This window comes from Zalophus californianus, chromosome 5 (assembly GCF_009762305.2).
Source record: "Zalophus californianus isolate mZalCal1 chromosome 5, mZalCal1.pri.v2, whole genome shotgun sequence".
Taxonomy (NCBI): domain Eukaryota; kingdom Metazoa; phylum Chordata; class Mammalia; order Carnivora; family Otariidae; genus Zalophus; species Zalophus californianus.
Window position 1 is genome coordinate 17,092,415 of NC_045599.1, and position 134,932 is coordinate 17,227,346.

At 41.3% G+C, this 134,932-nt stretch overlaps 1 protein-coding gene across 3 annotated transcripts; it reads left to right on the plus strand.

Annotated features, from left to right (window-relative positions):
• The first annotated feature begins 38,890 nt into the window (after positions 1 to 38,890).
• LOC113929628 (zinc finger protein 474-like) lies at positions 38,891 to 97,934 on the plus strand. 3 transcript variants are annotated; one of them, XM_027606659.2, is made up of 5 exons: positions 38,891 to 39,022; positions 63,696 to 64,942; positions 89,993 to 90,173; positions 93,090 to 95,685; positions 97,084 to 97,934. In XM_027606659.2, exons 2-4 carry the CDS (start codon positions 63,908 to 63,910, stop codon positions 93,233 to 93,235), a joined length of 1,362 nt encoding a protein of 453 aa, XP_027462460.1. In that variant the 5' UTR covers positions 38,891 to 39,022; positions 63,696 to 63,907; the 3' UTR covers positions 93,236 to 95,685; positions 97,084 to 97,934. The 3 variants fall into 3 exon arrangements, with proteins under 3 accessions (XP_027462460.1, XP_027462461.1, XP_027462462.1); XM_027606660.1 differs by having other exon boundaries at positions 93,090 to 93,420; XM_027606661.1 differs by having other exon boundaries at positions 93,090 to 93,316.
• Positions 97,935 to 134,932: the final 36,998 nt, after the last annotated feature.

The following is a 134,932-nucleotide window of genomic DNA, read 5'->3' on the forward strand; positions in this document are numbered from 1 at the left end:
TCTTGGCGGAGGTGAATGGGAAATCTTGCCCAATACTTGACCACACCAAACTGGATTTAGTCAGGCTCTCACACTGACATCTACCAGTATCTACATGTTTCTTAATTTAAAAAGGGTAAGGGTAACTTAATTGTAAACAAAGCAGTTTGCTGATAGACTAAAGAATTTCAGTGTTATCCTGTGGAAATTTTCATTTATAAAATGAGTAATTCGTTCAACTGAGCTGTTACTCACATCTTCTTAGAACTCTGGATATTTTATGCACTGCCCTTTGTTGAGAACGGTGTTTGGGCAGCTCAACAATAATTGTGTGGTGGATTGTGAATGAGACGAGGAGAAGGAATTTTACAATGATCTAACATTAAGTTGCAAAGTTTATGTGGCAAAATGCATGCATGAGCACTGAGATTGGGTTCCTAAAAATACTATGACTTGTCCTAGGAAATAACAGAGCCCTGCTAAGAGCAACTCCAGCTGCATTCCAAATGATGATATTTTCATATGTGAAGTGCTAAATGATCATTTAGCGATCTTTTAAACCGACCACAGAGGAAATCCACAAATTACTACAGCAGACTTTGTTTGTGTTGACACTTATGTACACAATCAAATAGGCTTTTCTCTAAGTGTCTCCATTAAAGACTTGCTTTCAAAAAAAGGAAAATATCCCCTACTAGTAGCTATAGGAACAAAGAATAAATGTAAACAGAAATTACTGTTTTCTTTATCAATACATTTTTACTATGTTATAACCTTGTACTAATAATCAGTTTCAAATAAGTGATTAGTGAGAACAAATTGACACATTTTACTTATTTCCTTATAAATAGGTGTTATCAAATTGATTATTTCTAGAAAGAAGCAATACACTTTCCTGATGATACTAAGGGACCACTAAATAAAATAAAATAAAATGTGCTGCATTGTTCTTAATCACCTTTAACAAAAAGACTTGTCTGCCATGATGGTACTCCAACTTAGTTTCTGAGAGCAGAGATCTGTCTTAAATATTCAATGTTTATTTCATATTGGCTAGAGATTGAGACTGTGGGATGTCTAAAGAGATTTTAAAAGAAAACTGTCTATGTCTTAAGTATGTACCCCCTATTTTGGCATTTTCCTTGGAGACTGACTAAAGTTTCTAATTGCTTAATTGCTATTAGGATGGTTGACTATTGTTTATTGAATTGACATCCTGCTGAGTTGGTATGGAGCCCAAGTTCTATTTAAGTTACATGTTAAGGACTACTATTCAGAATTTTGAGGCTAGTATATAATAATTGTAAGAACTAAATACTTACTCCATGCCTGCCTCTGAACAGAATAGCTATAAACGAGAAAATGGTCCCAAAACAAATGCCAGTGAGTTTTAGAGTAATACTGAAAGCCAGTGAAATATTGTGGAAATGTACTGAAGCAAAATGTCAATTTGGCGGACAGAATGCTCTAATGTAGAAATTAGATTTTTGTAGCATTGTAGTGAGGGAATCTATGAGCTTGGTTTTTAATCCATTCTCAGTAGACTCTCAGTTGCTTGGAATTTTTCTTCCATTTCTTGTAACACTTCCTAAAAGAAGACAATAGTAGACCTGCTTTTATTATTTTAATGTCTCTACTCACCTTCCAAAAATGTCATGGCCTCAGAACATGGCTTCCACTGGGACACTTGAAGTCAAACAACTTCTGGATTTACCGATACAGGCTACTTACTACTAGGAATTTGAGAAATTCTTGGGAGATGTCTCACCAGGAACCCAAGAAATGGAATTTTAGGTGTGGTTAGCAAATGACTTGAAACTGCTTTAGGAGACCTCCTTGGAGACAGAAAAATGTTTTCTATAGGTCTAGTGGGCTCCAAGCCACACGGTACTTTTCTTTCCATAGCGGACTTCCTCGCTGCTCAAGAATGAGTGTATGGCAGGATGGAGAGTGGCTGGAGGTCATATGTCAAGTTCCTAACTGTGAGTGGGTAGAAACTACTCTTGCATTCTTACAGAAAACCATTGAAATGAGTCCTCCTCTAGGGGGCAATAGAGTCTGTTATAGGCTCAAAATTGCCTGGCTCAAGTTCCTGAGGGAAGGATTGATGAGGAAGAATTAGTAAACCGTCTTAGACTTCAGAATACATTAAGCAGACTTCAACTTTACAATAGTTGCTCAGAATCTCCCTGAATTTTTGTGGTTAGTGAAGTTAGCTGGGGCTGATGTGGGCCAAGAGCTTCCCTGCAGGAGCATTACAGATGAATGAGCCTAAACTCCAGATCTAGGGAGGACTTGAAGAAGAAGCGATGAGGCAAGGCTGACTCAGCCTCTCTAAGTGGGTTGCTTTATTTAAAGTGAGGTTTCTGACCCTGAGGCACCCCTGTCTTACCAGGGGAGTGCCAGGTTGGGAAGGGTCCTCCTCGTTTAACAGCAATATAATTTTTCAGCCACCCAATTCCCTATATTTTATAGTACCTAGAATAAGAGAAAAAATTTTCTGGACCATTTCTGATTCCCCAAAACTTTGGTGGGTCGGCTTGGTCCCATATTGCTTCAGTTGTGTTGGTGTAGGTCATCTAGGGGTCAAGTACCCATGTAATAGAAACAATTCTCGGTGCACCTGGGTGGCTCAGTTGGTTAAGCATCTGACTTTTGATTTCGGCTCAGGTCATGATCTCAGGGTTGTGAGATCAAGCCCTGCGTCAGGCTCTGTGCTGGGCATGGAGCCTGCTTAAGATTCTCCCTCCCCCTTTCCCTCTGCCCCTTCCCCATTCCCGCTCATGCGTGTGTGCATGCACTCTCTTTCAAAAAAGAAGAAGAAGAAAAAGAAGAAGAAGAAAAGAAGAAGAAGAAGAAGAAGAAGAAGAATTATTATTATTCTGTAAAATCACCTCATCCTGATGTTACTGAAAATGAGTACCCTGGGGGGGCATTAAAATCCTACTGCTGATACATTTCCTTTCCAGGTTTATAGGAGAAACTTAGATGGACGTGGGCATAGTATGCTTTCCACTGTACATGGTGGGAGCCTGTGTGACCCAAGCGAAGAAGATAAGCATGTCGGAGTGTGATGCGTGGCGGTGGTGAGTTGTACAAACACATATGGTATTCTCCTCGTGGTAGCGTGAATAAAGATCTAATGGGGCCAAAGGTAACAGAGAAAATAGAAAATTACTTTGCAAATATCCATAGCCTCCCTCAACCCTTTGTTTTCTTCCAAGCAGAAAAAAGTCTTTCTGGTTGGATCTCATTTTCTTTTTTTTTTTTTTAAAGATTTTATTTATTTATTTGAGAGAGAATATGAGATAGAGAGCACGAGAGGGAAGAGGGTCCGAGGGAGAAGCAGACTCCCCGCTGAGCGGGGAGCCCGATGTGGGACTCGATCCCGGGACTCCAGGATCATGACCTGAGCCGAAGGCAGTCGCTTAACCAACTGAGCCACCCAGGCGCCCTGGATCTCATTTTCTAAGCAGAGTTTGAGTGATGGGATGATGAGTCTTATGAGAAAAGCAGTCAAAGCCCAGGGCAAGAGTAAACTTAGGGGGAAAGTCATGCAGCAGGGAGAGTGTCTGTAGGCAGCCCTAGCTGTTGGGGAGAGACTGGTGGGAGGACCCCTCCTCTATAAGGAGGCAGATGAGAGACAGGGTGGCAGAGGGAAGATCACGTTGAGGGGCCGAGTTAAGATTATAAAGAGTTGAGAAGTAAGAAAACGATCCATTAAAAAGAAAGTTAAATCATGTGGCTTGTATTAACAACACACGATCCGTTTGTAGGCATTTTATCCCACCAAGAGATTTAGTAAAGATTCCAACTGCTTTTATTTACTGTTTGAAAATAGGCCATTTGGGGACAGGGACTCAATTTTATTTAGATTCTAATTAAATAGCCTATCAATTTGGAATACCATTATCTACTTATTAGCCTTATTACTTCTTCTAGTTCATTCTTCACTTTATATTTTGATAATACACTTTCCTAAGTAGCAATAAATCTGAGAAATATTTTAGAAATGTATTTTTAAATCAATAAAAAAATAAAGTCCTAGCCGGGTATTACCAGGCCTCCTGCCAAGTACAGTAATTGTTACTTGTGGAATTTTCTTAGAATGGCCAAGGCATTTGACTCAATAAGTATAACTCTGGAACGAGTAGCTGGGTGGAGACATTCGTCTGTTGGAAAGTTGGTGGGTAGGTCAAGCCCATATGCTGGAAGAAGAGATTTATGGATGGATTCACTCAGCACGTCCAAGAAACGGGGTATATGTTTTCTTCAAATTGAATATTGAATTTCGCTTGCCTGTGCTCTTGGGTCTCCCTTTCTCTTAACCATTTCTTTGCCTTTTTTCCTCTACTCTTTTTGTTGTTGTTGTTGTTGTTTATACTGTAGCAGTATAGTATATATTAAATTATACTCTTTTGGATATTTGGATATGTAAGTACAAAGGCCATCCTTAGGTCATGTTAAGAAAGGGCAGTTAGTTATTTAAGAACACGCATGCACTGGAAAGAAGCCCAATGCTGTGAGGAACTGAGGCAGGGACAGGCACCCTGGGGCCACAGCATCACTGCTCAACCAAGCACCACCGAATACATGGTTCTCAGCCCCAGGGTCCAGATCCAGGCTTTGACACTTTTCTCTCTGAATTTCCTTGCTGTTCTTTCCAGTTTGGCCGTGTGTGGAACAAACCTGAAGAAATGCAGAATACAGATGTAAGCAACTAAATTGCAAATGGTATACCCTGAGTGCCAAATGTAACTTAAAAAAAAAAAATTCCTTTGCGAATGGGCTGGTTTATCTCTGAAGTATTAGTTAGGATGTGCCCAAATGTAGAGAACAATTAAAGAATAATTTTAAATTTTAAAGAGTTCTTCACGGTTGCACCTTTGTGAGGTTCTGAACATGATTACAATACCTTTTGTTTCCTCCCCCCGTTTATTTCAATCCATTGAACATATCTGTCAACAATTCACTGTTGCTTTTAAAAGTCAAACCATTAACCTAAACAATGAAAAAGTATAAAGTTTTTCTCTTGTTTGATTAGTCCATACCTTAAAAATCCTAAACCATGAGATGTGGTTGTGCACATCTCATAGGAGACTGCCAGTGTGTGGCTCCATGTGCAAGGGGGCTGTTTAGGGACTTCAGCAGGCTTCATCCATTCTATTTTTCCCTTGCATGTAAGTTACCTTAATATCCATTATTTTGGAAAATTACTATACTATTATTTGGCTTCTTTGTCCATTAATGTAAATACAAAGATCCCACATTTTCTAAGAAACAGGTAAACCAACCAAACAAGAAGTGCTCAAGGAGATAATAGTCCTCCCTTCCATCTGTAGTATCTGAAATATTTCCGTTCCTCTTCTCCTAAGACATGAAGCCTAACCTTCAAAACTACTTTAAATAAATTTAAACATGATTTAAAAGGATATTTGGAGAATTTTTCAGTCCACGAATCCCTCGAAGTTGACTCTTTGCTTAGAATTCAGCCCTTGACCACATCGAGGAGGAAGCGTAAGAAGTAGAAGAGGCCCAACCGAATGGCAGCTAGCTGGGAAAAACATGGTGCTTCGGCTGACGCTAGACTCAGAACGGAGCTTATTAACATTGTGTAACTGTGAAGCATCCAAGAACTACATTTATTACGAATCCAAGAATAAATGAGGTCATTTGTTTCAGGCTCATTAGAATTTTGCTTTGGGATTTTATGGGGGATGTCGTTCCCCCTGGCGAGGCTTCCTGAACTGCGAAGGTAGGAAAGCTCACATCTGCACCTCTCAGAGCCCCCCGAAGCTAGGGTTCAAGCATTAGTCTCTACCATCAGTTGGGAGGTACAAAACCTGAAACGGAGGCAAGGCAGAGTTTCTCTTCCGTTTCTGTTGATTTCGCTGGCAAGCGTGATTATGTGCGAATTGGGGTTGCCTGCTGCGGAGTTCACAGGGTCGATTCTGTGGCTTTGCGGGGCTACAGCGAAAGTACAGAGTCCAGGAGGGGCAAGATGGCTCTGGAGCTAACGTCTGTACCTTCCAGATCCCTGGACTGCAGCTAAGGTAAGTGTTCCCAGAGCAATCGTTCCAGGGAGAGCTTCCAGCTTCCCAGCTTTCCTAAATGTGGTCTAGGTAACGGCTCCTTTGGCGAGCCAGTGTTACAGACTCATTCTGCAATCATTGCTGGAGGCCGGGCTTGCATCCAATTCTCCATCTCTTTCAAGGATTTTATGAAGACCTAATTCCCTGATTTAAGTTATTTCCTGCTTAAAATAGAGCGTTTTCTGTTATCTCTGACTGCAACTTGATTGATAACACCATGTGAGACAGTAGGCTAGATATTCAGCCTACTTGGGTTTGAAGGAAATGAGGATTGACTGACCATGAAATGATGGAATAATAGTAATCCACGGCACCTGGAATAAAGTGCCTATAGAAAACATAGCTTTGAGGGGCACCTGGGTGGCTCAGTCCTTTAAGCGTCCGACTCTTGATTTTGGCTCGGGTCATGACCTTGGGGTCGTGGGAGCCCCGCTTCAGGCCCCACACTCAGCAGAGAGTCTGCTTAAGAGTCTCTCTCCCTCCCCCTCTGCCCTTCCCCTCCCTTGAGTGCTCTTTCTCTCTCAAATAAATGAATAAATAAAATCTTTCCATGAAAACCACATAGCTTTGATAACTGAGTGATAAGGGCCATGGCACACGGTAAGATGACAAATAGGGGAAAACTGGCTACTGAAAACTGCACTGGAGAGATTAAAAAAAGAAATGAGAGGGAAAAAAAAAGAAATGAGAAATTGAGGGCTTTAAATTTTCCACTCACGACGACGAGGGAACCAGGGAATTTTTAGCCTGAAAAGAATTTTCTCTTTTGTGGGTTGTTGGTAGCCAGAAATCAATCACAGAGTCTGACCCTATGGCCTCTCAAATTACAGCATAGGTTGAATTCCCAGACTTGCCAGATTTCTTACACGAAACTGCATTGCTTGGGAAAGAGGAAGGCTCTGAGAATTGGAGAGGTGAGCCTTGAGAAGATTTGGAAAATACTGCTTATCCAAAACTAAAGCCACCGACCATCCCGTGACAGCAAATGTAGCCCCTTCTACCTCAGGTACTAGTCTTTCCCTGCTTTAAAAACCAGAAGTGACCTTTGCCGATGTAGTCACTTTGCCTGGGGATGCTAATTTGCCTCATGTCCCATCCTACCTCCACCATTTCCTCCAGACCCAGAAGTAGAATCTGATCTCAGAGACCACAGGGTCCCAGTGACAAAGCCACACCTCAAAGAAAAGTGCTTTACACTTCAAAGCACTGCAAGTTTACTAAAGAAGAAATGTGCTGATGCTCACAAGATTTGGAGATCTCACCAGGTACCCCACTGCACAGAAGGAGTTGGCCTCATAGAAGAATGAAATGGCTTCTTGAAAACGGTGCTTGTGGGGCTAGCCAGAGCTCCACATCATGTCAGTTGGGGTCTACATAGAAGAGGAAATGTCTTCCCAGCCAGTGACCAATGTATGTGTGGTCTGGGCAGGAAGGAGCGCAATCCCGAGTAGAACCGATCATGGTATGTTGAAGACAGTCTTGCTAATTGTTGCTTTCTACCTCACTATGACCAGGGCATGCAGCTCTGGTTGGTCACCTCTCAGTTCCATGCCAACCCCCAGTACCAAGCATCAAGTCCACTCAAAACAGATCGATTGAGAATTGGGAAGAAGGTAGTTCTCCAAAGGAATGTGTGGATGTGATTGCCGGAAAGAAAGGAAAGGAATGAGTAGTAGAAACAACTGTTGTGTCATCCGGGAACCCCCACTGCCCCCTGTGTCCCGTATGTTGTCAGAATGCCTGAAAATCTACCACAAGCAACTCATTACTGCTATTTCAGATTGGCCCTTTTTAAAAATGGCAAACACTTTCTGCTTAGGGTCTTATCGCCATTGTACAGAGGAGGGGTTAAGTAATCTGTCTAGACTGGTAGAAATGAGACTTGATCTAGAGCCGTTTGACCGAAAAGCCCCTACTCTTTAAAGGAAAAGACAAACCTAAATAGTGCACATGCCATGAAATTCAAAAGGCACAGTTAAAGGATATGTAGAGAAAAATAATTATCCCTTACACTCCTACCTCTCAGATACCAGTGTATCTGCCACTCGGGTGACCTGGAGCCTGGGCTGGGTCCTCCTAGGGTGCATGTCCCCCCAGCCTGCTGTCTCTCTTGTTAACACCCCAGGGGCACCCCCAAGGTAGAGGACAGAGCTGGGGTGAATACAGCAGAACAGAATGTGGTGAATTCCCTTTCTCACGGCATTGGAGTATCACGTTTTGAAGAGAACAGGTGGTTGGGCTTGTGAGAGGGAATGCCACATCCCATCCGGCCTGACAGCTAAGCTGCCCTCAGGCCAGTCCTGGCTGGGAGGCCAGGACTTCATCCTTGTCCACAAAGAGCTCGGGAGACACACAGGAAAAGCCTGTCTCCTGCATCTGCTTCAACAGCCTGGCTCTCTGACCCTTGAGCAGCCACTTACACGGACTCCTCCAGACACCTGGATTAGGCTGGGGTCGGATTGCTACAACCCCGGGGGAGAGGGCAGGAGCCGAGTGGGGGAGCTTGCAGCCCCAGAATTCTATCTTTTGTCTTTTCATCTTCTGGGTATTTTCCCCAAGGCTTCTGCCAAGGAATGGCCGGGGCAGCCAGGAACCACATGAAAAACCTTGCTTGTTGTTTTGACACTGGTAACTCTCAGGAAGATGGAAAACTGTTCGAAAGGATTGTATGCACTTCTGGAGATGTTATGTACCTCATCTTTGAAAAATAGGCCCTGGGTTTGCTAAAGCACATAACGTCACCTAGTTTGAACTTGATAAAGTGTATAAAAGCCATTTAAAAATTTGTGTGGTCCTCCAAGCATAAGCATGTGGACAGATTTTGAAGAGAATCTACTTCAACCTCCTGAAATTCGTATTTCATCACAGAGGAGCGTATATTGTTGTTTCAAGAACTTGATTATTAGATCATTAAAGGCTGTATGTAACAACGAGATTTTTACCTGTGCTTGAAAATTAAATAAAGAGAAAAAAATGCCTTAATATTTATTAATGACAAGGTGTCTCAGAAAAATGTATGTAGTATTGTGTACTCAACCTAGTAATTCAAGTGTACTTTTTATCATAAGAATTCATCGTACTTGGGGCACCTGAGTGGATCAGTCGTTAAGCGTCTGCCTTCGGCTCGGGTCATGGTCCCAGGGTCCCAGGATCAAGCCCTGCATCAGGCTCCCTGCTCCTTTTGGAAGCCTGCTTCTCCCTCTCCCACTCCCCCTGCTTGTGTTCCCTCTCTCGCTGTGTCTCTCTCTGTCAAATAAATAAATTTAAAAAAAAATTTTTTAAAAAGAATTCATCGTACTTTCTGGATTTTTAGTAGGTGAATGCACAATTTGTTTTGCAATCCCTTTCTGCCCTCAATTGAAAAATAGAGATTTAGGGGGCGCCTGGCTCAGTTGGTTGGGCGACTGCCTTCGGCTCGGGTCATGATCCTGGAGTCCCGGGATCGAGTCCCGCATCGGGCTCCCTGCTCAGCGGGGAGTTTGCTTCTCCCTCTAACCCTCCCGCCTCTTGTGTACTCTCTCTCTCTCTCTCTCTCTCTCTCATTCTCGCTGTCTCAAATAAATAAATAAATCTTAAAAAAAAAAAAGAAAAATAGAGATTTAGGAAAGTAGTTACTATTGCTATGAATAGAAAATGGCATCTATGTTTCAATTTTGAAAAATAATATATGCAGTTAAGGAGAAGTGAGGGGTGGTGGCGATAGCAAGGTTGGGGAGTCTGACCGACTGATGCCCTCTTTGCTTCTGCACTAATTGCTCGATACTTTGGGATAATTACTTGACCTCTCTGAGCCCTTCAGTCTTTTCTTCTGTAAAATGGGGGCAATTAAAAGCTATCAGATGATTGAGAGGATAATGGCACATAGCAGCCACTCAATAAGGGCTTTGTTTATCATTACTAATATCATGGACAAAAATTGTCAGCCAAGAGCAAAATGTACTTCCTCTGAATGGTAAATAATTAGGTTCCTGAACTAAAGTTGGTTACAGTGGCTATTATGTAAATTAAGCCATTATCACTTTGGATTATGGAGATTTCTTTATACCCAGTAGGACAAAAACAGTATGGAATCTGTAGATGATTTTATAGTGTGAAATCAGTGTCTCATGGGCGGGAATATAACCCTCAAAGTTGGACACATTGTGTGTCCCTGAGCGAGTCCCTCAGCCACACTCTGCAACAGTGTTATTATTTCTCAAATACTGGAGATGGGGAGCAACTTGCAGGCTAAAATTAAAAGACATAATGGTTTTGTTTTGGAAAAACCGATTCATCGATATGTTTTTTTTTTCCATGGCTATAAAAAGTATTTGAAAATGTAGCAAAATAAAGTAGTAAAAAATCTCGGTATGTATTTTTTCCTTGAGTAATGAGGTGCTCATTCAAGTCCTCTTGGAAAAGATTATTTTGTGCTCTGGTCAAGGTGGCCTACTTTCTTTTTCTGTTGAAGGGCTTTGCAATTAGAACTTATTTGTATTTTCCTAGGGAGTGTCCACTTTGGGAAGAAAGAAAATTATATGCCTGAAGAATATGGTTGGCCAATTTATTGTTGTTTATGTCTGTGCGAGATCTAAAAGAAAATACATAGAATTCAAGTTTCTTTGGGTTTTTTTGGCGGGGCAGGTGGTTGGGGGCAGATATTGAGTCCCATTTTGTTTTATGATAGAATAATATTATTTCCCCTGTTTTCGTGTGTTCAGAGGTGAATTCTTCGAGCTCAGTCTGAACCCAGCCACATACGTGTGTAAGAAATGGGAGGGAGAATGAATCAGAAGTCCTTCCAATACAGGAAGGTTTCAATAAGTATGTTTTCCTTCTTCTGAAAGATTCCTTAAACACATTTCAATTCTTCTGAAGTGTTCATTTTGGGAAACTGTCTCCAAAAATAAATTCTTGCCTCTGAAATTATTTTTTACTCATATGGACTTGTTTCTGTGTCCTGTATGTGTCTCAGCCACCTGGTACATTATAGAGAACCGAACTGTCACCAAGAAGAATGTGTAACCACAGTTATCCTTAGATCAAAAGGCGTTTGCCGTGGGCATGTGAAATAAATTGATTCGTAAAGTGCAGGTAGTAGAGTCCAAGAGGAATCAGCTGCTGGCAGGATTTTTTCATTCATTTGTGCTAAGTGCCCTCTCCTGGTCACTGAGAGTAACGTTCAGGAGCTTATTCTTTCTAGATTCTGCTTTGCTCTGAAACCTGACAGGTCCAACTGCTTAGGTCCTCTGTGCCTGGCTTCCCATAGGAGAAAAGAAACCTGAAAACGAGTGACTTAATTCCACAAGAGTTGGGGTCTTATCTCCATCCCTCACCCCAGCACTTTTGATCACTGAGCAATGTTTGGCTAGCTTTGTGTGGTGGGGTCATACTTTTGTTACCTGCTGTGCCCTTCTCTTTTTCTCAGGACTTCACCGTCCATCCAAGGGGATCCTGCACATGGCCCACTTGTACACGACAAATGTGGAACAGGCAGCCAGCCTCGCCCCTAAGCAGATCAGGAAGTGAACATCTTCCTATCCCCATGCTCACTCATGCCACCACATTTGGGCCAGCCACAAGAGCTTTAAACCCCAGGGAAGGGGGGGGGGGGAACCCATCTGATTGTGTGTTAAACTTGAATATCTGTGAAATCACTGCATTTTACTTATTTTGCCTTAAGTTGTTGGCATCAGGCAGAGGGAGGTTCTCAGAACCAGAAATCACATGAAATTTATTACTGAAAAAGTCTATCTTCATAAGCCTGTTTAAAAACTGTGATTGAATTAGAAACTCTTCTAACTCAACAGGAAAACACAATTTTTCATCAGAGACCTTAGCATACCAGCATTGGGAGCGAGTACAAATGTCCTGTAGTCCAGTTTTTCTTTCTTTCTTTCTTTCTTTCTTTCTTTCTTTCTTTCTTTCTTTCTTTCTTTCTTTCTTTCTTTCTTTCTTTCTCTTTCTTTCTTTCTTTCTTTCTTTATGTTTCTTGTTTCTTTCTTTCTTGCTTTATTTTTTCTTTCTTTTCTTTCTTTCTTTCTTCTTTCTTTCTTTTTTCTTTCTTTCTTCCTTTCTTTCTTCTTTCTTTCTTTTTTTTCTGCCATCCAGTTTCTAGTTGAGGACAGGATTGGACTTCCAATCTCTTCTGATAGAATGAGTTAAGCGTATTCCCCCAGACAAAGAATAGGCTTGCTTACTATTTGTTTAAAAAGTAGTGGCTCAGTCAGTTAAGCTCACAACTCTTGATTTTGGCTCAGGTCGTGATCTCAGGGTCATGAGATTGAACCCTGCATCAGGCTCCATGCTCAGCGCAGAGCCTGCTCATCCCTGCAGTATCTCTTTCTCTCAAATAAATAAAGAAATAAATTTTTTTAAAAAAGTAGTGGATTCTCCGGGCGCCTGGGTGGCTCAGATGGTAAAGCATCTGCCTTCAGCTCAGGTCATGATCCCAGGGTCCTGGGATCGAGTCCCGCATTGGGCTCCCTGCTCCTTGGGAGCCTGCCTCTCTCTCTCTCTCTCTCTCTCTCTCTGTCTGTCTCTCATGAATAAATAAATACAATCTTTAAAAAAAAAAGGTAGTGGATTCTCCAAGTTCACTGTTCTTTAGCTGTGATGCAAACCTCCTGTATGTATTGAGCCCAATGAGCATATTGGGTCATGCTGGGGGACTTGGGCCAGGGGAGCCAATATAAATATGCTGATGCTCACACTGCTTTCTGTGCCATGAGTCAAAGAGTCCTGTGGTTCTGATTCAGGATCTCAAGTCTTCAGCCAGCACTCATGAAATGAAACAGCAACAGGCTCATGTATTAGTTGGTAAGTGGGGTAAAATCAAATCCCAGATCTGACAATAGCTGCCTCACCAAGTTGTAAATATTTTTGTACAGTACCATTCTGCAATTAATATTTTCACCTTCTTTATGTTAGATAACAGGCCAATGCCAAAAAGCTAATTAATTTACCTTATCAATTTATCCCACTTTGATGAGAAGCTATATATGGAAATTAATTTAGAAGTAATGTGAAAATATGTTAATCCTATAAACAGTGTATTTCCTGTTAGAAAGCAAAATGTTGGGTAAATTTTAATAAGGCATTCTGTACCCCTTGTTCTTCCAAATAGGAAAAGAGATAAAAGGTAGCACAGATTTGATAAATATCTGTTTCTGACACTAAGATTTTGAACATGTTATCTATTCATTTACCACAGATAACCCTAGTGCCCACCACACTGTTACTGGTACACAGGAGGTGCTCCATTAATATTTGTTAAATGAATCTATGAACAGAAATACTCCAAATTTTGTTAACTCTAAGATAATTTTTCCAATTACCATAAAAATGAATACCATGAGTCAATTACAACTAATGATGGGTATGGTTATGGGAAAGGGCTCATTATTTTAAGATTGGTTTCATTGTAACTGGATACATACTGTTCCAATGATCTTTTCTTTTCCATTTTAAGAAAATAAATTAGGAGCGTAAGTATGATTAAGCCTAAAGTAAAAACCAAAAAATGGAAGAGAAAAATATTTCTATTATGGAAAGTTTTAAACACCAGTGAAAGTAGAGAGAATAATAGGATGAGCTCCCAGGTACCTACCATCGGCGTCTTAAGAAACATGGTCAAACTCACTTATCTATAGCCCCCACTCCTCTACTGGATTATTTTGAAACCAACTCCTAAGGGCATATCTATGTATCTTACAAATACTTGAGTACAAATGTCATTTTTAATGAAAAACATAAAATTTGCCAGAAAGGATAGATGGTTGTAATGAACTTAATATTTCTAGTCAAAGTGAAGCATGAGCAGAAGTGGTATTTCACTCTTAAAAGTACTATTACATCTTTGGTATGATAGCTCTAACTTTTACTCAAGCAGAGAGAATTTCCAAAGCTCTCCTTGCTTTGTTTTTTGTTTGTTTGTTTCTTTCTTTCTTTTAATTTGTATCACTGAATTTAGAATATACTGATGATTTCACTAGATCCAGGCTGTTAATGAAACCCAAATAAAACTATTTCAATTTTAAACAAAGTTCTCCATCAGAAGTAAGAATATGTCCTAACGACCACCACTTTCAGAGTAGAATTGTTAATGTTGGACCTCCATGATGGGAAATCTAAAAATAATTATTTTTGTCTACTAAAATAGTCATATTGACTTTTTTTAAACAATGTTAAAAATGATGTTATCATTTGTCAACAGAAACAATTTTGGGGAGTGATGTTAGTGCGTGTATGCATTTGCATGTTTCTGTATACACACAATCAAAGTGCTTTAGAACTATAAGAAAATTCTGTAGTCTGTTAGCTTATATTCAGTCAGCACATATAAATTTGGGCTGTACTTGATAAGATACTAAGATACTTGTGGGTACATAACTATTGTTCTAAGCCTCCTGACGGTGTTCCTACCGTAGCCGGGTCTTCGATGTCCCAGTGATCCAGTAACTAATAGGTGGAAGTGTAGCTCAGCTGAGAGCCTGTATGACCCTGTTCTAGCATCAGGCAGTGCCCTGATCTGATAGCTGGGTGCCCCTGCCTGACTGACTAAAAACATTTTGAAAAACTGCTCAAGCTTAGAAGATGGTGTAGAGCTGATCCAGGGAGTACATAAAAATGTGGGACAAACTGTGGCAGGAAAATAAGGAAAGTCCCAGAAAAGCAGGATGGAGATAACTAGAAAGCCTGGCTAGGGCTCCCTACGTGCATTAAAAAAAACAAACAAACAGAACTGGGGCGCCTGGGTGGCTCAGTTGGTTGAACGTCTGCCAGGGTCCTGGGATTGAGTCCTGCGTCGGGCTCCTTGCTCAGCGGGGAGCCTGCTTCTCCCTCTGCCGCTCCCCCTGCTTGTGCTCTTTCTCTCTCTCACAAGTAAATAAATAAAATCTTTAAAAAAGCAGAACTTACTCATTATTTCAAAGTGAGAAGACCAGGTGGGAAATAGATTATAGAGACGATAATAAAGTCATAGTAGGACTGTAGAAAGAGTACCTGTTCTGAACAGTACAAAGCAAGCAAAAAAAAAAAAAACCCAGTTGACATTAAAGATAGCAAACGATAAAGATTGCTGCTGACAGGTTGAGCACCGTAATATATATACATATATTTTGCTTACGTGATGCAATATAAATTTGCCAGGAATGGTTTTGTAAGAAAGCTTATCAGCTTATGACTACTTCATAACCAGCCTTCCTAACCAGTGTTTTACCTTCCTCTGTGTAAAGCACACTCATTAGTGCCCACCACTTACTGAATGTTCACAGACATCAGGCTTTTCTCCAGTCCACCAACCTCCTACTAGCCAAGGTAAACTTTTACCCATATACGATAGTTGTATTCGTTCTCCAGTCTGTTTACATCAACCGTGCTTACAGCTTTAACTTATAATTTATTACATAAATTAATAAGAGTGAAAAAAGGGAAATCATTGTTCTTATGAAAAGTTGAAAGCTTTTAAAACACTTGATAGAGATGAGTCACTAAAATTAGCTGTTGAATTACATGTGGACAATTAGTGTAAAAATGGGGAGAGGGAAGAATCATTTGACTCTAGAAGGATTTTACACTTAGATTGCTTTACAAGCATCTTCAAAATCTCAATCAACCTTAAAGAAATAAAAATTAGAAAGTATAGGTAATGCATGATGAAGTGGTTTATTTAAAAAAAAAAGCAGCATGTATTCTATCATTTGACCTATTGGCATCGAAAGATTGTGAATAAATGTGCATGCATTTTCTTTTTTTTAAGATTTTTATTTATTTATTGAGAGAGAGAGAGAGAATGGTAGAGAGAGAGCATGAGAGGGAAGAAGGTCAGAGGGAGAAGCAGACTCCCTGCTCAGCAGGGAGCCCAATGCGGGACTCGATCCTGGGACTCCAGGATCGTTACCCGAGCCAAAGGCAGTGAGCCACCCAGGCGCCCTGTGCATGCATTTTCATAAACAATGAATAAATGTCTATTTTTAATTTGAAATAGAAAGTTAGAGGTAAGTATAATTTTTTTATGAATAAGTGCTTGAGGTGAACTTTTAAATGAAAAACCAACTATTGATCCAGATTGCATCAGGATTTCTACTGTAAATGACTGAGCCAACTAGAAGACAGAAGTTAAGTATGCATTTTGTTATTTTCATAAATATCCTACATAGAACTATTTATAAGACTAACAGAAGGGACTAGAGACTCGTATAAACTTTCCTTGTGTCTCTCATGTACGTTATTCATGTTTGAAGAGGAAACAGAGCAAGAGTATGGTTCTTTTGTCCTCTGCTATGTGGGAGAAAGTACAAGAAGAAGGTGAACTGATCCAACAAAACACTGTGATCTGTGTTTACTTGTGCACAAGGCAGCAACATCCGTGGCTCAGACAGTCGAGGAGCCGTGGGCTCCAGGCTCTGGCTCTAGGCTCTGACTTCAGGAGATTGGAGGAACGTGCGCCACCTGAGAATACCAGGCTTTCTCCAGAGAATCTGCCCCAGCCATTGATCGCTACACTAGGAACCTATAATACAGTGAGGGGCGGGGCTGAAAAGTACTCACCAAGATTCAAATCCACCCCAGATGTGCTTTCGTTGTTCTTTAAAATTCTCATCTTGCCTGGACAACCCCATTCCTGCTGATGCAGAAAAATAATTGCACTTGCCAATTCGAGGCACGTTATTCTCTTAAAATTCAAAAATGTTTATCAGGGTTCATGTTCACTGTCAAGATTTTTGCTCCCTTTCTTTCTGCCCACACTGACGTCTGGATACAAGGGGAAGCTGATGCAGCCTTTGAACGTGGGGGAGGGCAGTCTTTCTCACCAGCATTTGCTCAGATACCCTCATCTTGCCTTGTTCCTGGGAGAGGGGTGTGGTGTCCGCTGAGTTGTAGCTGGTCTTTTATGGACTTTGCTGGCGTGCACAGGTCAGTGATCATGGCTATAGCCATGGTCTCTATTACGATGACCCTTGTGCCGCCAGAGTCCTCCAGGGTCTGCGAGTCCCATACATGAGTGCCCCGCTGGGAAGCTCCAGAACGTTTGCCTGCCTTCTGCACCCCTCACAGCAGGGTGCAGGATTCTGTGAGTTTGCCAAAGGGCCCTCCCTCAGTTATTGCTGTTCTGCTCCTGTGAGCCATGTTGCTCTCAAAACAAACTGGATGTTGGGCTTTGCTCAGGAACATAGTCTTCCTGACTCGTTCTGTGGACAGGGACTTCCAGCTCCAGTGCTCTTGAATCATCCCTCGACCGGTTTGATACCGCTCCGCTTTACCTCGGGGATGTTGACGGTAAGAGGTGAGCTGGAATACTTGGCCATGATCCCCCTACCCAACTCTTACCCTTCTTGGCTCTGCCACACAGCACCTGGACAAATCTCCCCCTATTTCTGTTGGATCAAGGCTCTCCTTAACACCATTCTTCATTCTATTTTTGATTATGGTTTACAATACATGTGCTCAGACCCTCACATTTTGTTTTTGATCTATAAAGGGAAGTTTAGGGTTTATTTTTTAAAAACTTTCTATTTCAACAAGGGCTGGATTTCGATGCTATTATTTCACAAAGGACTCGAAAGAATTTATTTTTAGATTCAAATCTGAGTAATGGCATTTTTGATCTGGGGAATATCTATCTATTACTCCTTCTCTGGGACAATAAAACTTTGGGTCTAGCCTGAATTGCTGAAGGGCAATAGTGAAGAGGGTGGGGGGGACTGGATTACTGTGAGTAGGTATATTCTTCCCAGGTAAAATATGACCCCAGGACTTCTTCAAGCCCGCGTTGTTTATATGTGGATACACACCTGCTCAAAGTCATTTCTTGTTCTGACCCAAGGAGTAGCAATAAAAGATCCCTAAGAAGCTGAGTTCCTGGGTGAACTAACTGGACACTGAAGAAGTGAGTAATAAAAACACCAAAAGGTAGGAAGTGTCCAGTATCTGATACAGCTAGGGGATTCAGATGGAGATACCATCTGCATAAGTCCTCATCCCTAACCCTGAGAAAACAAGGGAGCATAGCTCTTGATTCTTAACATGCCTCCCCCAGCCCCTGCTGACCCCATGCATCTCTATCAAGTGTCAATCACAAAGTAGCTTTAAGAATGTCTTCTTGGCCTTGTTTGCCCATTAAAGTATAGACATACAGAAAACAGTTCCACAGATGGGTGTTTCCTCTTATGAGAGCCATTTCCTTGGGTCTTTTCCAAAGAGAAATTGACAGAAGCACTGGCAAGCCAGTACTGGCAGATTTTTTTTTTCCTTTCCAGAACCTCCCAGATGCTCCACTGTTTTCTCACTTGCATTGTTTCATTAAGAAGTTTGGTACAATTCTGGTCTTTGTTCCTAGGTAGGTAAAGTTTCTTTTCTTTGTCTGGCTCTCAAAAAAATGTTTTATCACAGATTTTGTGCAGTTTGGCTATGATTATGATTATGTGGTTTTCATCATGTTTTTTGTGGTGTGGTTTATTGAGTTTCTTGCAGCTGCCAGTTGTAATTCTCACCAAATTTGGAATTTTTCAGGCATTATTTCTTCAAATATTCTTTTGGTCTTCCCTCCTTTAGGGACTCCAGTTATGTGTATATTAGGCTGCTAGATGTTTTCTCGCAGCTATCTTATGCTCACAATATATATTTTTAAAATTATTTTTCCCCTGTGTGTTTTATTTTGGATTATTTCTATTGTTATGTCTTCAAGTTCATTAATGTTTTCTTCTGCAACATCTCATATGTACAACTTCTGGCTCTCTTAGAAGAAATGCAGAGTCTGCTTGAGAGTCTCTCTCCCTCTCCCTCTGCCCCTTCCCCATCTTGCTTGTGATTTCTCTCTCAAATAATTAAATCTTTAAAAAAAAATTATCATTTCCAACATCCTTAGATAATATGAAATACTTGGGGATACATTTAACAACAGATACTCAAGTCCCGAAAACTCTAAAACAGTGTTGAGAGAAATTAAAGAAGACTGAAATTAATGGAGAGTTATTGCCTGTTCACAGGTTAGAAGATGTTAAGATACTGCAAAGAGGTTAATTCTCCCCAACTGATGTATGGGTTCCGCTCAAACAAAAAAGGAAAAAGAAAAATCCCAGCAGGCAGTTTTGTAGAAAGAAACGAAGAAGCTAATTCTAGAATTCACATGGAATGAAAAAGACTTAAACAGACACAAACGATTTTGAAAAAGAGGAACAAAAACAGGAGACTGACACTACCCAATTTGAAGATTTATAAAGCTGCAGATAACAGGCAATACGGTATTGGTTTAAATACAGACAAATGATCAGTGAAACAGAGTAGAGGGTCCAGAAACAAACCCACACATTTATGGTCAACTAGTTTTCAAAACAATACAAACGCAATTCAAATTATCTTCTCAACAGATGGTGCTGGAACAAATGACTATCCATATGCAAACAAATTTCAATGTATATCTCATACCACATACAAAAATGAACTCAAATGTATGCTCTAGAACTACAAAGTTTTCATAAAACAACACTGGAGAAAAATTTTTTGACCTTGGTTTAGGCAAAGATATCTTAGATACAACACCAAAAGCAGGACCCACACACACAAAAAAATCAGTAAATTGGACTCTATCAAAGTTAAAAACCTTTATCTACCGTAGCCAAATTATGGAACTAGCCCAAATGTCCATCAGCTGATGAATGGATAAAGATATGGTGTCTGTATACAATGGAATATTACTCAGCTATAAAATAGAATGAAATCTTGCCATTTGCAAGGACATGGATGGAGCTAGAAAGTATTATGTTAAACAAAATAAGTCAGAGAAAGACAAATACCATAGGATTTCACTCATTTGTGGAGTTTAAGAAACAAAACAAATGATCATGGGGTGGGGAGAAGAGAGGATATCCAAGAAACAGTCTTAACTCTGTAGAACACACTGATGGTCACCAGAGGGGACGTCGGGGGGGGTGGAGGAAGTAGATGATGGGGATTAAGGGAGGGCCCTTGCTGTGATGAACTCAGGGTGATGTATGGAAGTGTTTGAGTCACTAAATTCTACACCTGAAACTAATATTACCCTGTGTGTTAACCAACTGGAATTTAAATAAAAGTTTAAAAAAATTAAAAACTTCTTCAAAAGGTCACTTTTAAGAGAATTAAGACAAGTCAGAGACTGGGGGAAATATATCTGATTGGTAATGCGCTTGTATCCAAATTTCATAAGGAAACACTCAAAATTTAATAATGGATTAAACAACAAAAATTTTTAAATGGGAAAAATATTTTTAACAGACAATTATGAAATAATCAGCGTTCCAAACAGTGGATATTAGAAGGCAGAGAAGAGGGCCTGATTTTTAGCCTGGTGATTGGTGATAAAGCGAGGTAGTATGCCTTCAAGTACTTGCAGAATTCCGTACGCTTCCTCCAGCTAGCACGAGGTAATTGCTCTGAAACTTCTCATACATGCATTATTTGTTCTGTCTTCCTTTACATACCCACCAACTCCTCGATTTTAATAAAAATTAAAGTAATTTCTTTTCCTCTCATACTACCAGAGTGCTAGACAAATGTCATCTTGTACCAAAACAATTTTATGAGGAGTCAGGAGTTTATGCTGTTTTTCTAAATTGCCAATCAACAAAAAATATATTAAGGGCCTATCAGGTATAATCTCTCACACTAAGTATCGTTAAGCAGACAAGTATAAAAAACAACCTTTATCATCAAAGAGTATGAGATGTAGCTAGAGCTAAGGAGCACAAGTTTTAAAGGAGAGAAATTTGAATAGACACAAATTGAAAATAACTGTTCATTACACACGGAAGAGGGACTTCTCATAACGCAGTGCATGGTTAAGTGTCCAGTGAACATTCCAGACAATGGTTGCCATAAGAAATTTGAGGTTCATAATCCCGGCTAGTTGGGGAAGATTTTCTTAAAAGAAGTAGGACTGAAGTTGGGTCTTGGAGGGTTTTATAACATGCACCAAATGTTTGGCTAGACCGAGGAAACACACAATTGCTTTTAATAAATTGTTGGGCTGATGTTCTGTGTTCAGAGAGTCAATATGTTCAGGGAATGCACGCTGCCAGTAAAAAGTCAGGCCCTTTCGAGGCTGCTGACAGCCCTGCCAACGGATTGCCCTTCTCCCAGGCCAAACACACCATGGGACTGAAGTCTTGAAGGGCTGGGTCAGAAATAGCCCACTTGACAAAACCGGGATGTGTTTGTGGAAGTACATGCTGAAGCACCTGTGCCCACCAGTGTCTGACGTGGTTATTAGTCCTTCGCTTTGTCCAATGGGAAACTTGTTCACAGATGTTACTGGGGGGAAAGAAAATGCTCAGTGTTTACAGGGCAAACCTGCTCTGAGGAAACCATTATGTTCAACTGAGGAAATGCCATAGTTATTTCGGTATTCCTTTAATTTTGGAAGCCTGTATGATTTGCAGGGCTGACCAAAAGGCTTTTTTAAAAATCCACAAATAAACATGAAATTCCTGTTTAATATGGTGGATGTTATTGGTTTTTGAAAAACAAAAGAACAGTCACTCTTGAGCCCAACCGAAAAGCTCAAGGCCTTTCTGGTATGGACAACCCAGAAATCTTACGACATAAGCCTTATTTCCGAGTTAGAACACCTACCTCAAAAAGTAGGCTCTGCAGGAAGGCCCTTTCTATCTGAACATTCTGAAACTGGTAGCAAAGAGCAGACAGATAAAATAAAGCTAAGAGGAAGTTTCCGTAAATCAATCTCTCATCGGCAGTCAAGGGATTTTCTCCCCCTTGAAACAATACTCTCTAGCTCTTTTTAACTTAAGCCTTTTCTGAGCTGGATAAATGGAGGAGAATGCATTTGGGTTCTTTATCCATCTTAATGCCTAATAAAGTGTTTATTGTCTCTCAGAAAATAGAGTAATTTATAATTTTTTTCATAGATATGTAACCTCTGTCTTGATGAATCAAAATAATTCTGGAATCAGTTGAGGTCACCTGTGATAGTTGATGTAAACCCCCTTTCTGGACATTCTTACTTGGGGCAGGCTGGAGATTACCAGGGGATGATCACTGATCTTATCTCTGTCTCTGATGAGAGATCTGATTACCTCTGGTCTTAAAATTCCTACTTCTATTGAATTTTTAATCTCCTCTCATCACACGTGTGGTGTATGACCACTGACTTTTGCAACTGACCCAAGGCTGTGTGTGGAGGAGAATTTCCCAAAGATTTGGAACACGCGTAAGGGTGGAATGGGGTAGATGGTAGATATCTTGTGTTTATAAAAATACTCTAGACGTTTCTATAACCAACAGGCCCTCTTTTTCTAAAGTAAGGACCTAACCTCCCCCTCCACAGTATAGCTTTCACTTTTACTCTTCAGATCTCATTACTCATTCTTTAAAGTTTTACTGGCCCCCAATCCAAGATTCCTGTAAAGTAGTTCCTCTCTCAAACTGGCCCCAGACCAGTGCTATCCAACAGAACTTTCTGTGATAGAAAATTTCATTTATTTAATGCCGTTCGTTGTCCAAATATAAATGAGCAAATCATGATTCTCTGTGGAAGTGCTTGATAAATAATTTCTTAGAGCAACCAAACAATTTAATATATCTAAGCCATGGTTTTAAAATATATGATTTGTGTTTTTCATTTTTTAGGATATACTCCATTTATATATACATATTTTTTTTTCTTTTGTCAATTGTCTCTAAGGAAGTTTGGCATACCCTACAATGGGAGCATGTGCTTGATTTTTGCCTTAATATACTTCCCTCTCAGAAATTAAATATGCCTCTGCTAATGTGCTGTCCTGCATCTAATTGTTATTTCTTTCAGTATAAGGAATGAGTTTTGGGGCCCCTGCAATTCTTTTAAAGGAAGTATTACTTCTCCCAGGAGTATAGATTTTGTTTCACAATATATATTTGCCTTCCACATTCCTTCCTTTAAAATGTTTATTACAAATGTTAATCTCAGACAGATGGGTTTTGTTTTTGTGATTGACCCTGTGTTTAATAGATGCTGTGAACGCTTCACAGAAAGACTTTTGCTTCTGAGCCAAGGCCTGGCATGGTAATTCCTTTCTGAAACACTGCCTTGTTTAGTTATTTGCTTCTCCTACCTTTACATCTCTTCTGCTTTCTTGGAGGCCTAATCATTCAGGTATTACGTGAAAATTTAGCATTTCTGTTTAGGAAGATCAGAGAAGACTGATGCATGCCCAAGCATTTCCTCTTGTGACTTGAATTCCACCTTCCAGGTGTTTTCATCTTCGCTTGGGAAGTAATGCAATTGTCTTCATTCTGTTGGGTGAAATGAGTCCTGCAAAAGGAACCTTTGTTATTGGGCTAGTAATTTATTTTCTATTTGTTTATCACATTAAGTAAAATATCTACTTTTATCCAGTCAATTGTTTGCTGGATGCTAGGTTTCCAGTCTTAGCATCTTAAGTTTTAAACTTTCAATTATAAGAGTTACTCTTATTTTGTCACCCATAATACATAATAATTGACATTTAAAGTCGCAAGTATCTTTATTACATACCTTATTTGTGAAAGTAACATAAGCATGTGAATTTAAAATGTGGGCTCAGGAAGAAAATAACCCACAGTCAACCACTCTAATGCAATGATTCTTTTATTTCTTTTCACACACATGTTTTCACTTAGTTAAAATAATGACGTTTGTACAGTTTAGTGTCTTACTTTGTAATTAGTTAACATTTTATTGTATGGTTTTTCTATGTTGTGACGGTCTCCTCAGACCTCTTTTTTTATAACCATCATTTCAGTTGGCTACATATTATTCTATTCAGGTGCCACACTATAATTTACTTAAATAATCCCCTAATGGTGAGCATTTGGAATACATCTGATATTTAAGCCTGATAAACAAGACTCCTAGGAGCATCTTTGTATTTATAGCGTTTTACATATTTTGTTTAACCTAATAGTGGAATTATTTATCTATTTATAGGAAATGTATCATTTTGCCCAGACCCATGTCTAATAGATTAATCTATCCATATCTATTATTGCTTTACTGAGATAGCTAAATTTTGAAACCCTAACATCAGGCAAGGGTACAGCCAGTTAGTGTATTGGGAACAGACAATTTTCTACAATGTTAAATATAGTAACAAATTTACTCAAAGTCTCCTTTTGAGCACTATGTCAAGTACTATTCCTGACCTACTAAGAAGACAGCAATGACCAAGTGAGCCACCATTCCTGTCTTGATGGAGCTTTCTTTAGTAGAGGTGCTATGGACCAGTCTATAGAGTGCCCAGTACTTTGGAGGGGGAAAGAGATGTCCTATGGAAATACATAGATAGAGCTCCGCCCCTACTCCCAGAGTCTTATAGAGCTTCCTAGAAGACATAGCATTTAAGTAAGTCCTAAAGAATAAGGAAATAGCAAAAAAAAGGGGGAGGTATAGGAAAAGAAGGTAAGTATACTTCAAGCAGAGCTAATGGCACTTTGAAAGACCACTAAGCAAGGGAGCTCATGTGCATAAAAAATGGAAAGAAAACTGTGCCTGGTGAGAGGATTGTGTGTAGGAATAGTTGAACATTTCTTTTGCCTTTTGCTTAACATTCATCAACAATAGGATTTAATCCTTGATTTACCTACTGAGTTGATAATCCAAACTTTCTTTCCCACAAAAGTATTCCTGTCCTAATACAATTCATTGAATTAAAGGTCAGTTAAACTGCACCCTTGCCAGCATCAGATGGTATCAGTTAGGTTATTGTAACAGCAGAAGAATTAAAAAAGATATTATTTATGTTTATAATGATCATTTCAAGATCTATGGAGCGATTTGAGGGAAACCCCCAAGGGAATTTCTGTTCAAAGAGATCTCCCATAAGTATTTCCCTGAGAACTGAAATTCCTATTGTTTCTTTCCCCTTTGGCTTAAAAATATTGAAAGCTCTTATTAATTTGTAAATTTATTAGTGGAAAGGATTACACATTCTATTCCTTTCAGCTGTGAACACTTTGTAATAAGTTACTTTTTCAAAGAGTTTTGTCCTTAAAGAATGGATCACAGTAGAGTTAAATTCTGATTGTGAATTTTGAGACTGAAACAGTCCCTAAAAATTGTTTCTTTTTGGAATGTGAAAACCCAGGTGTGGGTATTAGACTTCTGGAAGCCTTGGGAAATAGGGCTGGAGAGTGGAAAGAAAATATTAGCCCTGGGGTGCCAGGGTGGCTCAGTCGGTTAAGTGCCTGGCTCTTAATCTCAGCTCAGGTCTTGATCTCACGGTCATGAGTTCAAGCCCCAGGCTGGGCTCCACGCTGGGTGTGGAGCCTACTTAAAAAAAAAAAAAAAAAAGAAAAAGAAGAAGAGGAAGATATTAGCCCCAAAAGATGATGAAATAGTTCCAAATCATACTCTCTGCGCAAATTTTCCTAATCCCAGCCTTGCGCACCGTAGCCATTCTAGAGGAAAGTAGAAAATACCTTTGCAATAGAACTTCTTTTAAACATAAATGTGAGACTTTTTTGCTGCATGGCCCATTACTCAATATCATGCAGACCAACAGAATCATGTTTTCCTTTATACTCTTTGGCGACTAGGCTCTGTATCAGGAGGCACACCCTGTGTCTTAGAGAGTCACAAAGAGTTGCACCAGGTGGCAAGAGTAGTGATTAATACATTTGCTGGCACCAAAATTAGGTGGAGCAATTTAGTTTCAGTTTGGTGATAGGATTCATCATAGCTAATATTTCCTATCTTATGACATTTTCAGTATACTATTCAAGGACTGTGGCCATCATTTGACTGTTTATGAATATTCTGATTCTCCTCTTTCAGGGTATGTTGTAGTGATTTCACTCCTTGCTTCTTTAAGATAATGACTTACTTTGGCCAGTGACATAAGAATGGAAGTGATGTCTGTCTCTTTCAGATGGAAGCCTTAACCAGTGGAAGAGGGGATCAAATGGGCTTGAATCACACAGATTTAGCGGCCATTGGGAAAAGTGAGATTGTGGGGACTACTGAATGAAGAATAAATTCCCGTAGTAGCCAAAGCAATGAAAAGGGACAGTTAACACAACGGGATTTTTTCTGGCCACACTGCACTTGTTCTGTGGAAAAGCTAGCATCCATCAAATTCTTCCAAAGTCATCCCGCAAGTTCTCAGGAAACTCTTGCTGTGTGTTGCCGCCAAATCTTTTGAGTTCAGTGTGCCATCTGTGATCTTCTCTTTGGCTCCAAATCACTATGGCAGTGACAATGAACAAAGAAGCAGCTCTTTCAGCAGTGCACGTTAGAAGCATTCTTGCCACTGTACTGCGATTGCTGAGCCAAATTGCAATGCCATCTGCTCAGGGCAGTGGCACCTAAACCAAATTTTGACTGTTGCAGTTAATACAAATGCCCCCTCTCGTTGTTATGGAAGCTTTTAGCATCGATATAGACATGCATTGGACTCCCAGAAATCTCAACTATGTTAGTTTTTATTCATTTTTTAATTCTAGTCCTGTCTCAGTATAAATATGAGGTCCTGGTAGCTCGACCAGAGTGACAGACAGAAAGGGGGCTGTGCTGTGAATCATCCTTACCTCTGTCCTGGCACTGAGTACTCCAAATAAACCAGTGCATCTAAAAGGACAATAGCTGGGGCTATTTTTTTTTTAATCGCTGTTGCGTAAGGACAGCCACAAACCCTCTGACCAGTTGACCAATTTGTGTGGTACAGACTGTGTGTCTCCAAAATGCAGTCTTCACTTCTCTATTTAGTAGCAAAATTTGAGTTTTACCTGGCACACGGACCTTAAAGTCCTACATGGCTTTTAACGGGAGGGAAATCTCTTCCATTTCTTCTTTTCCCATCACATCTGGTTGGATTGGAGATGTAGTGCTGAGACCTTGAGCAGCCACCTCAGAGACTACGAAGCAGAGAAGCCCCACATTGATGGAGCAAGAAGCTACAAGAAGCATGAGTCCCTGACACTGTGAAACCGCCTCTCTGTCTTGAATTGTTTTCACTCAGACTGTTAAATGAGACATACGTACATTTCTACGTAAGTGAACCTATTGTTCTTTTCTTTTTTTTTTTTTTATAACAGATACGTCTGTAGCCTAACTACTAGAATAAGAAAATGGAGACAATAAAAAGAAAGCTACCGAAGATTTGGGGGAGAACTGGCAAGATCAGAGTTCTTTTGGGGTAAGAGATACTTAAGGTAAAGCAAGAAATTAAAAATGCGTTGTTGACAAAGTTATACCACCCTGTGTTTATTCAGTAATGGGAGAAGCAAGTGTGTGGTTTCCCCAAAAGAATACACATTAGTTAACTTACTATAATTCTGCAACCCTTATCCTCAGTATGGAACATCAAAAGATGCTTTTCAATAGCTGATGAATTTCAATAGCTAACTTCACGTTCTGAGCCCAGCCGTGGGAAATAACTGATCCTCTGTTTCCTCAGAATTGTTTCATTGGAAGAATAAGACAGTAGAAGAAACACTTCAGCATCTTTTGTATCTCTACATTCCCCTATTGCCTACTTCTGTGCCAGGGGCTAAAAACCAACTTGCTACAGTCTTCAGAGTCAGTTTCCTTTCTGCCAGCACATGAGTCAATGTTCTCTACTCCCAGAAGACTTGCAGCCATCGAATTCCCATACCCCAGGTCCAGTGGCTCTCCACAGGCCACGGGCTATAAAAGATGGGATCTGCCTCTGGGCTGACTGATTTAAGCCCGGTCCTGAATGGATCACCTTAGTTCATATAATAAATAAGAACTGTTTGGTTACAGTTCCCAAAAAACTTGACCAACGGTGGCTTAAGCCATCGTGATGTTTATTATCCCAGTAAAATAAGAAGTCTAGAGGTAGGAGGTTCTAAAATTACTGAACTTCACTGGCATTATGACATCATCAAATACGTAGGTGCTCTCCACTCTTCTCCTTTGCTCTTCAAAGCATTGGTTTTCATTCCTCTTCAGTAGAAGATGGCAGATGCAGCCCCATACTCACATCCCTCTTCAATCCCATTCAAAAGCAGGAAGCTGCAGAAAGTACAGGAAGCAGCTTTCTTTTTGCACCCTTCTGGCCAAATCAAGGAAGAAAATCCTTGCTAACTCAAATTGTGGTCCTCAGGTCACAGCATCATGCCTCACCTGGGAACTAATTAAAATGCAACATCCCTAGCCCCATCCTGATTACCGATTCAGATTCTGTATATTAACAAGATCCTCAGGTGATTCGTACATACAGTAAAATTTGAGACATGCTGCTCTAATGAACTTGTTCTTATGTCTTTTTAGCCAGAGCTTAATGACATGGCTGTCCCCAGGTGGAAAGGAGGAAGGGAAAGTAATCTCCTTCCTTCCTTCCTTCCTTCCTTCCTTCCTTTCTTTTTCTTTCTTTCTTTCTTTCTTTGTTTCTTTGTTTCTTTCTTTTTCTTTCTTTCTCTTTCTTTCTTTCTTTCTTTCTTTGTTTCTTTCTTTCTTTTTTCTCTTTTAAGAAACAGGAAACAGCAAACGAAGTAGGGAAAGTCTGTTGATGGGACAATTCCCAGGATCTGCCATGGTACTTCTCCAGGGGACAGGGTGGTGTGGAACGCCATGCTCCCTGTAGTTCATTACTACTCATTGTGGCTCTCTACGTCCATGTAGCCTCTGACACCTGCCCACAGAATGAAGGCCTGGCCCATCCGCCGTATTTTTAACAGCAGATTGAGACTTTACCCATGTGATTTGGGAAAGGTTTCTCGTTTTTACGATCTTGAGGTTTAAGAGTGCTGTATGACCCAGGAGAATTCAAAGGAAAACATTAAAGCCAGTATAATTGGAGGGAAGGTGAAAATTGTAAAAGAGCAGATTTTTTTTCAGTTGGTTTAAAATATGTTTTCACTAGAGCCGCTAACAAAATCTATTTTCACGTATATCTTTTTCTCTGCTTTGCATTGGTTTTCTGGTCTTACCGAAAATTTAATGAGCAGGGTATTTGTAAACAGGAAGGAATTGGCTTTGAGGATTTTGGTCTAATTTTAAAGATGAAAATTGGGCAGTGGAAGGGTTGAGCCATTAATAAGCTAAGACTTCTTAAGCGTTTCATAAAGTAAAATTCTAAAAAGTTTTTCAATGATACAAAGTAATATGACAAGGATAAAATGGAATATAGAAAAAAATCAGAAAGTAAAGGAATGATGTCAGGAGACTTCTCAATCTTGGAGCAAGGACCTTGTAAATGTCGATTTAAGCCAATTACGGTTTGACTTCCTGGTGATTATGTGATGATTTACAATAGTAGCATAAAAATAACAGATGTCTTTTTTGGTCTCCACATACCTCTGTACATTTATTTGAAGCCTCCTAAATCAGTGCTCTTTCCCAGTGGTGACTTAAAGGGCATTTTGGGAATGGGTTTGGGCAAACTTTCCAACAAAATCTTTACTTGTTTAATTCAATGGAAGAGGTATGCTCCCAATAAACTTATTTTTCTGTTGCTTACCTTTTTGATATGATAGAGAACATTGAGTATAACTCCAGAGATAAAGAAATCTTCGTAGGGAAAAACCAGAATAAACTTCAATATAGACATAGCTGTTTGACTTAAGAAATGCTGCAGACACGCTTAATAGTGTGTCCTTAAAACAAAAGTGCAAATGAATCAGTGGTCGTATGCAGGCAAGCAGAATTGGAGGACGTGTCACTTCTTACAACATTTGGCATGTTTTAAGTGCACATAGTTCTCATCGAATTGGCTGGGAGGCCCCTACAGAGATCTGTTGGCAGACTGTGGTGCCCACTAAAACAACTGAGACTTTCAATAAAAATTCATGCCATAGGTGCCAAAGCAAACTTGTGAAAATTGTCCACTTTCAGGCAACCCGTACAAAAACCTTAGGAGGGCTGAAGTCACTATTTAAAAGGGTCTCCGTAAGAGCCAAGAGAAATGTATCCCTGATTTATGTGAATACAGATTCTTGTAAATGGTAAAGCCGCAGCGAGCCAAATTTGATTTCGTACCTGGAACCTGGATTTGGCTCCACCTGACCTGGCTAGTGAAAACAGTGGGGCTCCTTGGTCCTCGTTCTCGGAGATGCTAAATGGAGATGTCAAGAAGATGGTGAAACTGGATTTTAAATTTAGCAATTTGGTGATGAATTGGGGATTTGGGGGAGTCCTGTTTTTATTCTTTCAGATTGACTGTGGTCATTGAACTGAAAGGAAAATAATATTTTCAACAAAGCAAGAAAGCAAGTTCAATTACGAAACTGGAAGCCTTAAGAAAATATTGGTTTTTTTTTTTTCTTTTTCTGGTATTTGAGTTCCAGATTCTCGTCAAATGGGACTTGTGTCCAGTCTGCTCCGTGGTAAATCAGAATGTCACCACTTGACCTTGGCAAAGTTCCCTGGTAATGAGGATGAAAGGTGTATGGAACAATTTGTGTCTATCTGAGTCACTGAGTTTTCCTTCAACAGCACAAATGTGTCATCTGTTTTGTCGTGGCTCCTCTTGAGCAATAGAAGCTGCAGTGGCCATCAAGAGGAATGGGAAGGGCACCCGCCTGCGGGTCGTAAGGCAGGATTCCCACATAGCTATGTGACTGTCAACGCATAGGCTTTCTGGAAGGATGCAAAAGAAACTGGTAACACAGGTTGCTGCTGGAGTAGGTCCTGGAGTGGGAACCTGGTGAGTCAGAGGTGGGAAAAGAATTTACTTTTTCATGTATATGTATATATCCCATTCAAGAAAGCATATGCATATGCATATGCAATACACACACATATATGTGGATTGCTCATTGAAAAAAAAATCAATGTAGTATCAAAAGACAGAGTGAGCAAACAAAGGCCATATCCTTCTTGGCTCTCCATTGCACTGGATGGATAATTTTCTCCCTCTGAACCTTAAATGACTCTTCTAAAATGAAGTGGGATAAATTTAGACTACAGAAAATACTAATGTTTCTTAAAGCAGGGACTCCCCAACCATAGAAAATAAACATACTCATTTTGAGTCTGATACTGGAGAGATCATGTCTTGTTAACAACATGAACCCCAAGCAGTATCTTACTAGCTGAAAAGTTCAAAATTCAGTGGTTGTGTTAGAGCAGCTGCTCTGAGAAGGAGCGTTCAGGAAGAGGGGGAGAAGTTGCTAGGAGCGGAAGCTGGGTTGGGGGGGCAGGAGAGCAGTGTGGCTAAAAGCTCATGGGGGATAACAGACAACTTGGTCACGACCAGGTTCACCTGACAGGGATCATCACCTCTCAAGAGCCTCTGCCTGTCTGTGCTTTATCTAGGAGTGAATTTCAGTACGGCTGCCCTTGACTAGCCCAGCTGAACTTGTCTTAATATCTTCCTGTAACTGGGCTCTGGCCTTGTTCCTCAGCGTATGCACTTGCCCACACTTCACGGCTCCTAGCTGTATTCCTGCCCACTCTAATTTCATTACAACTTGCATGGGAGAAGACTCATCTCCCTCCTCTGTCCCTGAACTCTTTCTAACTGGCTTTGACATTGAAAAGGTGATTTTACACTTAGTCACATACGACTGAATGTCTGCCGCCTCGCTGCTTGGAGTAGGTGATGTGGGAAAGAGTATAGGCTTTGAAGTCAGGCAGGCAGGGCCTGTGTTCACATTTCCAAGGTGTCCTCGCTTGTTGGCTGCAGAAATATGACTAAGCTACTTAGGCTTTCTGTACCTGCTGCTTCATTTGTAATGTAATCCCTTAGTTATGCACCATGAGCCTGAAAAGAGCCTATTGATCCTGCCTGTTCTGGAAAGAAAACATTCTCCTTTGAACACCCAGAGAGTTAGAGCTGACCCTGCCTATTCTGGAAAGAAAGCATTCTCCTTTGAACTCCCAGAAAGTCTAGAGCACAAGGCTCAACCTTGGCACTACTGACATTTCGAACCAGGTAATTCCTTGCTGTTGAGGGCTGTGTTGTACACTGTATAATGTTTAATTGCATCCCTGATCTCTACCCATAGATGCTGGTGGCACTCCAGCCAACCCCAGATGTGATCACGCAGAATAACTCTAGACATTGCCAAATGTCCCTGGGGTGGAGGGAGGGATCATCACCAGTTCAGAAGTAATGATTCAAGGGCGCCTGGGTGACTCAGTCGTTAAGCATCTGCCTTCGGCTCAGGTCATGATCCCAGGGTCCTGGGATCGAGCCCCGCATCGGGTTCCCTGCTCGGCGGGAAGCCTGCTTCTCCCTCTCCCACTCCCCCTGCTTGTGTTCCCTCTCTCGCTATGTCTCTGTCAAATAAATAAATAAAATCTTGAAAAAAAAAAGAAGCAATGATTCAGAGGATGATTTTCCCATCAACTTTTATTTTCGTTCATATAATCAGGCTAGGATTGGTATCTGGACCAAGCCGAGTTGTCTTTTCCTGGTTTCCCTTACCACATACCCTCAATCTATCTTCATTAGGTACCTTGCGAGGGCAATGGGGACGTGGTCAGCTATACTCTGAAAGCTAACGGCTTCATCTTAAGGCATGGTCTGCCTCTACCATGAGCTCTACAAGGCAAACAAACTTGGTCTTGCCGATACGGGTTTATTCTTTGGTAAAGCTTTCATGAGTTAGCACTCTAACCAAGTTTCTGTCTTAGCAAAGATCTGTGGTTAATCAGGGAGTGAAGACAGACAGAAAACTCCAACCTATCATAGCAGTGGGACAACTCAACAGCCTATTGCCTGGCATAAGACGTGGTGCACAACAAGAGTGACCTCTCTTCTTTCTTTCTAGGTCTCAGAATACAGCATTCCTTACTGCCATCTGATCAGCTCCCATGTCTCTCCTGACTCATCCAGGAACTGTGGGCCGTGACTTAGGCTTTGCACTCTTCACTCCTTGACTGGATCGTATTTATATTCATCAAGTCTTAAAGTTAGCCTGAGAAATGTGTATTTTTTGTTTAATCAATGGGGTGGTTAAGAGGAGAAAATTTCTAATAGGTTGGAGGGTGACCATGTTAAAAAGATCAAAGTCGCCGAAGGTGATGGAGAGTGGAAAGACTCTTACGTGAGTTGATTGGGACGCCACTGTTGAAATTCTAAGAAGATGCTTCAGGGAAAAAGGGGATAGAAACCAGATGATAGGCCAAGATGGGGTAAAAACTGAAGGAAATCATGAGAAGAGAGGCAGTGACTTTGACCACTCTTTATCAGGAAGAGGGTGAGTGCGCAGATTCCTGTCTCTTAAGACAGAGGACACCTGAGCCTGCATGTAGTCAGAGGGGAAGAAGCTGGTAGAATAGAAGAAATTAAAGGTGCCAGAGAGAAGGGACTAACGAGGGAAGCCCACTACTGGAGAAGAAATGCCCCTCCCTCTGACACCTACAGAGGGAATGAGAATAAGAGGGCACCTGGGTGGCTCAGTCAGTTAAGCGTCTGCCATCGGCTCAGGTCATGATCCCAGGGTCCTAGGATCAAGTCCCACAGCGGGCTCCCTGCTCAGCGGGGGGCCTGCTTCTCCCTCTCCCTCTGCTGTTGCCCCTGCCTGTGCTCTCTCTCTCTCTCTGTGTCAAATAAATAAATAATTTTTTTTAAAAAGAATGAGAATAAGAGGGAATCCCCTTACAACTTACGGTTTTCAATTTAGAGTTTGAAATGCCCTTCATAAAATGCACATGGAAAGGTAAAATATGAGACTGTTATCAGCCATGAACACTCTAATGTAAACCAGCTTTGAAAATCTGTGGGCAATAAACTGGTGATTAAGTATTCATTAAATATTTATTGTTCACATGCCATAAGGCATTGGACTTCTGCCAGTTCTCTGAAAAGAGAAGCAAAATTATTTCAAAATGTTTATATTACATTAAGTAGAAAATTTTAAGGATTAATCTGGTCTTAACATCTTGTAACTTTTAATTACCTTCAACCAAGCTAGTCACATCATCCTTTTTAACAAAGAAAGGTGTGTGCCCAGCTTGGTGGGTAGATATTTGTGGGTACCTAGTATGTACAAGTTCTGTGTTTGGCTGGGTGTGGTGGGTATTGAAAAAGAGAATGAGAAGCAAGATGGAGGGGTGTGTCAGGACATTCTGGAGAGAGCCAGAACTTGTGAAGGGTTGTCCAGATTCACAGCAGATATTTAAAACCGAGAATCGCAGGCCTTCGAAAGAGGAGGATTTCCAACACAGTGTATTACAAAATGTCTTATAATCACTGGAGCGCCTAGATATAATACTGAAAAAGCATCCCCCATCCATAGGAAGGGAGATCAAACGAAAGAAATCCTTCTCTCTGCCCTGGCAATGTTTTTCATTATGCCAAGGATAAAGCAAGAGAGTCCTTTGACAATTTTTTTTTCCATTGGCGTCTGAGTTTGAAATCTGTGGCACATAAACAATAATTTAATGTCCTCTGCCTCATCAATTTAAAAAAGTCAGGCCAGTTATGTACTTCTGCCTGAAGACAGTTGGCTGGACTAGAGGCTATTCTAAAGCCCACTTCAGCTCCAAGAGTTCTGGTTCTATGGTAAACCACTCAAGTGCATAGAAAATATCATACCCTTATTGGCCTGTGCAAACAAATCCATTTTTCTCTTGCACACAGTTTAAGGGCAATTTACTCTGCTTTTTGTTTTGGCAATTTAGGAAGGTTTCCATGGTTTCTATGTCCTCTTGGTCACTTTTTCTGTGTATCAGCTTAACCATAGATTATCAGAGGCCAACCTTGTCAGCTCTTTGGATGTATGTCCCTCAGGCATGCATTCCATGGAGGCAGTATAAACTGGCTTCGGGGGTGACATAATTTTAGACAACATTGGTTTATGGCCCACCATGAGGTCATAATGCATAAACAGATACCAAGTTTATCTGTGGTATTAAAATTTCCTGGTTGGGGGTGATATGAAAAAATATATATATAAAATGATTTGGAGAGAGAGCAATAATGAAAAAAAAAAAAGGTTGAGGAGCACTGTCCTGGGGCAAGGAGTCCTTGAGGCTTTAAGATGTGTTGGGCAAAAACTGTGGAAAGAGCCAAGATGTCCATCGACAGATGAATGGATAAAGAAGATGTGGTATATATACACAATGGAATATTATGCAGCCATCAAAAGGAATGAGATCTTACCATTTGCAACGACGTGGATGGAACTGGAGGGTGTTATGCTGAGCGAAATAAGTCAATCAGAGAAAGACATGTATCATATGACCTCACTGATATGAGGAATTCTTAATCTCAGGAAACAAACGGAGGGTTGCTGGAGTGGTGGGGGGTGGGAGGGATGGGGTGGCTGGGTGATAGACATTGGGGAGGGTATGTGCTACGGTGAGCGCTGTGCATTGTGCAAGACTGTTGAATCACAGATCTGTACCTCTGAAACAAATAATGCAATATATGTTAAGAAAAATAAAAGAAGAAGATAGCAGGAGGGGAAGAATGAAGGGGAGTAAGTCGGAGGGGGAGACGAACCATTAGAGACGATGGACTCTGAAAAACAAACTGAGGGTTCTGGAGGGGAGGGGGGTGGGGGGATGGGTTAGCCTGGTGATGGGTATTAAAGAGGGCACGTTCTGCGTGGAGCACTGGGTGTTATGCACAAACAATGAATCATGGAACACCACATCCAAAACTAATGATGTAATGTATGGTCATTAACATAACAATAAAAAATTTAAAAAAAAAGAAGACTGTGTCTTGTAATAAAAAAAGATGTGTTGGGCAAGGCTCTGGTGCATCAAATATCCTTTATTTTTTAAGTTTAAAAAGTCTTTATTTAACGCATTTCCTGTGCCCTTTCTAATCTATCACAGGACAATTTCTGCAAATGTTTTAATTTAGACATCTTCAAATTCGATGCAGCGTATAAAACCCTTTCCTTGTGGCAAAAGTTATAGCTTGGAAAACAACTCTCTTGAGATCAGAGTGTTCTGTGTGGCAATCTGACAGTGACGCCTTGCAGGAGGCCGTGAAAGGGGAATCCTCAGGTATCAGCAAGACACACATTTCAGTCCCAGACTTGCTTTGGGGTTAGCCTTACAACTAGGGGCGGTCGTTTAAAGCCTCTAAACCCGTTTCCTCATCTGTAGAACAAGGATACTCATGCTTCACCTGATAGGGTTGTGAAAGGGTTTGAGCTAATGGACATTTGCTGTTTTGAGTCAGGCAGAAAGGCCAAGTAAACCATAACTGGGTAGAAGAGAACAGGAAGCCCAGTGGACCTATTTTGCCAAACTTCACAAACATCCTGTTTGAGTTCCTGCTGCTACCATTAAAAAAAAAAAAAAAAAAAAAAATCTTGCACGCAGAATGTAGCCCCTGTCCAGTATAAAGAATGAAGTATACAAAAGTATTATAAGTCACTTTCAGAGGGGGACTTGGATTTTGCATCAATGAAGGGACATCAGGACCTTCGGAGAAACAGGCAAGGAGCCGTATTTCTCCTGCTCCATAAAAATCACCATGATTTATTCCTTTAATGAAAAAGTCAGGGGCTTGTGCAAGCACAACAGCTGTGATTTTATGAAGGGAACATAAGCCAGATTCCTTGCGGTGGGGCTGTTGCCACAAGGGGTCAGATCTCGATTATTGGTGGAGCCTGGCATCACCCCACAGGGACACAAACATGAATGGACAGCCAAGGGCTTGAAATAACTCTCAATTGTTGTAGGTGAGAAAAGCTCGTGCAACCCCAAACCAGACTAAGTCTGTTGAAGGAAGGGCTGTCTTTGATCTGAGGTTGGGCTGGCGAGGGAAAAGAAAATGGACCACAGTTCCCTTGCATCTTAAACTGGTTGCCGGTTGTCCACTCAGCACGTGTGAGCACTTTCCCTGTTGCCGGGAATCAAGGGCTTTGCTCCTCAATGTTAAATATAGGGATGGGTAAATATCTCAGATTCATCAGCCTTCAAGTATTTTTCAGATGTTTTAGGTTCAAGCAAACAGAATACATCCTGCTGAGCACATTCTCCCTCGATTTTTTTTTTAAGGACTGTGTGTGCTTTATGGGAAATGGAATCCATATGTTTCTGCTTCGTTTACACTTAAGTCATCAAAAGGTTGTGTTGTAAGAGCTATTTGATGTCCAAGATGCCTTTTGAGCTTGATCTTTCTGTCCTTTAAATATAAGCGGCTCAAAAGCATTGGTCCCTTTAAAAGGCTGAGAAAGAGAGAGACCGAGAGAGACAGAGAGACCTAGGAAGGCCTTGTTGGGCCAAGATGAAATAGATCTGAACACCCGGAAGTTCACTTTAAGCTGAAACTACAACCCCATGAATTTCACATGGGTCCCGAATTTGCAAGAAAACAAAGGCTCCTCAGCAGCCAGTTTCAGAAGCGCTCTGATAAATGCAGAAAAGCTGCTGGTAAGTCAGCAACCCCACCAGAGAGGAGAGGGCTCTGAATGCGGCGCTCTGAGCTGCCCAGCAGATGCATATGCCCGCTCCTGGAGGACCTGTTGTTTTCAGGCTTCCCCGGAGCAGTCTCTCCAGCCCAGATAAAGAACCCTTTACGCTCCGCTATTTAAGCGCGGCGGTATCTGCTGTCCGTGTTTTCCTAGGCCAGAGTTTCCTATTAGTTCTTCTGCCATCTGGCCCAAGTGGCTGGCCACTGAACGGAATACTGTGGGTGCACGTGGGATGGTGTTTATTTACTGGGCAATGAGTTTAGAGAAATATCTCACTGAGCTCACAGTAGGGCCGAGAAAACATGGAGTTTGGGTCAAGTACAAAATAGGTTAACTAGGGACCCACAGATTAGGAAACAGCCTGCTGTAAAACGAAGTTTTCTCACTCCCACGCTTAGTCACTTAAGGCATGCTCTATCATTTATCTGTGGCATTTTAGGAAAAATTTCAGGAGAACAACATCCAAATTGGAACTACCTTAGGTGATAGTATAATTGAAACATCATTAAATCTCTCTATATAAATAGTCATCGTTGGAGCATTGCAGAATGTTAGGATGTGGAGCTTCATGGTCCAGCAGGCTCTTTAGACATGAATTCAATAGAATTCACAGTCCTATGAATCACCTGTATTTCCCAAATCGGTTATCTGGGGGCAAGAAACAGGGTTGTAGAATCTTAGAGGTCAGGGCGTATTTTTTCCCCCAACTCCGCATCTTAAGGAGCATTTAGTAGGATCTTTTCAACATTATCCAGCAACTACTGCTATAAACATCTCGGTGTACGTTCTCTGAGTTTGATTACACACGAGCACACACGCAGAGTTTGATGAGATCGGAGCATTTATTCTGTTTCGAAGCTTCTCTTCCCACAAATAGACTGTGTACTTTCCCCACGTTTGTAAACTGTTTTACCTCAGGAGCTTCAGTGCATGCAGAGTATTTCATCACAAGAACGTACCACAAGTAGCTTAATCTCTCAGTATTTTTAAATATGGGCCTTAGAAAAATCATTCTTTCAGATACATTTTAAAATGTTGACCTGAGTTCTTAAAGTTGTTTGCTGTAACCTGGGACACATTAGCAAATAAACTCCCCATAATGTCCACATCTTCATGGAGAACCTCCATCTGTTTCCCTAGGAGGCCAAGCTTCCTCACCTACTGTAGATGATGCTTTCTAAAGACCTTAGACAAGATCAGCAAGACAGTCAGTAAATTGTTTCTTTTTCTTCCTTAGAAAAAGAAAAAGTCAGTTCTACTCCATTTCCTCCCTGAGAAGAGCCCTGTGACTTAAATTCGTGCCCCTCTCCTCCTTTGCAGCTCAATCCGTTGGAGTCAACTTCCAAGAAAGCTGAGATCCATACCTGTGGTACTGCTGGTTTCAGAGTACACCCTCCACCCCTTGTTTTGGATTTTTCCAAGCCGTTACCAGACAGCTCAGTCTTGTCCCTTTTGTTGACAGGTTGCCAGGATACCTCCAGGCTTCAAAGGCTGGGGTTCCTCTTCCGGGCAGCCCAGCGGCACATACTCTAAGAACTCCTGCGGGAGGGCATGTGAATCGTGGAGCTCCCAGCTCTTCTGCTCCTGTTTCCACCAGCTCCCTCCCTGAGGGGCTCAGCAGGCCATGATACAAGCTGAAGCAGAAGGGTGACAACAAATATAACGAGGTGAGGCTTTCTCGGAAGGCGTGCTTTTCCTCTGTTATCTAACTAATCAGTCAGTCTCCAACCTTACCTTTCCACTAATAATAGCCTCTTCTGTTAGGTCATCCTGATCTCCTCCACTGCCGTCTCACTAGTATGTCATAAATACTTTCTCACTATAGAAAAGGAACCCCAAATAAAAATAATGAATCATGAAGTAAAAACCCTCGAGTACTGCTAAAACAAAGTAACAAGTATCAGTTTACTTCATTGGATGGTGCTGGCAGTAATGTGAATCATGGAGTCAATGTTTTAGGGGCTGAAAGAGAACCAAAACCAAATTCCATTTGAAAGGATAATATTATTTAAAGATTTTATTTATTTCTTTTTATTTGAGAGAGAGAGAGAGAGAGAGAGAGTGGGGGGGGAGGTGAGGGGCAGAGGGAGAGGGAGAGAATCTCAAGCAGGCTCTGCACTGAGCACAGAGCCAATGCAGGGCTCCATCTCATGACCCTGAGATCATGACCTGAGCCAAAACCAAGAGCCAGACGTGCAACTGGCTGAGTCACCCAGGTGCCCCAGGAATAATGTTATTTAAATGTATAATTATTTAAAAATAATTGTCTTAAAAGAAAGGCGAATAAAATGTTTTTACATTAATCCAGGATTATATGTTTATTAACCAAATTATCCTTGAAAGAAAAAGGGGTGAGAAAGGCTATAGTTACTCAGTTGGGTTGGTGGATTTTTTTATTAATTGAGCTAAAATGTACGTGGGGAAATGTAACTGATCTCAAGTTCTTAAATTCAAGTGCTTAAAATCAGTGAGTTTGACAAATACATATAACCATGTAAACTATCACCTTCCCCAAGACACAGGACATTTCTATCATCCAGAAAGCTTCCTCATATCCTTTCCAGTCCTTTGTCTCTCTATGAGCAATGAGTGTTCTGATTTCTATCACTAGAGAATAATTTGGCTGTCTGTGAACTTCATAGGAATAGACTCACACGGTATATATTCTTGTATCTGGCTTCTTTGGCTCAACAGAATGTTTTTGAGATTATTACATGTTACTGTGTATGTTACTAGTTCAATTCTTTTTATAGGCGAGTATTATTGCATTATGGGATTATTCCACATTTGTTTATCTCTTCTCCTATTCATTGGTATTTGGCTTGTTTCCATTTTGAGGGTCCTATAACTAAAGCTGCTGGAACCAGTCTTGTACAAGTTTCTCGGTAAACATATGGTTTCATGTATCTTAGATTCAGACCTAGCATTGAAACTGATGGTAGATGTATGCTTAACTTTGTAATGGGTATGAAATGATATGGCACTGTGATTATAATTTGCATTTCCCTGACTAACGAAGTTGAGCATTTTTACATAAGCTTGCTGGAGATCGCTAGCTCACTTTTATTAACTATCTGGCTAACATTTCGTGTTCATTTTAGATGCTTCTTTTCTTGTTTATATCATCTTCACTGATCTATAATTTGCATCCAGTAAAATGCACACATTTTAAGTACACAGTTTGATGAGTTTTGACAAATGATTACATCCATCTACCCACCAATGTTACCAACATAAAACATGCCAATTCGCCTTTATAGTGCATTCTCCTCCCATCCAGCCACCCACAAGCAATCACCGATATACTTTCTGTCCCTTGAAGATTAGCTTTGCCTGTTCACAGATGGAATAATTCAGCATACTTTTTGTTTATTCAACAAAACATTTTTGAGTGGGATCTATATCACTGTATCAGAAGTTTGTTCATTTTTATTGTGGGGTAATATTCTATTCCATGAATGTGCCATAATTTGCTTACTCATTTACTTGTTGTCGTACACTTGTGTTGTTTCTTAAATTTTTCACTATTAAGCATAAAAGCTGCTGTAAACATTTGTATACGTCTTTTGTGGACATATGTTTTCACTTCTCTTGGGTGATTTTTTTTTAAGATTCTATTTGTTTAAGAGAGAGAGAGAGAAAGCAAGAGAGAGTGTGAGTGGAGGGGAGGGGCAGAGGCGGAGGGAGAAGCAGGCTCCCGGCCGAGCGGGGAGCCCGACATGGGGTTCAATCCCAGGACCCCGGGATCATGACCCAAGACAAAGGCAGTCGCTTAACCGACTGAATCACCCAGGTGCCCCTTGATGGTGGTTTTTAAAGAACATGAGTTTCTAATTTATATGAAGGAAAAATTTTAAATTCTTTTTCTTTTAGGTTTAGTGATTTTTGTGTTTTGTCTGAGAAGTCTTTGTATCTCCTGAAGTCCTAAAGACATTCTCCTTTGCTTCCTTCCTGAAGCTTTATAGTTTTTATACTTGTACATTTTATATATTAAAGTTTTTAAATTTAGTTCTATGACCCACTTTGAACTAAGTTTCATGTGTGGTGAAAGAAGAGAGTTGGTATTAACTTTTTCCCTACATGTATCCAGTTGTTCTACCATCATTTGTTTAACAGATTTTCTTCCTTCCATTGAATTGTCTCAGCGTCTTGGTCAAAAATGAATTGACTGCATATGTGAACCAGCCATATATTTCTGGACACTTTTCTGTTACATAAACCTATTTTTCTATCTTTACAGGCATTGTTAATTTTTAATAAAGCAGCTCATCTTGGCTTATAAGTAGTGCAGCAAGTATTAAAAACAAATATACAAGTGGAGCCCTTCCATGACTTCTTGCCAGTGGAACTATGCACAAGAGTTTGAATTAGGTTGGGCATTTTTCCTTGCATGTTGTCCAGTTTTTTCCCTAGGCAATAATCTGATCTTAAGTGATTCTATAACAAACAAAGCCCAAAAATATACAGTCAGAAATGTATTCAAGAATGATAATCCCAGCAAAAGAGATGCATTTTTCAAATGTATTTGTACAGAATGATACGTGAATTTAATTTCCATTCGTTCATTCAGTAATTTATTGAGTGTCTACTATATTCCAGGCACGATTTTGGACAAAGAAAGAGGGGAGGAGATTATTTCTTGGTTCAAATTTTTGTAAGGAAACATTATTCATAATCTCTATTGCCTATTTAACAATGTATTCCTCACAATTATAGAGTCATAATCTCTATTGCCTATTTAACAATGTATTCCTCACAATTATAGAGAAAAAAAACCTGTATCTGGTAAAGTAAACATCAGATTGAATGTCTTCATACATTCCTGTGAATTGACAGAAAATTCTCAACTCTCAAGTGTTTACTAAGGAACATTTCCTCAGGCTTCCCAAGTTTGCTATCGCTGTTGAAAGATACCCATTCCTTCTGAGCCTCAGAATGTAAACTATCATTTCTTCCAGTTGCATTTTTCAGCTTATTTTAGAATTTAAATTTCATGTATTTTTTCTAAGGAAATTTCTTCGCAAACTTGGACCTTAACATGGCTGTTTCTTCTCTGTGTCTAAATAATTTAAATGAATATGCAATATCATCTTAAATAATTTTCCCAACTTCTGTGGTGAATGAAACATTTTCAAATATACACGCAATTCTAAAAAAAAAAAAGAACAACAGCAAAAACAAAAAACCCATAAGTGACGAAGACTGTGAACTATTGCAGAACACCCTTCCTGAGGAAGCAGGTGGTGATTCCTGTGGAGTCTTAACAGCATTTTCTGAATATCACAGCACACAAGTATGGTACTAGGCATAGTGTATACCATGCTGGGGCCGCAGAGAGGGAGAATGTATGGGAGGCAAGCTGCTGAGAGCCTCAAAGTGGTGACAAGCTGCAAACAGAATGTCCAGAGTGTAATGCAGCAAGAGTATTTTGTTACTGTGTTGTTGTTGTTTTGAGAGAAAATTCTACGAGGAGCCTGACAGAGTCCTGTGCAAGCAAAATTTGGTAGAATTCTGGTTGCATTGAGTGCTACTTTGTAAATTCACGTTGATTCCTAATTGGATGTTTCACTGTTAAGATAAAATGGGGTCTCATCTGTAGGCTCTCATTCAGGAGTCATCAAAGTTATCCTGTTAAATGCCCAGACAGTAAATAATTTAGGCCTTGTAGGCCATATGCTCTGCAGTTGTGGGGCAAAAGCAGCCAAAGCTAAACACAGAAATGAATAAGCGTGACTTGGTCCAGCAAACCCTTATTTACAGAAAGAAGCAGACAGCTGGCCAGATTTGGCTAGTGAGCCATAATTTGCTGACACTTGTCTGATCTTCAGTTCTGATGAAATACCTTCCCATCTCATACATTGACATTCAAAGGCCTGTGGCTCTGAAACTCTTCTTCCTTTGTGCACCCAGTCCTTTGGGGTTCCCTTCAAAAGAGATATGACTTCCAAAGAGAACTAAACTTTGAAAACCATGTGCACTCAGAATGCAGGTGACCAAGAGAGACAAGGCACGAATAAGTTCAGCTCAGGAAAGCCAACTTCTCGGATCCTTCTTCAGCTCTCTGCCTAGTCACACAGCTAGTCCTGATGTAGCTAATGCTATGATCTAGCTAGTCCCTGTCGGTGATCCCCATTCTTGGGGGAAGCTCCAGGCCATCGAGGCTTGTTGCTCATGACTTGATAAACTATCTTTGCCATGAGGGCTTGGTCCGGTACGCAGTCCTTGGCTGCATTCTCATTTCTCTGGGATTTGGTAGAGTTACACTTCTAAAGCTAGAATACTAATTCCTAATTTCCTGAGGAATACAAGGGACAAGAGTTAGATGCTCAGGGATCCCCAAGACTTGAGAAGATACTACAAAGCTAGCTGCTAACCCTTCCTTTCCAAAAGGCCTGTTGTGTTTTCACTGCTCCATTTTAATAGAAGGGTTGATTTCTGTTTAAAATTTTATTTTTTTATTTTTTTTAAAGATTTATTTATTTGAGAGAGCGAGAATGAGAGAGAGAGAGTACATGAGAGTGGGGAGGGTCAGAGGGAGAAGCAGGCTCCTCGCTGAGCAGGGATCCTGATGTGGGACTCGATCCCGGGACTCCGGGATCATGACCTGAGCCGAAGGCAGTCGCTTAACCAACTGAGCCACCCAGGCGCCCTCTGTTTAAAATTTTAATATAAAATCAAGCTAAACTCAGCCAGTTCATTCAGCATTCAGTTTATCTTGTTGGCACCTACTACGTGCCCAGCACTAGGGATATAGCTATGTGGAGAGAAAACAAGTCCCTAATGTCTTGGAGTTTGTGTCCAAGTGGAGGAGACAAATACTATACATACAACAAATAAACAAGACAAAAATACAGTCAGTGCTGTGAAGAAAAGAAAAAGCAGTGTCACTATGCTGGTGACTGTGTCGATGGTGGTGGCATTGGTCACGTGTGCATGCGTGTGTGTGTGCATGTTGTCTGCGTGTGCATGTGCATTTCTGTGTGCATGTATATGCATGTGTCTGCACATGTGTATCTCTGCACGTAGGTGTGCATGTGCATATGTGTGTCAGTATGTGTGTTTGAGAGAGAAAGTACTGGAAGAAGCATAGTCAGGACGGTTCTCTTTGAGTTTGATAATATTTAAGTAGAGAACATAGGAGAAAGCTTGGCAAAGACCTGGGGGGAAGATTCGAGGCAATGGCAAGAGCCTGTGAAAAGCCCCTTTCCAGTCCCTCCCCTCACCTACCCTGGAGTGAGAAGGACTTTGTGTTCTTTGAGGACCTGAAACGTGAGCATGAATAAAGCTCAGTGCTGGCAGGGGAGAGTAAAGAGGGACCAAGGCAGAGACTTAAAGAAGAACCAGGTTACAGAGGACCATTGTGGCGAAGAGTTAGGATTTTATTTGAGAGTGGTAGGACAACCATGGAACATTTAATCCAGGGAGGTGTAGGACCTGTTTCGTGATTTAAGGAGTTGAATGTGACTGCTCTGAAAAAGATGGGCACGCAGGAGGGGTTATGCACCTGCTACCGTTGAAGCAGCCCGTGGCTGGCGAGGAGCGCCCATTCACATGCCTGGCAGCAAACTTAGGAGGACAGTCCAAACATCCAAAAGGAATAACTGGCCACATCAACGATAGATGTGGGAATGTTTCTATGCGAATTAATGTAATATCACAGGGTTACCCAGTATCAAAGGGATAGAACTGAGACAGGCATGAAAGAACATAGGAAAGAAGATGCATGAAGATGCAAAAAGCAGAGACAACGGAAGATGAGAAGGTGAGCAGAAAAAAGGGAGAAGATGAGCGGAGTGGGATATGATGTTTACTTCTCTGCCAGATCATTAACAGGCAATCATACAAAGAATGAAGAGATGCTAAATGTTCTAGTGTCTACGAAGTAGTGCCGCTTACCTTTCCTCTTACTCTCTTCTCCCTGACCCCTCATCTCCCATGCAAGCCCACGCTAAGATCAAGAGCCTCGTTGGAAAGCTGGGGCAAAGGAAAACACCCTCATGATCATTTCAGCCTGAACTCACCACCGCTGTGACTTCTTCTCAGTCCAGAGATATGGTGGTGAAGGGTTATTTTAGTAAAATTACTGTGAAATGAACGAAGAGCAAAATGAGAAGTAATGAGGATGGGAGAAGAAATAAACCATTGCAGATAGAGTCAGAATTCAATCTTCAGCCAATAATTGTCCTTATTAGTATCATCTGACCTGATTACAATCCAGCATATTGTTACCAAATAAGTGTTAGATGGATCCTGGCATCAGTTCATTGCTAAGTGATGATTATGACAATGATTCTCAATATATTCTCTGACCTAGAAGGAATATGTGTAGAGATGTGTGTGTGTCTGTGTGTGTGTGTGTGTGTGTGTCTGTGTGTTCTTGTGTGTGAGAATTTGGAAGCAGAGTGCCCAGTGATGTGATAATAAATATAGCTAATAAAATTCCAGTCTCTTGCTAAGAAACTATATATATATATATTCATTGGAAGGATGGAAATACATATATTTAATTTGTGAAAAACTATTTACATTATGCATCATTTTAAAGTCATAAATGTGTAAAAAGAAATTAGGATTTACATTATTTGAATCAGTTCATGGCATTTCACCTCAAAAATACCAAATGATTGTGCAACATAAGAATAAGATAAATCTTGGATTACTCTATTTAGTTCCAAGTGAACCATCTTATATATGAAACACATGACATTTTGATCAACAAAAATTAAAACCACATTTTCCACTTCAGTTAGCCTATTTCCTATGTCAAATACTAGGTCAAGTGGAGTTTAATTACTTTAGCTATTAGCATATTTATGGGTGATAAGATACTTGTAAATAAATTTTCAACAGAGACTCCCAGGACAAGCTTATTGATAAGCAGCACTGGAATACTGTTGTAGCTAAAATTACTTAATTGGACACTATCCATTGGTTTCCTAAATATAATAGGTTCTGAGTGCTTCACCAATAATTTAATTATCTTTAATGTGACGGCATCTCTTCCAATGTTAATTTTGTAGCTGGAATTTTACCATTAACCAAAAAGGACTGATTCCTAAAATTGTCATTTCTCCACACAATATTTGCAGGATAGATTCTAAATCTATGCATCTTCAAATATTGATTCCATAGCATCTTGAGATATGCCAGCCTGTTCTATATGTATATTTTTTAGATATAAACATGGTATATAAGATCTTGGTGTTTGAAAACCAGGAACATGATGGTATGAACAAATAAGTGAGACCCGGCCTAAAAACATTTAAATGAAGCTTCTGGGAGGAAAGAACAGTGTGTGTGTGGGTGGCGGGGGGGAGGGGGTGGATAAAACACTGAGAAATTGCCAAAGCTCACTGAAAGCAAACGGGGATTTCACTAAAGGCATCTCAGCTGTAGTTGCCCACCTTGGGATTCAGGGTAACAAAATAGTTCTCAAGACAGTGAAGAAGGGAAAACCTGTTTAGGCAGCTTAGGGGGCACATGAGAAATTCGTTATATTTGTCCTTCAGTAGAATAGCCTTTTGTAGATCTGACTTCTGGGCATGAAAACTCAGGAAAGGGAAAGGAGGAGAGAGGAAGTAAGAAGATGTTTGTGATGCCTAGTGTTGGTGTCCCATGGACATAGGCTGATGGAATTCTCCGAAATGTTTACCTGGGAGCTGGGTCGACCACAAACCGTCGCAGAAAACCCATACAGGAGAAGAGCTCAACTAGACCCTAGGACTGGGGACCCTAGGATTGGCCTATCCATTCTGGAGGAAGACAAGAAAATGACCTGACTTAAATAATACTGTAGTACTAGGGCATTCGTGACATCCATGAGGGAAAAGCCAAGATCTTCACTGAAGCACCGGGTTTGCTGAGGCTCTCACTGTTGAGACCTCTTACTTGGATAGAAAGATAGGCCTCTATTTCGTGAAGTGACTGGGGTAGGATTTTCTTTATTTGTAGTGACACAAAATCTTAACAATACATAGTCGAAGTAGCCATGTTGTAAAAATGAGCCTGTTAACTCCATGGTTGGAGGGGTTGGGCTCTTTGGAACTATCTCTAACGAATAATGTGTTGATGGTGGTGGTGGTGGTGGTGGGAACTCGAAAATTATGTCACAAAATATCTGTTCTGAACTCTACTGCCAGAGGCAGCATTCTGGGCTGAATGAATTATTAAATTAATCCAGGCAGGCCCTCTTACCAGATTCAAGGACCTCAGACAGTGGGGCATTTATTAGAAAGATACACGCACATGGAAATACAGGCTTCCGGACACACAAGACCTACCTGTTCCAGGGGACTTCTGAGCCAGAGGGTTGAGTGGACTCTGTTCTCTGGCCCAGACACCAAAATAATTGGTAGGTAATTTTTCATACAGTTTCAGAATTCGAGAGGAAAATCAAAGGAACTTCTCAACCAGGCTCTTTCTATTTCTGCCGAGTAGAGCATTAATAACCGGATATTACCCCCATTGATTTTCAGACCTATGTTCATCAGGTCTCTTTCTTGAATTGTTGAAAAAATCTGAGGAGAACTAGAGACCACAGCCTGCTTCCCTTTTGAAGAGAGGTGGAGAAGGAGGCCTGTCCACAGTCAAGGTCCACAAACCTGATGTGGTCACTGCTTTTCCATCTGAGGTGACTGCTTCCTCTTTTCACACCTGACATGATTGATGGTGATAACATCTGAATCTAGTTTTCATTTGGGACATGGTGACAAAAGCTTCTTCTCATATCTGGCAGGAATATCATGATGTTCCAGGAGCACAGATATTCTCTACACTCAGAGTAAGATGTAGAGACTGAAGAACATCACGTGTCTTCTGTCCCCAAGTAACAAGGGCAGCTCCAGATATCCTGTCATCAGCCTGGCCCATCAGCTCTACTCTGTCTCACCCACAGCCACTCCCATTCCCTCTGTTCGGCCTTCCTCCAACGCATCGCTTATTTGCTGGGATGTGGCATCTCTCTGTCTTCTCGGCCTGAGTGACCATTACTATTCTTTTCCCCAAGACAGGAACGTGATTGGACCAGTTCTTTTCATGTCAGGCCACGGATTGCCAGCATTTTGTCTAGCACCCAGTTCTGTTCCAATCTGCCCAGACTGGGAAGGGGGAGTTGAGTGACACACTTCATACTGATTGGATTTGATAACGTTAAAAAACTTTTTTTTACTTTTTTACCTCCTGACTTTTCAGTATTTCTTTCCTTTTTGGGACTACAGGTTGGAATGTCTTTTTTTGAAGATTTTATTTATTCATTTATTTGAGAGAGAGAGAGCATGAGCAAGGGGGAGAGGCAGAGGGACAAGCAGACTCCCTGCCGAGCATGGAGCCTGAGTGGGACTCAATCTGAAAACCCTGAGATCACCACCTGAGCCGAAGGCAGATGCCTAACGGACTGAACCACCCAGGTGCCCTGGAATGTCTTTTAATAAAATGTGATTTGGGGCACCTGGGTGGCTCGGTAAGTTAAGTGTCTGACTCTGGATTTTGGCTCAGGTCATGATCTCAGGGTCGTGAGATTGAGCCCCACATCAGGCTCTCCCAATCTCTCTCTCTCAAATAAATAAATAAATAAATAAATAAATAAATAAATAAATAAAATCTTTAAAATAAAGTATGGGTATTAAGGAGGGCACATACTGCATGGAGCACTGGGTGTTCTACGAAAACAATGAATCATGGATCACTGCATCAAAAACTAATGATGTATTTTATGGTGACTAACATAACATAATAAAATTAAATTAAATTAAAAAAATAATAAAGTAAAATATGATTTGAATTAGCTAACTCAACTTTGGAATTCCTCATAATATTTTAGGAAAAGGAGAATAATTTCATAAATCTTTAGTTAGTCTCCTAATTACATTTTCCCACCTGCTGAGTTTATGAAAATATGGAGAAGACAGACATTAAAGCCATATGGTGACAATGCTGATAACATACTTACCACCTACCACACAGCGTGCTAAGCATTTTGTCTTACTTTTAAGCCTCACAATAACTGTGCAAGCTATTATTATCCCACTAAACCTAAGATGAAACTGAGACACCCAGAAGTTACATATCCCCAGATTCCACAACTGATAAGCATTTTGGAGCTAGCACTTCAGGAATGTCTGAATTTATAGAAGGCGTATGCAAAAAGTACTTTGGAGTGGAGACTAACAAGAGTATTACTTGAGTCTTTGCTATAAGCTACTTTCTCTACTTTTACTTGGCAAATTAGACCTTACCAGGGGATTTTATGGTTGGCTTGAACTTGGACTTTTTTCCCAGATGTGATAGTATCAAACTTAAGATCTTGAGTGACCTGATCCCAGGCCACACAGAAAGGGGAATGGGAATTGGTTTAGCATCCAAAGGGAAAATGCTTTTTTTTTTAAATAAATTCTTTCATTTTTTAAAGTTCTGTCTAAATGCAGCAAAATTCTACAGCAGAAGTTTGCTTTCTGGTCCAGAAGTATTTGTCAGGATTTTTAACAAAAATATTTAGACATGTGTCAGCTACTAGTAACTTAAGATGGGACGTGGAGGCGACTGTTTGAAACAACGTTAAACAGTGTTTGAGAACTGGAAGAAACATATACATCTGGCTTTGTGTAGTACACATAGTCTCAAGAAGTTAGGTACAAAATATATTTTGTAGGTCAGGGTAATCTATTTTCCTACTAAATGTTTGTTTTTTGAGAGAATTCTGCAATGGATCCTTTTAGGAAACTAAAGAGCTTCCTTTGTGTCGTCCTTAGATGTGAAATGTTGATATTCTCCAGATTTTATTACTCAAGACCTTTTTTCAATCATATGTTGCATGTGTTATAAGAAAATCTATAAAGGGTCCTCATTTCCTGTAAGGCAATCAGATTTCTGGAAATAGTTATAGTGCTTTTCATAATTTGTTTTCAAATTACCTTCCTTATTACTTATATCTGTTTTTCTTCATTCTTTTCCCTCTGCCATTTCACCCACGTCTTACTACCCGTCTACACACACACACACACACACACACACACACACGCATACACAACCACTTACATCCATTTACCAACTCATATATACCCAGCCATTTACACACCCACAACCATCCACACACATCCCAGTCACTCTCAACACACATTTACTCATATTCATACATATACCACACTTAATAATTCATATCCAATCACACACTCACATCCCTCTCTCCACTTGCATCACCCCGTCCATTCCTTTATCCGTTCACACACATCCATTCACTTATACTCATGTACAACCCACATTCATTCCCTCATACCCATCTACACACTCATATACATACACTCACTCTCAATTATATATACTCATAGACTCATACACATTTCCACCCGTCATATAGGCCCACCCATCAACTCACACCTGTCCTTACACACCCACCAACTACTCTCCATCTACACACTTACACTCATGTACACACTCACCATACACACACTCATCCACTTACATCCGTCTACTCACATCTGATTACATACCCATCTGCTTAGGAACATACACACACTCAGACCTCTCCTCCACAAATTTTCACATACACCATACACCTGTTCTTCCTGCCGCAAACCAGAGCCCCACAATTTTTTTCAAGCACATCATGCTCTTTAGGTTCCCACACTTTTGCGTATGGTGCTGTCTGTGTCAGCTGGAAATGTCTTTCTCCCTATGTAACTCCTACTCTTGTTTCACAAACCAGCCCAAATGACATTGTTATTTTACACACAACTGTTCACAGTAACTTTCTGTGTAATAGCCAGACTGTACTCAGCCTGAATGTTCTTGAACAGGTAAAACAAATTATGGCACATGCCTACCATACAATAGTACTCAACCATTAAAAGCAGCCAATTATTGAAACATACAACTTAGATATATCAGCAGGGAATTATGCTGAGAAAAAAAGCCAATCCCAAAAGGTTGCATACTGCATGGTCCCATTTATAGAACATTTTATAAATGAAAAAAATTATGGAAATGGAGGACAGATTAATGATGTCTGGGAGTAAGAGACGGGGACTTGAAGAGGGCAGTGGGAAGGAGAGGTGGGTATAAACTGGTAACATGAGACATCATATGGTGTTGGAACTGTTCAGTATCTTGACTATAGTGGTTCTTATGTTTTTAGGTGGTAAAATTGTATAGAGCTTAATACACACACACATGAATATAGATAAAAGTGGATTGTATCAATATCAATATTCTGGTTGAAAGATTATACTATAATTTTACACAGTGTTACCATTGGGAGAAACCAGACAAGGGCATAAGGAATCTCTATATTTTTTCTTAGAAATGCATGTGAATCTACAATTATCTTAATAAAAATTGCAATTAAGAATATTATCATCATGTCATCTTCAGACCTAAGACATTAACATTAATTCTCAATATTTAGATAACAAGATACATTTTAAAGGATCACAATGTGATAAAACTAAATGGGATGAAATGCACCTAGGAAAACGTCAACCTCTGTAATTAGATCCAAATGGTCGATCACATCAGTGCAGACTGAGGAAGACCTAGCTCAGCAGCGGATCACATGGCCGCAACTAGGGCTGGGGACACAATGATAAAGCAGACCAACCATTCACCACAGCTTTAAGCAACACACTCTGAAGTCGAATTACCGAGTAGGTCTTCTTTGTGAGGAGCACACAGACGGCAAACATGCCATATTTTGGGTAGCTACATCATGAATGCAGTGACTTATCTGGTGTGACCCTCTTCTCCCTATGGAGAAGTTCCAAATATGACTCAGCTGTTGACCAAATAGTCTCGCCTCTGTATTAAAAACAAACCTACCACTTTTTTTCTGAGCACTACAGGCAATGTCTCCAATGTTGCTGTGCTCTTTGTACAGTATATTCCAAATTTCGTTTTTGCTTTTACCATGTTTATGCACGTATACATGGGTATGAAATGGCTGAACTGTAATGACCATGAACTATTGATGCCATCTAATGGAGTTACACAGAAAGTGTCACTGGTGCAGCATGTTGGGGGATCCTTTTTATGATAGGGTTCTGCAGGGAAGGAAAGTTTCTATACCTTTTTTGGTGCAGTGGCTGAGCCTGCAGAATATGCTAACAAAAGACAGATTAACAAGAGAAAAATGGAGTGTGTCAACATGTGCCTCACACATACACACAGGAGGACTCAGTGATGAGAAACTCTTGGGGTGCTCAGAATTTGAGGTTTATATCACTTCTTAACAAAGAACAATAAATTTGTGGAGAAGTGACAAGGCAAAGGGATTTAGGCTTTTAGGGGTGGCAAAGTATAGGAAGTAAATATATGGGGGAAACTAATAGAAGATACGGGCTATTTAGAGATGTTGTTTTTAGCTTCCTCTTGGTGCTTGGCTCTGACCGGACCAGAGTCTAGAGTTGTCTTTGAGTTTCCCTTCCTGATTTGGGAGAGACATCTTTACAAATTTATGTCTTGCATTTAGGCAAATAGATTGAGAGCAGAGAGCTTTCCTGGTATCTTCTTCCCAATTGCCTTCAGCTCAAAATAATCCTTATGCCAAAGTGGCATAATCTGATACCCTACAATTCCAAATAGGAAATCACTCTACAAAACAGAAATGGCTTTTCAGCTCAAAATCAAAACTGATACTGACCTTTCCACCTAAGAAGGGTTTAGACATCCATCTCCATCATCTGAGAAAGCTGCTTGTGGTCTCACAACATGGCTGAAAAGAGAGAAGGGGACCCTTGTCAGGTACACCGCACAGCCCTTAACAAGAAGTGGAGTCAGTTAGCCATGAGCATTTTCTAAAGAAAACAGTCAATAAAGACTTTACCTTATGTAAACATGTAGATGCCAAGACAGAGAATACAATCAAAGAGGAAAGGGGAATACAAGCTAGACATGTAGACAAGAAAGCTGTACAGACCACACTGAGGAGCATGCCAAATCTTAAAGAATTTATTTCCTGAGTTACACTGGTTGAGGGTCCTCACTAGAGCTAGGAAGAGATAATGGACTCTGCTGTATAATATTATGTGATCATTTATGCCTTTGTTACTATAGGGTGAATTGTATTATAATTCTTATTCTAGAGGGCCACCTGGGGCATCTTATCATGGCCCTGGGATGGAGTCCCCCCAAGTGGTGTTTCCAGTGGGGACTAGAGCTGGGTGACTGTGCACTATTAAAATTCTGGGGTGTAGTGTGGCCAAAACTAGCCGAGTAACATTTTTGCAGAAGTCTGCAGTCACAGTGCTGGTCTCTTTCTTTTGGGGGTGTTTCAGTTTGTTATTACTGCTACAGCAAAATATAATAACATTAGCAGTTTAAAACAACCCAAATTCATTATCTCATAGTTCTTGGTGTCATAAGTCCAACATGGGTCTCTTGAGGCTAAAATCAGTGTCAGCCAAGCTGTGTTCATTTTAGGAGCCCCTTTTGGAGGCCCCATGTCTCCTTGGTCTTCCCAGCTTCTTGACACTGTACATATTCCTTAGCACATAGCTCCTTTCCTCCATCTTCAAGTCGGCCATGGGTGGTTGGGTCTCTTTCTTCTTCGGTTTTCCCACCTCTTTCAGGGAAAGGCTGTCCACTTTTGAGGACTTGTGTGATTGTATTGGGCTTATCATTTCTAATCCTTCTTCCTCCAGAAAATTATAATAGAGTTAAAATATAAACCACACTTTTCTAGTGTGAGCTGCTCAGCATTTCCTTGTAGCCCCAGAGCAAACTAGCAGTGGGGTCAACCATGGGGTGCCCTTCCTAATGGCACCTTCTCCGTATTGTGTTGGGTTGTCCTTCCAGACCCAAAGTGGAGACAGACAGACAAGTGGAAACAATGAAAGAAAATGCAAGAGAGAGCACAGAAGGTGGGAAAAGAGCCTGTTGAAACCACAAGAAAGGGGAAAAATCATCATCCACACAGTTCATTTTAAATTGTGTGCTTCTAATCAAATATCCTGATCTTTCTGATCCAAGGTATGACTTAAAATACACACAGATCTTCTTTGTGTTTACCAAAGGAAAATAGAACAAAGCAATTTGACACTCTGACTTCCTTGCTATCTGATAGTTAGCAGGCGTGGGGTGGAAGGAAGTGTTCAGTAAATTTTAAACTACCAAAAAAATTAAACTACAAGCTAAGAAGGTTTGCAAATAAAGAGCTGTCACCACGTTTCATGTTTGGCTTGGGCTCTGGGGACAGAGAGGTTGGACAAGTCCCTCCTAGATACCAGAAGACACCTTCTAGTGGTTTTCTTCAGCAGGGGATAGCCCAAGTAAGATTCCTGAGCAATGAAAGGATGTACGGAGGATTCTGAACCATCAGGGATCTCAGACCATCTGGCCTGTGAAAGAATGCCTTGTTCATGAGAGTCAGAGGTGTCCAATGGAATGACAATAGCTTTTTGATGACTTATTTACATAGGAGGACCAGAGATGTGGGGAGAAGAGCAACAAAGAGCCCACATTCAGAAACAGCCTTCAGCCTGTGGCTGTACATACGCTCCCAGGTCTCCAGAGCCACCACCAGGGAAGTCATGCCGAGCAGACCAGAAAATAGAGGCGCATTCATTACACACACAGCAGAAGCCCAGCCTCACGGGCTCGGCCCTATTTTTGACTTTCTTCCCAGGGACTTTCCTGAGAAACAGCTTTGGGTGGAGAGAGCATTAACAAAAGGTGTTGATGTCTGCAATGAATGGTAATGACGATCAATTTAAGTGTCAGCCAGGCTCTGGGGGACACCGACCTCCTGGAGATGGGTAAGACTAAGGCACGATTTTGAGGCTGTTGTCTGGTAAGTGGGTGATGTGGCTAAGAAGAGGTTCCTCCGGGATACAGAGAGGCCCATCTCTCATTGGCCAGTCTCTCCTGGCCAGGCAGCTCCCTCCAGAGGCAGCTGTATTCTTCTTTGTGCTTGTTTCCACCTGGACACACGAATCCAGTGACTACCCTTCTGATACTACCACCCTGTGGTTTGCAAGTCTGTGCCAAAGATATCCCACTGAGGTAGGGACTGAGACAACAAATCATGAGCACAAAGACAGTGGGAACTCTGTGCAGATATCTCACATGATGGGGGCTAGGAAAGACAAGCATCTATTTACAGTTTTTAAATTCTAAAATGGTATATATCCTTTCCCCCACTCTGTTTTATCATAATACATCAACTTTAGACACTTGATGGATATCTGATACCTCATTCTAGGTTGAGAAGGAATTACTATGCTGTTCTTATACATTTTCAATTCAAACTAATTTATAGCTGGTACTTGACAAAATGGCCAGTTTGTCGGAAAGAAAAAGTGCATCAGATTCTGTAATCCATACAAGGAAGTGTAATTCTCTTAGGAAGTATTTCCAGCCCAAATCTTGGAAATCTAGCAATATATTGTTAATGGTTTGTTGATGTTCTTTTGACTGATTCTTTCTTTAGATTAATAACTTAAGCGATCCATCGTTCTTCATGTGAGGGATCATTTAATGGTAAATCAAGAACCGTTGGCCGAAGCAGAAGAGTAGCTCTCGTTGTATCAGTAGTAACTCAATAATTATGGGAATGCCTCCAAAACGTTCAGATGGTCTCCAAACACATTTCTTTTTGGGTTTTTCTTTTTTTCTTTTTTCTTTTTTTTGGTTCTATCATCTCTCTTGTGGCTGATCTAAACACTGGCTACTTGAATTTTTTTCTCTCTGAAATTAGATGCATCATTTCCTGTGACCTTCCATTAATGTATGAAAATTCCTCCTCAGGTCCCTGGTTCTTTCTTTTCCCTTTGGATATTTCCTTCCCTCCTAGAAATAAGTCTTTCAGCCTCACTCTGCTGTCATTACGAAACTTTGTTTCCGAATTTTTACCAATAAATCTGTCATGCTTTTAGTAAATATTTCCCATAGAAAATCCTTCAGCTGGGTTCCCAGTTGACTGAGGGTGAGTGCTCCTTGAAGTGATATTCAAATATTTAATTGAAGAGAAAAATGGGGGAAAGAGACACTTTAAAGTGAGGATCACAGATGGTCAGGAACTCACATGCCTTTGAGAATCAAGAATGAATTACAAGTAAATAAAGCAAAGGACTGATGAGAAACTTTGGAAGAGTGAAGACTGGCAGTCTGACCCACAGTTACAGCCTTCATTCAGCACCAGTTTATAGGGGTTGTTGCCACATTGGAATGTGGGCTCCATATGGCCCGCTCTCCCACCTTCTCAAAAGGAACCAAAATCCTGATTTTGTGTGACATCTCCCAACTTTAAAATAATGGCACCAAAGTCAGACTTTTCTTAAAAAAAGGTATATTTATTTATTTTAGAGAGACAGAGAGAGAGTGAGTGTGGGGAAGGGCAGAGGGGGAGAATCTTTAAGCAGACTCCCTGCTGAGCACGGAGCCCGATGCAGGGCTTGATCCCACAACCCGTGAGATCATGACCTGAGCGGAAACCAAAAGTTGGATGCTTAATAGATTGAGCCACCCAGGCACCCCTAAACTTTTTTTTTAAATAGGTTCCATGTCCAGCATGGAGCCCAATGGGAAGCCCAACGTGGGGCCGGAACTCACAACCCTGAGATCAAGATCAGAGCTGAGATCAAGGATCAGAGGCCCAACCAACTGAAACACCCAGGCACCCCAAAACATTTTTAACTCTAGGGAAGTCAAAAAGAACTTATTGATGGGCCAGCTTTGATGTATCAACCACTGCTTTAAAGTCTTGAGAAAGAGCTATTTGGAATAGAGCTATTTTATTGGAATAGTAGTATGCCGCATGTCAGAAAAGGTGCTTTGTAAGCTTGTTTATGATTCAACAGCCTGACTCCCCCACTTTTTTTTTGTCTACCCTTTGAATTTCTACACATGATAGGAGTCTAATGTGATTATACTGATGGTTTCCATAACCAGTTCTCCACCACTCCAAATGTCAATGTTACAATTACACGGTCATACCTGTGTGGCGTTCGTGACTCTCGAGGACTCTGTGATTTGGAAGCTCAATATAGAGTGAAAATTACAGACTCAATCTAACAATAGCCTTTATAGGGTGATATTCTGAGCTTTAGCAACATAAAATGTCCTTACCGAAAGCTCTACTTAGAAGTGTAAAGAGTACACTTCTGCCATTTTCTGTGTGCATGGCCCTCCTAACACCATAGACTATTATGTCTACACCTGGGAATTAGACTGAATGAAGGTGAAGAAGCTGACTTCTGGTTTAAAATTCTTCACAGTGAAGGAGACAAGGAGGGGTAAATTTTCATTAGCTATTCAGAATCAGCCTGGAAATGCCAACAGGGACAGCCAGATTCCCTTGAAGCCATACGTCTCAGGCTCGGTGGTTTTTCTGAATATGTGTTTTTATTTGTTTACCTTTCAGATGCTGCTCATGTCCTTCCCAAACCAAACCACCTCCAGTTCCTAGTTGCTCTCACCTGGCCTTTTGTCACTCCCATTAGAATTGTTGAGGACCACAAGTGCTACTGGCCCAGGGGCTGGGCCCAGGGAAGTGCAGAGAATCAGCCAGAGTGCGCTGGACCATTCCCCCTCACCCTACCTGGTCATCCTTGATCTAGGAATTTAATTTGACTCCCTTATGACAGTGGCTGGGCAGTCAGCTGCAGAAGAGAATCATATAAAATGAAGGAAAATATGAATATGCCTAAAACGACAGATTTTTTTCTTTTGGTTTAATTCAGTTGGTCACAAAAGGCAAAGCAACATTTTCTAGTTCTGGAAGCATGACGATGGTGTAAAATTTAAAAATATGTTTTCAGTGGTCTGAATGAGTTGAGGATTGAATGTTAATATAAGCAGCATATTATTTTCTAAGATGCTATGAAAGAAGTTTATATTTATTGCATTTGAGTTTATATTTATTGCAAAACTGAGGTAATGTGCAGCTTGAATATCACAGATTTTTATTACTTATTTTCTGAGCGTGGTTGTATCAGTCAGGAGACAGGAACTACACCAATTATTTATTTAATTACAGTTTCATATAAAGAGCTGTTAACCAGGAAGGAAGTTGTTGGTAACTAGCAGGATAAAAAGAGAACACAACTCTATGAAGGAGGCGGCAGATACCACTCCTAGGGCTGAAGTATCAAAGGGAAGAGATTAAGATTAATCCTATCTATTATGGAGCATGTGGAGTCCCAGAGCGAGCACAGTGAAGCTAAATACAGGAAAGAGTGTTTGGAATACACGATGTTATTAATTGTCACAGCAGATGCCTTCTAGCTCCTTCCAAAGCTTGTGGAAAAAATAAGTTTCATTTTCCCAAAGCAAAATAAGTCATTCAAATTTGTTCCCCCCAAAAAATAATTCTAGGACAGGAAGATCATGAATGAATTTCTTAAGGACCATTGGTTCATATTTATAGTTTCAATTTTTTTATTTCCGATTTTCAGGAAAAAGTAGATGTTTAGTAAGTCAGTTTTGCCCCCAAGGTGTACTCTCTCTCTCTCTCAAAAAAAAAAAAAAAATTCACTTATTAAAAACAAGACCCTGCAGTTTGAAATATTGCTGTTAGAATTCATTTTGTGCTAAGCCAAAGACAGCTATTAAAATACAACTCTATCTCCTTAGAATTAGGTTCTAGTTATAGGTTTTATGCTAGGAAAAGACTCTTTAAAAGTGGCTAAAATACAATTAGATATTTATTTCTCTTATGTAAATTAAGGCTAAGGTGACACCTGAGAGCTTGTATGGTGACTCCACCATTATTAGGGACTCAAGTCCATCCAAGGGTCTGCTCCGTCATGTCAGGGGTCACATAAATATAGTCTGGTCCACGATGGCTGCTGGAGCTCCAGCCATCACATCCATGATTTAAGCATCAGAATGAAGGAAAGAGGAGCAGGTTGTGGACATGTCTTACACAATTCTGCAAAGGAGCCTGCAGACTTGTAGCTGAGAAATCATGTGCCCAGATAAAAAATTGGGGCTCTCTTAATTTGAGGAAGTTGGGCAAAATAATGACTGGTGGGAAACCAGGTGTCTCTGCCAGACTGTGGGAGGGATATTACCTCATCAGTCATAAGCCTTGGTGTGAATAAGTCTATCAGCTCCTTTTTGAAAGTGGGGTTTCAAAAGTAAGGAAGACTGGCGAGCATATGAGGACACCAGGCAGGGGAGAATGGAGCCTGCTGAATGTGGTGGATGGAGGATATTAAAGACAAACCTCCTCTATTTTATAATTTTGCTCAGAGCTAGCACCAGCTCAACTCCATCTTTCTTATTTATTCATTTGCCCATTTAAAGAATTTGGATTCTATACTAACAGGGAAGGGGTCGTGCATCATTTACATTTATTTTGTTTCAAAAGACTAAATTTGTTGTTGTTTTTTTTTTAAAGATTTTATTCATCCGACAGAGAGAAAGAGACACAGCAAGAGAGGGAACACAAGCAGGGGGAGTGCGAGAGGGAGAAGCAGGCTTCCCGCTGAGCGGGGAGCCCGATGTGGGGCTCGATCCCAGGACCCTGGGATCATGACCTGAGCCGAAGGCAGACGCTTAACGACTGAGCCACCCAGGCGCCCCAAGACTAAATTTGTTTTTAAAAGATTTAATCCTTTGGTTGTGCTCTTCCCCACCCCCACTCTTTTTTGATAGGGAAACACCTCCTAATGCCAAGATGGGTTTGGATTTCCGTGGTTATTATATTCGTCTTTGTGAGTGTCTCTCCCTTCTCGTGAAGCCCAAAGGGCATGGAAAAATGGCATCATATTGATAAAATGTGATGCCTTCCAAGACATTCTTTAAATATCCTGTGTGCAAATATGGTCAAAATGAAGAATTCAGACCAACTGGAGCGAACCTTTCTCCACGGTTGCTTGGGGTAGAGCTGGCTGGCTTTGCAAAGTAGTTCTCTTTATGAACTCACAACATTGCTTTATGATGTGTTTGCATGGCAAGCCAATTTCTTAAGTGATTTAACTACACGTATTTAGTATTTTCCAGTACTTGTGCTTATAGAACTAACATATGGGGAGAGCCTCTGACCGGGCTAGGCCTTGCCAGAATCGCGGGTGGAAAGAAACATCGCAAGGTTCTCCATTCAAAACTGCGGTTGCCCAAAATTTCACTTCTTCCGACTACCTCATCTTTTATATTTTGATAACTTTAAGCACAGTAAGGCAGCGAGTTCAGAAGGACATTGAAGGAGGAAAGAGATGGTGGAAAAAACGATGAAGATACAATTAGGAGTCTGATGATGCTCTCATGTTTGCTGCAGAGAAAATATCAATAGCAGAAAAATGCTTATGTGCATGAAGATCCATCCCTAATCAGACGGGGGAAGGGGCTGCAAAGGGAGCAGCCATCTGGCCTCTTGGGGCAGCCTTCGCTTTCACCCTGCGCTCGTTATACCACCCCAGGGCCCCCCGGCCCGTCCCCACGCCTAGAGATGTTGGTGCGATCAGGAAAAGGATCCGTGTTGCACATGCTGCAGAGGCACAAGGTCCTCGAGAAAACCACTTCCGGCAAAATAAAAAATGAGCCCTGTTGCTTCGGGGAAAAAAATGCTGCCTCCCGTATCCCCAGTCTCTCTCTGTCCTGCTTTTTCTATCTCAGAGGCTTGTCTCCACCTGCGCCCTGTTCTCCTCCCTTTCACCTCTTCCTCCTCCTCAAGGGCCACACAAAGGCCAGAGGGATCTTGGTTACCTTCCCGTGAGACCTATGAATCGTACATTAAAACCGGGATAAAAACTAAAGGGAAGAAGCTCTGTTGGTGGAATTTGCGGCAGAATGAATCATGGAAAGAGCTGACTCCTGGAGCCAAAGAGAGCTGGGATTTGGTCCCCAGTTCTGCCATTTAAAAACGGACAGTCTTGATGGACTCTGAAAAACAAACAGGGTTCTAGAGGGGAGGGAGGGGGATGGGTTAGCCTGGTGATGGGTATTAAGGAGGGCACGGTCTGCGTGGAGCACTGGGTGTTATACGCAAACAATGAATCATGGAACACTGCATCCAAAACTAAGGATGTAATGTATGGTGATTAACATAACAATAAAAAATTTAAAAAAAACGGACCGTCTTCTGACTCATAGTGTCTTCACTTACAAAACAGAAACAATCATACCTGCCTTCATTTGAGAATTAATTGAAACTGTGTATATAACAAATCAGTACCATATCTGACGCATAGTTGTTCAGTAACTATTAGTCTTCTTACCTGATCCTAAGGGAGATAGGAGTTGCTGGGGCAGGTTATGGGGCCTCCCCAGTATTCTGATCAGCTGGGAGCAGTGTGTGTGTGTGTGTGTGTGTGTGTGTGTGTGTGTGTGTGTGTGTGTGTGTGTGTGTTTATGAGAGAGAGAGAGAGAGAGAGAAACTGTGAGCAAGTTTAGGGGAAGTAAGGTTATTTAATTGCATTGATTTTTCCTGTCTTCTTAAGGCCTTTCGTTTTCTGCAGCTTCCGGGTATGAAGGAAAATGGGAAAGGAAAATAAGGATCCTTGGTAAACAAGATGCCAGAACAAAAGAAGCAGAGTGGTTTGGGGGTTATTTCCCCCATGTGCTGATAAAAACCTAATGAAATCATTTTCCTAGATTCCTTGTGTTTTTTAGATCCACTTTCTCTTTCAGATGGTGCCAGTCAGGTGACACACTTTGTTTCTGTGAGCTTCATTTTCTGTGCTGGCTATCCTGGGGCCAATGCATTCTTTTGTCACATGTGTTAATATCACTGTCTTAGGATCTGTCAAAATGAAGAATCGCTTGCTTTTCTGTGCCAGAGCTGACCCCATAGTCTCATTTGCAAAGATTCAGACCTTCCTTGGCACCAAAATACGGGAACGAGGCATAAGTCTTACAGCTCTTTTGGTCTTTGTGATATTACCAGCAGGCAGTCCCTGTGCCGCCTGAACTCAGGGGTCTGCTGTGGTCCGCAGGGTCCAGCCTCAGGTCAGGCGCTGCTCCCTTTGTGATGGGGGGCCGGTGATACAGAGCCTTGCATCCAGACGGAATCCCCCTTCAGGAAATGAAGGAGGCCCTAAGACGTCTGACAGTAATCTCTCGTGGGCCTTAGATAATAATCTTTACCCTGGGTGAAATCGACTTATGCCTCGCCCCATGGTAAAAACTCCTTAGCCTCCTGCCCAGGATGAGATTTTACCAACCCGCCCTTCTGGCTTGTCTGAGAAAATCATGAGCCATGTTTTTACAAAAATTATTTTGAAGATAGATAATATCTATCATAACATCTAGTATAAAATATAATTATATATGATTAAATATATTAATAACCTATTGATAATTAAAATAACTTAAATTTAAAATAATTTAAAATAATAGATTATAAATATAATATAATACAATAATACAACAATATATAATATATAAATATAAAGTATATTTATAGATAACAGATGTTATCTATATTATCTATCTTCCATATTATAGTTACTTCATATATATATTATATATAATAATATGTAATATGTAACTATAATATATAAATAGATAATACTTATCTAATTGTATATTATCTATCTTATCTAATATTTAACTAGTATCTATACTGATAAGGAATTAAGCACAATAGCCATATAAAGAACATCAAGCAAAATCTGAGCATCTTCATCCCCGGGAAGATCTACAGATAATTTACCAAGAAGGATATAGGCCAGGGTTGCATTCTTGGCTTGACATCCATGGCCCCAATTTATTCACACTCCATTCCCATAGTAAAGAAAAGTGGATACATGGTAGGTTATAAGAAGTTTACCCCCTCTGCGGGTTTTCCTGATAATACTCGTAATATTCACTATTGAATTCCTTCTGCAGGGGTTCTTAACCTTAGGCTAATGGGCATTCATTAAGTGTGGCCTATTACTATATCTCGAATAAAATATATATCAGGACCAAAGATATTCGATCAACTGTTTCAATAAAATTAGCTTCACTTTTGCCTTTAAAACCATAGGCTTCAGAGAAACTGTCAAAAGGATCCATGGCACTAAAAAGCTAAGAATCCCTAAGGGAGTGGAAAAGGTCTTTGTCTATTATCTGCAGTTTCATTAATTTAATTGTCACAGGTCTTAGTTCTGTCTTCCGTGGTCTCACCACCATGCCTCTGCTGGTTTGTGCTGTGCGTGTCTCTAATATACTGTAATTGCTGATCTTTCTTTGCTCAGAACACTCTTTTCAATACAGTAATAGTGCAATTCGTAGCGGAAATTTTCTTCAAATTTATTTCAACATTTACTGGACAAATCTTATGTGCTAGTTACTATCTAGCCAAAGAGGATACTAGGTAAAAAAAAAAAAAATTACTGCTCTTTATCAACTTACAATCTAAGAGGGGTGTGTGTGTGTGTGTGTGTGTGTGTGTGTGTAATGAGTTCTTGATTTATGTTTCCCCCACAGATCTTGGAGGCATCTGAGGTTTAATGAGGACTTTCCAGCATTCCAGACCGCTGCCCTGCAATGAAGCTCTGAGTCACGGTCCTTGAGTCTAAGGAGTTGGCAACAGTGTGGAACCCCAGGACAGCCAACCTGACAAACCTTCACTCCGAGCAGAATCCCAAAATGATTCTGGCCTGAAATCAGAGCAAGCCTACAGAAAAACTTGCTCCTTAATGGAAACAGGAAAGGAGAGAAGGGTTTGCAACAAATTGCAACAGAGTTTCCACCATTCCAAAGAGCCCACCTTCCTTATCAAACAGGCCATTCTACGTGATGACTCCCGTTCTAGCCTTTTGCCGGACACAGAGCATGTTAGTCTTGCTAGAAAAATAAGGATAGGACCTCAGAAAACGAGACCCGGAACGGTGATGCTCTCAAAACAGTCCAGTAGGAGAATTATGTCAGGAAGTCAGCCCAGCCCCCCCGTGATCCCCTCCCGCAGGCCTGGATTCCGGGTGTGCTATATCTGTGGCCGAGAATTTGGGTCCCAGTCAATTGCCATTCATGAACCCCAGTGCTTGGAGAAGTGGCGGGTTGAAAACAGCAAGTTGCCCAAGCGCCTGAGGAGGCCAGAACCCTCCAAGCCACAGCCTCTCGGGGGCAGTGGGTCCTCCAATCTGCAGGCAGTGAACGAGGCAGCGCTCCAGAGTTCCCGGTCTCAGCTGCTGCCCTGCGATGCCTGTGGCCGCACGTTCTTACCAGATCGGCTACCTGTTCACCAGAGAAGCTGCAAGCCCAAGGGCGAAGGGCCCAGAGCACCAACCCCCAACAGTTCTGACGGTTGTACTGGTCCCAGGAAGGCTGCTGGGGGCATCCCAGCCCGACCAAAGACTCTCATCTGCTACATTTGTGGTAGGGAGTTTGGCACTCTGTCCCTTCCCATTCATGAGCCCAAATGCCTGGAAAAGTGGAAAATAGAAAATGACCGGCTCCCCAGGGAGCTCCGCCGACCACTCCCACAGAGGCCTCAGCCACTTCCCACTGGACAGTCCAACCAAGAGGGGCCAAGTCAACCTCAGCAGGAGCCCTGTCCAAACTGCGGCCGGACCTTTGCCCCAGACCGCCTTCTGGTACACCAGAGAAGCTGTAAAGCTCAACCTCGTGGGCCAAAAATTCAGAATTTGACCTTAGGGAGTAAAGGTGACCTAAAAGAGTCCACTAATTCCAAGCAGCAAAGGAACATGGCAGCACCCATGGTGACTGATAAGGTAATTCATGCCACGTGAGATGCATTGTGTCGACCCATGGGTACTTTCCAACCCCCCCCCACCTTCCCAGGGGGAATGAGAGAAAACTATCCCCAGAATCAGCTGCCTCAACCCCTAGGTTGGTTTCTTTCAATGCCTTATGTCTGCCTCAGTGCATCCTGCCCAAGCTGACCGCTGTTGGACCCTGTATCTCGGTCGGCCAAGTCGATATAAGAACATCCCTGCCTGGTGGGTCTATAGTCCTTTTACACTCTGCCGCCTAAAAGACAGAGAGATGGACGTCCTTCCCTGATTCCTCATCCCAGGAATCCTTGGGAGAGACTGTTCTTTGGAAAATGAGTCATTAATGCTGTGTCTACATTGCAGAGATATAATTCCCATTCCAACAGCCAATATTTATTACCGGTTTATTTTAGTCATCTACCTTAGGAATTCATTTTTGGCAACACCGGGTTATGCTGAGTTTATCTTACTAAAATAGAATCTGTGTCAAAAACCCCAAATGACTTTAGCAACAATTAGGCGCTGAAGCACTCACAGAAATAGACGCACTCCTCAAAGACAGCATGTTTTCTTTTAACACTTCTGTGATTCTGATACGTGGGCGATTAACCCCAGGGCGCACTCCCAAAGCGACGGGGTGTGGGTCCGTGGTTCCGGGAAGTGCTCAGTTCCCACTGTTGCTCAGTGGCCTGTGTTTGGGCTGGACAGCAGGCTCTGCTCCCCGCTTGGGCACTTGGGAATAAGCATGACGCCGTGGGTCTCCGACCTGTATGGTGAAGTATCGTTTACCTGAAGGTTCACCATCAGCCACAACTGGGGAAGAACGCTTATCGAGGGTGGCTCCCCACAAGACGTGGTCCGTGTGCTTTGTCCTGCCATTAAGCCCGGGTTAATCTTTTCTCTATGGTTTGCTACCCAAAGCCCACCACCTGTAGGGAATAGTTCTTTTTTTTTTTTTTTTTTTTAAATAGGCTCCACACGCAATGTGGGGCTCCAACTCACGAGCCCAAGATCAAGAGTCACATTCTTTACTGACTGAGACAGCCAGGCACCCCTGTCTTCTAATGGACTGCTTGGGGGAAACTGAGGTTACCCAAGCTATTCTAAAAGATTAAACCAGAAGGACTGGGGGTTGGGGGGGTGGGAAGCAGCCTTTATTTTTACTGCAACTTTTCTTCCTTACTTTTTTATTGCATTACATTGGCAACCTTCTAGTACTTTTTCCTCACTTTCATGTTTAAAATGAAATGATTAGAAACTTACTGGTTTAGTAGATTCCAAGACCATGATCATAAAGCCCAAGAGTCAGACTAAGAGAGGCTGGGCAAGTTTTCCGATGAACATTGAAGAAAGAATGGCTAGTTTCTGTGCCGAAATCAAAACCCACACTCTTAAGTGTGGCATGAGCGAAAGGCTGGTCTCCTACACATGATCTGTTTTTCCCATCTCCTGCCTGTTGCTTTTCTTCCAAAATGTGTGGGGTCTGGATTCAGAGATCACAAGAATCCGTGTCTCGGGGTCACAAATCAGCGAGTCCGTTAGCTCTCTGACTCGCAGCCCTGTTTTCCTGAGTGTATGCATTTGCTTCACATGTTCTCAGTACAGATCTCGAGACAGGGAAGAGTGTGGTCAGGGTTCCTGTGCTTGTTGTTGTAACACATACTTTGTGCCAACAGGCTGAGCACAGCGTGTTCTTACTCAGTCACGACTGCTCAGAGGCTGGCCTGGGCCCACGGCTTCATAGGAAGACACCTCCTGACTCAGCCAGTCGTCTGGAGGGGAGATGTCAGAAGAAGAGGTCACAGCAATGGCCCTCGGTGACTGGGGAGTTTAGATCAAAGTGGGGGCTCTCCGTCAGAACAAGGGCATCTAGAGGACGTGGCTCTGTAACAGCGCCACCAACCCTGCTCCCGGACCCAAGGAGGCGCGTGTCCGCGGGTAGTCGGCGCTCACAGCTGTTAGACGTGTGCTGGCCCGGTTTGGGGACCACACAGGCTTTCGTGAAGGTCATAGGAAGGTCATCCAACATAGGGTCCCTTTCGCTGCCAGACTTAAAGCAAGCTTGCATGACTTAAAATGGAGAAAACTGGTAGACTTCAGGGAGACAGAGGTTCTCTTGAAGCAATGGACTTGACTTCCCTAGAGGAGACATTTGCCATTCCACGGTGCCTTTCAGCCGGCAATGTCTCCCGGGCGGTGTGGTTTTCTCTGTCAGTTACAATTTGATCCATTGCTGTTTTTCTTTCTTTGTGTCAATTGAAATTTAGATAGCACCATTTCTTTGTATCGTTCAAAATTGAGATATTATGGGAAACCATCCATTTCCCATGAAAATCACTGCTTTGTGCACGATTAGACTTCAATATTTATCTGCCAGTGACAGCCGACTTTTGGTTATGACACACACGCGTTCTTGTCACACTTCAGATGTGCGCTGCTTCTCTTGTCAGTCAGAATCTAGAATCCTGGGTCTGACTTCAGATCAGCATCAGAGCTCGCCTGATGCTCTCGGAGGGCTCAATCTTGTAGCGAATTCAGGTGAGGAAGAATATTTTCGGCACCGTGATCATGGTGCTTGGAAAACAATTCGCTCTAGTTGGGCAACAATGACTGTTTCGCTGGCAGAGGGAAATACGCCTCTGCTCAGAATGTTCCTCCAACATAGACTGGCTCAGTTCTCTTATGACACAGGGGTGCTGTTACCCTTCAATCAAATCTAAACACAAATAAATACCGCCTGAGATGAGTTCTTCTCCAAGACTTCCGCGGGCATTTTGCTTTAGCTCTTGCTTGGCCCACTGACCACCATATGCGCTTGAATTGTGCCGTTGCTTCTCTTCCAGAATACAGGGCTGAATTTACCCTTTCTGATCTCACAGGCAAGCTCTGAAGGATGCTAAGCAGTATGGAGCAGAGGAATAAAACCCTGAGTGAGGATCCTTATTTCAAAGGTGTGACGGCCCTGGGGCCGCCGCATCTGCATTAGATGGTTTTGTGAGCTGAGTCACACTTTGTCTCTTTCCTCCAAAAAAAAAATGGAAAGCCTGCATAAACAATCTCCACCGTAGCAAGATTTTAAAAGTGGTGATAAGCCCAGATGAAATGTTGATGCATAGTACGGAAACCCATCGATTATCCCTTTAAATGTTAATATTGCATTTATTTAATCTATTACATTTTAGTCTATTTAGTAAGCCTACTGTCTATTTTACTAAGCAATTTCCTAAGTGATGCTGAGGGGTACAGTAATAGAGGTCATTATTGTTCCTTATTTTAATACGAGTGGATAAATTTTAGTGCTTGCATCTTAATTTGGGAAAAAATGTTGCCCTTTTCTAGAACCCGATCATCTTTCATTCTTTGATTTCAGGCCCTTTCGGGCTAATTGGAACACAGATCAGCAGTTAATGAAATGTAACTACAAACCAAAATGAAACCTTGGTCTCATTATCTTTTATTGGTTAGATAATGCTTGGGGTTATTTTCTTAGAATTTTGCTTGTAACACGTGAAACATTGTTCCTAAAAATCCCCTACTATATTACAAAATAGGTGTTCTTTAGGGAAATCATCTTTTTTCTGTAAATGATTCTCTCTGAATTGAGTTTTAAGCTACCTTTGGCATCCTAGATGTTTAGGTTTGAACTAAAATCCCATCGGACACATCGTTAGCATCTGGTGCTGCCATCTGGCGTTTTCTTTTAAAGTCAGGTCTCTATGCTGTCAAAAATACTGTTCTTCTTGTGTTACCTCCAAATATATTTGAGAAGGTGCCCTTATAATACAGACTGCCGTTATTTAGAGATTCAGTTTTATACTTGGTTTAGCATTGTGAATGCTGTTCCATGGCTAAGTATTCTCATTCTCTAAAGGCAAAACTCTCAGTGGGCATGTCACAATCAGAAAGACTCAGAAGGGGCAGGATGCATGTTGTCACCTTGTCAAATGTGTGTGCACGTTTGCATCTACTGGGTTAGAAGCATTTGGAATTTATATGAAAGCATGGAAGAAAGAAAACTGACTTTTTATTAAGTACCTTTATGATCAGCCCTATATATGCATGATCTCCTTTGAGTATTACCATAACACAGATATGATTTTCCCATTTTCCATCTGGGGAGACTGAGGTGAAGCATCCTGCCCAAAGTCACACAGTGGGTTTGGTAGTGGGTGTCAGAGCCAGATCTGATTCCAAAGACCTTATCTTTTCAAATCTAAGAGACATGGCATGCGTGTGATACAAAAAGGGTGGAAGTGTTAAGTACGACAGAGGACAGAAGTGTGTTTATTCAGCAAATATTTATTGTTGGGCAGTGGACTGAGTCCTAAATATAGAGTCATAAAAAAGGCACAGTTCTTGATCTCATGGAGTTTTTATTCTTATGGAGGAAATAAATACAGAATTCCAAATTGTGGCCTGCCAGACTTGAATACTACTGCCTCAGATGTCAATTATTTAAATGCTATGAACGAAATCTATTCGTCTTTTTTACAATTTTCTAATAAATGCAGGACTAAATAAAAAAAAAAAGGATTCCAAATTGTGATATGACAGTGTCTAATGATGGGAGGTTGACATTCCAATAATCTTGGTTAGAGAAGTCCTCTGGGAGGAAGTGATATTTCAGCTGCTACATGACAAGTAAGAAAGAATTAGCCAAGAGTAAAGATGTGGGAGGGAAGGGAATAGTAAGAGGAAGAGACATTCTGGCCAAAGGTCAAGTGGCCAGAGCCTGATGAAGGACGTGACAGGCACAGAAGATGAGGCTGTAGAAACAGTATGGTCCCCGAAGCTGCCCAGTGAACATAGGTCATCAGCTGCGTGGCTCTTGCAGGGATCCAGCTGAGAGCAGATGAAAGCTTGGCCAAGGTCATTGATAACGAAGATGGAGATAAGGTATAATAGACAGAATCCGGTGGCAGTTGGGATGTTGGAGGTGTTGAGAAAGGGCCGAGCATGGCTCCCAGACTTCTGGCTTGAGTAAGTGCTCTGGTGCCATTTTCTAAGATGAGAAGACTGGAGCCCCGGGGAGGACCTTGGAGGTTAAGACCAATAGTTCCTTTCTGGACACAGCAAATTCAACGTGCTTGTGAGAAATCTAAGTGGGTAAGTCAGGCTGAATATAGAAGTCTGGATCTCCAAAGAGATGATTGGACTGGGACATATATTTGTGCATTATTAATATATATTTCAAGTCACCGGAATGAGTAGTGGGTTGGAAAAGGCGATGCCAGGCTGAGCCCTGAGGCATTAAGTGATTTAGCGGTTAGAGGAGAAGGAGCTAGAGAATGACAGCCTGGAGACACTGCAGAAAATGTCACGAACAAGGGTGTGGAAAGCAGTGAGGGATGCCGAGAGGTGGAGTCAGAGGAGGGCCAAAAGAACACCTCTTGGATTTGGCAGTGTGGATTGAGTCTCATAACCTTGGAAAGGACGCATTCCCTGTAGTGATGGGGGTTCCAGAGTGTGTGAATGATGAAGATTGTGTCCTTGGGGTATTTTTGCTGTGAGCATCTTTGCCACAGACACCTTTGCCCCAAGCATTTCGCTGCAAACATTTTCACCACGTAACTAATTGGCTGTAGGGCAATTTGGCTGTAAAAGACAAAATAACCGGTTGACAGTTTTGTTTTATTTCTTTATTGACAAATTCCAATTTTTACATTATATAAAATCTTACCTAGCCCTAATAAAGCTCTGTGCAGTGACGAACAGACATGGTGATCTTAATGTTAGTGAATAACAACACCATATGTAGACTTGATAGAAAATAGTGATAAAACTTACTTGAAGTGTGAAAAAAAGAGAGTGTGAAGCCAGATTGCATACTATCCTCTACCATACTAAAAAATGATAATGCATCAGTGACAGTGGTGCATTACAACATTAGCATTTCTTCCACATTTCCCGTAGAACTTTGGAACGTCTATCGACAGACATGTGCCAATATGCCAAGAACAAACAGCGTAGAAGGCTTTCACAATGCAATGCAAAGCTCAGTTTCAAATATGCACCCTCAGATTTGGAAAACTGATACCTCTCTTAATGAAGGAAGAAATTATTAATTTTATTACTTTTTAGGTTTCATTACGTCTTTTTCCTGTCCCTCTTTTTTCATCATTTTATCCTTTACGGCAAAATTGCCCTACCGCCCATTAGGTACGCAGCAAGAATGCTTGCAGAAGATGCTTATGGTGAAACTGCCTAGAACCAATAACAGTGGGATGTGTTTTGAAATGTTTGGCTTTGAAGACCAGGACAGAAATAATGGGTGGGCTAGAAATAGAGATGGCGGGGTAAGAGAGGTTTCTATAGGAGATGGGAACCTCTAGACCATATGAGAATGTTTAGGATCATGATTCAGTGGAGAGAGGGGGTTGAAGATGCAGGGGAGGTCGTAGGGACAAGTGTGAAAGCTGGGGGAGAAACACACAGCAGCGGGTGGAATCCTAGCACACTGGGAGGGCGGGTTTGACAGGAGGTGGTACTTGCTCATGTCCAAAGGAGGTTGAATACAGAGAAGGCCAGTTTGTAGGCTGCTGGAGGGAAGATGAGGTAACTTGGATGTGTTCACCTATATCTCATGTTTTCTCAATTAAATACCGGTCGAGCTTATCAAGCCTATCAGATGAGAAAGAAAGGCGGAGGGAGTAAAAGGTTGATTTATAAGAGTCTACTTAGTCATCTGTCTCTTCATGCCTTCGGTTAGACTGAGTTCCTGAAATCAAGAGTAAGGCTAGGTTCCCGGAACCATTTGCCTCTACGATTCCCAAACACAAGAATGGCTTGGAAGTCTTTGGAGATGGTGGATGAAACATTCAGTGGGATCCTTCTGGGAGTTCTTAGCCTTACAGTGGCCCTAATTCACCTCCTCAGCTGTGTTGATGTCATGAAAACCAGCATCGACCTCACAAACTGCCCCCTGATGATGCTGACAGCTGGACCACTAATGTCCAACTCCATGTGCCATTTCTTCATCTTTCCTTGGTGCCAACCATGCCTCCATATCAGGGAAGCATTCTTGGATCCCATGACTCTCAGGTGTACCAAGCACAACTGTAAAGGTAACCAGACCAGTTCTTTTCCGCACTCTTGATTCTAGAAGCCAGCCCAAAGGAATCTGTGCATGTATATCGTGTGTGAGCTCTGTGTGCAGTGAGGGTAGGGGGGAGTTACAAATTTTAGAACAACAGCATCATCAGTGAAATTGATGTATCATTTCCTAATATGAAAATGTGAAGAGTAATGCTCATCTGTACAAATGACAGTCTAACATAATTTTTTTTAAAAAAATCAGTATCAAATTACAATTGTATATATGGGAGGAGAGACCATAACAGAGTTACCTCTTCCAGAGCCCAAAGACCAAAGCAATATTAGATATTTGTTACATTAGTGTTCCAATATGTACAAATATACTGTCACCTCTGTGAGAGGAGAGTGTCATATATAATAAATTCTAATATTATTCAGGCCTAAAATGAACAAACTACAACATGCTACAGTCTCAAACAATTAGTCCAGCTTAAGTAATTTCGTATGTCTTTATGTGCTTGCTGCTCCCTGTCACTTCCTTCTCCCTACTTCCAGCCCAAGCAGACGTCCATATTTTCTGGTTGTGAATCCTCAGTAAATCATTGCATAATGACTGAATGGATATACATAGTTCTTAGAAATCCAAATTCCAGGGTCAACAACTAAGATCTCTCCCAAGATTCTTAGAACTTCACCAAAGGCAATGCAAGCTTGAAGAAGTTCTTACTGAAACAGAGGTGATTCTCCTGTGAACAGAATCTCACTGCTAAACGTCAGACAGAAGTTCAGCCTCTGAATAGGTGGAGCTTCAAGAGGGTCTGACTTAGGACTCTGTGTCTCACTTTCCCTTTATATTACATAATTCACCTCCTTCTTACATCTACTTCCCTTTCAAGTTTTTACCTCTGTGAAGTTGTCTTACACATGAAGAAATGTCCTAGAGATTGAACGAGGGCCTAATATGCCCAGGAACTCAAGAAGTTTCCAATATTTCAATATATAAATATTCTAATATTCTTCTTTGACCTTCCCTCTGAGCTGGGGGGCCCGTTAGCATATAAGTTGGAGACAAATCAAGCATTGGAAATAACCCAGCTTTCAAGTTCCAGGTTGGATAGTATCTACGCTTTGCTTTTTTTCTCTCTAACTATAAAAGCTGGAAAAACTGAGTGGTTTTCTCAGTTTTTGAGTCTTTCCTCTCTTACCCGCACTGCTCCCTTGATTGTTCATTTTACCTGTGACCTGAAAGTCATTTCAGAGCCACAAGTTCAGGCCTTATGCCAAACAGAGGAGCACCAGAACCAAACACAAGGGACGTCCTCCAGCCATTTTCTTCAAGGAAAGTCAGTCTTGATAATAATTTGGCAAGAGACTTAATTGATCATACACCTCACCTTCCAACCAATATCTTTACAAAACATCAGGGACAAGAGCAGTTTTATCTCAAATGTGAGAGAAGAAGAAGAAGAAGAAGAAGAAGAAGAAGAAGAAGAAGAAGAAGAAGAAGAAGAAGAAGAAGAAGAAGAAGAAGAAGAAGAAGAAGAAGAAGAAGAAGAAGAAGAAGAAGAAGAAGAAGGAGAAGAAGAAGAAGGAGAAGAAGAAGGAGAAGAAGAAGGAGAAGAAGGAGAAGAAGAAGAAGAAGAAGAAGAAGAAGTAGAAGAAGAAGAAGAAGAAGAAGAAGAAGAAGAAGAAGAAGAAGAAGAAGAAGAAGAAAGACAAACAAAACAAAACAAAACAAAACAACAAACTTCAGCCAAGAAACTGTATTCCTTTCAGAAGCAGAGACCAATTTGGCACTTGTTCTTTGACTTACATTATTCAGCCTTGTATCTCAGGATGAGCAATTCTAAAATGCCAAGCATATATTCCAAATACTCGTAGCTCATTTTAAAAAATCAGGTATGTGCAGATACTTGAATATTAACAGCCTTTCCAAATGACTGGCGAAGTCTTCCTTATCGTTCAAAGGAGCAAAACAAAACCCCACAACATAAGTAACAGACTCTAATAGTTGGCCAATACACAGGCTGGGTCGGAAAATTCCTTAACGTGGCAACCAGTGATTTCCAAAAACAATTCAATTTCAAACAACGATCCTTCCAGATGTGACATTTGGGTAGAATTGTTTGAAAACACCAGAAGGAAATGTGAAATACCAGTGGTTTCTAGACAATCAAACTACAATTGTTGAGGTTTGAGATGGAGCTCTGCTGTTACTCCTATATATTAAAATGTTATTTATATTTTGCATGGTATGGCGTGCCTGAGGGGATGGAAACTTAATTATACACATTCAGTCTCAGTCAGGTTTGTTGAAATTATGCTTTAAATGGCCACAGGCAAAATTATGACTTGGGAAATGAGTTTCTGGTGACCCGGTCTCATATTCTGGTCTTGTTCTCCTTTTTAGCACCTTGTGTACCCTCCCTGTCCCTGCCCACCCCCATCTCTCGATATTGTTGGAAGGGGCTTGGGAGAATCCAGTAAAATCCTTCACAGGAAAATCTTCCGTAGGACTTTTTGCATTTTGAAAGAGGATCTGGAAAGAGGGCAGTGTTCAACCCAAAGGAATAAAAATTCGAGGTAGTCAAGAGAACAGACGTAGGAATTGTGCTGGTTTCTCTCAAATCTTACCCAGTGGCTGATGCTGCGGACAAGACTGAGTGTGACACTCTGCTAACCTTTGGTGACCTTACCTCCACCATGTTCCTAGAAGCAGCCGGCATCAGACAGACCTGGAATCTAAAAGTAGATGAACAATGAAGTCACAGATCTTTGAGCCAATTACTAAATTTCCCCAGCTTCTGTCCTCCCACTGTGAGAGGCTGAAATGAAAGATCTCCCACACAGAACCGGGGATGGTGTCTGACAAATCATCCCTCATCAGCTCCTTCCTGCTACTGTCTTGAGTGAAAACTTCACTACCTATTAACTACCCTGTGCCTCCGTTTCCTGATTTGTAAAATGGGGGCGCGGAGTCCTGCCCAGAAGAATATCATGAGAATTATTGTGATTAAAGCATGTTAAGCGCTTAGTACAAGGCCTGGCACTTAGAAGGTGCTGGGGAATTACTAGCTGCTACTTGGTCAGGTATTTTCAATACTGGAACATTCACAAGGATTTCTACAAGAGATTTTATTCTTTTCTCCACAAGTATGGAGGAGAAAAACTTTCCCTCTTGTTTCTCCATCCAAACTTTCTGCCTTCTCTGATATGCCTTGTGCACTTACCACAGACATTTCAATTATTTGGCCCTAATGGAAGGAGTCAGGAGTGTGGAAAATCTAAAATAGCAGTGAAGGCCCAAGTCCTCTATGTTTAATTTTGTCATGCAGAAAGGGAGCACCGTCAATGGCATGACACCCATCCAAAGAGCCGCGGAGACCCTCAGCCTCTGGCAGGATGGGCCCTGTTTCTGACAGCCAGCGATCAGGAGTGGGGGAAGCAAAACATCGTCCAGCAAGCCAACGACTTGTGGGTAATGCACAGTCACTGTGCGCACAGTTACAATGCGGTCTTGGAAACCATCCTCAGCCTTTAAAGTAAGAACTTCTTTAGACCTCAGGATGGGCGTCAAGACTCCTGTCGAGCTCTGTGGGAATTGCCTCGGTGCTAGATTCAAAGAAAGCAGGGAATTCTCATTGTAACCATCTGTTAATTTTCACTGTACACGCTCTCTCTCTCTCTCTCTTTTTTTTTTTTAACACCTTCCCTGCTACCTGGCGGCGAGTCTTGAATTCCAAAGTCTGAGATTCAGTCGTTTGACTTCCAGCTAAAACGCAAAGATTTCCTAGATGGATAACAAACCCTCTTTAGCTATTGGCACACGAATGCCAATTAACCACAAGTTCGGCTTATTTCTTAGACAGGAGCTAGAAGGCAAATACCTTTTATCGGGGAGAGGAGTGGGGAATTAGCTACTCAGGGCCCCCGGCTCAAGTGCTTTCAGGGTTTGGGCAGGCTGCCTGTAGGGCTAGAGGGAGAGGTAGAGGCTGTGGTATTTTGGAGAATAAGTCCTCCCTAAAGGTATCACATTTAAAACTTTTAAGAACATCGTGCTAGTCAAGTACAACATGCCTGTCTTTTGGCTGAAATGGTCGTTGGTCCATCGGGTTACCACCCGAGATCCAGAGTATGAAGCAGAGGGAGGGAGTTCTGGGCGGTAGCCTGGTGAGATGCTGCGAAGGGGACAGCCTGAGTCGTGAGGGACCTGTGAAGGGACGCACATAGTTGTGTGACAGTTGTGTGCAGGGAATGCTGGCCTGCACCCTCCATGCCTGAGCGTAGCATAACTCACCCCAGCTGCCAGCTGCCATTTGGATCACCTGTGAGAGTCCCCAGAACAAAGAGGCAGTTCTTGTGAGTCAAACATCCAGGAGACAAACCTTCTAAGAATTTTACAGGGCCACAAAAAGTACAGGATCCTAGAGAGATTCCATAATCTGGAGAGTACTTTTTAGAACTTAGAGTCTGAGTTTAAACATATTAGTGGGTGGAGAGGTGAAAAAATGCTTTCTCCCCTCAGTGGGCCCCTTGATCACCCAGACTCTGCTTCTTGACTAACTTCACATGGAGTGGGTTCTGGGCATGCCACAGAGGGATCTGTCCGCCTGACCTACTGTCCCAGAGAAAGGGCTTAGGGGAAAGTGAAAAAATATTTCCCAAGTAAAGTTAGGGAGTGAAGTACGGTTATCCCAATTGTTGGGACCAGTTCCTGGTTCTGTAGCTAGCATGGTGCCTGGCACATGGCCTGTAACCAGAAGATTCTTCCTGAGCAACGATATCTGGGCTGCACTGGATCACCTTCTGATAGACAGCCCATTCGTCCAGATGCATTTCCACTTAGGGTAGGTCTCAGCCTTCCAAAAGCCTGAGCTATGCTTTTAGTAGGTGTCCCTAGGTCCTTTCTGCTCACAGTGTACCTTCAGTATCAATATTTAGAACCTCATTGCTTTCCTGGCTTTTGTGAAGTTGAAAAAAGCTGATGGAACCCAGATATTTACAGACTGGCCATACTGGGCTTATCACCCGTCGCACTCCCAGAAACAAAGTACATGTCAACATATAGAAGAATGATCCGGGGCCAAGCCTTGAGACGGGAAGGATTGTCATGTGTATCCCTCCCATGGCCATCACTTTTTAATTTTGCATCTTGTGACTTCTACCATTACAGATTAATGATCACAACCAGATGGTTTGAAAGCGTGTTAAGGCGGGGTACCTTTCTCTAATGTACTCATCAATGTCATGGTTTAGAACAATGGAGATGGTTTCTTTTTCAGGATGTTCTCACCTCTGGGTGCCTTGACTCTCAGGTTAACGAATGTCCCCAAATGAACACAGGGCATATGGCTGTTTTGATGCAGGGATGTTATGATTCACCCTTTAAAAAAAGGACAATTAGGGGCGCCTGTGTGGCTCAGTCGGTTAAGTGTCTGCCTTCAGCTCAGGTCATGATCCCAGGGTCCTGGGATCGAGTCCCGCATCGGGCTCCTTGCTCAGCGGGGAGCCTGCTTCTCCTTCTCCCTCTCCCTGTGTACTCTTCCTCTCTGTCTCTCTCTCTAAAATAAACAAATAAAATCTTAAAAAAAAATAGAAATTAAAAAAAGGACAAGTAAACTTACTGCATTTTTTGTTTCATTTCCAAATAATGTGTGAAGCACATTTCCTTGGAGGAAAAAGCAGGCATTTTATTTACATACATATTTGGTAATAAAATGACATCTTTTACATTTTGATGTGTTTGCTTCAGCACAGCCCCGCTGAAATGACCTCCTCAAAATGAACAGGCCAACTGCTCCCATGACGACAAAGAAATCCAGCAAATGACTGTCTCCCAGTGGGTGAACGTGGGAGGCTTCCTCTGCGTTCCGGTGGCACATAGCTAATTGTACTTGGGACCTTCTAGAACCAAAGCTCTCAGCACTCTCTATCTCTTTCCTCTTGAGGGAAATGAGCTGAGAGATGGTAACTGTAGGCTGGAAGGAGGTCAAGGACAAAGCCGGGGAAAATGTAAAGGCATGGATAGTTTGAAGCAAAGGGCGCCTTTGGATATCCCTGACATCACCTGCGGAAAGTGACTGACCTGACCTGTGTCCTTTGTGCACAAGCTCACACACACACACACACACACACACACACACACACTCATGCACTAAAGGACTTTGTAGTTCCTTTTACAGGAAGATGAGAAACTGGTTTGAGTGATGTTTCCAACGGACCAGATGCCACGCATGTGGGCACGGAGGGATAGCCCTACTTTCAAACTATTCATCTCTGCCCTAGGGCGAGGGCCTGACAGTCTAGAATTGGACTTTTCTGAATGAATTTGTATGTGACTGGGGTTGCCACTCCCTGGGGCATTGTCTCTGGTAAAAATGTTGATGTCCCGGAAAAAAAAAAAACAAACAACTCAATAAAGCGTTTTCTAATTCTCGCTCTAGTTCTTTTTCTTTTTTCATTTTTCTTCTGTGGTATTTTTTTTTTCTTTTTTCAAGAATTTCTTGGGAGACAAATTAAAGGGTTGTGAATCTAGATGACTTAACAATTGTCTCTAATGCCCGGCAAATGTCGCTCTAAAATACATCATTTGTGGGGCGCCTGGGTGCCTCAGTCGTTAGGCGCCTGCCTTCGGCTCAGGTCACGATCCCAGCGTCCTGGGATCGAGCCCCGAGCCCCGCGTTGGGGCTCCCTGCTCCGCGGGAAGCCTGCTTCTCGCCCTCCCACTACCCCCGCTTGTGTTCCCTCTCTCACTGTGTCTCTCTCTGTCAAATAAATAAATAAAAAATCTTTTAAAAAAATAAGATACATCATTTGTGACGGGGTGTACTGCTGACTTGAAATTGACTGCAGTCCCTGATCACGGCAATGCAAGATACTCCCCTAAGTGAGGTCTGCGTGAGTGGTTTTTAACCAGTGTTATTGGGTAACGAAAACAAACAATAAACTGCATTCATTAAACTCGGGCAATTCAGTGAGTTTTGACAGTTTTATGTACCTGTTATATCACCACCATAACTAAGATACAGAACATTTTCATCACCCCGAAGATTCCTTATATACTTCATTCTTGATCCTACCTCCTGGCAACCCCTGATTTGATTTTTAAACACTACAGCTTAGTGTGGATTTTCTCTCCCTGGAATCAGGCAGCAATGGACTCTTCCGTGTCTGGCTGCTCTCAGCCTAAGGGCTCTGAGTGCTATCCACTTTGGTGCAAGCGGCGGTGGTACTTATTGCTAAGTAATGGTCCATGCCATGACAGTGTTATACTTTATCTATTCACAGGTTTTTCCAGTTGCCTTATTGTTTTTTTTTTATTTTTTTTATTATGTTCAGTTAGCCAGCATGTAGTACGTCATCAGTTTTTTGAGGCAGTGTTCAACAATTCATTGGTTGCATATGATACCCAGTGCTCATCACAACACGTGCCTTACTGTTTTTATTATCACTTAAGAGTGCTGTCTACTTCAGGGCAGGCAAAAACCCATCTGCATTTCCTCAACAAGAAAGAAATCAAGATTGTTTAATCTAGGAAAAGTATAAAGTGCCCCCATGTGATCCATGCCTTCATCTGATTCTGCCTCAAAGAGATGAGATCCTCAACCTTACACTCAGGTCTCAGTACGATCAAGAGCCTTTGCGTTACTTTTCTCATTGCCCTCTCTCTGCCTGATGCCCCAAACAGCACAGTGCCTTAGCAGTGGCTGATGCTGTTCTGTTGGCAGAGAAAGTGCTGGCTGCCAGTACCTTCTGTCAAATCACTCCCCAGCGTCTGAGGCATGGCTAGCTTCTTGTGGCAGGAAGGTGAAGTCTGGGGTCAGGACCCAAGCGGAAAGGTGGCAGGATGCTTTGAAGAGGTGCCAAACTTTGAGTGTGTTCTCAAGGACTGACCACCTATTTTGAATAGACTGATCCTTGCTCTCACACTCTCTCTAATCAGTTTTCATGACCGACTTGAATGTGCTCATGTTAACTGACTACAGTAATATTAAACAGTTGTTGAATAGGTCAAGTACGTTTCTACCACTTCAACAGCCCATTTTACTGGCTTCTGGTCAAAACCCTTCCTTCCTTCCTATTGGAGGCTCCTGTGGGGCCCCATCTATCACAGCACTTAACCAATTTTGCCTTCTAATTGAATGAGTAATTGATATGCTAGTCTCCATTACTAAGGAGAGTTAAGGTTTTTGGCATTCCCCATAACCTCCAGCACGGGGAAGATGCTATCCTCCATTTAAATAGTTATTGCTGGAAGGAGCAGATGAATAAAGTCATGAAGGTAGGAAAAGTTGAGGACTGTGGGCCTGGGGTCTGGGGCTGAGTTTGGTGTTGCTAGTAGACCTGTTTCACGGGGCTAAAGTTGGCATGAATGAAGTCAGCATGAAATGTTTGGCCTTTATTCTGTAGCCACGAAGAACCACAGAAATTCTGGATACCACATCAGACAGGCCAAGTCTGCACAAAACATAGTCAAGTGCAGAGAAGAGAGGGGGGCAGCTGGGAGGCTGAAAATTATATGTTGACTTGTCAGTCCAGCCACAGTTGGGCAACACAGGACCCAGGGGATGGTTCAATCCATCCATCCCCCCAAATTATCCTTTTGGCTGCCACTTTTCAGCATAAGATGGCTAATACCATACGGTTCCATTTAGTCATTTCTGAAATCATATTTTGGCTAATGTAACCAAGCCAGACAAATGAGCCTGAACAAAATGAAAATATCTGGAAGACCTGGATTTAGATTATCTTAGGTGGAAACAAACTCATGCTAAATTCTGTCTTCAGATTTTTTTTTCCCCAGGCCTTTTTATTGCTTTTTAAAGTAATGGAGTAGAATTCTAGGGCTTCAATTAAGTTGTATCATATAAACATGTGACTGATGTATGTTAACTATAAACAGTTGACAAAATAAAAAGGTACTATTGGACTAATGTAATTTAAGACACTGTAAATATTTTCATTTTGCATTACAGTTTTATTTTATGCTATGCAAAACTATTCATTTGTAATATTAATTCTAGGTCCAATTACTAATTGATGACAACACTAGATTGGCTTATATACACAAGCTTGATTACCATCTTTTATCAGTTATTTAAGGAATATTCGGAAAGTACTTTGGGCCCCACCTGATTTTTCCTGTTAGGACTGATTTGATTACCTAATCCCAACTTGAGTTTTGACCCTGGAGTTGATATTCTTTTTATCATTTTATTATTCTTATAAAAATGACACAAGTTTATTATAAAAAATTCAAAAAAAAAGAATTAAAAAAAGTCTTATAAAAATGACACAAGTTTGTTATAAAAAATTCAAAAAAATTATAAAAAATTCAAGCCCCTAGTAAAGTACAAAGATTGGCATAAAAATTGCTGTGAGCTCCTTTTCATTTGGCCTAAGTGACTATTACTCCAGCCATCTCTCTCTGGGCACGAACATATATAAATAGGCAGGCATGCAGATGTTTTCATAGGACTAAGGTTGTCATGTGCAAGTTATTAATACAGATATTATAAAGGCAAAACCAGAGAATATTATAAAGGCAAAACCAGAGATACTATATTTAATTTTACTTGAATTTGACAAAAAGAAACCAAAGAGATGGTGATGGTATTGCTGAGCTTCAGAAAAATATTTCTTCCCTAAAGAATATTCTTTAAAGAATATTTTTAAAGGACCCACTACAGTTAAAAAACAAAGATAAGTTACCAGATTTGGAAAAAAAAATGTAACTCTGGGTTTTAATTTTATACTGTTTTAAGTGACTGTTTGTCGTGACAGTAAAGAATTTAGTATCATTAACATCTTAGCCCCTCTCCTTCCCTTCCCAAATTTTGATAAGTATTTTTGTATGTCAAGGTATGTTCTTTTTTTATTCTCTTCTCAAACCCCCAATTTCTAGGGTCGTCTTGCTTTAGTTCTAGGCTTAACTGGATCCATTGCCAGTCTTAGAGTCACGGCTTCAAGATTTCTGAGCTTGTCTGGTTGTTTCATTTCTTGATTGCTTCTATTTTATTAAATAATGTTTTCCAAAGGGGATCAGAAGTAGAGTGATTACATAATCTGTTAATCAAATGGGGACACCTCAGAGAATGCAAGAAGGAGCTATTAATACATGTCAAGACAACAGGCATCATAGGGACTGTTTTAGGCAAAGCAGAACTTAAGATCATCCTAAAGCCAGAGGTGGTGTATTTCATAAGTTCTCTTCAACTCAGCCCTTTTTTGAGTCATTTAAATGGTGCCAAATGGCTCCTTACACAAAGAAGCCTCTATTTGGGGGGAAAAAAAAGTTTGCTCTGACTAAAGTTTCAACAGCTGACTTCTTGGGGCTAATGGGTAGGCTTTACGGAGTCCACCAATTGTTCAAAATCATACCCATAATTCTGTATACGTGTGCATTATTCTGGAAAGATGACCATATAACTCATTAGATTTTCAAAGGGGACTATTGCAGCATAAATATTACTAATTTCTACTTCACCACAAATCTCCAAAAGGCTACCTTGCTGGATTATGTTCCCCTAATCTCCTAGAAATGATGTCACACAAATATAATTTCACATTATTATTACTTAGTTTTTGTTGTGGGATTAGTATAAGCAAGGGCCAAATGTAGAGTGTTTCTGATCTTTTGTAAAATTGCTAGTAAAGACTTTGATTTTACTTTTCAGTATCAATTTCGTTAGGATTCGTATGATAACACTTAATGCTTGGAGGATTTTTCCCCTTCAACCAGTTGTTATCCTTCCTTCTATAAGCTCTATTGGGATTGAGCTGTGCTGTTTGCTAGGGTTTCCTTTCAGCCTGAGCTCTCAGGGTGGTCACTGGGAGCTGTTTGAAGCTATTGAAATAGATATCCTAATCTAGGATTACTGGAATTATTTCCATTCTTCTTCTGTCAATACCTCGTTTAATACCAAAACACTCTCCTTTTTGGTCCTTTTTCTGTTTCCATTGCTTAGAGGGTGGTATTACACACCTATTTATTTTTTATTTTATTTTATTTTAATCTTACTTTTACATTAGTTTCAAGTGTACATTACAGTGATTCAACACTTCCATACATCACCTGGTGCTCATCATGACTAGTGCACTCCTTCATTCCCAACACCTATTTCCCCCATCCCCACCCCCTTCCCCTCTGGTGGCCATCAGTGTGTTCTCTAGGGTTAAGAGTCTGTTTCTTGGCTTCTCTCTCTCTCTTTTTTCCCTTGCTCTTTTGTTTTGTTTCTTAAATTCCACTGATGAGCGAAATCATAGGGTATTTGTCTTTCTCTGACTGACTTCACTGAGTATTATAATCTCTAGCTCCATCCATGTCATTGCAAACAGCAAGGTTTCATTCTTTTTGATGGCTGAATAATATTCCATTGTATATATATATACCACATCTTTATCCATTTATTTATTGATGGGCATCTGGGCTTCTTCCATAGTTTGGCTTTTGTAGATGATGCTGCTATAAACATCGGGGTGCATGTGTCCCATTGAATTAGTGTTTTTGTATCCATTGGGTAAATACCCAGTAGCGTGATTCCTGGGTCATAGACTAGTTCTACTTTTAACTTTTTTGAGGGACCTCCATACTGTTTTCCAGAGTGGCTGCACCAGCTTGCATTCCCACCAACAGTGTACGAGGGTTCCCCTTCCTCCGCATCTTCGCCAACGCTGGTTGTGACCGCTACTTTTTTTAAACTGTAATAGTGAGTAGGTAGATGGCCGGTCACCCACAGTGACCCGGAGAAAAGCTGTTAAATGTCCACTTTCCTTTGCCATGCACAATCCTGGCCCAAAAGATTAAACATGAAGCATTCCCAGCAGAGAAAAGACATTAGCATAAAGGAGGGGAAAAAATGCTGCGTGGAAAATAAAATGATAATGCCAAAGGTGGCCAGCAAAATGATTGGAAACATATGAAAGTTAGTGGATTCAAGTTAAAAGAAATACACACGTCTGAAAGCTTTCCCTGAAGGGCTCAACGCCCTCTGTCCATTTCCAGCCTCAGTAGACTTTCCCAGGAAATCAGGAAGCAAAAGCAAATTTGTGATGAGTCCTAAGAAACTTGCATGGGGGTGGGGCTTTAGCTGCTCCCCCCCACCCCCATAAAACAGTTCACACCTGAAAGAGCTCTTCTGTAGATTCAGGGATTAACTTCTTTTAAAAAATCTTTTATCTAGATGTTAAAAAATTAACGCCTCACCCCAAGAATATCTGAAATGTTGACAGGAAAACTGTTGATCTAACCGTTCGCTCTGTCGGAACTTTAGACTTATCGGCTTCCTCTTTGCCTTCCTTTGATTACGGTTTCCTGGAATCCGTGGCCCTGGCAAGGCCCCGGGTAGACAGTCCCCACGCCGCGCGGGGCAAAGCCTCAGTGCGCCTGCCTTGCTCGGCTGGGCTGTGCCCTTTCATAGCAGAGCCTCCTGCCCTTTTCTTTCCTGGGGTGCTGACCCCCTCTACCTCTGTTCCCTCTCCATCTTCCCCACAGCGCCCCCATCCTGCTCAAAACACCAGAGAAAGAGGCTGAAGAGCAAACCCACGGCAGGGACCAGGGGATGGAGATCGTTTAGTTCTCTTTGCAAGTTTCAGACTGACAATCGTGAAATGAATGAAAAATAAAAGAGGTTATCTTATCTCCATTCAGCCCCACAGGGGATGCATTTTTCTCTACAGCTGTGTTCTGGGTTGCTTGCACTTCCCTCGAGCAGGCTTAGGAGTGAAATGTTTAAAACCTAAGAATATGGAGTGTGTTGCAGGTTCAACTGCAGTTCAACCACAAATAGAGAGCATGGACCAAGCTTTGGAAAATATAATATAGAACATCTTAGCCTTTTTATGGTATTAATTTTCTCCCACATCCCCTTAAGTTATTTTGTGCATGTCTTCTGGCCTCTGGGTCTGCCTGTTTTCTTCTAATTTTTCCTTCCAAAGGAAACCTTCTGACAATGTGACATGAATGTCCCCATTAATGACCCGTGCCATTTATTTTGCTTATATGCTTGGTTAAATACTGGAATCGGCTCATGCTTTCCATATGGAATATTAATATTCATTATTCTCAAAGTAAAAAGACAAGCTTCTCATGTTAAACTAAAAAAGCCTGTATTTAATTAATCCTCAAGTAAATGAACATGTAAAAAATAGTAACTGTTGAGTATTTTGAAAATCACTGCTTCTGCTTTAGCCTTTCTCTTAGGTCTCGAATTCGCCAAATATTTTTAAAGTCACTTTTCAGGCATTAGATCCTCTTACATGGCTAATAAAAGAGAAGTCTAAAAACAATTTAGCCATTTTTTGAGAAATGTAGTTTATTGGCATGGTTCAGCATAGAATAATAGAAGAAAAATATTCTACTTCAAATAATGTGCTTTTAAAAAAAATGATTCTTTTGGGGCGCCTGGGTGGCTCAGTCAGTTAAGCATCCGACTCTTGGTTTTGTCTCAGGTTATGATCTCAGGGTCGTGGAATCGAGCCCCAGATCGGGCTCTGCACTGAGCTCAGAGTCCGCTTGAGATTCTCTCTGCCTCCGCCCCTCCCTCCACTCTCTTTCTCTCTAATTAATTAATTAATTAATTAATTAATTAAAATATTTTAAAAATTATTCTTTTTTTTAAATTATTGAAGTATAGTCAACATACAATATAATACAACGCTGTATTACTTTCAGGTGTACAGCATAGTGATCTGACAATTCTGTAAATTCCCAGTGCTTACCCCAGACAAGTGTCATTACCATCTGCTACAATACAACGTTACTACAATATTACTGACCATATTCCCTATCTGTACTTCTCATTTCTGTGACTTACTTATTTTATAACTGGAAGTTGGTACCTCCGAATCCCCTTTACCTTATCTCATCCGTCCCCCATCTACCTCCCCTCTAGCAAATAATGTGTATTTTTTAAAAAGTGGATCATCTCGGGAGTAACTCCATTTTCCACTTTGCTTGCTGTGTATTAGTGACTTCACTCATCTAGAATCTGTCGTTCCTGCTCGGGTATGCAGAAACCAGAAACGTGCTTCCTTCTTGTTTTGATTTTGCTCTCTCTTTGCACTGCAGGTGTAACCCCCATGAGCCTTAGTGAAAAGCTGGCTGACTCTCAAACCTGCACACATTTGACCGTGTCTTATATCCCCAAAGGAAACCACACCACCAACTTAATTTGTTTCTGCTTTCACGCCACCCAGTGCTACTTACAAACATTGGCAAAGGTCTTTTCATTCCACTAAGTTTCTTGCAGCTCATCCTCACTGGGTCTTCCCATTATCCGGTGAGTATTCTTCCCTAATTGAATGACTGTCAGATTCTCTGCGGTACCAAGAGAATCCCAGTTTGTTTTTGCAAACACCTCAGTAATTTTTGCTATTTTATTTCCCAGAATCCAAATCTCTTCATTCTCTGAAGATGGTTTGCCTCATAGTTAGAAGGCTGAATTCATCCTGTAGGAGCTCCTTCTTGTGCCTCACTTCCTGATGACCCATCCCTCTTTCGTCTTTTCTCCTTGTCCTCAGAGGCTAACATGTCTAATTACATCCGGGGATCTCATCTCCTCCTGCCTCCTCAGAGACCTTGCTCCCATACTTAGCCCTCTGCTCTCAGTGCTAACTGTCTCTTTCTGCCTAAGATTGTTCTACCCCTAAAACAACAACCAAACAGATCTCTTTATTTTTTTTAAGATTTATTTATTTATTTTGGAGAGAGAGAGAGAGTGGGGGGGTAGGGGAGAGGGGCAGGGAGAGAGAAAGAATCTCAAGCAGACCCTAGTTAAGTGCAGAGCCCAACGTGGGGCTCCATCTCATGACCCTAAGATCGGGGCCTGAGCAGAAACCAGGAGTCAGAGGCTTAACTGACTGCGCCATCCAGGCGCCCCCAAAACAGATCTTTCTTCAGCTCTACCTCTGTCTCAAATTTCCTTTCTGCGAACTTTTTGAAGTTGTATTTCTGTTTTCCTTGACTTAATCCTTAACTTTTAACAGTTAAGTTTTTACCCATATCCCTCTGTCAGAGCTCAACTCTCAAAAGTCACTGGTATATAATCTGTCAGCAACCAAATCTAGCGACTTTCCTCAACCCCCCATTATTCCCTGTGGCATTGGACAGAAGTGATGCCGCCTTTCTGGAAACCGGAAGTGTTTCCTGAATTCTGAACGGAGTCTTTTGTCTCCACGCCCTGTTTCTTTAATTGAGAACTTGAACCTTTGTCTTTTCAGGCTGTGATTTCCTTTGCCCAATCTCTTCACTGTAGATTTCCCTCAGGACTTTCCCTCCATACATACTCTATATTCTACTTTTCTGGAATTTTCATGGTTTTAAACATCATCTCTGTGTGCAAAGCTCTGAAACCCATTAATTCCAAAGGACAGGACTCTATTTGCTATTTTGGCTGGACTTACACTTGAATTCTACTAGGATATCAAACGCAACACGTCCAGAACAGAATCCACTTTTTTCTCCTTCCCTAACCTGCCTTTCCGGGTTTCCTCTTTTCCGCAAGTGACATCACCACTGATGTTCTCTTGGATCCATGATTTCCTTACCCCAGAGCCAGGGATGCTCAAGCTCTCATTGATGTGCTGCCAACACAGCCCTTGGAGATACATTATTGCCAGACTAATTTTCTATAAGTGCAATTATAGGTTATTCCCCTGCTTAATAGCTTCCTATCACTTACAAAACAAAATCCAGATCTTAACATGGCATTCATGGTTGTTCATAGCACGGCTGCAGCCAAACTATCTGATTATAGTTCTCAAGGCTACACTTATCACTGGGCAACTATTTGTTATTATTAATATAAATATTTTATATTAGTTGCTCTTCTCTCCACTCACTTTTAGGTTCCTGTCCCTGAGGCTTCGCTCATGCTGTTCCCCATCTCCAAAACCTTCTGTGATCCAAACTCTACCCATTCTTCAAATGCTACTTCCCTCAGGCTTCCCTGGTCTTCACAACTGGAAGAAACATTTCCAACCTTTGCATTTCATTTATGTGTTACCACTAATAGAGCCATACTCATTTTCTTTTGATTAGTGTTTACATGAAACTTCTTCCCCATCCTTCTGCTTGTAAACTGTTTGTGCCTTTATTCATAAAATGTGTTTCTTGTAACCAACATATAGTTGGGGTTTTTCATCTAGAGATTTTTTATTTTATCTAGTCTGTCAATCCAGACCTTTCAATTATGTTCTTTAGTCCATTTATATTTGCTGTAATTATTGATCTGTTTGAGTGTAAGTCTATCACCTTGGTGTTTTAATTCTATTCCTCTTGCCCTTTTTTGTTTGTTTGTTGTTTTGTTGGTTCCTTCTTTCCTATCTTTCTTCGGCAAGTGGTTAATTTACCTTTTTTTTTTTCATTCTACGTCCCATGTTGAATTTTTAGTTCTGCCTCTTTGCATGTGTTTGTGGTTTGTGATTACTGTAGACATTAAAATTTGCACCTTTAATATATCACATTCTCTGTTTAAAAAAATCAGTTTAAGAAAAATCTAAGAATTCTATGACAATCTATTTCCAATGTTTAGTCCTTGCTTTAGGTAAGTTTAGTCCTGGGGTTTAAACTCCCCAATGGTAAGCTACCCCTGCCTTGTACTTCATATAAAGCCTGGGAGCTACAAGGCTTTTCCCTGTTCTCCTGCCGCAGCCTTAGGCTGCTGTGGACCCTTCCGGCATGCAACACGGAGGGAGTCCCTCCTACTGTCCCCTCCCTCCTTAGTTCCTACCCCTCCATCAGCAGTCGATTGTTCTTATCTCGAACCCAGAGCAAGGCCTAGTTCTCCAGCCTCAGATTTAGGCAGGACCTGCATTCCTGAATTGGTGAGGGTTTCTCTCCGCATTGTTAGACTGCCCCACCCCTTACTGTTACTGGGTGTAAGACGGGGTGTGGGAGGGCTTATATAGATAGTTACTGCATGCATGCCTGCATTTCAGTAAGGTTCACACTCAGCTGTCCTGCCTTCTCTCTGTGGGAGACACCTGCTGTCTCATATTCACATAAGGTTGCAGCCTGGGAGATTCTCTTGGTTGTGCTGATCCACTCTCAAACTCAGGCGGTCCTTCTGGTTCATTAATTTACCTTGCAACTTTGATTCTCCAATAGACTAAAAACTTATGCTTCCGTAAGCTCTCTGATTTGTTCTTATTGCTTAGGTGGGAGCAAAGTTTCGTGTCACTTTCTATACCCTGGAGAGAAGCAAAAACTCCCTATTCCATTTTAACCTTCAGTCTTCCTTAGATTTAGTTCTCCCAGAAACAAGTGCTAAGAAAAGAATTTGAGTCCAAGTAGTTTATTGGGGTGGTGATCCCAGGACCCCCAGTAAAGTTGTGGGAGGAGCGACAGGGAAGAGAAGGAAGTCTATATAGTGTGTGAATGAGCAGCTGAGGTGAAATCCCACCGGGGGCTCTTGGAACACTGCATGGAAAAAGCCTTGGTGAAGTGGCCATTATCGACCAACTCCCACTTGTGGTTGATTAGCCGCCCTGCCTGTGGGTGGAGCCTGCTCCAGGTCAGAAAAGGCTTAGAATCACAGGAAGTTGTTAAGGTGAGGGAACGTGGGACGCTCGCTACACAATGTCCCTTCTAGACTCTCCAGTGACACTTAATGACTTGACTTCTCAGGAATATTGGCTTACTAGAGCCTGATGTTACTGAAAAGATGATTCATACCTGATTTATTTCCGTAGTCTCCCAGCGTGGAGAATGGCCGGAAGATAGGTAATCAAAAATCATTAAATGAGAAAACACATTTTATAAAGTACCAATTTGTAGAATTCTGGTCAGCTCTTCTTTATCTCCTATCGTCCTCCCAAACCCACACCTGCACCCCCACCCCAATCACTCAGATGACATGGTTTGTTCTCTTAGTTGTCAAAAAAATTTCCATTTACCTGACTGGCTGGAATTTTTAAAAAATGTGATTGTCCAGCTAATGTGAATGTATTATAATTTAAAGTGTAATTTCTACGCCTGCACTTTATCTAACAGATATTTTATATTACTTGTAGCCAACAATGATAAGGCGTCCACCAACAGTTATCTGCTACATTTGTGGTCGTGAATATGGAACAAAATCTATTGCCATCCATGAACCACAATGTCTGAAAAAGTGGCATAATGAAAACAACTTGTTACCTAAAGAGTTAAGGAGATCAGAACCTAAAAAACCAGAAGTCAGGACCATTACAGGTAAGTTCTGGGAAACAAAAACAAAAACAAAAAAACACTTGAGTCTGTAAAGGGAGACTTTTCTCTCTGAACTTATTAAGAGGAGAGGTATTCCTTCTTATTTATTCAAATAACTGCAATCAGCAACATTTACTGTCTTGACTATAACCAAATAGGAAAAACAGTTCTAGAAGGCCTGACCAAAGGGCCTCAGATGCTAAGACGTAAAGACACTATTGTCAAAACTGTGCAAGGAGAGCGACCCACTGGCATTCCCTGTATTTCCCAAAAGTTACTTTCGTATATTATCAAACTTATACTTAAAAAACATGAAGCTTAAAAAATCTTGGCGGGCACCTGGAGACATGTTTTCAAATATGAATGTTTCTTAGTGTTCACAGAGCAGGCTACCGGCCTCACAGTTTTCAGGGTCCACCAGCCAGGGTGCCAAACTGAATAAATTAGTCCACGTATGACAAAAGGGAGGGTGGGGGCCACGGGAGTGGGAGAATACCGACTCTTTCTAAAGGAGGCCACGGCTACCTGCTTCCTGCTGTTACCATTAAGAAATGTAGCCCAGTGTGGGCATGTTTTTCGAAAACACAGAAGAAACTGTAAATCCAGAAATCGATAGGCAATGCCCAGATCTTTCAAATTTTGCAATTAATGCTTTGTAAAGCACCGCACAAGCCAAATGAAACCCCATTGACTGCCGTGTGTGGCCTACTGACGGAGCGTTTGTTTGCCCATTTGGGGCGAGAACAAAGTAGTTCAGAGAATGTTTGCCAGGCCAACTCAGACTTGCGAATCTTATTTCTACCATCATCACTTTCTCAGTGGATCGCCTCAAAGGAAAATCATTCTTGGTTTTAAGAAAAGTATCATTCAATTCAGTAATCCTCCTTCTGTAACTGTAGATTTGCATAACTGGAGGGTACCTCCAAGTCATTTAGTATTGATCAGTCCAGAGCACTCTTGTCAGAAATGTGACCCGGGAGAGTTCTCTAACAACCCACAGAGTGGAATCTAGGTTGTCATGATGAAGTTCTAGAGGCTGCTAGAACCCAACTATTCACAGTCCTTGCCAAGAGTAGGAGGACTCATCGTTCAGGTGGGAAAAGGGCTCAAGATGAACACATGCATCCATTGAAATTAGAGCATTTGCCCACAAAGACCTTGTTTGCCTCACTGAAACTCTCTCCTAGCAATTCTCTGTGGTGTCAAAAATCTGTTTTCTTGGGTGCCTGGGTGGCTTAGATGGTTAAGCGTCTGCCTTCGGCTCAGGTCATGATCCCAGGGTCCTGGGATCGAGGTCCTTATCAGGCTCTCTGCTCAGCGGGGAGCCTGCTTCTCTCTCTGCCTCTCTCTCTCTCTCTCTCTCTGTCTCTTATGAATAATTAAATAAAATCTTAAAAAAAATCTGTTTTCTTCACTTCTGACTTTATCACCTTCTGTGCCTGAGCATAATGATCACAAGTCTCGAAGAGGAGAGAGAAATGACGGGCTTGAAGGCCCTGGGGGTGTTCATTAGTCTCTTACTGGCCACAGGTGGAAATGGTAGGCCCTATCACTGTACTTCCCTGCAGTTTTCCTCTGGGCGCCATGCTGTTTTTGTTTCTGAAGGCGTCATTCATCTCGAGGCAGAGAGAATTCCCATTCTGATTTCCACCCCCACGGACTTACTATGGTCATGGAATCCAAAGAACCCTTCCTCCAGATCCAAAGTCAATGTCCTGCTCAAAAACTTTTAGCGATGTGATGAATCATCCCCAGTGAGACTCAATGAATACTCTGGAATTTTTGAATACATATTACATTGTATGAGTGAGGAGAAAGTCCACGCCATTCCTTTTTCAATAGTTTTCAAAGCTTTCAAAGTATACATTCGTGTGGAAAGTGATACTGGTTTGTCCAAAGGAGAAAAATGAGGTTGTGCTGGGGTTCAATTTCCCGTGGAGTAAAATAAAGAACATGAGGAGTAGCAGGTTGGGAATCTAAAGTTTGCTATGCTTGTGTGAACCATTAGGAAGAAGTCACAGGAGATTTGCTTGGGCTTTAATGAAGAAATATTTGCTGTGAAAATGATAAAAAGAAAAGTATGCAATCTATGTTTGAGTGCCTGGCTACACTTAAGGGGACCTATTTGGGGTGATTCGAAGACACAGTCAATTTAATGTACTAAAGCCATTCTATTTAAATAAGGTTTATTAAAGCTAAATCCCACACTGTTTTTCTAAAATAAAGCCATATGCCTTTTTTCCTATGGTCTGCCAATGAAGATTATACATTTCTCAGATGTCTTGGTTGTTTTCTTAAGGACACTTCTTTTTGTCAGATTAACTATTCTGTTTGCATTCTTCGCTCTAATTATTTAAAGAATCTCCAAGTTTATGGCCTTGAAGAGATGATACATTTTTAGGATATCATTCATCCTAAATTCACCCTCAACTGTCAGTTTTGGCTTTTCAGAACATTCCACTGAAGGATTACAGAAGAGGAGAATACAAATGCATGTTCTTTTCCCTTTGTAAGTTTATATTTAGAGTCAATTGAAAGAAGGCCAAAAGTTGTATTTGCAAGATAATAATGTGTAAGCAAAGATGTTAATAATTAGTGAAGAATGCATATCATAACACATAAAACAATGTCTTCCCCTTTTTAAAATACAAGGAGCGAAAAGTCTCTGGTTCATAGCTAACTTTTTATTCAACCCTTGCAAGAGGGAGTGGCACTTTTTTTTTTTTTGGCAAAAGTAGTATGATTTGTTTAAAAGCCTCAGTCAACAGGTATTTCCTGAAAATATTTTCCATAAAAAGTAGAGTATGTTTCTCCAGAATAAAAACTGATCCATTTTACCATTTTTCTTTTTCTTTTCTTTCCTTTTTGTTCCTCTTTCTTTCTTTCTTTCTTTTTTTTTTTTTAACTTTTCTGCCAAAGGCTTCTATGATCTCGATGCCTTAAATGAAGCTGCTTGGACCAGCGCCCTGAGCCAGCTGGTTCCCTGTAATATTTGTGGGCGTACCTTCCTGCCAGACAGACTGATTGTTCACCAACGATCCTGTAAACCAAAAGCCGCCAAGTAAAGCCCTCTCCCAGCACAAGTGTCACAGGACTAAGATCCTTTTGAGAGAGATTGGGGTAATGGAGGGAAGGAGGAAGAGGCGGTAAGGAGAGGAAACAAGAAACCCTGGAAAGCGCTCAAGGTTGTCTAGCGCGGGAAGCCAGCTCAGGGGTCCGCTGGCACGAGCCTGGCCATGACCGTGACGTGGTAGGCCGACGCTCTGCCTACCCCCCCACCCCCCCCCCCGACCCCGAACAGCTGTGCGCATGTGCGCAGACACACGGGTAGGGGGCGGAGCGTCACACTCCGTCGGGCAGAATTACAAGTGGGTTGCACCTCCTCAGGGCTGGCATTTTTGTCTCCAGGAAATTTCAGAGCCAACAGTTGCTGTTTTTCTTCCTTTCTCTTTTCCTGAGCAAGATTTTTGGAATTTCACAATTAGGCCTATTATTATTATGGGAACAAGAGGGTTCAGGTGGCAATTTCAGGCAACTCCTTAGTCTCAAGAAAAACCGGATCCCTCCCCATCCCTGTGCTCTCTGAAATAACGTGCCACCCAGGGAAACGCTTTTGATTGAGCTATTGATTGGAAATCTTCTTTTCTCTACAAAATTATTGCACAGCAAAGACTTTCAAAAAAGAGATAAGGAGTTAAAGTGCTAGAACTGTGCCTAACTCCTACTCTCTTACCAGGAGTGGGAAATTCTACAGAGAAATTTCAGAACTGGTGCCAGCCTCATATGTCAGAAGAGTTCTACAGTGCGATTCATCACATGGGTGGAGGTTAGCTCTTTCCTTCTATAGGAGAAGTCCAGAGAGTTCTCCAGGGTCTCCAAGGGGCTGATAGGTGTTTTATTGTTGAGATCTAAAAGCCTGCCAGGAAGTCCTGTGCCTCCCCACCCATTGCCCAGGCAATGGCTTGTGAAACTGCCCTGTATTTTAGACCTTGAATGTGCATTCATAGAGGCGAGGCTCTCCTGGGAGGAGGCCAGGGTCAGGGAGGGGCTCTGCCCAGGAAATTCTGCTCCCCCGGACAGCGCTGCTTTGCCCAGACTCCCGGCAGTTTTGCTTGGGATCTTTGTTCATTTTATGGCTGAAGTTCAGAGCCATCCTGGATCCACTGGGTTGCTGCAGACCTTGAATTCATGACCTAACAGCACAGTCAGCTCCAAATTATACAAGCAGATGTATTGGACCTAATATTTTAGTCCCACATCACTGTATTATGAGAGGTTAGTTAAGATAGTTGCACTAATCATCGTTGTTGGTTTTTTTGTCTGTTCCAAAGGAAGAAGAGATTAACTTTAAAATAGTCTTTAGCTACCCTCAAAGAACATTATCCCCTTGAGAAAGGCATAACATCTCATACCGTTGATGGTTTAGTTTTTTCATTTTGCTAGCAAAGATGACAACATCTAATACTCAAGTTAGAGTAATGGGTCAGACTGTGCTTAGAGCTCTCTAGCCTGCCGTGTGTATAAATCTCCCATCAGCCTACAAGGAGAGGTTATCTTTATTTTACATCTGAAGAGACTGATATTTAAATAGGTAACAAGCTAACTCGAGGTCACACTGAGCTTGAGTCGAGGGACGGACTAGGGAAGCAAACTCGTGACTCGGAATCCCAAACCACCACTCGTACCCAGTGCTATCTGTATGCTACAAACAGATCTCATCTCATCATGAACTCAATGAACTATGCAAACAAAAGATCTGCCGAATGTGATTTTTTTTTTTTTTTTATCCAGTGTTTATAACTAAGGCAAATGGGAATCTCAGTATGCTTCTAGTTTGCCTGCCGGTCAGGGTTTCTCTTACACTGAGGAGGTGAAAACCCAAGTTTGAACGGCGCTGTCTTTCAAAAGCCACTCTGCCTTCTGCTGATACTCAGCAGTCCAGCGAGGAAACACAGCAAAAATGCCGGCCTCCACTTTGAAATGGGTTGCCACTTGGGGCCCTAACAAGACATTCTGATACCCGTTCCTTGCAAAGCATGACCAAAAAAATCCAAACCAACTACTCTGTAGACATTATTAGGTCTGTGAGTTCTGGAAGTGGGCAACGACTGGCTCTTGCAGGAATTGTCACTTCCACAGGGAGTCATGAGTCGCCTGGACATGCACCTGGACACAGGGGGAGACTCCCCCCGCCAACAGTTCCCCCTCAGCTGGCCTGCAAGTGTTCCGTGGAATTACACCCAGAGCAAGCTCAGGAGGAACGACCTCAGTCTAAGAGTTCCTGTCTCTTAGCAAAGGCAAGTCGTCAGAACCTCCACATGGACAGGAGGGAGCTCGACGGTTCTCTGCCAACGGCCCTCCTTCCAATTAACTCACTTCTGTGCCGGTATTTGTACCGCAAAAAGAAAATAATTTCTTGAACAGTAGTCGGAACCTCCGTGAGCTGTGAATTCGAACCTTGCTGTGGTCCCCGTAGATAATCTCCTGGATGATGAGGAGCAGACACTAGATGAAGGTACTCCTAGGTTTCCATTTCCACTCCCAGCTGGGCAGTTATTGGTCTGGGGTGCGTGATTTTTAGAGGCATGGGCAACGCCGCTCCGCCCTCACTGCTCTGTTAACTGGTGCTGCAAACTTCCATTAGATTCTCCTCTAGGAGAGGAGGGGGGTGGAGGGGTGGGGCAGTAAGGAGGGCACATGATGTGATAAGCACTGGGTGTTGGATGCAACTGATGAGTCACTAAACTCTACCTCTAAAATGAATAATACACTCTATGTTAATTAATGGAATTGAAAGAAAGAAAGAGAAGAAAGAAAGAAGAAAGAAAGAGAAAGAAAGAAAGAAAGAAAGAAAGAAAGAAAGAAAGAAAGAAAGAAAGAAAGAAAGAAAGAAAGAAAGAAAGAAAGAAAGAAAGAAAGAAAGAAAGAAAGAAAGAAAGAAAGAAAGAAAGAAAGAAAAATAAAAGTTTAGGAATTGCAAAAAAAAAAAAAAAATCCCCTCTAGTTAAGGCTACGGGAAAGGTTCCAGGATTTCTGGATGCTCATTTGCACATTCAATTCACATCACAGTTGCAGGGGATGTCCTATCAGCAGGGAACACGGGGGACCAAACAAGCATATCCTAGCAGGGGTGTGGAGGGGACGAATCTCCCGCTGTGAGTCCGCATGGAAATCCCGTTAAGAGCTCCATTACGGGGACTCTTCGGGCGGCCTCCTCTGAGTATTTTCTGACAGGCAAGTATTTCCAACTGGGGTCTCTGGGCTGGCTCCCAGATGACACTGCTTGGGCCTGAGGAATCCTGACCCGAGACTCTTCGTGGAAAAAGAAGCAAGCTGCTATGGCTAAGGGCAGGCGGACTCATTTGTGGAGCAGGGGAGAGAGAGAGAGAGAGCAGATATCCAGTGCCTTCTACCTACTGAAAACAGCCCTGGGTCTTTCTGTATTTGTCTCCTTCTGACATTAGTAGCATTTCTTCTTCACACTCCGGCCTGAACCAGCCTGTGTGGCTTTAATCCTGTATCAAGTCAGGGCTGGAAGTTCAGCGCCTTTCCTTCCCCCATCCTGAAGTGATGGTCCACCTTCCTTTATCATTTATTACTTTCCTGGTGACCCACCATCCAGCCCACATGAAATGGTGCTCCTGTCTGGCTCATGCTGCCCAATCTCTGTGAGCACTGTGATCAGAGATGAGACATGAGGTTTTCCTGCATTTGAAGGAAACAGACTCCTTGGGGAAGGAGTCAGGTTTCCAGTGGGGGCCAAACCGGGAGGTGTAGAGAGAATATATACCAGGAAAAACACTTATCGTAAGATGATACACCTTAGTTCTGCTTACGTTTTTTTTATAAAAATACTTAAATAAACACAACTCATAGAAAAAGTATAGTGAAGTCTCATGTTCTCTACACCCAGGTAAACTCTCTTCTTGACATCCCACTGGGGTCGAACTGGAATGGTTTAAATTTTAGCTCCTAATTTTTGGGGCAAAAGAGGAAGACGGAATGGCAGAGATTGCTGTTGAGAGCATAGGATTCCACGGTACGTCTGATAACGCCCTTCAGCTGTATTTATGGGAACATGAGATCAAGCCAGCAATGGATATCAGCTTCAACTTCAGATGTGATTAAAAAAAAAAAAAAAAGTGAAACCTGACCTAGGCATTATGGAGCCAGGTCCTATCACTGAAACACATTGATCACTTACAGGCCAAGGGTTTTAAGGTGACTCTTAGTTGAGAGTGTGCTAGGCAAAACAACAGCCCCCCAACATTGTGGATGCCCAGTCCCCAAACCTTCTGAAAATGTTACCTTACAGGGTACAAGAGACTTCGAAGATGGGATTAAGGTTGTAGACCTTGGGGGGGGGGAGATGATCTCACATTATCTGGGGGAGCCCCAATCTGAACTGCATGAGTCCTGAAAAGTGGAATAAGAAGGGAAAGGGGGGTAGTCAGAGAGACGGCAGCATAAGAAGGATCTATCACCCTGTTGCCAGCGGAGATGGAGGCAACTCTGTGTAAGGACCAGAGAGATGCCTGCAGGGGCTATGCGTGGCCCCAACTGACAGCCAGCAAGGAAACTGGAACTTCCGTCCTCTAACCACACGTGCCTGGACTTTGCCACTGACCTCAATGAGCAGGGAAACGGATTCTCCCCTGGAGCCTCCAGGAAGAAACGCCGCCCTGCCCACCATTCATTTTTATCTGGTGAATCCAGGGTTGAACTCCTGACCTACAGAGCTGTAAGAAAATAAATGTGCATTGCTCAAGCCAGTAAGTTTTCAGTGATTTATTTTGGCAGCCATAGACGACGAATAGAAGCATCTAGGTGGCGTAGGGTAGGACCAATGTAACTATGGACCAGAGCTACAGCAATCACATCCGTGAGGGAAGCCGGCCACCTCCACGGCCGGCCTCAAGGAAATGAGAACACAACCAAATTTGCTTGGGGCAGATTGCCCAAGGAAACAGGCTCCAGGATTTGCCACCCCTGAATACACAGCTATTTTGAAACATGTCACCTTCTGGATGCAAATTTTTAATGTTCTGTTTCATCACTGTTAATCTTAATGTCCTGTTAATATTTTTAACCACAAAACCGATTGTCATGTGCCCACAGTTGTTTTAAAAACTAACCGTACATGGACAGATGCTACTGAATTCTTTGGTCGTTGAGTTTGGTGCCGATAACCCCAAAGGCCTTGCCCCGCCCACCTGTCTGTCCTTTTCATGAGCCGCAGAGAGAAAAATAACTTCCCTCGTCTGAAATGGTAGCTATCAGTAGAGGAATCTCTAAGGAAGCTATTGAGTGAAAAATTAGTCAAATCATCCAAACCCTGAAAGGTTGCGTACGGTTACATTTGAACAAATCCCAAGGTTCACTGATGACTGTGCACAGGGTTCTCGGGAGGGGCCATGGGCTGGGCCATCGAAATCACTCACTTAAAACAGGGAAAGGCTGGCACCACCGATCTCAGGATCGGTATTCAGCCAAATTATCGAGCATGAGGTTTTCCTTCAACGCCTCCCTCTCCCTTCTTAGAACCTCTGGTTCTCTCTCAAGGTTTCTCCAGGATCTTATGGTCCCACATCCCACCCACTGCTGGCCCAGACTTCCGTGTCCATTAGGGGAACAAAAACTCAAGGGCTCCATGCGCCATGCTCCAGATACCCCTCTGGCTTTCCTTCACCCATCTGCCCTTTGACATTTCACGGCCTGTGTCCCTTCCGTGACTTTTCACTAGATGTTTCAGTAGAAAGAAATTTGAGAAGGTCATCTCTGCAAAGGGGTAATTAAAGGGAATGGTTTTATGTGCTATCTCTTTCAGGTGATGTAGTTTTTTTAATTTTAATTGCAGTAAGTTAACATCAGGTGATACAATTTTTTTTACAGAGAAGCTTCCTAAGAATATGCCTTCATCCAAAGTAATGAAATCTGTGTGGTGGGATTTCAGACAGAATGTTGGGATGGAAGTCACAAAGGCGTGGGGGGCAGGCCTCTCCTTGACCATAAGTGTCGCTCCCCATACCAGGCAGACCTCCGCTAACTCCACATTTCAGCAGGGGCATCTCTGATGTATCCATTTATAGCTTGTGTTAAGGGGAGGCTAACTGGGGTCCTAGACCCAAAACATGATGGCTGAAATAATGCCGAAGTTTATTTCTTGCTTTAAAAGGAACAATGGCCAAGTGTCTCACTGTGGCAGCAGGAAGAAGAGGTAGACAGACATTCAGAGGAGCAAGTCTCTACCATGCTGCTCTAACAGAAATCTATTTCTGGCTTCTTGTTAGGGACCACTTTCCCTTCGTGAAAAACTGACAACATTTTGGCCACAAACAGGAGCAAACAAGGCTTTGTTTTTTGCCATTGAGGCAGATAAATTTGGCAAATTAGGTTCAAAACAGGCAAAAGTTTAAAAAATTTCAGTCAGGGGTGCCTGGCTGGCTCAATCGGCTAGAGCACGTGACTCTTGATCTTGGGGTCGTGAGTTCAAGCCCCATGTTGGGCATGGAGCCTGCTTAATTTAAAAAATAAGTCAATTGGGGCAACTGGGTGGCTCAGTCGTTAAGCATCTGCCTTCGGCTCAGGTCACGATCCCGGGGTGGGGTCCTGGGATGGAGCCCCACATCGGGTTCCCTTCTCGGTGGGAAGCCTGCTTCTCCCTCTCCCACTCCCCCTGCTTGTTTGTGTTCCCTCTCTTGCTGTGTCTCTCTCTGTCAAATAAATAAATAAAATCTTTAAAAAAATAAAATAAAAATAAAAAAGAAGTCAATAAAAAATTTCAGTCATATGCACATATCAGGATACTAGCAGCATCATCTGATATTGGAAGGAAAGATTCTTTTTATTGTTCAAGGAAACTCTTTAAGGGGCATTTGTAATATACAAAGCTTAACCCTGGCTTTAGTCTTATATGGGTGGTTGCCACAAAGAAGAGAGAAACAATTTTGCAAAGGCATAGCAGACAGAGCTCCAACTTTGGGAATTACTATTATATTTCATCCTCTGGGGCTAGCGCTGGACAAAAATGAAATTGAAGTTTTGGACTCAGAACTGGATCCGGGGGACTCCCACTTATATGAGGAGGGACTGAAACCATAGCAACGTGTCCACAAGATAGACGGAGGTGAGAGACAACAGAGAGAGGACTCCGTACATTGGGAGAAGGCTGCTGGATGTGGGAGCAGTGATTCCTGTTACTAAGTTCTAAAGATTCCTTACATGCATTCCCATTCTTATTGTGCATCCTCAAGCCTTCATGCTGCCTTATTGTTCGCTGTGCTGGGGTGGGGGGTAGATATGTAAAAGAAGAGGGAAGCTGAGGTCTACACAGGGACAGAGCAAGGAAACACTTGAGCCTGCACGGAGCATGCCCAGTAGCAGTTAGGCGCATCAGCCGGGTCAGGTGCGTCTCTCCACTAATCCTCAGTTATCATCTACGGGGAGGATGGAGATTCCTGATGTCATCTAACGAGGACTCAGATCTGGGTAATTTTGGCCAGCAAAGGAGTATGCAGCCCTGAAAGGCCAGAGAACGTGGGTAGAGGATTAAACATGCTCCAAGGGAACGTCCGTGAATAACCCCAGACCAAGTGCCAAATGGTGGTGGGCAGGTTCTGAGTCCTGCGGCCAAAGCAGACAGGGAAGCTGATATGGTTAGGAAGACCATGAGGCAGAGGGAATTTGGAGCTGGCCCTGAGAGAATGAACAGGTAGAGGCAGCGGGGACACTGTAGGACACCCCAGGAAGGAAACCACAGGAACCAACCGTGGGCCGCTCTAAGAATTGTGGAGCTCGGTATGTTTTGTTTGCATTCAAATTGGCTTGTCTTTCCTTGTTACTCCTTGGGGTCTGTCCACAGGATTTCCTGATAACTTGATTAAGGCAAGCGACTTGGCCTTAGTCTGGGGCATTTTCTAGACCACAGCTTCCTAACCAGGGTGCCCATTACTGCTGTGCTAACACATTGTCCCCCCAGGCTGTCTGCCTGGTGGTGGTCGCCTCTGGCTGTGAGCAGCCTCGGTGGTTAACGCGAGTGTGCGGGACCCATATCAGCATCTCCTGGATGTGCTGGAAAGCGAAGCATGCTGGGGAGATCTGCAGCCTGTGTGTTGGTAAGTGATGTTGACCCTGATAAAGACGAGCACAGAGCCTTTAGACTGTGGGATCAACTATAAAAAGACATTATCAAAGTTCACATTTTAGTTACTTGCCCTGGCGAAAGTTGCTATTTCTCTTCTTTTTTTAAAACATGCTTCCTTCCCAGCTTCTATCGCCAATGTGGAATTTTCTAGAGAAAGAGGATCCCAGATTCAGCAGGTGGAGAAGCAATTCCATATACCTTTTAGCAATGAGGGGAAACCCCTGGTGCCATCGGGAAGGCTCCCCGGGGGTCCAAGAGCAGGTCAGCTGCATGTGGAGGTTCCGGGGACAGCGACACCCACAGCAAGTCAGAGCAACGGGTGAAGCAGGATAAAGGGTGCGTGCTGGATTCGTGTGCTAGAGAGGAGAGCGGCCCTGACAACGGTGCCTTCACTCTTCCAAGCCCTCAGCTTGCGGGAGGTGCTAAAGCAAGTCTGATGAGTTTTTAGACTTGCCTGGTTTTCTTCAGGTGGACTTTGGACAAGATCAAGGAGGAGACACGCGGACTCAGTGAACATCGAGGTTTGGGGGGCGGAGGCTGTAGATTTACCTTTCCCGTTTTGTTCCCAGATTTGTCTCATGGTGCTTGTCATGCCTGCAGAGTATCCCTGCCTCTGGTCCCATCTGTGTCCCCAAGCAGGCTCCTGTCGCCAGGATCTGCCAGTAAGCACTCTGGCCAGAAGAGGGCAGCATTTGGAAGCAATGATCGGAGAAATCCTGACCGTGCAGGACAGGCATGGCCAGGCCTGCAGGCCTCTCGGTTCTTGCTTACTGTAGCAACAAACCTATGAAAGGGACAGGAATTTACTGCCGAAGTCATATCGAGTGACTCCTTCATCTTGTCCCCTTGCCAACTTTTAAAAGAAATCGTAAATATTTACGGTATAAATATTGACTTGGCTTCGCAACAGGCCACGTCTTGGCCGGTTCTCTGACAAAACAGGCAGAATATAGAATGCAAATATCCAGATCTCGTGAGTGATTCCGGCAGTACGGGCGCTTTGCTGAAACCGTGCCTGCTCTTATGCAGTTGGCAAGTCTAATTTGTACTCTACCCAGTTTTTGGTTTTGTTGTTTTTTTTTTTTTTTTGGTTTTGTTTTCAAAATGATTGCACACATCGTGGATCAACTTTCTCAATACCTACTTTTTGGTCTTCTATTCGTTGTCCCCTGCTGGCTGGACAAGGGGGGGGGGTATGCGGATAAGCACAAGGAGAGATATGGGTGATATGGGTGGATGGCATGGGTTTGAAAGAAATGGGAGTTTTGAAAAAGGAAGAGAAAGTTCTATAAAGGGAGAGCAGGGGGAAATAAAGAGGATGCTCACCCCGTCCCCAGGCACCATAGTATGTAGGGTATGGGCATCTGGCAGTGTCCTCAGGGGCAGCTAATAATGAGTTAGAGTATGAAGAAGTCTTTTCAACATTTAGAAAAGAAATTGAGGGGACGCCTGGGTGGCTCGGGTGGTTAAGCGTCTGCCTTCGGCTCAGGTCATGATCCCAGGGTCCTGGGAGCAAGTCCCACATCGGGCTCCCTGCTGAGCGGGGAGTCTGCTTCTCCCTCTGCCTGCCCCCCACCCCCGCCTGTGTGCTCTCTCTGGCAAATAAATAAATAAAATCTTTAAAAAAAATAGAGAAGAAATTGAGATTACATTTTGCTGATAACAACTACAAGGCAATAAAGAAAGGGTTTGGGGATGAGAACACAGGCAGCCTCATGAGGGTATCATTCACATGGAAGGCACCCATGCTTGCCTTAATGTCTCACTGTTACCATCATAAAATTCATACTCACTTTTGGACAAGGGGCCCCACCTTTTCCTTTTGCACTAGGTTCTGCAAATTATGTATGGGAAGCATGGATATGTGCAAATTTGGGAAAAGTACGACTAGGGAATATCCAGATCTGTCCCTGAGTAAGAGTCTCCATGAGGCCCTGGAAAGCTTGAATTTCTGGATTAAGTGTATCAAGTAAATGGGTGTAATTCCCAACAAGATGAGTACTGCTGGTCTTTTAGGGAATGGCTGTTTCCACTTCCAATTAAGGAGGGATACATGAAGGGAGGCAGTGTTCAGGACCACTGACTGTTGTGTGGGTCTGACCCGGAGCGCGTGGAGCCTCCCTTAGGTTTAGGGGTACTTGGTGCTCAGTCCTTTCCTTTCTGCACTGTAGTGTGAAATGTGATGGGGGAGGTTAAAGGGAGCTTTGTGGGCCTCCCTTAAATCCCACAGTAGGCAATGCTGTACCTGGAAGAAAGGCATCTTATCAGGAAGCAGTTAAACATCTGAATGTGGTCAAGTATGTTAGACTTATGCTTTCTGAGTATGATGTCAAGCTTAAAAGCCCTCTTCACTCCCTCTGCCCCAAGACTACAGAGACTCTTAAATTTCTTTTTCTTCTTCTTTTTTTAAGTAGGCTCCATGCCCAACTCGGGGCTTGAGCTCCCCTGAGATCCAGAGTCACATGCTCTAGCGACTGAACCAGCCAGCTGCCCTGACTCTTCAATTTCTTCTAACAATATTTAGTTTTTTTATTTGGCCCTTAAATCACCTGCAATTTCATGATTCTATGGTATATAGTAGGGTTCTAACTCTTTTCTTCAATGAAGTGTTCCGGGATCATTTATTAATTGATCCCATCTATAAATGTGACCATTTTTGATGCACCATCCTGTTCTATCTCTGCAACATTATCACACTGATTACAGACTTTCTTTCCTGTATATTCTGATGTCGTCTGGCAAAGACCTCCTTCTTTTCCACAATTTTGCCAGGTCTTTTTACTGATTTCTCCTTCTTGATGAATTCTAGAATCAAGCAGGTCAAATCACATAAATAATTTTGCTAGGATATTACTTTGTATTGAATCAAATTGAAAACATTCCTTCAGGAAGAATCCCCATTTTTACAATAGGGACTCTTGCCCAGCAACACAGTATGCAATTTAAGTTTAAAATCACAAATCCTCAACCCTGAGTTCCGTTCACCCACCCATGCTAATTTGTTTGTTTTGCCAATAACAATCCTTCTGCACATTTTCTGCTTTCTGTGGAACCCTGACATCTTTTTTTCACAGCCATGTGTTTTCACATGAGGGGCAGAGAATACAAAACAAATGAAGAGTTTGAAGCCAATAAAAACTTCATACTTAGACATTTTCTAACTACTACAGGACTTTGTTCATTTCTTAAATTAAAAAAATTTAATTGTTAAATTAAATTGTTTATTCTCTTAAGTGCTGTGGAAAAGATTTGGAATGTTTTGCCTTAGAGCCTGAGGACGTCCGTATCAACAATCCCTTTTATAATCAGATAGTTAAAATATAAAGCCAGATGAAATTAAATGCCAAACATTGCAAATGAAAATACAGTTGGAAAAGCACTCACTCTACCGAGCTCTCTCTGTTTCTCAGAAAACCAAAACCTTCCGCAACACCCATCTTGTACAATGAGGATATTCAGAAAGAAGCGAATCCTTTTTATTCAGCTGGTTGCTTATCCCACTGTCCAAAGCTAATCAAGGCATGTGATTAATAATATTCCCTTAAAATGGCATCGTGGGAAGTGTTTTCACTTAGGTTTAATGAAAAACACTTGGAAGCAATTTGAGCGCTGTGGCGAAGTGGTTAGCGATTATCCTTGTTTATGAATTAGCATGACGCTGAAGGCTAAAGTTTTTATCTCTTTTTCATAACAGTGTTCCATCGAAACAGAAACAGAAAGACTGACAAATGTCAGAGGGCATCTAGCTTGTGAAAGGAGCCAAAAGCCGGAAATTCAGTGTCAGAAATGGAGGGCGGCATAGGCGGATGGAAACGTGGAGCCCAGCAGGGGGCAGTAAAGTCTCTTCTCTCCCCTCCATGGGCCGGCATTTCCCGTTAATTCAGCTTCTGAGCCCATCCTTAAAAGAAACCTAATTTCAATCATTTATGGTCTCCTCGTTGTCATGGAAAGGAAGATAGGCGGAGTCAGGATAGAACCAGAGGAATAAAGGTTTGTACATAAAATCTGAACGCTTGAGAAGGACTTTGCTTTTCCAAATCACGGGAGACTCCTATTCATAAAGAACATGTATGTTTCAATAGCCTCTGGACATGTTATTGTGAGGATTTTTTCTTTCTTTCTTTTTCAGTTGGGAAGGGACAATAAAACTTTAATCAGCAATAGTTTTCAGTTTAATAGCAAGGCTCTTGGCAGATTCGTATGGCTTACTCAAAGGGAGCTCGTTGAAATGTTTGAACTACTAATGAAGGTTAGAAAAAGCAAAAATTTTAAAATCCCAAGTGTTCTCATGCAGAGCCCCAAGGGAACTGCGATGTTACTCACAAGAAGGGTTAGAAAGAGGGAAACTTCTGAAGTAGGTTGGATAAGTATTTCCAAGGCATACCAAGAGTAAATGAGATTATTTTCTAGGGTATTTCTCAGAGATCTATCCTGAAAGGGGAAAGGCCTTTCTTTTACAGTCTTTATTGTATTCTCAAAGTATAGTTGGTGGAAACAACATAGACTTTGGAGCTTACAGAGTGAACTCGAAGCCCACCTGCTCCAATTACTACTACCTATGGGATTTTGGCTAAATTACTCCTCTCCGTGCCTCAGTTTTTTTAATCTGTAAAAGAGAATTAATATCAGTATTTACATCATAGGGTTGTGTGTGATCAGTGTGAAGCACTGTGATATTGTGATTTATAATAAAAAGTATAGATTTGGCCTTGGTCTCTGTTTCTGGTACAGAGGTCTTAAAGACCTTTGGAATTTCCCGAAGGGAAATAGGGCCATAGAGGTGTCTCTTTTTATGTTAATGAGGTGACTTTGGGAAGCACTTTAGTCGCCTGGAGAACCAACTAGGTGATTCGAGGGTTGGAACTATCAGTTCCACCCCGGGGCCTTCTGGGACAGAACGGGGCTGGAACTTGAGTTGGTGGCAAAAGGCCAATGATTTCATCGATTCTGTTTGTGTAACGAAGTTTCTGTGAAAACCCAAAAGGACTGGTTCTGAGAGCTCCTGGTTGGTGAACACAGGGCAGGTTGGGTGAACGCAGGCAGAGTGCTACACCTATCCAGGGCAAGGAAGCTCGGAGCCCCTTCCCCATACCTTGCCCTATGCATTTCTTCCATGTGGCTGTTGCTGAGTTCTACCCTTTTATTAACAACCAGTAATCTGGTAAGTGAAATATTTCTCTGAGTTCTGTGAGCTGCTCTAGCAAAGGTGTCTGACTCAAGGAGAGGTCTTTGGAACTTCCAGTGGAGAGCCAGTCATTCAGAAGCACAGGTGACCCTCTGGACTTGGCAAAGGGCATCTCAGTTAGTGGGGAGGGGGCGGTCTTTTAGGACAGGACCCTTTACCTGTGGGATCTGGATAGATAGTGTCAGAAATGACTGGAATTGTAGATCACCCAGCTGGTGTCTAACAATGGTTGTTGGTGTCGAAACCACCCCCTGGGGAATTGGGTGCAGAACATTTAAGCGCTTAGAACTGTATAGAAGTACTTAACAGACATTGACTACTGTGGCAGAGACAGTTAGTGCTCAATACCTATGTATTTGTTCCACTACGTTTCCCAGCCTCCTCTGCATTTATTTTAAGGCCATGGGCAGGACTGAGGCAGTTAAGAGCCAGTGTGCTTTCAAGGTCTCTTTCCTGAGGAAGAAAACGTGGAGGCTACATGTTCCCAATGGTATTGCTCCAAGATGGAGGCGAGCCACCCAACCCCCATCAGGGTATGATGAGGATGAGAATTGTTGTTATGTCCCTGAGATTTCAAGGTTAACTTACTGTCACAACATAAGGAAGACAGAAGATGTGACTATTAGAGTTCTTTATAATTACTGCACATTCTAGATAATGACTAATAAAATGTTGAGGTAGAAGAAGTAGCAGACTGATTTTCAGTTCCTAATAAACAGAATGTAATCTCCTTGAGAGTAAGGCCTTTTTATTAATTGCCATTGAAACCCCAGTACCTAGAATAGTGCTTGGCTAAATAAGTGCTATATATGTATTTTGTGTGTGTGTGAAGACACTGTGCATTTTCCACATGCACAGCACTCTTACTATGTTGTGTGATACATGAGAAATTAAAACCAGGTCTTTGCCCTCAAGGAATATGCAATCCAAATGGGGAGACAAATAACACTTTCTCTTCCCTTACTGTTCCCACCCCCAAGTGCACAAACCAATGACATTGCTGCTTCAAATGAGACACCATATTTAAATGCTAATTGATGCCACAGACTGAAGATAGGCAGATAACAGAGCACCCAGCCAGGGCAACAAAAAGCTGGGGCCTAGGTTAGAGAAACAGGTTAGTGCAATAGCTGGAGGCAAGACCCAGGATTCTGGACCGGAGACTACACCTGTTAATGCAGCAGGACCAGACGGGAAGAATAATACGTGTTGGAGAGGGGGGAGAAGGAAAATGGATGCCGGATGCCATGGCAGACCACCCAGACCCCTGCTTTAAGATGAAAGCAACCGTTCCCCAGCCACTTGGACTGTTGTCTGCTGAATCTCTCAGCTGAGACCTGTCCAGAAATTGCTTTCAGCTGAAGGGAGCCCTCTGGGCCAAGGTTTCAACTTTTCTCCGGGGACAGCCCATATCCAGTGACTGATGGAATTTAGGAGACAAGGACTGGGCCTCTTGCCTCCATGAAGAGGCCATTCTGCGGGGCCATTCCAGCTCCACGCATCCCATGGGATTGTCAGAGACCTCTGCTATGACCATATCATGGCCTGACATCTCTCGCTGCTTCCCTTGTCCGGCTTCCCACACTTACCTAAAGATAAGAATTCCCAAAGTAGGCCCAATGCTTCCTGCATGCAAATCTCCACCTCAAAATCTGTTCTGCAACAGATAGCAAGGGTGACACAAATGTACAGAGGGTCCCATAAGCCAGGAGGAGATTAAACTTGTTATAGGAGGAAAAGAGAGTCGCTGATGAACTCTGAGGAGGAGGAGGAGAGCCTAGGAAGGATGTGGCCTGGTAATGGAGGGTAGCTGGAGGTGAAGATCTTCTGTTTGGAGAGGCAAAAATCACTTTAAAGAATTCTGCTGAACCATCTGTGGAGCCCTTCAGTGGGCACTTCCACTGTCTGACCCCAGAGTACTGGCTGGAATGTGTCTAGTATTTCGAAGTCCACTTAGGACTCTGAGCTACAAGTCTAATGAAAACAAGGGAGTGAAATTCCTTCCTTGGCTCCATCTCCAACAGGATCATTTGACTGGAGAGGAGTTTGAGGAGTAACCAGAGTTAAATGAGAATTCTAGGTTTCTTGAAGAAAAAATCTCACCATTTTTTGACCTTTCACAATGTAGAGGTGGGATTCTGAGAAGGAGCCACTGAAAGCAAGACTACATCTTTATATGGAGAGCTGGCCAGAGCTGTCTCATTCCTTCCAGTTAGGTCTTAGTGTTCGGTGATGGCACTGGCCACAGAATTAAAAACCAGCTGATAATAGTAGTCTGTCAGGAGACACACACACACACACACACACACACACAGAACCAGGGCAGATAGCTAAGAGTAGCTAAGTAGACATAAGCTATGAAAAACATTTATTAATTAATATTGTTGATTGTTTGATGTGGTCGCATTTTCAGACACAACTTATATAACTTTTAGGAAATTGTCTCTACACAAATAAGACCTTTCCTCTCTTCTCAACTTTCTTCTTAATTCTTAGCTCTTGCTTTAAAGATGGTTGCAAGACACTGGGCCGTACCAGAACATCATGTCTTAAATCTGATCCCTCTGAGAGTGATGTTCATTTGACAGAAACCATATACAAATCTAATAAATGTTATCAGTGGGGTCTTAGAAAACGACTATTTTGACTAGAGCAGTTTCTAGGAGTGTTGATTAAATATTTAAATAAGAACTTTGGGAAAAAGCTTAGCCTTCTAAAGTGTTTTTATAATGGGGCCATTAGCTGAAGTGAGTTTGGCATGGTATACTGGGTGATCCCAGGCTGATGGAGCAGATGTTCTAAGGTGCAAATATGGGAATTTATATATTCGAAGGAAAGAACAAAGATGGGCCATCCTTAAGACAGGATGTGTGCCATGAATGGTTTTGACGCTAATGAGCCCAGTAGGGTGGGAATTGTCTGCTTTCTAAACTCATTCAGCAAAGATTTCTGGAGCCTCCACCCTGTGCCAAGCCCTGCATGGGAGGGTGTTCGGCAAATTTAGAAAGAATTAGAACTGATAAGGCTTTCTGAATTCAGAAAGATGAGGGCAAAAAGGCAAAAGAGATGAAGGGCTTGGGGAGAGGACTAAAACCTGTCACTGATGAATTAAGAGAGCTGAATATGGCCGGTGCGGCCCCCGTGAGGACAGGCTGCCCAGCGCAATTCCCTTGTATGTGCCAGGCGTGAGCAGCTGCATCAGCAATCCTGTGACTTCTGGGAGCAGGCGACTAGGTGGCCTCATGGAATTGGTAGAGGAGTCTACCCTGGAAGCAGGCTGCCAGAGTTTACATCACAGATGGATCACCACAACCCCAGGACTTTTGAAGTTTCCTCGATTCTCTGTCTCTTGGGTCCGCATTTGAACAATGGGGTCAATAGCAGTACCTGCTGCGATTGTTGCTAGAAAGTAATAAAATAATTCATGTAGATTGTTCCGCGCCATGGCTCACATTCCCACAAAATCCTTAAGTACAGGCGCGTGTGCTATGTACTGTGTACGGGGAGAGAGGTCCCTGGGGAAATGAAAGGGCACCTGTCCTTGAGATGCAGTCCTTCCAAAAGTCCTCCCTAAGTTCTCTAGGGAATGAGAATGGAGAAATCACCCAGCCCAGCAGCATAAGGAGCAAAGCTGGGAGGCATTCTCTTTGGACTCCCTCTCCCCACAGCCGTCCATATGGACATGGAATTTCTTTTCCCCATAAGTTTGTAGGCTTATATAGGACGTCTCAGCTTCTGATAGACTGCAGGTACCTTCTGGAGAGACTGAAGCAATTTTCCCAATTTTTGCTTAATAAGAATAATTCAGTCTAAGTGCCGAGTCTGCATAAATACTTTCTGACAGTTGAAACAGTTTATAAAATCCTCAGGAGCTTTTCACTGCGCTTGAGAAACCCTCCCCACTATCTGGGTGCCCTGAGAGCCTGTTGTATGGGAAGGCCTCACACTCTAAAGAACAAAGGCCAGGCCTTGTTGTTTTCTTTATTTAAACAACAACAACAACAAAGGTGTAATTGTCTTGCAGGCCTGAGGTTCCCTCTGACTCAAATTTCCCCAACTCTGTCCACTTGGAGCAGAAAGGCATTAGCAGGAGCAGGAGACCAGAGTCTCAGGATTTCCCTGTCAGCACTGCTGGGTTCTTGCTTGACAGGTGACAAATGACTTTTCTTCTTTTTTTCTTTCACCCTCGCAACCCCCGACACATCTGAACTCTTGCTCTTGTGCCTTCTCTGGCCTTTGAGGAGAACAAAGCAGCTGCGTGTTAGGCAGAGGTAAAGTAGCTTTTGAAAGGGTTATTCTGGCTTTCATAACCTCCAAATAAGAATAAAGAGAAGTGATTCAACTTGCGCCAAATGACAGTATATTCTGACAGGAGAGAAGAACAGGATATTTGGGGTTTTTCTCATCATTGTTTTTGGCATCGTTCTGTAACTCCCATCTGACACACCAAAGCCAGGGGAGAGAAGGAGTGTTCACCTCCTGCCCTTTCTTTGGAGCTGGACATTTGGCTTTCTAACTCTTCACTCATCTTATTCAATCCTCCTGACGTTAGCATGTGTGTGTTATAGACAATACTTGGAGATATGTTTGTGTATTTCTTTGTACATATTTTTGTGTATCATTTACATGAATAAAGTCCCTAGGGAAAAAACCTTCCAGAGATAGAGCATTGGGAGACAATTCTCCATGAGTCTCTCAAGTTTCTGCCCATCTTGCAAAAAATACTGACTGTCCTTTCTTCTGGGCCATATCTCTAAGGAGTGAACAGTCTTGGACAATATAGTATCTGCCTCTAGAGCAAAGTATGGACAGGCTCACTGCCCATTATTAAAGATCCAGGTTACCTGAGCTCAGGTATAACCCACAGTGGCATAAGCCACTGCGCGTCCAGGTGTGTTATGGCTTTCTTCACAATGCCCTGTGGGACTTGGAGCTCCTAGCATAGAAATGTTACCACGATTTCTGTGTGTAATAAGCTGTTCTGTCTCTGATCCAGGAGTCATATCTTCTGCCGGCCTCCATGAAACTGTGGCAAGCTAACTTGTTTGTACATAACTTATAATGTCAGACTGTTCCAAATTCTTGATCCGTAGTTCCAAGTTTAAAATGATACAAGGGATTGACTAATGTACAAAACCCCTGACAGGTTCTTAACGTGTTGATGCCGTATCAGACTGCTCAGGATGTCCCAGCGCTTTCTCAAATTCTTAGAAACTTATCCTATGCGTGTGTAACAGGAGGTGCGCTCGTTCACTGTTCTCCTTGGATCATTATTTCTGGAAACTTTTTTTTTTTAAGATTATTTATTTATTTATTTGAGAGAGAGAATGAGATAGAGAGAGAGCATGAGAGGGGAGAGGGTCAGAAGGAGAAGCAGACTCCCCGCTGAGCAGGGATCCCGACGGGAGACTCGATCCCGGGACTCCAGGATCATGACCTGAGCCGAAGGCAGTCGCCTAACCAACTGAGCCACCCAGGCGCCCTTCTGGAAACTTCTTAAAAGTTGGCAAAAACAGTATTCAACTTTCAGACCACTCTCTAAATGTTATCACCTCTTTGATCCATGCACTGAGGATGAAGCCCTGTAAATGGCTAGGAGAGTTTATGTTCACTAAGCATACAAACGGTGTCCCTGTTCCCGTTGTATAGATAGGTCCACTTATTCTGAGTCACTCACCTATTCTAATCAATTTATGCATTTACCTAAAAATAGACTTCACAGAAGTAACTAAGATAGGCACACTCTTGCCTTCATGGAACTTGTGGGTAGGGAAGAGGGTATTAAAAATAGTTACATAAAAAAAATAAAATAAAATAAAAAAATAAAATGAGGGAAAAAATAAAAATAGTTACATAAAAATTAAGTTATACATATAACAAGGAAAGTAAAGGCTATGAAGACTCTGAAACATGATAGAGGATGTAGTGGGTGATTTTTTTCTTCTTCTTCAGATTTTAAAAGTAGCATAGTTTAGCAAAGAACTACACACTGCAAAACTACAAAACTTTGAACAGTTGATCATTTTCCTTTTTTTTTTTTTGCCTCAGATCTTATACACAAACAATAAAACAAGAACTAAAATATCTATGTTCTTCACAATTTTACCTAAATAAAGTAACATGTTCACCAGGTAAAGTGGATTTGTGGAAGGTTCCTTGAAAATCTCTTTAGAGAAAAAAGACCTTGCTTATTGACCATCTTCGAGGAGAAGCTGAAGTTTGTTGGGCAGTTGTGTAGGGATTAGATGCTGCAGGGAGGGTGGGAAAGGGAGAGGCACATTTCACTTCTCAAAACAGGAGGGTAGATTTAAGACCTGAAGGAATGTTCTCACCTTTCTCGACAAAGTTTCATAACTATATTTAGGTGACTACAGCCTGTGATGAGCCCCTGATCCGTTAAGTATTAAAATCAGTCAATTGAAATAATAAGGAGGAAGGGAAAGAATATAAAACAATAGTTAGTCATAAACATTGTAAATTAGAATTCCAGAAAAGCAGAAGCTTTTAAAATTTTCTAGTAAACTCTTGGCTTCATTCGAGTCACGGGTTGATTTGAGCAGAAAAATGGCAAAACAGCAGAATCCACTGGTGTTCTAGAGCTATAGGGAATAGTCTATATATCCTATTTGTCTGTCTCTCTGTCCCTGTCTCTTTCTCTGCATGTATGTGAAGTATATCTATCTAATCAGTTTCCTGAATAATTCAAACTTTGGTGTTTTCATTTGTAAATTTATTCCAAATTACGCAGTTAATTTGCTAAAATCTGTACTTTTGCCTAGTGTTGGTAAAGTTTCATCATAAAGTCCAAGAAATAAAAGCTATTTTTAAGTGAGAATAAAGAAAGCATGGGATAGGGAGGGATTTGATTGAGGGACGGTTAAAAAAAAAAGGTATTATTATGTTCATCTAGATTAAAGGAACCTAATCCACTTGGAATTATGCTTTTAAGGTGGTGCCAGAAAGGAATTTGCTTTTCTTTGTAGTAATGCTAGGACTTGAAATAACTTAACTAGTAATTAGTTACTTCGTGGGAAAGAAAAATCTCATTTGTATTTGTGTTACTAAAAATGACGGCGAAGAAGCCAAGATGCGGTAGACCAGTTCTCTTCGTCTTTGGGCAATGGTAGATGTTTATCTGTTTTTCCTTGAATGCTGTATATCTATCCAGATGAGGCTGAGTGTCACTGCCAAGGCATACAGACTGATCCTTGCTGTCCAGCAAACCATAACCCTCCCAGCGTCCCTTCTGCTTTGATGACCCTCACTGCACTATGCAGCTCGCTTTGGACAGGGATCGTTCAATATAGACCGTCCCTTGCTCCTAAACGTAAACATCTTACAAACTGGTGTAAGGTTTCTGGTTGGATAGCAGAGCATTGTTAGGTAAGTATGCTTTCTCTAACTATTAGTGGCACAAACGCCCTCTCCTCCAGCATTTTAATTTTCTGAGACTTTCATCCCTGCCATCAAAGTCAAATAAAAGTTCAAAAGGCTGCAGCCCTTTCTTTCATTTCTTCATCACTGAGGGAGGGAATCCTGGGGCAAGGTATAGATGGGGTTAAAGGCCTTCTTGTGTAAGAGGCAAGACTTCATTATATTGCCTGTGTTTGGAAATATCCACATGGCATTCACATCCAGTGTTGGACCGAACAACAAAAACCTGCTGTTTCCTATAGGACTCTTGGTAGCTGCTACTACTTTATCTGAATTATAGCTTATAAAACAATATAAACAACTCCTATTGTGGTTTAATAAAGGAAATCCTCCTGCTAGATCCAAGTCAGTCTCACAGTGCCTGAACAGAAAACAATTGTACTGGGTTTATAATGGCATTCTTAGTCCAGTCTATCCCTAAAAGAGTAGACCTAAGAGACACTACCTTGAGACTTTTGTATAGAGTACACCATTCCCATTTAATGACAACTGAAACTAAAGCAAATATTTTCCTCTTTAGAAAGTTATCCTACAAAAATTTCCACTGACAATTTAAGTGTTGCAAATCAGTGAGGCTTTATAGACGATATACCTTTGGATGCGTTTTTTTTTTTTTTTTTAAGATTTTATTTATTTATTTGAGAGAGAGAGAATGAGAGATAGAGAGCATGAGAGGGAAGAGGGTCAGAGGGAGAAGCAGACTCCCCGCTGAGCAGGGAGCCCGATGCGGGACTCGATCCCGGGACTCCAGGATCATGACCTGAGCCGAAGGCAGTCGCTTAACCAACTGAGCCACCCAGGCGCCCCCTTTGGATGCGTTTTTAAGTGGGGTAGAGTACGGGCTCTTGGTGGGCTCTGGCTGTGTATCCCCTTATGTCTCCTAGGCTTATAAATATAGAGACATTTACCTCAAAGACTGGTTTTTGGACTAGCTATATCATAATCAGTGGGGGAATTTAGAAAATACTATAGATTAGAAGACAGCAGTCCCAGGGATTCTTACTCAGTATGAGGCAAAGCTTTGGAATCAGCATCATTTGTATCTCTTATTTAATTTTAAGATATGCCACATTTGGGAAACAATTTTTAAATCCCTAAGATACTTCAGTTACTTTTTCTTAAAATGGTTTTTCATGAAAACATGAAGAAATAAAATAAGAACTTTGAACCATGGCACAATAATGGACCATTGCTCTTTTGGTTGGTTGGTCTTTATTTTTTCAAAGAAAATGTTGTGGTGGCAAAGCGCTAAGGAGGGAAGAGCCAGCTTAGGCAAATTTAGGTACTTTGTCAAAAATGTTTTAGGTACTCTTGGGCCCTCTCTTTGTCCACAGTTGCCTACATGTCTGTACCAGCCAGGATAAATTAGGTTATACTGTGGAAACAAACAACCCCCAAATCTCAGTGGCTTAATACAGCAAAGTTTATTTACTGTGCATGCTACAGATCCATATGATCGACTGTGGCTAAGGTCCACAGCATTTTCTCTGGGGCTCAGGCTGACAGAACAGCCTCTGTCTATTACACTGCTGGTTATTATGGCAGAGTGGCAAAGAAGACATGGTGAGCCACGTGCAGGCTATTAGGGCTTCTGCCCTGGGAGGGTCACACAGCCATGCTTGAATTCCATGGGGAAGGATGTATAATCCCGCAACAGGAAGACACAGCAAATATTTGAAAGTGCACCACATGCTTCTTGCTAGAAGATAAATAGTGCTGGTCTTAAACCGAAAGCAAGTATTTATTGAGTACCTACCATGTCCTGGGCACCAGGAATACAATAGTAAATGGAAAACACAAAATCCCTGAAGTCCTGGGGTTTTCACTGAAGGAGTAGAGAGGAAATACAATTAAATATTGTTCTCTGAAGTAAAACCAAGCAGTGTAGGGAGTTGTAGTTGAAGTCATCAGGGCAGTGTCTTGTGAGATATTTGAGTATAGAATTTGAAGAGAATGGTGACCATTCCAAAACCTGGGGCAGGAGATTTTGAGACAGAGAGTAGTAAATGCAAAGGTCTGCAGGCAGGAACATGTGTGAACTGCCGGGAAGTACAGAAAATCCAGAGTGGATAGATCCTTCCAGTCCAAAAAGGAGAGAAATAAAGGGGGGCTGGGTGGGTAACGTGTCCCAAATAAGTCCAAACTTCAACAAAGTCCATGAGATCTTAATGCTCAAGTATCATCCTTGTTGAGTCGATGTCTACCCTCCAGGTCCAGGTAGGGCAGAGGTCCCACTTTCCAGACACGTTGGGGCAGAAGTCCCACCTTGCGGACCCACTAGGGTGGCAATCTTGCTGCGGAGGCTTTGCCAGGTTGGGGTGGGACCCCTCCCAAGGCTCTGGGAAAACCAACCCCCACAGTTTTGGCAGATGGCCACCCCTTTTGCAAAAAAGGAGATGGTGGTGATCATCTCTGAATCACTTTCAGGGTTGTTCTCACCTTGTCTTGAAGAGTGGTGCACTTTCACAGTTAAATAGCTCTAGGGTTTTGTCTTGTAAACCCCTGAAGCCTGCATTCTTCTTCCATCCTTCCAATCTCCTTCCCTTTCTGTTCAAACACCAGTTTTCCTGTTGAGGTGGCTGATTAAATCTTTGGTGCACAGATAGTCTAATCTCTTTATCAAAGTGATGGTGGGCCACACCCTTGCTGTTCTCATTCTTTGCAACGTGGATGGGTTCAGCATTTCTCAAATCTTTGAGTTCTTCCTTTTTGCTTAATGATTCCATCATTAAGTCATTCCAGTTGTCCCACATTTTACTACAAGCAGTCAGAAGGAGACAAGCTGTACCTTCAACACTTGGCTTGGAAATTGCTTCAGCTAAAGTCTATTTCTTTGCTTACAAGTTCTATGTTCCACAAAACACCAGAAGAGGGACACAATTGAGTCAAATTCTTTGACACTTCATAACGAGGATTGCTTTTTCTCTGGTTTTCATTAACATGTTGCTCATTTCCTTCTGAGACCTCATCAGAATGGCTAGCATAGTCCATATTTCTACCAACATTCTGTTCAGGATTACTTAGAAAGTATCCAAGAAGATTAAAGCATTCTCCACAGCTCTCTTCCTCTCCTGAGTCCTTACCAGAGTCATCCTCAGTGGTCTGTTCAGAGCAATATAGGTTTTTTTCGAGAATGTACCTCAAAACTCCTGCAGCCACTGCACACTGTCCGGCTCTAAAGCTGTTTTGGTATGTGTTAAAGCAGTACCTCATTCTCAGTACCACTATCTGTGTTAGTTCATTCAAGCTATTAGTGACATAAATAAGAAATTTACTTCTCACAGTTTTGGAGGCTGGGCAGTCCAAGATCAAGGCACTGGCAGATGCTCTGTCTGGTGAGGACACACTTCCTGGTTCCTGAACCGCTGTCATCTTGTTGTGTCCTCAGATGGTGAAAGGGGTGAGGGAACTCTCTGAGCTCTGATTTATAAGGGCACTAATCCCAAGAATGACCTAATCACCTCCCACAGGCCCCACCTCCTAAAACCATCCTCTTTTGGGGGGCAGGATTTCAACCTATAAATTCTGGAGGGACACAAACATTCAGTAGAGAGGAAGTTCGTTAGTCATTTTGGCAAAAGGGGCGTAAGTAAAGTTGGAAAGGATTAAAAAACTTGAGTGATAATGGAAACTGAGAATTTGGAGAGAAACTATAGACTCTTTTAAAAGGTTTCATTATAAATGGGAAGAGGTAGCTAAGGCCCACTTCTTATTAGTACTTTTCTATTGTAATTGTACCATTTTACAAACTAATAGCAGTACTTTGAGAGTTCCACTTTTTCCACATCCTTGTCAGCCCCTGGTATGGTCAGTTTTTGTTAGTTTTAGCTGTTCTAATGAGTATAGAGTTGTATCTTTTTTTTTTAAAGATTTTATTTATTTATTTGACAGAGAAAGCACAAGCTGGGGGAGCAGCAGAGGGAGATCAATCATTTTGATTTTAAAAGTTACTTTGGGTAAGAATGTTCTCTTATTTTTAAAAGTTTTGATCCCTTTATCATTCCACTGTTTTTTATTCTTATTAGAATTTCCAAAGAGGCAACATTTGAGTATACATATATATTCTGTTGTGCTTTTCTTTTCTAATGAATTAAATTCTATTTTTATCTTTTAAATCCTCTTCTAGTTTCTTGTGTTTTCTCATTCTTTCTCAGCTTATGTTAGTATTTGATTCATTTATATTTACTTTTTTTATTAAACATTTTCAAGACTATTTTTTATTAGGATTACCATTTTGTGTGTTTTTAAATTTCAAGGTGAATTGATTTTCCTGCCTGGGTTTCTCTTTTTTTTCTATCCTTTATGAGTTTTTGTTTGTCTTGTTTGGTTTTATTGCATTTTTGTCTACTTCATATATATATATATATATATATATATATATATATATATATATCTTTGTTAAGGTCTCCCAAGTGAGAATATTCTCTTGTTGCTGGACTGGGCCCAGAGCATACATCCCAAGTTATCTATGGATTGCATTTTTGATGGCTTTCCATAACCTCTGGAACCAGCTCAGAGTTCCAGGGGGAGAGAGCTGAAAAGATGATACCCAGAGGTCCTTAATGTAATGCATCTTGCATCATGTCTTTATCTCTCGAGCTAGAGCCAGATCAGCAGTACTCTTGGCAAGCCAGACCCTCTCTCTGGAGGTAACTGTATGTAATTAATGAGCAAAGCAGTCTCTCTATATATAACATTATTTATAAGATTTCCTTGACGTGATGAAGGAAATTGCAAATTCCCTGGTGGAGGTCTTTTGTATCCACTCTGAGCACTTACTCACTTCATAAGGTACAAATGTCTAAACTATTAAATGACCAAACAACTTTGACAATAGGACCTCCTTTTCAAAGGAAGACAGTTTGACCTGTAAGAAGGTTGAAACTGTCATGGCTTCAGAAAAGTTGTTCCAAAGTAAATTAAAATTCAAGTGTACTGTCGTTCATAGAATATTTTCATATACACTAGATAATTTTATACTAGCAGCCATCCCATGGCAAAAGTAAAAAAGACATGATTATCATCACCATGCTGATGAATACCATTGAGTATTAGGGACCAGAACGGACTTGTTCAAAGTTACACATCTAGCCCCAAATGAAGTCAGTTTTGGAGTGTACATCTTATGCCAGCAAAGGTCAAGTTACTTGTGTTTTACCTTAGCAATGTCCTAAAACCTAGAGAGTCTATTGTCATGGGAAAATTTTCCTTGGATTCCAATCTATGTAGATGATGGAATTTTGTAAATGAATTCCTCAGGTGTAGTTGTTGAATAGTTATCGGTTAATTTTTTAGATTTGCTAATGAATTTTTTAATCTAAGTACAGTTGACACACCATGTTACCTTACTTTCAGGTGTAAAACATAGTGATTTGTCAACTCTGTGTTATAGTTATGCTTTGCTCATAAGTGTGGCTACCATCTGTCAGCATACAACGTTATTTCCATACCATTGGCTAGCTACTGGTTGATTTTAATAGAAAGGGGCTAGATCTCTTCCAGTTGCCCCTTCATGCTCTGCACACCAGGAGGCCGACTTACACTCAGAGTTGTGGGCTCCCTTGCCCTTTGAGATTTGGTAGGATTGACCAAATGAGCACCAGCAGGATACCTGAGAGAAGACGTGAGGTTCGGGCTTTTCTTTCCATTTCCTCCTTGCAGGGTGGTTTGAGCTGGCAAGGGAATTGAAGATTCCGGTCTTCTTCACCCAGTTGGTTTTCTCCTTGTTACCATGGCAATTTCCTCCCCTTGACTTCTCAGGCCTAGAGTGAAGGTGTTTGTTTGTTTGTTTTGTTTGTTTTGGGTTTTTTTTAGCAGCATTACTTACCCCAAGTACTATACCATCCCTTGGGGTTTCTTTGCACCCTGCTCACACCTTTGCAAAGGTCTCTCCTTAAACAGTCCTCAAATCATCCAATTTGAATGTATCAGCTATTTTTCTTTTGCAAGGACCCTGACTGATAAAGAAAACAAATTACTATTATAGTTTATAGCTTAAGTTAAAAAACATGGGGTAAAGGAACAAGTTTCCTACCCAAGCCAAAAGCTATTCATATACTAACATCTGATTACTACAGTTTTGGAAAGGAGTTGGCTCTTTTAATATGTTCTTCATTGGGGATTACACATTTTTCTGGACCAAAATCATAATCAAATCCAAAAGATTTCTAATACTTTGTATATTGTTAATACAATTTAACAGTAACGGGGGGGGAAAAGAAAAGGAGACAACCTCTCAGTTTCCAAAGCAGAGTGAAAAAATAGCGCGTTATTCCTCAATCACTTTGTTGCGACGCAAACTTCTTTGCCATACCACCCTAAGAAATCCCTTAGAAGACTTAGATCCTCTTTATTCTGATTGTTTGGTGAGCTAAAGCAGGCATGGGGCCCTGCAAGGGCTCACTTTGCAGAATTCAATGGAAGAAGGAAGTGGGAATGTTGATTATATGTGAACAGAGAGATTGAAACAATACATTTTTAGCAGGCATCTACGTGTACGCGAAGATCACACATACACACACGTGCAAACACATTACACACACACACACACACACACACACACCCCCATAGCTCTAGAAAGGCAAACCTGCAGAGAAAATGTTAAGATTCTCAGAATTCATTCTGGTACCTGGGGACTAGATGGGAACAGAGGCTATTACGTTCCTTCTGAGCCAGAGCAGGGTGATATGCTGACATGTTTGGTATTTTCTGCCAGTTGGCCACAATTTGGGTGGGTGGGAAAATAAACATCATTCCCATTCTCCTCCCTTATTCCCCTGCCATGGGTTAATTTTTAATATCCTGCCATAAGGAGTATTATAATCCAAAAAATAAGAATGAAATCAAGGTATGTAATTGCTTAATCAATAGAGAATAGATTTCCACTGTCAAAGTGGAGTGGAGCATTATCTTCCAGTGGGTTTGTTTTCCTGTTATTTGTACTAGAGGAAGACTGACTACATTTCCCTCTTTTGCATTTTAATGATAAGCAGGAGTGAAATCTAAGATATAATGTCTGTGCAGTCACTGAAGGGTGTGAAGTCAAGCAAAGCAAGAGTAGGTCATTTCTGCTCACAATTTTCAGTTTTTAAACAGTCTCTCCATTCTCATTCAAGGTAATGAGATAAAGTGGTCTACAAGAAGTTTAAGTTTTAAAATTTGTGTCCTCAAATAATTACTGTTGCAGCTGCTAACCCCTTGGTTCCACTTTTAGCAATGCAATAGCTATTACTCTAGACCACCAACTCAGAGGTGCAAGTGCAGCATAAATTAATAATAAAACAATTTGTGTATCAGCCATTTCAGGTTTGGAACAAGAAAGACAGTGAGCGCTTAGAAACTGAAATTATGATTGCCCAAATGAACATTTATTTCCTAATTTCTTGAACTGAAGAGAAATAGCTATGCTCTAAATGAAATTGACACCTTGAGAGCCATAGGTTTAAACATATTATTTAAAACTATACAATTTCTATTTGAACTTAAAAGTCTGTTTTTTTTTCATATGTTAAAGTAGAAGATAGCAAAGAAAGGAGACACAAGGTGTTAAAAGCAGAAAAGAACATTCATATGACAAGAAATCTAATATTGGCTTACCCATAAAATAAACAGGATAATCTACTAAATAAACAAAATGGCAGCTAGAAACTTCATGCTAATATCAAGGAGAGGCTAGTTCAAGCTGAAAACTTTTTATCACTTAATAATTCAGGTTAAAATCTACAGAGCAGTTATAATTATTCTGTATTCCTTATGAGTAAAAATATGAATAAAATACACAATTAGAGAGGATAAAAAATAGACTTACAGAAACAAAAATAATGGAAGGCAACACTTCTCTTCTAATTCTTTATTGACAAAAAAGATAAAACTTAAATGCAGAAGATTTGAATAGTAATGTGTATAGCAATAATTAACAGACATGCTTTTGTCAAATATCCAATCCCAGAAATAATAAAATGCATCTTTTTTTCAGGGACCCATAGATATTCACAGGTATTTATCATATTTTTTTGAAACAGAAGAACTGCCAAGTTCCCAAAAGAAATATGGTAGGCAACATTCTCTAACCAAAATGCTTTCAATGCTAGAACCAATTAAGAAAATTAGACAAAACAAAAACTTACCTATTAAATCATTCTCAGGTTAAAGAATCAATAAAATCACAATTACAGAATGTTGGTAAAATACTAGTGAGAGAAACTGTATACATTTATATTACTGAGAAAAAAATGGGAATAAATAAATAAGGTGCCATTTGTTAAGTGAGAAAATGAAAACCAAAATAAACTCTAGGAAAACAGAAGGAAGGGATTTTTTAAACTAAGCAAAAATCCATGAAGAGAAAAGTGATAGGAATTATAAATGAATTTAAGACTTGGTTCTGTGGGGAGAAAAAAAAAACAAATACAATTAAATAATTTTTTTTTACCAGTACTAAATATGGGTGAGAACAAAAGGGAGAGAAAAAACACAAATTCATGAAATAAGCAGTGAAAAGGGAAAATGACTACAGATGACGGGAAAGTCATCATGTGAAAATACTTTAGGGGCACCTGGGTGGCTCACTTGGTTGAGTATCTGACTCTCGGTTTCAGCTCAGGTCATGATCTCAGGGTCATGGCATCCAGCCTCTTGATGTCCTCCTAGCTCAGTGGGGAGTCTGCCTGGGATTCTCTCTCTCTCTCTCTCTCTCTCCCTCTGCCCCTCCCCCCACCATTCTCTCTCTCTCAAATAAATAAATAATGCTTTCAAAAAAATATTTCACACAACTTTATACTAATAACTTTTAAAACCTGGGTATTTTTTTCTAGAAGAAATAAATAGACTGCAAATTGTGGGAGAAATTGTGAATGTTGTCAAAATTTCCCAAAAAGCTTCTGACACAGAAGGAGTCTTTGGTAATTTTTTTCGTTCTTCCAAGAAACAGATTACTCCAATATGATTTAAATTTGTTCCAGAGCAACACAAAATAAGGAATTCGCTTCAAATTCTTTTTTTTTCTCTTCAAATTCTTTTATGACACCAGCATATGTGTGTGATAGTAACATCGAACAGATTCTCTCTCCCCCTCCTCAACCCTCCCTTCTCTTTTTTCCTCACAAAAATTCTTAAATCCTATATTAGCAGAGATAATTTAGCAGCACTTTAGAAGAATAAGACAACATAACCAAGTGGGCTTAACTTCAAGAAGGTATCTGGTTCAATATCAGGAAATACACTGATTTCTTTCAATAAGACAAATCATAGTAGATGCAAAAAGGTATTTGATTACATTAAGGACCCATTCCTAACCTAATAAAAAAATTTTTAATCTCCCAAAAATTATAAATAAGAAGATAGACTTATCATGGTAATAATCCAAACTTGGCAAAAAGATAATATAAGAAAAGTTATATTCAAAATGGTAATAAAAACACTACATAAAAATAAAATATACATGAAAAAACTGATTAAGCAATGTTCTGCAGGAATGTAAAAGAAAACTGAAAAATTCTACTAAAGGGCATTAAACATAATTTCATAAATAAAAATGCCACGTTTCTGTTTAGAAAAAAAATTTTAAGGCTATTCATTGATTCACTTTCTTCAAAATACTCCCTAATACCAGTGTAATTGTGTTCAGTATTGAAGCAATGTTTCTTTCAGAATTTGTCACTTTTTAAACTTAATTTTAAAAATAGATAAAGCTAAGAAAATTTGGAAGGATTAAAAAAAGAACTATAAGAATGTTTATCCTGCTAAGATATTAAAATTTGTAAATTACATTATCTAAAACAGAACACAGAAGCAGTCTGAATTCAAACATAATAGCCAGAAATAGACCCAAAGATATTTGGTATTCAAGTATATGATAAGAATGGCACTTCAAATTGGTGAGAAGATGGGTAGAATTTCCAAAAAGTTACAGCAGGATTCTTGGCTAGACATTTGGGGGAAGAAAAGCTGAATCCCTTATGGGAAAATAAGTTCTTGGTAAATCAAAGGTTTAAATGTATACATAAAATTTAGGAAAAGATAAAGGAAAGAAAGGAAAAAAGCATGAAATACTAGAAGAAAATATGATGGATAATTTTATAGATTAGGAAAATCTAAGCAATATAAGTAACTTAAGATCTATAATTATATTTTGATAAGTATGATTACATAATAATGTAAAATTTCTGTACCATGAAGTAAGCTTTTAAAGTAAATCCAAAAACAAAACACAAGCCGGATAATAGATAAGAAAGAATTAATACACTTTGTATGTGAGGAGCTCTAGCATACCAATGAAACAACCCTTCTAACAGAAATATGGCTAAAAAAAAAAAACAAACAGGTATTTCACAAAAGGAGAAATATAAGAACTGATAAACGTGGAATTTATTCACTCTCACTAATAGAGAAATGGAAAAGAAATTATACGTATTATTTTTTACTCATGAAATTAACAGATGTTTATGTGACTGCAGGGAACACTGAAATGTCCAAGTCTAATTGGTGGAAATGTAATTCTATAGATTTCTGGGAGGCAGAGTGGGTGTATAATATCTTAAATTAGACACCTTTGGCCTAAAAACTCCACTTCTAAAAATTTTTCTCAAGATCATAGTTTAGGTTAAATGAATATATATGTGTGAGGATTTTCTTGAGGGTGTTTAAACAATCTGTAGCTGTCCCTTAGTAGGAAACCGATTCAGTAAGTTCATATACAAAGTATAGAACATTATATATCCAATAAAATGACAATGCATATCTGAATATAATTACCCAGAAAGATGCTCATGATAGGTTTGTTGGTTGAGAAAATCAGGTTAAAAATACGAGGCAAAGAATCAACTCAGTACGAGATTATATATAATAAAATCCATCTATGTAGATGTACACATGGAAACATATAAACATTTACAATCATATATCAGTTATATTTCCCTTCAATACAAACGACAGAAAGTGCAAACTGACTTAAGCAGAAGGGGAAATTTTGGGCTCAGCTGAAAAGTGTAGAGTTTTTGTTTGGTTTCAGGGTTATCAAGAAGAGACAGGTTTTTCTCTGTTACCAGGTTTCTGTCCCGCTTCCTCTCTGATGGCTCTGTTTCCAGAGCAGTGTCTGCCCTCATGGTGACAAAATGGCTGCCACAGTTTTTGCCATTTCAGCACTAGCATGAAAAGAGGAAGTCTTTTCCTGATTACTCAGTTGACAATTCTAGGTTCATTGGGCCTTGTCCACTAAGTTGGGGCATGCACCCACACCCAAATCAATACTGTGACCTAGAAAATCTAAGATTCTGATCGGCATAGGCCTGTGTGCTGGGTCACACATTCTAGCGTATATCCACATGTATATCCATATAACCACATATTCATATATCATAATACCTATAGCATGCAGCTTGAGAGTTGGATGGGACAGGGGGAGAAAAGGGGAGACTCTCTAAAGAAAAATCATGGTATGATTACCTGGAGAAGTGTAAGTGGACACTGAGTCACTATAAGAACAGAAGAAGTTTACCTCCTCATGATGATGTTTCCGGACATATTATTTTTTCTTCTGACTTTTGTGTAGCATTTGAAAATTTACCATTTTTTGATTAGTACAACAAAAAACTATTATCATGTGTTGTTTTTATATTTGGATAAACAGTAAGTCTATTTTCAACAGAAATCAAAGATGTGGATATTTCTCTCATTCATGCTGTCTTTGCTCTTTTGTATTTCTGCCTTGTCTTTCACTTACTTACTTTTCTTTCCTATGCGCTTCTTGGTATTACTTCTTTCTGTTATCTTTCCATTGTTATTTACTCAAGTTTCCAAGGTCACATGCAAAAAAAAAAAAATCTGCGCAAAAAGTAAAAATATTTACCTTAAGAAGTATTTCAGAGAAAGAAGTAGAGAAGTCAAGAAATAGCTGGAAACTCCAGAATGTTTACAGGGAGTATGAGGGGACTCATTTTGAATTTGTACTCACATAGCAAAGGTAATTTTCTACTTTGCTTGCAAATGTATACGTGTTTGGTCGCCAGATCAAAAGGTAGCTTTCCAAAGCCTACTCCCTACTGATGTGAATGTTCCCTTTGCATCAGGGCTTCAAATACCTTTCATGTGCGTACCTGAGTCACCTGGGAGCCTGCTCAAATGCAGATTCTGATCCAGTATGTCCATGTTGGGGCACAAGATTCTGGACTTCTCACAAATTCCCAGGGAATGTCAACACTACGAGCCTAAGGGGCTGGACTTTGTAAAGCAGAGTTTGGATGACATTTTCCTATCTGTGAAGTAAAAACTCAAGCCAGGCATATTCTGCATGTTTGTTTTGTTTTGTTTTTGTAAGCAGGGTCCACCCCCAGCATGGAGCCCAATGTGGGGCTTGAATGCAGGATCCTGAGATCAAGACCTGAGCTGAGATCAAGAGTTGAACACCTAACCAACTGAGCCACCCAGGCTCCCCTCTGCATGTTTTTTATTAAAATGAGAAATAGATTAAAATACACTTTTCACTATTTCAGGTTTATTTGTAGATGCTAGTATTTTTCTGTTGAGGGTTAAATGTTTAAAAAATCAACAAAATCTGAATCCGTGTCACCTCATTTTAAAACAAGGTAAATACTTCAATTCTCTCCCCCAGTCTCTAATACAGAATCCCAAATCTGTTTTTCCATTAATTCCATAAGGAAAAAAAGACTTTCTTGCAATCTTAAAGGCTATTTTTCTTGTTCTCGAACCAAAGATTACTCACTTCAACTTTGACTCACACTGGGGTTATGGAAAATCCTTTCTTGTTGGAGGTTTCAACAATGTGTTCCGTCAAGGGCAAAATGAAGAGCTTACTTTATTGCTGCCGACCAGCGAGACTTGTAAGGCAGAAGGAGCAAGGTGCAAAGAATGTGTCTTGGAGAGAAAGTATTTTAAAACTTAGATTCCCACATGTGCAAAATGGCGACCCCTCCTCCTTGCTCCGAATCCCTGTGACCTTGGGCAGCAGACACAGCCTGGACCTAGCTTTCAACACCAATAAGGGCTGGAGGCCCTAGCCATTTAACCTGTCAGAGGCAAATTTCTGCGGCTGCATGTGAATTTACTTTGGGTTACAAACATTTTTAATGATTTTTAACGATGTTTATGTTTTTAAGTTTCACATACCCTCTCCAACTCCAGGCCCTTTGCCAGTCCCTCTTGGCTCTGCTGAGATCAATGGAATCTGAGAATCCAGATCGGGAGCAGGAGTCTGCTTTGTTCAAAAGTAGTGTGTGTGTGTGTGTGTGTGTGTGTGTGTGTGTGTGTGTGTGTGTGTGTGTAACAGAAACACCACTCTCCATGCCTCCGTTGGTTTGTAGACCTTTCTTTCAGCTTACCCAGAAGCCAGATTCGCTTTTGGAAACTCCAGTAGGCAATTCCAAAATGGTAGCTGTGTTATAATTTTAACTTATGTTTAAGCATCTCATTTGCCCCTGGGTTCCTGTGTCTGTTTTTTAATATGGCCTCCCTGCTGGGTGGGCCATGATGCTACCTCCCTTGGGCCCTTGTTGCTACCTCCCTTGGGCCCTTGTTGCTATCCTGACTACATATCTAGGTAATGTAGATTTTGGAAGCTTAACTGGGCTTAACTAGTCTTTAGCACCTACAACTACCTGTGTTCTTCTCTGGCTCCTCTAAGGCCACTGGCTAAGTATTTTTCACCTCTGTACTTTAGCTGTGCCTCGGTGACAGTCACTGGCACTTGCTAAGAAGCTGGAGGGATGCAGTAACATAAGACTTTGTAACAAAAAGAATGTTGAGAAGCAAAACATCACAATCTGTATTTATTTTTGCCAGCAACATAGAGCTGTTGGTACCCCAAAACATCTCCTTTTTAAAGGCTTATGCATAGGAAACAACTTCCTTTTTACTAGAAAATCATGACACTTGGGCCCCTGGGTGGCTCAGTCTGTTAGGTGTCTGCCTTGGGCTCAGGTCATGATCCCGGAGACCTGGGATTGAGCCCCACATGGGGCTCACTGCTCAGTAGGGCGTCTGCTTCTCCCTCTCCCTCTGCCCCTCCTCCCTGCTCATGCACTCTCTCTCTCTCTCTCATGCTCTCTCTCTCAAATAAATAAAATCTTAAAAAAAAAAAAAAGAAAGAAAATCATGACACTTGTTTGATAAGGGATGTTGGGTTGGCCATTGGTGCGGACAGCCCAAATCCTAACATGCAGGCTTATTTAGCCTGGAGCCTTGCCATCATGATGGTAGAAACAGAGATGCCCATCGTGCTATCCTGCAGCTTAAAATTCCCTCCCCCACTTCCTTCTCCCGGCCTCAGCCACCTTGGTGACCCTATGGAGTTGTAGAGTTAATGCTTCTTGCATTTTATATAGACAGAAAAAAAGTCTTGCATAGGGATGTGACTGAGTTGCAAGTGTATAAGGAGAAAATGATGTTTTAAGTTCATCAATCTTTGGGTACAAAAGTTAAGCCTTGGGAGAAAATAAAAAAGATTCAAGTATGTTTCGAATAATCATTTATTCTAGAGCATCTGGCAAACATAAACTTGGAAGTATGGAGGAACCTCCATGTTAACAATGGCCACTTTCCAAAGAACAATAAGGGACATATATTTAAAAAGCAACAACAGAAAGGCACAAACCACAGTTGTCTGCCACAGAAGTAATGAGTGCAGGAATTCTAAAGGACAGTGATAATATGCGGAAGGTTATGCCTTTAAGTCTTGCCAATGAAATCCAATTTAATGAAATGAGGGTTTAATTATGAAAAAAAAGATGACTTTCACTTCTATTTTTAATTTTATGGATGAGAAGTAAGCCTCAGAAATATGAAAGGACCAAATAAAGGCATCACATAAGAATAACGTAAACTCCTTTTCTTGTTCTGGTTTTTTGGGGGGGGTTGGGAAGTTTGAGAGCAGAAGATCATTTGGCAAGCAAGAGATAAATAGAAACAAACTGCAAGTTTTGACTTGGCCTTACGTGGCAAAATGCATGACGAAAACACAATTGAACAAGTCTGAGCTGATAAACACAGAGGCAATTCTTGTTCCAATGTATTGCCTTATAAAGCACATCTTGCTTAATAGAAGGTGCTGGGCTGGAAAGCAGAAAGGCCATTAAAACCCCAGAGTGGGGATTCTGAGAGTCGAAGTCCCACACAGAGTATTTTAAATTACTTCAGGAAAGAAAATATCCTCTGTAGAGCTATGTGTAGGATGGAGTTTCGCTAAATAACGATTATGATTCCAAAATGAACGCTGTGCCCTCTGACAGACTGGCAATAATAGGGTGAACCTAAATAAAGGTTTTTGGCTAAAGCATCAAAACAAATTAAAATATTTAAAATCAAATGTAATGTCATTCTTTTATTACTTTAAAAGTTTTGGGGGGTGTGGGATGGTGATTGGGGGATGGGGGAGCAGGAAAGGATTACAGAAAGACAAATGCCACAACAGTTAAGTAAAAACTGGCTAACTTAATTCAGAGCAACTCAGTGGGAGGTCTATATCATATTTTTTATATTTTGTAATAAACCCCAAGTTGTATTGGTCTTCTTTTTTTTTTTCTCCCTCAACTGGCCACTTTATGTGGCTATGTTCATCTATACCCAGTCTGAGTGGGCATCCACACAAAGCCAAAGGTTTTAAAAAAAATTCTGTCTGTCTCTGGGACGTTTTAAAACTAATTTATTTTACTTTACATCATCATTAAGGAAGATTATTTAAACAGAGGCACAGTCAACTTTTTGAATGTCCTACCCTGGGACTAAAATTAGCAACTAAGCCCTTGAATTTAAACCATTCCAAGTTTTGGATCCGATCGTATTAACCTTTCTACCAGTTTTCCTGCTCAGTTTAATCTGATAGCCCCAAGAGATGGGTTCTGAAGGAGGGCCTGAGCTATTGGGGAAGGAAGTGGTTAAGAAGGAAGAAGTACGTTTCTTGGCAGAGTGTCTGGGAATGCAGCAACTTTACTCAGGGCTGGACTAGATAATGCCTAAATATCACTGTCTCTAAAAATACAATTTAGAGTTGTCAAAAGGCTCACTAGCTCTAAAATACCTGACAGTCCCACCATAAGTTTAGTCCACAAAATACATTTGTCAACTGAACATTCTGGGGAGAGAGGGGACCTATCACGTGCAGAGTTTTGTGTTTTGTATTCACGCATGGTTCGAATAGGGATAAGATCATGGTCTTTGATTTCAAGAAGAGACCCATGTCACATTTTCCAGACCATGTCGAGAGTGCAAATGGAAGCCCACATACCATATGGGTAAATATTTTAAAGCCATTAATTAAAATTGTAAACAACTTTATTGAGATATCTTTGATGTAAAAAATTGTGTGTATTTAAGACATGTAACTTAATGTTTTGATATAGGTAAACATTGTGGAAAGATCACCACAGTTGAACTGAATAACATAGCCACCATAATTATAATTGTGTATGTGTGTGTTAAGGAAATTTAAATTAATTAAGATCTAGGCTTTTAGCAAATCTCAGGTTTGCAGTATTAACGGGTATTGTTAACTGTTATCATCACCATGCTGCACATTATATCTCCAGAACCCATTCATCTTGCAAAACTGAAACTGTTCTCTCCACCCCTGGCAACCCTCATTCCACTCTCTACCTCTTTGAGATGAGTTTGACTACTTTGGATTCCACATATAAGTGAGATAGGTAGTATATTTGTTTTTCTGTGCCTGCTTTATTTCATTCAGCATAATGTCCTCCAGGTATGTCTTCTTTTTTAAGGCTGAATAGTATTCTTAATTTCCTTTTTGGATAGGTCATTGTTAGTATATAGAAATGTCACCAACTTTTGTATGTTGGTTTTGTATCCTGCAACTATACTGTATTTGTTTATTAGTTCTAAACTGTCTTTTTATTGAACCTTTGGGGTTTTCTACATATATGATCATGTCATCTGTAAATAGAGATTATTTTACTCCTTCCTTTCCGATTTGGATGCATTATTTTTCTTTTTCTTGTCTAATTGCTCTGGCTAGGGCTTCCAGTACTATCTTGAATAGAAGTGGGGAAAAGTGGGCATTCTTGCCTTGAACCAAATCTTAGAGGAAAAGCTTTCAGTTGTTTATAATGTTAGCTGTGGGCTTTTCATATATGGCTTTTATTGTGGTGAGGTAAGTTTCTTCTCTACCAATTTTGTAGAGTTTTTTTTTTTTTATCATGAATGGGTGTTAATTTTTTCTCAATTTTTTTCTGCATCATTAATCATGCGGTATTTGTCTTTTATTTTGTTAACAGAGTATATCATCTTGATTGAGTTGTGTTTGTTGAACCATCCCTGCATCCCGAAGATAGATCCCACTTGGTCATGGTGTAGGATCCTTTTAATGTGCTGTTAAATTCAATTTCTAGTATTTTATTAAGGATTTTTCCATCTATGTTCATTAGGGATTCTGGCCTACAGTTTTCTTTTCTTGAGGAGTCTTGTCTGTCTTGGTGTCAGGGTGATCAGCAACCAAAAAATGGGTACTCCCTCTTTTTCCATTTTTTGGGAGAATTGAAGAAGGATTCATATAAATTAACTTCTAAAATCAAAATTATTTAAAAAGTCAAAATTAAGTGAAGCTGAAAATATTTAAATTTTGAAAACAACGAAATGTCACTAAATTTTTTTAAATTTAATTTTATTATGTTATGTTAGTCATCATACAGTACATCGTTAATTTTTGATGTAGTGTTCCATGAGTCATTGTTTTCGTATAACACCCAGTGCTCCATGCAATACATACCCTCCTTAATACCCATCACCGGGCTAACCCATCCCCCCACACCCTCCCCTCTAAAACCCTCAGTTTGTTTCTCAGAGTCCATAGTCTCTCATGGTTCATCTCCCCCTCCAATTCCCCCCTCTTCATTTTTCCCTTCCTTCTCCTAATGTCCTCCATTCTATTCCTTATGTTCCATAAATAAGTGAAACCATATGATAATTGACTTTCTCTGCTTGACTTATTTCACTTAGCATAATCTCCTCCAGTCCCATGCATGTTGATGCAAAAGTTGGGTATTCATCCTTTCTGACCGCCGAGTAATATTCCGTTGTATATATGGACCACATCTTCTTTATCCATTCATCTGTCGAAGGGCATCTGGGCTCTTAAAGACACAGATGTCATGAAAAGAAGGGCCATATGCACCCCAATGTTCATAGCAGCAATGTCACTAAATATTTTGAGAAAAATAAAGCTATTTGCATTTTTAGCACTGAGTATCTCTTTCATTACCAATGTAAAGAATTAGTAGCATGCCCTATGCAGGTTATGTCTAGATGTGCATATATGAATTGTTTAATATTTCAGCCACCATGGGCAACTCCTGTGCATGTTGTACCTCCAGAGGCATAAGTCAGAACACAAAGAGAGGGAGGAAGAGAGACTCTTGGCACCACAAAGAAATGACTGTTAGACAAAAACCTACTGCATTCATCTTATGTAAAAGAGAGAACTTGACAGTTGCTAACTTTGTCTTTTCTCTTGCCTAAGCACACCTGTGCTCATCAAATCTTCCCCTAACTTCAGAGGAACACTGGCTTCTGACATGGGCAGGGACACAGGCAATAAACCTTCCCAGCGTTCAAGTGCAATCACTGTTGTTTTCAGGACATGAGACAAGAAACATGGACAAGATGGTCCCTGGACCTGGACAGGTTTGTCATAAGAGCTGGTGTTTAGGGTGGCAGGCTACATTGTGCCAATCTCCAGGGTTGGACCTCAAATGACTTAGCACCCATGGGTTTTTTAAACAAATTTAGCATTTTGGTGTTTATGATATACGGGGCTCAGGAAAGCATAGAGGCTGGGATGTGGGCTCTTGCCTAGGGCAAGGGTGGTCCGACCATAGAGCCTATAATTTAGCAAGAGAAATAGACACATGCATCATGAGTTATAGTCAGAGACCAAACGAAGGAGTGCTTTCACAGAGGAAGCAATAATACCAACTGTTACGGGCTCTGGGTGCCACTCTCATGAGGGCTTTATATACATGATTTCATATGGATCTCACCAAACAGCAAGTGAATACTGAAAAATACAAAGTAGAGGTGCAGAAGCATTAGGTGACTTACCCAAGTATGCAAGTATCAGTTAGAGGCTATATTTTTAAGGAGAAATTTCCTGGGTATAGTGGTGTGCCAAATTTAGATTTTTTTGGATACATATTCGTGAAAGGCATTTTTTTTTCCCTTATATTCTTGGCAGGTTTTGCATTCTCAATTTTAAAAATTTCACGTGTGTGTGTTTGTGTGTGTGTGTATGTATATAAGTATGTATGCATAAATAAAAAGAGCTAAATCTAAAATGTATATGGGAATTCTAAAGACCAAAAATAGCCATGATAATCTTATGGATCAAATTTGGAAGATTCACAGTAATGGATATTAAGACATATCATAATTCTACAATTATCAAAACAATATTCAGAAAAGTGAAAACAAATCAAGGGAGCATTGTAGAGAGTTCAGAAACAGGCCTACACCCAGAAGGACATTTGATTTATGACAAAAATGGTCCTTCCCAGAGTGGGAAAAGGACAGTCTTTTCAATAAGTGATGACGGGCCAATTGGATATCTATATATGAAAATAAATGAAATTTCATTCTTTTTTTTTAAAGATTTTATTTATTTGAGAGAGAGAATGAGAGATAGAGAGCACGAGAGGGAAGAGGGCCAGAGGGAGAAGCAGACTCCCCGCTGAGCAGGGAGCCCGATGCGGGACTCGATCCTGGGACTCCGGGATCATGACCTGAGCCGAAGGCAGTCGCTTAACCGACTGAGCCACCCAGGCGCCCTGAAATTTCATTCTTGCCCCTCATTGTACCCGAACATCAATTCCAGATAGACTGTAGTTCTAAAAGTGAAAGGTAAGCATCAGTGCTTCTAGAGGATAGCATGGGAAGGTATTTTTCTGAACTTGAGGGACAAAAAGGTATTTGTAAAACAGAACATAAAAGCACTAACCATAAAGAAAAAGATTTACAAATTGGACAAGATAACATCAAATTTAAAAAGTGCTTTATCAAAAAACATTAACAGAGTGAGGAGGGACAGAGGGGAGAGAGAATCTTAAGCAGGCTCCACCCCCAGTACGGAGCCCTCCAAGGGACTCGATCTCATGATGCTGAGCTGAAATCAAGAGTCAGAGGCTTAACTGACTGAGCCACCCAGGTGCCCCGTCTACTTCATAAATTTAAAAACACTCACAAACTAATGAAATTAGCTTCATTAGGATTGTGGATCCCTTTGGGGTGGAAGAGAACCAATGACAAAAAGAGGCCATGAAGTGGGTCCCTGGGAGGCTGGCATCGTTCCACTCCCGGATGGAAGATCATTGTGTGGAAATCTAACAGAATGGAGAGTTACAATTTATGCACTTTTTGGTAAACATTAAATACTTGCAATCTAAATGTTGAAGCGCTGTGAAGGAATAAATTGGTAATGGACTAGACAATAGAGAGGGAGTCAGGGAAAGGCTTAGGAGGAGGTGACACAAGAGGGGAGCCGGAGGATAGGAAGGAAGTGCACGGCTGGGAAAACCCAATGCCCTCTACAGAGGTGAACCCATTACCTCACTTTCACGCAGACAGAGAGTTTACTGCTTAATTCATTACTGCTCCTATCGTCTATCAAAGAGCAAGTTCCTGTGACACAAAAAATGCATTTTGGTGGACTGTGGGACTGGGAAAGATTGAGAAATGGGAGAAGCTGCCTAGGGCGAGTCTATGTGGGCAGGGAGGACATTGCCGAGCAGAGAGAGCCCTGGGGTACAGCACGAGGCCACTAAGTGAGAGGAGGGAAAGATGGCGGAAATGACAAAGACTGAAAAGAAGAATGTTGAACCCAGTCTTGACCTCCTTTGAAACTTCGCCTGTCCTTATCTCGGACATCAAGGGGTAGAATCAGGATCCAGAAAATATCAAGAAACATCTAGAGATATCTTGCTATTTCTTGATATTTCTAACTGAGAAATAACAAGAGAAAAATGACCAGGTAAGAAGAAAGCATCT

Bases quoted from the DNA above. Each gene is read 5' to 3' on its own strand.
- LOC113929628 (XM_027606659.2), top strand. From the start codon at position 63,908: ATGGAAACAGGAAAGGAGAGAAGGGTTTGCAACAAATTGCAACAGAGT. The intron at 64,943-89,992 runs GTAATTCATGCC...TATTACTTGTAG, and splicing joins CACCCATGGTGACTGATAAG to CCAACAATGATAAGGCGTCC. The intron at 90,174-93,089 runs GTAAGTTCTGGG...TTTCTGCCAAAG, and splicing joins AGAAGTCAGGACCATTACAG to GCTTCTATGATCTCGATGCC.